This window comes from Athene cunicularia (genome assembly GCF_003259725.1).
Source record: "Athene cunicularia isolate RWA chromosome 12 unlocalized genomic scaffold, athCun1 chr12_part1, whole genome shotgun sequence".
NCBI classification, from domain to species: Eukaryota; Metazoa; Chordata; class Aves; order Strigiformes; family Strigidae; genus Athene; species Athene cunicularia.
In genome coordinates, this window is record NW_020799116.1 from 1,249,399 (window position 1) to 1,367,190 (window position 117,792).

Below are 117,792 nucleotides of genomic sequence, written 5' to 3' on the forward strand. Positions count from 1 at the left end.
AGCCGAGGCGTTGGGGCGGGGGCTGGGGGGGGGGTGCGTGGGGCAAACCAGCAAGGAGGAGGGGTGAAGAACCGTGAGGCTGAAGGAGTAGGGGGTTGGAGAGGCGGGAAAGGGCGCCCAGGGCCTGAGCATGGCTGGCCCCGAGGGGTGCCACACCAGCCCTTTACCTCCCCTTCCGAACCCTGTCCTCAGCCCTCTCCCCCTCCTCGCTGATGGATGGCCCCAGCCTGCCCCTGCCTGGCGCTTTGCGAGCGGTTTGATGCTGAAGGCGCTGCCTGTCTTTGAGGGCATCCGAGAGGAGACACCCCTGCCCTTGTTCGTGATACCAGGGAGCCGTGGCACCACTGAACATTCAGGGAGATAGGAGTTTGTGGGGACGAGGGAGGATTAGGGGTGTTTCTAGGAGGGGCAGTGGGAAACTGCTTCTTGAACTTTGAGCAGACATCTACATGTATGTGTTGTCAAAACAAGCCCTGGAGAGTGGTGGTGGTGTCACTAAGGAACATATTCTTCCCCCATCAAGATTTCTTTCCCTGTTTTTCATCAGTTAAATTTATTACTACCATAATATTCATTGCTGTTGTTTCTTCATACTTTTATCTGGCTTTCCCCAGAGATTTGTCTGAAATGAGCTTACAAAGTGTATTTTGTTGTGGTTACTTATTTTTCATACCGTTTTGACTAATCATTTGACAAAAGTTAACTAAGATTGTGCCAATCTCCTTTTTAAAGTGTTTGATGGAGGTAAAATTGCTCTTGCCTGATTTCTCTTTACAGGATATTGGCAGGGACCCCTTGGGGACTCATTCTCACCTCCCATAGATGTAATTTGTTCTGGTGCTTTAATTTAGTTAGCTGCTCCATCAGCTGGATGCTGACGTGGGTTCATTGTTACTGGTCTGTTTATGACCTCCAGGAGCTCAAGGTGAAGATGCTCTGTGTATCTCCTGATAGCTAATCAGGTTAAGTGCGCTGTGGTTTTGGAGAACTTTGTTTGACGACTTGAAGTAAAAGTTTTTCTTTTCCCCTTTTTTTTTTTTGGTTTGCTTGTTTTGTGAAGCAAAATAATTGTTCCTTTTTCTTACTACCAAGGATGTTGAGTTTTTTTGCAGCTGTGTATAAAAAAAAAAAAGTAGTTCCACTGAGCCTGCCCTTAACTAATTATGGCTTTTTACAGATTTGTGTTTTTAAAAAACGGTTCCCATAAACAGGAATTTGGAATGATAACAACATATAATGAAGATGTTAAAAATGCTGTTAATCTGGGTAGCAGTGGCATAGCTGCATTTTTACTGTGACCAGCCTAGGTGGGGAAACAGCGTCGTTTTGTTTTGTTCTGGAGCCGGAACAGTCAGCACAGAACCTCTGGTCCCGGGAGGAGGAAGGGGTCAATCTTAACAGTGCTGTGAGAAGTCCCTTGGTCTGGATTGCCAGAAAACTCAAGCTAACTTGTTTCTTTTCCATGGTTTGGACCCAAGTAAGGGAGCGAGAATGATGTTGAAATTACAAAAAATGTTTGCGGCCTTATGTGAGCGGGAGGGCTGTGCAGCTCTTCTCTGCTATGGAGTTTGCAGCACGTCTGCCATGTGGAGCTGGGCAACAAGTAGGGGGGAAGGAGGAGGATGGATGGGGTGGACTTACAACTCCCTTAGTTCCTTTTCTTCCACTTCTGGTAGATCTGTCCCTAGTCAAGGGTTTGGCTAGGTGCTCTCCACCTTCATTAGTATTTGTGGAAGATTAATTGTCATTGTCCAGTGAAGCCTGTAGGGTCAGTCGGTGGGCGGTTTTATCACTTGCTGATAGAGTCTGTTTTATAAAAATGTAAAGTCAATGTACAGTTGTTGGCCACCTGGATTCAAAGGACCATGGCACTGAAGTGAGGTCACTGGCAATTCTTTTGCAGTAGCGTGGAAACTAACAAATGGGGAGCTTTTATAATGCAATATATACACATTGTTAACTTGGTTAATTCTTCCCTGTGTACCTATGTTTCAGCTCTCTGAAGATGTAGTGAACCGAATGAAAGAATCTCCTCAAAGTAAAAGGGACAACCAGAGATCGCCCCGTTCATCCAGTGGCACAGCTCCCTCTTCACCAGCTGCAGAGGGGAAACCCAAACCTCCTACAGGTACTGTCAGTCCCTTGCAGCTCTGCTGACTGTTTGACACACTCCTCAGCAGCGCTGCCGCTGGATGTTATACCGTGTGCCTGTGTTTTTCAAGACTACCTTGATGTGAGAGGAGCTCTTTGATTAACCTGTAACATTTTAATGTATGTAGTTATTGGATGTTACAGTCCTGTGATGTCCTCTTTGTGTTTCTGAAAGGTAGCCGTGTCAGCTGGCAGTTAGAGCACTTGAAATGCTACGGGTCTTGGTTCTGTCACTGCGTGACCTTAAAACAGACAGATTGTTCTTCTAGGTCCTTTCCTTCTCCATCTTTGGATTACCTCCCTTCTCAGATACTTTAATTAACTTGTATCCATCCCTCTGTGAACCTTTCTAGGATTTCAGATGAACATGCAATAAGCAAGGCAGAAATTTCTTATTTTACTTTTCATTCCTGGCAAGCTGCCTTGCTGTCTCCTCTGCATGCACAGGGAGTATGTTGTGGATGGATAGGGGAAATACTGCTTTTTTTTTTTTCTTTTGAAATAAGCTCATAGAGAAGGACAGACTGACTAAGCACAGCTTGCTAAATAGATGTTGAGAACTCGGTTTCTGAACTTGTCTTTCTTTACAGGTCAGAAAGCTATTTGATTTCTCTTGATTCTCACATACACTTTGTTGATAGATGTTATCAGTGTGGATTTGTTTAAGGCATCCAGACTCACATGAAGTTAGGGAACTGGGCCTTTGCTTTTAGAGATTTGTTTGCTGTTAGCCTATGTCTTTCCTGAAAGTGTATTCAGTCTTATGGATGGCCTGAACTCCATCAAATAATTTCATCTCTTGTGGGATCCCTTGTAATTACAACAAAAGTAGGAGGTCGAGGGGAAGACTTAATGGAACTAGAGGAAGGAAATGGAAGGTAGGTCTAAAACTGTGCTTACATTTCTGTATAAACCAGGGTCTGAGCTAACATCCTTACTTAGAAGTTTGAGCGTGTCTTGAAGATGATGTTGTCAGTGTCTCTTTGTTTTGTGAATTCAGACTCCATCCATCAACCTTAAATTTTTTTGAGACTTTTCAAAATGTATTTTCTTTTCCCTTGATGAGATAACACTTACATACTAAATTTTCCTCTCAAATAATTTACGATGTGATGAAGGACTATGTTTTGTACTGTAGTTATCACAGGTTTCTGTTCTTTCTAGGAATCCAGCCACCAATGCCAAGTGACTCTGGTCAGAAGTCTTCTGCTGCAGAGCAGGAACTGTACAGGAGGTGAGGTGAAGTTCTTGAAAAAGACAAGTGTTTAGCTCCTTTTGGAATATATAATATATATAAAGTTTTGCTTCTGTCCAAGTGCAATGACTCTGTTTTAAAGGGGATTCTCAGGCATTAAAGCCTTTTTCAGTTAAGGGCAACGTAACACATTTTTTAGGGAAGGCCATCCCTTAGCCAAAAGGATTAGTCGGGGAGATGTGGGTGATTGGAGTGGTGTTTGGAGAAATGAGGGACTGATGTCGTGAGTTGGTAACTGCAGAAAACTTGGGTATGATGGGCATTGCAAGACCAGTAGAGCACAAACTTGAGTGCAGTTGGATTTTCAGGCACAAATGAAGGAGTATAAGTGTTTGATACTTCTGTCAGGGATTTGGGAGTCTCAAATGGTAATGGGTTTAATTCAGTTTATACCTAAAATAATCAGGTCTGTCTTGTGTATATGATTCTATTCCTCCTCCTTTTCCTAGACTAGACATAGTGCCTGTCAGCTAGTACCAGTGCTATGAATTTTTCATCCAAGGGTATTTTAATTTATTAGGGTAGAAATACCTGTGTAAAGGTGAGGGTAAGTGTGAGGGGGGAAAAAAAATTGTAAAAGAAAACTGTCCTTCCCTCTGACAGAGCCACAGCAGTGGTCTTGCAGGGCAGTGAGAACTTCAGTTCTGTGTAACTCAGTAGCTTTGTTATAAAATTGCTGGCCTGATCTGTCTGTGCATTCTTAAAGGTGCTGTAAAGATGGGTCTTTTCCTGTTCTTTCTTTTGCTGCTCCAATTTTGTCTTTACCGTGCTTATAGTCTAGGTAACAAAGAGAATGAGTCTGTGTCCAGTGGTTTTTGAGTGTTGCAAGTGACTGACCAAACCTGCTAAAACCCCATTGCATCAATCACGCTGTCCTTAGGAAAGTCAGAGATGCAACCAAGGGAAGTCTCTCTTGAGCTGCTGGTTCACTTTCCTGGGGACTGTGGAATTGAAATTGCTGGCAGTTTTCCATGCTGAGCTGCTGAACTGCATCCCAAGTGCCTGGTCTGGGAAAGAAGTAGGGGCAGAAATGCAGTGGAAAGGCAGGCAGGGAAGACAAGAAAGGGGGGAGCAGCTTGTATGTGTGTGGCTCAGCTGTGGAACCAGAACCGGGCCTGGATGGGCTGAGATGCAGCCTCAAAAAGTTTGTGTGATGCCACATTCCTCTGCAAGCTAGATCCGTGGAGGAGAGAGCCTGAGGGAACCGCACTGGCTTAGCCTGGTGAAGAAGGGGGTCCCACTCTTGTTTTTAGCTTCCTCAAATAGTGAAATAGAGGCAGTGCCAGACTGTTCTCAGAGGTGCACACTGAAAGGACAAGAGGCAAGAGACACAGACCACAGCAAAGATTCTGTCTGGGTATTGGGGTGGGGGGAAACCCCAAACAGTCCGTGAGTGCAGTGAAGCACTGGAACGGGTTACACTAGGAGGATACAGAATCTACACTCTTTGAGATTGTCAGGATTTGACCAAAGAAGGCCCTGAGTGACCTGATCTACCCTGAAGTTATCTCTGTTTTGAGATAACTTCAAAGGTCCTGTCTTATCTAATTTATTCTGTGATTCACTTCAAGTTAATCTCTCTTTGCTTGCATGTGGAATTTCCAAGGCTTGAATTGGATGAAGTGTCCTGTGTGGCAGTTTGAGATTCAGGTGTCCAGGCTACAGATGTGACAAGGCTGGTTCTCTCAGCGCTGTTGTTGCATGTATTTTATATGATTTTCTTTCCCTTGTAGAGCAGAAGAGCAGCATTTTCAGATAGGCTAACTGCTTTTATTGTTGTATGTCCCTTGATCTTTTCCAAAGTGATATCTATTTATCTGCCTAACTGCTTTGTATTCACACTGTTTTCAGGTGATAGTTAATACTTAATGGAGCTAAATATAACTGAGGTATAAGCTTATATGGTGCAAAGTCTGCTGTTGTTGCCAGAACTGTACCTCACTGAAGTTGCAGGTCATGTTTGAAGTTTGTTGGACTTCTGAATTCCTGCTGTCACGGAGGGGCTGTGAGCAGACTTTGTGTCAAATAGATCATGGAGCTGTGTTTGGGCTCCAGGCAGGGATGGCCCATGCTAAGCCGTGACCCTGTTGCCAGGAGTCTGCTGATCACCTTCTCTCTGCCTTTGGCACTCATACAGGTATGAGCAAGAACAGGCGCTGGTCCAGGAGGAGTTGCTCCGGCTGGCCAAAAGAGAAAGGGAAGCAGCTAGTGAGGCCTTGAACACTGCACTTCAGCGGGAGAGAAACAGCACTAATGAAGAGAGGCAGAGAGCGGCCCAGCTGGTGAGTAACAAAAATCCCCACTGTGTTTTCACACAGGACAGGCTAGAATATCTCTGCTTGAGAGGCTGCATTAAATGTCACTTGTGTGATCAGCTTAAAAACTTTGATTTAGGCCGATCACCTCCCAATTCATCACTTGTGGCTCACAGCTAGCTGTCAGGCTGCTCTTGCAGCGTGTCCTGCAGAAACCCTAAGGCTGGGCCTGCAGGGAAGGGTGTAAGCAATGGCTGTGAGGGCACAAGGGCAGCATGGGGTGGGTGCTTGGGGTCGTTGTCTGGGTTAGAGAGAACTCTTCTAAATGTTCTGTGTGAGAAATGGATGTTTTGATCTATACAGGATCAGATTCTACTGACCTGATCTGTCCTGAAACTTTGCTCTGTTTTTCTAGAGTATAATTGTTCAAATCCCCAAATTAACGAAAGGTGACAATGAGTTCTGTTGTTTGAGTCTTTCATGATGCTGGTAACAGAAGAACTGTTATAAAACTGTCAAGTATTGTAACATTTTAAAGAAGGCTTAAGATTGATTTTTAGGGACCAGAAGCATAAACCCCTTTTGTACACACCACTGACTCCCAAACCAATCTGTTCTTGCCCAATAGACAGATTTATTTTTGGGGACATCTTGCTGAAGCCTTTACTATTAGTCAGGCACCTCGGGGTTGCTGAGATACCCCATTGGGTTATGTCATGCCAGTGGTGGGGGCAGAAGTACAGTGAGATGAGACTGAGTAGAACAAAAGGCTTATGTCACGGCAGTAGATCGGGGTTGTCCTTGGTGCTTAATATTCACACAATCCTATCTTATATTGTTTTGGCAATGGTGTACTGCCTGTGGAGTCTTACTGGAACTGCCATGTTTTTCCTGACCTGCAGTGATAGGAGTAGTTGGTGTGTGACAGTGAGGTGGGATTGTGTTTGCCACAGTGACATCAAACTGCCTGTTCTTTTAGACTGTGAAGTTGAAACTCAGAGAACTGGACTAAGAGTAATTCTCCTTGCTTGGTACATACTGCAGGGATGGTTTAGGGAGGGGGCAGACTTGAGTAATGATGGTCTTTATTGTGTTTCTTCCATCCTGCTGGTCTGTTGCATGCACTTGATTTAAATGAAGAATCCAGTGAGCATGTTTTTTCTGTACGTTGAATGCTAAGAGGCATGGCTTACCAGGCACGTGACTTGGCTGTGAAGTGTTTTGAGGTGATAATATGAAGAAATTTGGGGGGGCTAACTAAATAAAATTTATATAAGAATGGCTGTAGGGGTTCAGACAGTTCCTTCTAGCTATTGCCCGTCTCTGATAGTGATCCACAGCAGCTGCGTACGGAGCTGTATCGCAGTATTTCCCACCAGTATCCCCTTGCAACTTCTGTTACTCTGGGGCTTAGAGGCTTCTTCAGCAAGAGGTTGCATTTTCACCTTGGCAGTTAATGGTCCTTAATAAAATTGTCATCCATGAATTTGTTCGTTTGTAGTTTCGGACCCGTTTGTGCTTTTTGACTCTGTGGTAACGTTTGTATGGGGCTGGACTGGGAGGTCTCAGACTGCTCTCCTGGAGAGAGTTTGGAATGGCTGCTGTGTCACAGGAAACACCCTCTTGGCAGCTTGTGCCCCGACCCCAGGGAGCTGTGTGAGTGCTGAGCTTTAGAGTAGTGGTGGCTGAGGCAGGTACTGCCCTTCCTCTGCACAGTGCATCCGGGCCAGCAGAGGCAGCATTTAACTCTCTTGCCACTGGAAAGAGAATATTCTCTTCATGAATGCAGTTAACGGACTTCTGTAAAGAGGGAGGGAAGGACCTAGTGAATTTATTGTCCAACCTGGAGATGTGGCCTGGCTCAGCAGCAGAGCCCTGCCCTCTGCAGTGAGGTATAGAGTAATCCTGGAGAAACGTGACTAGCGGAGTCAGGCAATATTTGCAAACTGGAAAGAGGTCATCTCTAAAATGAGTTGGGACCGGACGGCTAACATAGAAAAGCTGTTCTATTATCTGAATTAGCTTTTAATCCTGTGGTGTCACATACCCAGATATTGCATACTTCATACTCTGCAAAAACCTGATCAGGCTCTCCTGGTGTAGCCCATAAAAGATAAATAGTGACCATGGACTGTTAGCCTGGAATGTGGTGCAAGAATGAGAAGCTGTTAAATTTCATTGCTCCTTAACTATCTCTTGATCAGTCATAAATTTAAGATCCTTAAAAATGGAATAGTCTAGCCTGTCCTTGCAGAGATGAGGTCAAATCTATTGTCTATCACCTTCTAGATATCTTCCGAAGCAGGAAGTGTTTTTGCCAGCCATTTAAATTATTGGGATCCCTATCAGACTTGTTCACGCTACGGTTTCCTTTTGGGCACGGTTACTTTATTGTATTGACTCAGTGCTACTCAAATCATGTCTGTCCTTTGGCTTTCAGTGTTTTTGTTTTCCTTTATTTGGAATACAGCTTGAATGGGTGTGAGCTGCTCTTCGTGCCACATATAATTAGAAAGGTTTTTATTTATTTATTTAATAATTGCTGTAAGATCTTGAGCTGTCCTGTGCCCTTAACGTATCAATAGTTTGGTGATTAGTGGCCGCTTTTTGTGCAGTTGTCTCCAGTAGTGCTGCAATAGTCTCCTTTGACCTTGCTGCTTGTAGACCATAAATCCAAATATGATAGCTATATTTTGAAACTATTTAATTTTCATTGTGCTGAACATCGCTTGTCATTTAATCTATTTTTCATGATTTTTCATTTACTGACTTATTATTGACAGCGTTGCTATGAAGCACTTCAGTCTTGTTGCATGGTACACGTTTCTGAAGAGAGTGTGGACTAGAGCTAACCTTTGATAGGGAGCTTGTTGTCTGCTTCTGGGGCCAGTTATGTCATCATTTCTGGGGTAGGGTACAGATTAAAATTTATTGTTGGTTTTTTGTGGTTTGGGTGGTGAGTTTTGTTTTGTTTTCTTGAAGTGGTGCACTGTTTACAAGAGGGATTTTGAGTTAAGTGCTTGGGTCCTGTTGTACATTTTTGTCTTGATCACTTTTTTTAATGACTTTGAACAAGGTACGTGGCTTCTAGATACCTTAGGTTTTGAATAAAACTCTGTAAAGTTTTAGTTTAAGCAAACCAGCTCTGTAAGTAGAAACACTGCGGCATTCACTACCCTCTTTGTGTGAATGTGGCTTCTGATTAACCATGGGGGACGGGCTTCAATGGAATAGTCTGCTAAGATGCTGCAGAGGAACTCTCACCGATTTGTATTGGTAAAATGTTTTTGTACAGCACTGCAGGATCGTGGTGCTGACTGGACTCTGAATAATTTAATGCTGTGAGCACTTAGAATACAACAAGGATCATATGTACAGTACTTCACAGCAGGGCCTAGGGTGTTAACTAATGCTTGTAGCATGCCTTAAGTCTCATGTGAAATATCCAAGAACTAATACAGCTATCTTTAAATCCTTTTTTTTTATTTCTAGCATGAGGAACTTCCAAAGTTGTCATAGTCAAGTTATTTAATTGCTGCACTGTGTTGTGCACGGTCTCACCTTTCCCCTGGACCAGGAGTCTTTCCTTTTTCACTTCCAATTAATCGGAACCTCTCAACTTCTCTGTCCTTTTGGCTTTCTTTTTTAGCCCTTCTTGCCAACAAAAGAAACTCTGCAAGCAGAGCTGCTCTTTTTTATCCTTTCTGCTTTTGTAATCTCTTAAGGCTGTGCAGCATGTGCAGCATATGCATCATGAGCCTCTTGGAACCAGTGACTCCCTGCCTGATGATTTTCACTGAAACCTTTGAGACAAATCAATGTGGAATGGGGATGGATAAAAGCAGAAGCTGAGGGGGGGGGAATAAACGCGATTAAGTGAACACATCTCATTACTACTCTAGAAAGGGAGGATTATAACTTATAAAGTAGGAGGATCTCATTTAGGGGCCATGTGTGCCTGTGTTATCAGGACAGAGGGAGAGCAAATAGAATAAATGAAATTAATACTTTGAAAAGAAGCATTACCCGGATTTGAGAATTGAACTAATATGATTTGTGGGAAGCCCTGAAGTTCTTATCTCTCCATTTAATACCCTGAGGATAATGGCTTTGTCAGAGTTATTGACCAAAAGTCATCGTCTTCCTTCCCACTTTGAAAGAATGAATTCAGAAATGGGGTGATGGTAGGACAAACTTTGCACCATGATTAGCTTTTTCAGACAAGACTGACAGGCACTGGTTGCATGAAAACAGACTAGAGGCAGAACTCCTAAATTGCAGGGAAAGTGTTTGTCCAGCTGTCGATGACGGACTGACTGCTCACTCTTCCCAGCGTCCCTGCTCATGCCCTGCTCCCAGGCTTGCTGAGGGCAACCTTTGCTTTCTGGTGGCTCCAGCCTTGCCCTGTTGTGATTAGTGTGGCCCAGAATATAAACGTGGGAGGAAATAGTCACAAGGATTTAGGGTTTGTCTCTTGTTGCTCCACCAGCTGATTATAATTGGTCATAGGCTGTTGGATTCTTTCAAATGATTTCTTGCCCAGAGAGAATCTCTTTACTCTTTGGAGTTTCTTATCTCCTCTTGCTGGTTCAAGAGAGAAGGGCTGAAGGAAGAATGCAGGACTGGGAACGCCTTTCATCAGGGCAGTGAGCTTTGATATTGATGTGGTCTTGTGAGCGTGGGATTCCTAACTCTTGGCCTTTGCCTGTGGCATCTTTGGACACTTGCACCTTTAGTTTAATGTATATTGTGCTGCTCACGTTGTAACTGGTATGTTTTCTTCTCTGTTTCAAAGAATGTGGAGGTAAAACTGCTTAAAATTTCTGAAAGCAGCATAAACAGCCCACTCTGATTCAGTGGAGGAGAATTTTGATGGCAGCAGGGGAGCGATCAGGTGGAGTAGTGTTTTCCTTTTGGCCCCACAGGGTTGGAGAAATGACCCAACTGACCCATTCATGGAAAGCTTTCTTTAGATTTCTGGTAACTGATGAAGCTTCAAGTCAATCTTGCCTACATTTTTTTTGCTGTGAATTGCCCACTTTTGTGGAGTGGTATCAGCTGTGGATGCAGCTGAGCTGGTACTAAAGATGGTTTTAGAAATGGTGCTGAACATGACTGAGTTTAGTTAAGGCTTTCATTTACTTTGTGATAAGCTGGGGATCAGCTTCATCCTGGCTGATTAACCGTAGGTAAGCATATCTAGATTAGACCGGGGTTTTGTTGTGTGTAATCTCCAGTCATTGTGATAAGCTGAAGCTGGACTAGCTGAGCTCCAGTGGTAGCATGAGGTTTGTTGAAACTCTGACAGCATGGGGCCAGCAGTGAAGTGAAATTGTCGTTTTTCAGGTCAGGCCTCTATTGTCAAAACTTGTAATTTTTTCCTCCCTATTTATTTGAGTTGATATAATGAAAGGTAATGTCTCTGTGAGCTTTGCAGTATAGTTTGGATACTGCATCAGGGCCAGCTTTGTTGGTCCTGGTTTCTCTGCAGATAAATGTAGCACACTGAGCTAAACCCCTTTGCTTTCTAAAAGCACAAGCCTGTATGTAGGAAATCGACTGGTTTTGGGAGGACACATTGCTCACACAAACCTTGGGTTTTAGGTTTTAGTGGCTCTTTACTTTCTGTAAATATTTATTGATCAAAGTTTTTTGTTGAAGTGGAAAACACCGTTTTAAATCGGAAAGTATGGAGGCTTGCTTTAAATAATAGTGCAACATGAGGAAAAAGCTCATTCAGTTATTTTTCTCCATTGATGTTACAATGATTAGCAACAGCTATCTACATGTATTTACTAAAGGAATGACACCTCTTTTCCTGAGATGAATTTTTAGTGTTTTCTTTGGCAAATGGCTGGAGCATTCGGTTACTAGGACATTAATCCTGTGCCAGCAGTGGGGGCTGTACCTGCTGATGAGCTTGTTGCCTGCAGTGGGACTGTTTGCAGAGCATTCACACACTGTGGAAAAAAAACAAAACAAAAAAACCAAACAAACAAAAAAAAACACCCAGAAAAACCCCTCACACTGACCCTTAGTGCCTGCAGAACCATCTAGGGAATTCTGACTAGGTTAGCAGGAGTGGCATTGGCTTCAGCTAGGAGTTGCAGTGCAGTTGTTCTCAGTTTGCTTTCACTAACTGAATAAAACTGCTTTTTAAATGTGTTGATACAAATGGAAAGATGTGTTTTTTGGTTTAAGCCTCAATAATTCATTACAAAATGTTACAAGCTATTGATAGGGGGATTTAAATAGCTTGTAAGACCTTGTTCTTTCTATCCCTCTCATTCCTTGCTATCTGAGCTAAGAGATACTTTTCTGGCTTTTTTTCTTTGAAGAAAATGTATTAATGTGTGGAGTGTTAAGGTTAGTGCTCTGTTCTAGTCTGACCAGAACATCCCTCCTTTTTCCCCACTGTCGGGTTCTTCTTTGACTGCTGCCTTCTACTATAGAAGTGGGTGCATTTCTGCAGTGAAGGAATTACTACTTTTTATGAAACCATTAAACATTTAAGGGGTTCCTATAGAAAGTGAGTGTGCAGTATTAAATGATGGGCTTTGGAAAGACTTGTGTTAAATTTAAGCTTGGCGTGGTGAGGATCTACATGTCCCCTACCTCCAGCAAGCTAATAACTTCCTGTCTCTGGAGCATCAGTGAGTCTAAATTTAACTAAAGCAGTTTTGGGGAATGTGGACTACAATGAACCCAGGAAGTAAAAACAAAGCCAAACCAAAAGAAGAGCTCTTTCTCCCTCTTATTTTGAGGGAAGGCAAAGCTGTTATCTGGCTAAGGGTGAAATGCTGTGTATGTATTCCCTATTTTCCCTGCCACTGCTGCTATGATTTCTCAGACATTTATAGCGCTGCTTTTTTTTTTAACCACTTCCAATTTCTGCAGCTAGTCTTTCATCTCCTGACTGAAGGTTAATTTGTGTTTGGAGAGTTTTTGCAGATTTCAACAGCTGATGGTTGTTTGAGCTTCTCATTTTTGTAGTCTCTTGGGCTAAGGGACCTTATCACAAGGTTGGCCTCTTTTTAAATCCTACAGCTGCAACGAATTGAAGTTGTCTGTGGTGCTGCCTACTTCCCCTGTCTTGCCTTCAGTTCTCTTGTGTCTGTATTTCACTCTTGTTTTTTGGCTACTAAGTTCATAGACTCCACAGAAACTTGCTCCAGATTCATTTCTTCTGGCTTAGGGTTACTGTAAAGCCATTCCATTCTTTAAGACGCAAAATACAAGATTAACCTTCCTTTTCCCCTCTCTCTGTAACTAAAAAAAATTCAAATAATGAAGAAATAAGAGAAAAATATATCGATATTTTTCCAGTCCAGCAAAGCTAGTACTGCATGTTTTTTTTACTGCCAGACTGCTGTGGAGTAGAACACTGCTCTAATTTTGCAGCTAATTTTGGGGTATAAGCAACAGAGATTTGGTATGCATCAGGGTGTTTCAGTAGGCTTTCCTATGAGCCAGGCTTAGTCAAATGTGGTGTAGTTTGTGGTATGAGGTTGTCATAGGTATAAAGGCTGAGAGAATGTACATTAGAATATAGTTCCCACTAGCTTGGTTAAACTTTATTTTTGGATTATGACATGGCTTGTCTGTGTTTTGAGTATTTGGAATATTGCATATATCAGTATTTGGTGATAGCTTTCCAGTATTCATTGTATTCTAACTAAACAATGACAGTGTTTGAATCTTGAATCAATGATCCTTGATCACTGAAAGTTTTCTTGATGTTTCTGACTGGAAAGTATTAACAAGATTATTAATTTGTATATTTAATAGCTAGGAAGTAAGCTTGCACTGAATGGAACATGTAGATAGCTCTTGCACTCGGGTGATGGGGATGTGAGGGAGGTGACCTGTCACTGGATGTCATTTCTAAGATATTCCCCACATGCCATGAAAAATAACTTTGATTTGGCCACCTTTTCTTGGAACCTTAATGTGTATGTCTTGATGTGGTCCTCATGGACAACAGAGGGGAGGTAAAGGAGATACCCAAGATATTCAGAGTGTTCCACACCAGGGGGCGGTGAGAGAAACGGTGCAGGGCTTTTTCTGGGTCTCAGTAAGAAAGGCTGTAAAGTATCGTAATAAAATAGCAGTTTTAATAAGATAGAACTAGAACTATAGATAGCAATTAAATCCTAGGATCACAGAATGGTTTGTGTTGGAAGGGACCTTAAAGACCATATAGTTCTAACCCACCTGCCATGGGACACCTGCTAGCCCAGGTTGCCCAAAGCCCCGTCCAACCCATCCTATCCCTGCCCTCCTGATCCAGAGTCCCCCCCCTTTCCTGCAGCCCCTTTCAGCCCTGGGGGGCCGCTCTAAGGTCTCCCCGGAGCCTTCTCTTCTCCAGCTGAACCCCCCAACTCTCCCAGCCTGTCCTCACAGGGGGTGCTCCAGCCCCCCCAGCATGTCCGTGGCCTCCTCTGGCCCCGCTTGAGCAGGTCCGTGTCCTTCTGCTGTTGGTGACCCCAGAGCTGGACCCAGCCCTCCAGGGGGGTCCAGCAGAGGGGGAGAATCCCCCCCTCGCCCTGCTGCCCACCCTGATCTGGGTGCAGCCCAGCACACAGAGGCCTTCCTGGCCTGCGGGTGCATGTTGCTGGCTCACAGGCAGTTTTTCATCCACCAGCCCCCCCAATTCCTTCTCCCTGGGGCTGCTCTCCAGTCACTCCTCTCCCAGCCTGTGTTTATGCCTGGGATTGCCCCCACCCATGGGCAGGACCTTGCCCTTGGCCTTGCTGCACTCTGAGTTTTACAGATTCCCAGCTCCCCAGCCTGTCCAGGTCCCTCTGGGTGGCACATCCCTTCCCTCAGCGTGTGACTGCACCACAGAGCTTGGTGTTGTCGGTGAACTGGCTGAGGATGCCTCCATCCCACTGTCTGTGTCTCCAACAAAGGTGTTAAACCGCGCTGGTCCCAACCCTGACCCCTGAGGATGCCATTTGTCACTGCTTTCCACATCTTATGTCCCTTCAGATGCTGGCAGCCCCGCTTTCATGCAGCGTTGAAGAGACCCTGGCTGGATTTTCCCATGGCGTGCTGTGCAGATGGAGAGGTTCCTCCTTTTTTGAGCAATTAAATTCTTGCAAGAAAAGCAACCCTGTTCATAAAGGATGTTCACAGAGAACATCTTCCTGCTCTTTTAGATAAAGGCAAGGGCCAGCAGGGGCCAGTACCGAGGAGCAGCTGCCTGCATGCTCCTTTGTTAGGATGCTGAGGAATCTGTGCAGCACAAGACAGGCCTGAAGGCCGTGCAGTACCTGTGCGTGCAGCATTGCAGGCCTGCGCCTGCTCACATCAGCTCTTCTGTGGATCACTGCCCCCTCGGTGCACGCTCCTCACCCGGGCAGGGCCACTGCATTCCACCCTTCATCCACACAGAGTTTGTCTTTCTCAAAGACAGGTGTGTTAGGGGTTATATATTAGCAAGCTGTTCAGGGAACTTCCTGGTGGGCTGGTGTGTTATCTGTGTGGTGACACAGCACAGGCTGGCGTGGGGTGTTCCAGCAGGTTCCCAGAGAGGGCCTGCTCGTGGTGCCACAGGGGCTTCTCAAACCCCCGGTAGCAGACCCAACAGAGCAGATGTGTCCTGTTTGAGGTCACATTTCTTCAAACAGTCTTCCACAAATTCCCCAGTAGAAATAGTTTTGTTGTGTCATACTAGAGGATGAAGCTGAGTCTACCTGGTGTGATGGGAGAAATCAAAATAAACACTGTTACTTCTTTATTTTTCACCTTAAAAAAAGTTAAAGCAAGCTGATACAAAGTGTAAATTTCACTGAGGTTTTCTCCGGTTGGTTTATACGCTTTGCTTCAGCTAGGCATCCTCATACCTGCTTCTATTTGCTGATGAAGTTTATTTTCATTCTTGTTTGCTTCCCTCTTCCTCCCTCTTTCTCTCTGTCGTTTTACTTTCCCAAAACTACAGGACGGTTTGCTCCTGCTGTCTCCTTGTTGGTGGCGTTATCAGACACGTAGGCGGCGGGTGAGATTGCAAACGCCACTGTTCTCTGGGATTCTAAGCATCAGACAATGTTTTACACGGCGTCCCATTCTCTAGCTGGCTGGTTGGACATGATGTTGGTACCTTATCTTCATGCTGACACACACTGGACATTAATAGAAATACATTGCTGAGGCACATGTGTGGAATTTCAAGCAGCCTTTCTAGCTGTGCTTTAGATAGTCTATTGTGTGCTTAACCTCTTGGAAGAGGTTTTGATGAGAAACACATCATGTTAACTCTTGGGCAGCTGGGTGGACTCCCTTAGAGTTTCTTATTACAGCCAGCATAATAGCTTCCTAATTACGTGGTGCTTATGTATTTTGGAGTTTCAGCAGTTTTAAACCTGTCTTTCCATGAGCGATATGCCTCCTTCCTAATGCAGACTTTTAAGGGAGAAATAGCTGTGCGTATTGCACGTGGGGAGGAGGTAGGAAATGCGTGCTGCGAAGGGAAGTGAGCTGCCAGCACCCTTGTTTAGCTTTGTCTAAAGTCTGTCCTCGTATTGTTTTTGGCTCTGCGATTGCCTTACATCAACTGAAAAAATGACCTGGATGCAACTGCTGCTATTTGCCAGGAATTCCTTCTGCTTTTGGAGCACATCACGATTTTTATTGTTTCCTTTGTACTATATATGCATACTTTCTTTGCTTGTTTGTTATGACCATCTGCAATTATGTATATTATTTATGACTATTGAGTAAAATATGATGGAAAGTAGCTTGTTAAAAGGGACTGTACTAAGAGAGAGGAAATGAGCTGATCACTTTCTCTTTGATTTTTAGACAATGAAAATAGAACACCTGCAAGCTTATGAGGGAGGGAAGGAATTAAAGAGTTAGCTGGCTTTCTTTTTCCTCTCTGTGTGTTACATTGGGGGTTTAGAGCCTTTTTAGCCTTGAAGACTTTGTGATAATGGGCAAACTTGCAGGATGATGCAGTAGGAGTCGAGAGTAAAAATTGATCAAACAGACAGATAGAGCGGGGCTATGTATAATTACTGTCCAAAAGACAAAAGCTCCATAGTTTAATACCTACTTGAATAGTACATTAGGCGAAGGATACATTTGTTAAATAACCAGTGCTTTTCCAATTAGGACTGAGAGCTTGCCACGTACATTCCCTGGATCTTCAGCCTAATGCTTTTGCCATGGAAAAAGTGGTTCACTGTCTAGCAGATGACTTCAAGCCCCTTTCTTTTTCTAAACACATAGGCTCGTCTCTCCTCTCTCCTATTCCATTCTCTCCAGCCTCTGAGCAGAATGGATTTGTTCCTGTGTTCGTCTTGCTGTAGCTGTAATTGGCACTGTCAGGCTGAAACGGTGACTCCCCTCTGTAGCTTCCAAACTTCCGATACACAAATGTTTCCTTACCAAAAGCTGTTCTTTCCCCAGCTGAGGACCTGAGCAGTCAGTCATTTTTGTATTTTTATATGATATGCTCTCCTAGTTTAGCAGCTAAATGTGGGAAGAGGGAGATTGGGAATAAAGGTCTATTTAAAAATAAAAGCCCACAACAAAACAAAGCAGCATCTCAAAACCAAACAGAAAACCCTCCCCAAAACCAAGGACAATAACAACAAGGAGGTGATTGGTGACGGCCAGTGCAGCTTTACGAAGGGAAAATTGTGCCTTAACGGATTTGGTGGCCTTCTATGATGGGGGTCCAGCATTGGTGGATCAGGGAAGGGCAACTGTTGTCATCTACCTGAAGTTGTGCAAAGCATCTGATGCCGTCCCCCATGACATCCTTGTCTCTACATTGGGGAGACATGGATTTGATGCATGGACCACTCGGTGGATCAGGAATTGGCCGGATGGTTGCACACAGAGTCGTGGTCAAGGGCTCAATGTCCAAGTGGAGAGCAGGGACAAGTGTCACTCACCCCTCAGGGGTCAGGGTTGGGACCAGCGCTGTTTAACACCTTTGTTGGAGACACAGACAGTGGGATGGAGGCACCCTCAGCCAGCTCGCAGCCTGTGTTTATGCCTGGGATTGATTGCCCCAGCCTGTGGGCAGGACCTTGCCAAATCAATCTGTGATTCTAATAACAAAAACTTATGTCAGCTGCAAATAAACTTCCAAGTTTCTTAAATCTTCCCTAATTTTTCAGGATAAAATAATTTTGTTTGAAGTGCAACATTTGAAAAAGCATGAGAGCTTTAAAGCTCAAAGCCAGCTACAGTTTTAAAGATAATGAATGCTGGTCCAGTCTGTTGTTTTCTGTCATTTAAAAAGTTGCCCCTCCAGCCAGTGTGTCTTTTCTTGTTCAAGGCTTGACATTTTGCGGTGTAATTTTTCTTAAGCTTTGTGCTACTGAAGGTTATCATAGAGTTCTGTTAAAAACCCCTTGCCTGCGATTTCCTTTTGTACAGTGACCTGCAAAAAGAGGTGGTTTTCTGGTCAAGTAAGAATTTGATACTGTTCCTTTACCTGGTATCAGAAGTGGGATGCATCAACACCTTTTCCCATCTGATGCCTCCTCAGAAGCCTGTGTTCAGAAGCCAGCTCTCAGGTCACTCTGCCCTTGTTCCACATTGTGATGAAGGGCTAAATGCAGTCTTGAAGCTGTTGCCAGCCACTTGCTTTTTTTTTTTTTTTTTTTTTTTTTTTTTCTCTTTAGAGCAGTTTAGAAGTAGTTCATCAAATTTTATGTATCTGGGGTAAAAATAAGAGTAAAAATAATTAATCTAGATAGAGTATTAGTTTGTCCAAATCAAGTGGGGACGGTTAGTGGTGCTCCTGCTCCAGTAATGTTATTCTGTCATAGCAGGCTTATTTTCGGAGGTTAATAAGGACTGTGTTAAGGCACCTGGAGGGAAAGGAGCTCTAATGGTCTTGGCTGCCATTCTCCTCTGTGTCGATGGGACTAGTGTGGTTGATAAATACTTTGCTGCCTCAGGCCTTGCAAATGCGGACTGGTCCCGTAGGAAAGAGAGCAGCTTGAGGGGTTCCATGGGTGTTCTTCAGATGGGATTGAAATGCCTAGACAGGAGAGACTTCCTCCAGTCTACTCTAACATGAATTTAAACCCTTCTTAATTTCAGCGTTTTGCCGTCAAGGATCTTGGTGGGCAGGTAATGGTAGATGATATTTTTCTGACTACATGTGCGTGCCAAGCGCAAGTCAAGTTTTGCCTTGTTTGCACACAGGTTTAGAAGCTACATCTGTTTTCGGTGCAAGAAATGTCTTACTGGGCATTCTTACACTGCAGTGAAAATTCACATCTGTGTAAGCATGAATAATAAACTTCCATATAATTAGACTAATTTCATATTGTTGCTCACTGGCCAGCAGATGTTGCTGTTGAGCTTGGTTAGGCTTCATTGTACAGTTCAGCAAGTCATTTGCCTATTTTAAGAGCTATGATGCAGATTGATTTGGAACTAAGTTTCCTCCTTGATAATTCATGTCATCTTCTGGTAAGTCAATATACTGTTCAGAGACGTTAGGTACATATTGTGCACTTATGTGTGTAAATAAATAAATGAAATTAGAACGTCTTTTTTGACCTGTGCATTTTTTTACTTCATTACTGGCTCTGAATTCTTTCCACTTTTATTAGCAAAGCAGTTTTGATTTGCTTATTTTCTAAATTATTTTTGAGGGAGGGTGTAGGGAGTCTGTTGGTTTTTCAAGTGCACCTTTAAAACGTGATGGTGCAAATGGAGTCTTCAATAATAAACAATCCATAAACAGCGTATCCTCACTAATACCCCTTTGAATTTAGGATCTGGAAAAATCTATTGCTTGCCTCATTTGCAGAATCTGGGAGATGAATTATGTATCTTATTGGGGGTCGAACCCACGGCTAAGCCTGGTGGCTGCTCAGTCCATCGATCTGTGCTCTGCTCCTCCATTCTTTGGGATGTGATTTTTAGCCATAGTAGTCTTATTTTGGAACTAAAGATTTTTAATGTGCATCTCGGTGGTATGCCAGTGACGATGACTTCGCCGAGTTCTACTTTTTTCCTGCGGTGTGGAGAGAGCGCTTTAAGAGCAGCAGTGAGTGTTTCCTGAAGGTGGCAGTGAGGGGACGCCCATGAAGACGCCTTTCCAGGGGTGGACCGGGAACTGCTGAGCCTTCAGATTGCTTGCATACCAATGAAATGTCTTAAAGTTTTTGATTATTTGTTTTTACTCTGACTCTAGCTTCTCCAGGAGTTACCATAATATTTTTCAGGATGAGTTTACTCGAAGTTTTTTGAAGTTTATTAGTTTCTATAGAAATACATCATTCGGAGTTGAGGCCATTATGTAGTGACATAATTTACAAACTGGAGATGTATGTTGGATCAGCCTGCTCTGTCTTTCATTTTCTCACCATGCTTCCTGGAGCTCACTTTCGTGCTTAACTGCGTGGATCTAGCAGCTTGTGAAGTTGCTGTGTATTCAGGCTGCGGAGGGGAGGACAAGGTTGTTGCGAAGGCATTCTCAGCCGCTTCAGGTTCCTCTTTGGTCTTCAGCTCTCTAGTTGGTTTTCTTGTAGTACTTCTTGGAGGGGTGGAGAACGGCTGCTGAGAGCAAGTTTGGTTTTGGAGTGGTGGAAGGAGAGTGGCAGATGCTGTCCTAATGACAGCTCCTGCTTGTTATCAAAACTGATGTTACTGCCTCCGATCCTCACATCCTCTTTAAGATTCACCGTTTTGACCCACATCCTGGCCTTCTAATCAGATAGTACCTACAAAATCTGGTCTGGAAAAATTGATTATAATATCCGTGCTCCTTTGCCTTTGATTATCTGCAATCAGGCTGTGTAGGCAGTCTAACAAGGCCTGTACTGAAAACCCACTGGAGTTTCAGCAGAAGTTTGGGATGTTTATGCAGTACTTTTGTAACGGCAGTATCTCAGGTCAGTGTTCACCGATACTGTAAGTATTTGAGTGATTTGGAGTTTAAAACATTAGGGTGATCTAGCTGGCCTTGGGCGAAATGAATTATTGCTTTGAGGGCAGAATCTTGTCTTGAGGGAGAAGCTGGTGGTTGGATGGCATCCTGCAGATTTTTAGGGAGGAGATTTGTATCTTTTCATCTGTTTTCAAGAAGGAGAAACAAGAGTTATAAAAACCACTTAAAGGTTCAGTTAAGATTTATTCTGGCTACATAACTGCCTCCCATAATAACTTTAATATGCATCATCCTGAAACTCCTAATTGGCCCTGGTGTTGGCAGGGCTTTCAGACCCAGCAGAATCTCCACCATTCAGCAGCTTTTAGGAAGGAGTGTAGCCAGAGAAGTACAAAAGATGAAATGGCTGCCTTATAAATTCTGATTGACCTTGAGAGTCCTTGTTTTAACAAGCAGGAGGACGCTGTTGAGAGCCATCTAGACGAGAGCAGGGGTGGCAGTGTGTATAGGTGTGCAGTTGCTGAGGCAGGAGGAGAGGGCGGTGGAAGCCCTCGTGGGTTTGGTGGGAGGAGGCGGTTCCGTCATGGGCCCTGTACCGACTTTCCCTGTTTCTGTTGTTGGTTGGAGTCTTGTCTGTACTGACACAGATTAAAAATGTTGGGGTGTTTTTTCTGATGGATGCTTGTGGGGGTGGGCTATGTAAGATCTGTGGGTTGAAATAATCCATTTTGTCAGAGCTGGTATCTTTATTTAGGAAATGATCCCAGTCAGTTGTTCCTCTCTTAGTGACTGACTGGTCCCTGTGTGGGTGCTCCTTGGATGGATCAGAGCCTCAATGACCAGGGGGGCTGAAATTCTCTTTAGCTTCTCCTCTGCTCCCCCAGTGCCTGGGTGGGAGGTGGAAGCCTGCCAGGCTGTTGCCGTGTCGTATCATTTTGGTGAATGACAGAGGACTGTCGTTCTTGCTCTCTTGGGCTGTCAGTTGGGCACCTTTTGCAGACCCTAAATTCCCTTTAAAACAAAACATTTGGCTTAGTTTATTTCATTCCATTAAGTAATTTCACTGCTAATGCATAATTATCTACAGCAGTGACACTCGTCTATGCTTTAATTATCACAAAGCTGCACAATTCCCCCTCCCCCCTGCCTAGAAGTTGTCACTTGTGCGGGGTGGTTTTGCAGAGATAAGTGTGTAATACACGGCAGTACTTTGGGTCTCAGACAGTTGCTGATTGCTAAATGCCGGCAATAGACGAGGCAAGGATTTTGGTCTCCATCCTCTATTAGTAGCTCTTATCCATGTGGAGAGAGAGATGTTGGGAAGGAAAAAGCTTATCCAAACTTCATAATATGGGCTTGAAGATAAAGATGTGAGCAAGTGCTGATTGGAGGCATTAAGCTTACAGGTGTTAGGAAAATTTGGAAGCACAAGTATTTGTTTTTCTTCAGAAGAAATGTAAGAAATGAAGCATCTGTGATCCAGGAGCCCTGATTGTATTTCCTCCCCCCCCAGCTTTATTACCAACTTTCCACGTGCAAAAGAGCCCAGTAAGTGTCTTTCATCCAGCCAGTCATTATGAGGAAATACAGCTGAGTTACAGGGTATTTACTCCTAAATGTGGAGAAGATACATACTTGAGTGAAATATCTGCTGTTTCTTAACGCCATGCTCTTGTTCGTTAAAGAGGGATTTTTGTTAACGGAGGACAAGGTCAGTCCTATTCAAACAGAGAGCACGTGGGCCACGTGATACTTGTGTCGTTGGAAGGTAAAGGTCTGTTTGGGAATAAAATGTCCTTAAAGAGATTTCTAAAACCTCGCAAAATCTGAATGAGGAAAAAGCTGGAGGGGGCTCATCCCTGCACTTGTCTAGTTTCACAAAGCTGAGAAGTGGGTTGTAGACACCGCGTTTAACTTGCTGTGATGCACAGAGGTTTGTGGATGACGAACACCTGGAGCATGTGTCAAAAAGATGGTGAATCTTGAGAGGGACCTGATAGAAATGAGGACAGTGTGAGGAAGCAAAGCCTGTTTATTATCTTATAATAGATGGAAATGAGGCCATTTATTGGTGTTATCCGCTGGCGGAGCCGTTCTGTCAAGTACCTTTGTTTGGAACTCCGACCAAGACGTGCAATACGTAATTGTGTTCCAGCTTCCATCCTGACTTAATTCGTAGGATTGAAATTACTCTCTTTCACATACAAAAGCATTGAATTCTTTTCCTGTATTGTTATGATGAAGGCAATTTCTGGTTGCTGACTGGCAGGAATAAGGCGGGGAGGACTATACAGCTTGTGTTACAACACAAGTCCCTGTATATCTGCTGCACTTGGCTGGCAGCAGTGGCACCTGTTTGAGTGCGATTTCTTTGGCCAAGAAGTACATTGTGTATTTTCTTTGGTCCAAGCACATAGTCTTAAGTATGTCACTTGAAGACCTCACAGCTTGCTGAGCTCTAAATCTTTCCATCAATCTCATACTTATTTTCTATGGTGTTTATCACCATAGCGTTTTATGTACTTTCCAGATAAGTAGAGTGGCATAATATGGTGGTCAGTTTGACGGCTTTCTTCCTCTCAGGAAAGGATGTTATATTAAGAATTGTACTTCCTATGGGAGGTTATATACTCACCCTACAGTAATTTGGTTCGGGGAACCTGAACACCATTGACAAATTTCCAGATGTCTGTTCTCTAAATACTCTTGGTTGAAATAGTGGCAATAGAAGCACACATAGAAATATTTTTAAAGTGGGATAACTAATATCCAGAACATTTGCTTGGGTTTTTGGTTTTGTTTAAGGCATGCTTGAAAACCTTCCCATAAGAGCATGGAAGTAAATACTGCCTTAGTGGCTTTTTTGGCTCATCTTATAAAAACCACTTGCCAGATACAAAGTTTCTATGAGCCTGTGGTAGTTGCTGTGCTCTCGCCTTTGTAATACACTTTCCAAATAGGAATGAGATGTCACTCTTAAAAATACTAGTTCATGCAAAGGCACAAAGGAAAATGGGGAGACAAGGAGAACTCCATAATGGAGGTGATGGAGCTCATTGCCTCAGTTCTCTGGTCTGCTGAGAGTGACATACAACATGGAGAGATCATTCCTTAGCCACATGGCAAGGGGATTGGTTGGGCATCATGGGGGAGCTACTGGGGGAAAGGGTGGGTAAATGGTCCCCATGGGGCTTATGTGAGAGAAAAAAACAGTAATGAAACCTACAGTGTATGTTGTGAAGCCTGGGGTTGGGGCTAAGAGTGGGAATGGCTCTTCCTGGCCCTGTGGGCACATGATGCTTTTGCCTCCTGTGAGTTTGTTGGCAGATGTGGAGAGAGAGGATCCCAGCCTGGCAAGTCAGCTGCCAACGTGGCTGATGATTAATTGCCCTTTTTAAATTGCAATTATGTCAGTTATAGAACCCGTGAATATTAATTCCCTATTTGCTGCTGATGAGACGGGTCCGTTTTACTGATGTCTCAGAAGAGGGCTAAGTGCTGCAGCCAATGGTTACTACTGAAAGGAAAGGCTGCTGTGACTCCTTGCATTGTTTTGTGTCTGTCTTGCCTCTTCTTTCTCAGTGTTTTTGTTCCCTTCTTCAGAATCTCTCGGTGCTTACAGTGAATTTTCCACAGTGACAGTAGTAGGTGGCAGGCTGACACCTAGAGTGAGTTAATCACTGCAGGCAATATTAGTTACCGGGGTTTGGTGGATGGCTTTCCACCATTCATTGCTGCTTCCTGAGTCCCTTAGAGACTTCAGAATGAAATAGGGATTGCTTTTTGCTGCTCCAGCTCTTTCCCTTCATCTCAAAAGTGTGTAACCTTTCATTCCATTGTACTTAGATCTTTTGAGATAATTTTCTGATTGTGCCATCTTGGAAGGATATTAACAGGCAAGCATCAGTACACTGTGACTTTTCCTTTCAGTAATCTGCACAAATACACGGATGATGAAAATCTTGGTTTCTTCTGCGGTTTGGGTCTCTGTTATCAGTCATGATCCTGTCTAGTATTTTCTGCATGAATCAGGACAAATTATTGCATCTTGCTTGTGCTTTAGTTTTCCTGGAATAGTAGTTATCTCAAGAACTTGTTGTCATGATGTGTTGACATTCACTGAGATCTTTGAAGGTGAATAGTATGGTGCGTTTTTAGAAAACAAAAATAAAACCCTTCAGAGCCCTCTGGTTGTTTAGATGCTTTTCGGATTTTTAAAACTTTGTGTTTCTTTTAAAGCTTTTCCAAGCTTTCAGGTTTAAGTGACTTTACCTATGTATTTCTTTGTTTGCTTGTGGGGTTGGTATATGCCAAGTTGTCAAACTGACTTATGATTTTTAATGGTGGAAGTTGAACAAAAATTGTCTCCACTGTTTGTTCTTCTTCTAGTTGTATGTTTTGTGGGGCTGGTAGAAGTTGACTGTTTCCTGAAAAATTTTCAAAATGGAGGCACTAAAGAGCTGAAAGCCTTGGGCATGTGAATGTGAACGAGTTACTTGGTATTTGCGGAAAAAGAGACTATTACCTGGTGAACACTCTGAAATTAGAGTGCCTTTTTTTAAAGCTGAATTGGTACTCCATTTTGATATTCTTGGTGTTTTGCTTGCAAGGGAAGAGGGCCTTGCAGTTCAGTAACATCCCATCCCATGAACTATGCAAACCAGATGTGGGCAGGCTGGAGAGGGTCTGGAGGAGGGCCACAGAGATGATCAGAGGGCTGGGAAGCCTGCCATGTGAGGGAAGTCTGAGAGAATGGGGTTTGTTCAGCCTTGAGAAGGGAAGACCTGGGGGAGACCTTAACACCATGTTCCAGTGTTTGAAGAGTGGCTACAAAGAGGGTGGAGATTCCCTTTTTACATGGAAAAGACCGGGGTAATGGGTACAGGTTACTCCTGGGGAGATTCCAGTTGGTCACGAGGAAAATTTTTCACAATGAGAACGATCAGCCACTGGAATAATCTCCCCAGGGAAGTGGTGGATTTTAAGATTCAGCTGGACAGGGCGCTGGGCCATCCTGTCTAGACCATGCTTTGGACAAGAAAGGTTAGACCAGGTGATTCTTGAGGTCCCTTCCAAGCTGGTGTTCTATGATTCTATGAACTGCATTCCTATTTAGGGATGTCAGTTTATTAATTTTGATCATTATGTTTAGAGCTTTACTTTGTGAGCCCCTATTGTTATAATTCTGTTTAGACATCCATCATTATAGTTACCGTCCCACTGAATTAAAGGTGCTGTGTGGTAACTCCTATAAAAACAAGGGATGGCACTTGCAGGCAATGGGAGAGCACTTCTAGTTCTGTGTCAGACTGCTAGGGAAAGGCTAGAAGAAAATTCAATGCAGCAGAGAATAGGAAAAAATGTGTTTGCAATTTTTGCTTAGTGTTGTCCTTTCTTGGAAGAAAGGCATGTAGTGGGCAGTTAAGTATATTTTGATAAAGACTTCTTACCAGCCTGAAAAGGCGTCGAGGGCAGCCCTGGGATGGCAGGTTCAGTGTTTCATTCTGGCTTTTCTGTTTTCCCCATTTTTTTTTTTTTTAGTTTTATAATTGAATGGTAAATTGCTCGTTTTCATCAGACCCTTTCATTTTGGAAGGCTCCAAGCAGTCTTGTATTGCTGCTGTTGTGCTTTGAGATGAAAATGAAGCATTTTGTTTTACAAAACAAGGATAGACAGTCCTTTAATAACCAAGTTAGCTTTTTGTCACTAGTTCTCGTGGGTGTTATTTTTATCCTCCCCCTTCTTCCTGTTTCCCTGGTGCACTTTGTCTTAACTCTGGTGTAGGAACTACTTTGTCCAGTGGGTAGTTAATGGCATCTAAGCATGACTCAGATGAGGAACCGGTCGCTTTAAGTACAGCCCTGAAGAGCTATCGGAACCGCCAGCACCCGGCTCCTCAGAGGGCTCACGCATCGGTACAGACGTGGCACTTAGAAACCTGTCTGCAACCTGCAGAGTGTCCAGTAGTGTCTGGCTGATATAGAAGTTTCCATTGCGTGGTAGGACTGGAGCGATCAAAAGCTTCAGCCTCCGTTTCTGTTGGAGTGCTGTCTGTTTTGCCCCAAAATGCTTTGAAAGCTTTGTCTTGTCATCAGGAGTTGAGCTTCCATTTTGTATCACTTGCCCTTAGGGTAATATTCTCTAGATAAATGGGTACACAGAAATTGATTTTAATGTTTTAAAATATATATATATATATATATTTTTTTTTTTGGTACTTGAATTGTTCTGCTAGGATTTGTTCCCATAGGGCTCCTTAGCAGCACACATTACAAACTCTGCCCGCAGGGTACTGCCGAGACACTCCTTGGGTTAGGTGGCAGCCCAGCAGACAAGTACGTCGCCTGCTGCCCGCTGCTGTAAGATGTGTGTGCTCATTCTGTTGACACAAGGTGCAAATATCAACTATTAGTCAAGAAGTGCCAAGGGTAAGTCATGTTTAAAGACCAGAGGTGACTTCTGGCTTTCACAACATGTCTAATTATTCAGTGAGGGGGAATGCTATGATACTCCAGGGATTTATGTGGAAAAGGAGTTTAAGGATACCTGGCCAGGAACTGGAGGTTCCCATTCAGAAAGTTATGATGTTTTGGAACAGAAAATGCTGATCATCATGTCAGTAATTTGGATTCCTGGGGGCTGAGAATGGAAACTAAAATTTGAAATTGCTCTTTGCCTTGTTGTAAGAAGTAAAGAATTGTCTGTAACTTGTAACATGGCTTGAGAGAACAGCCAGTGTTGTGGAAGGCTTGGGAGGAGAAAGGAGTCTGCTTTTGTGTGTTAATATGCTTTTTTTGCGTTTCTGTGTGTGTGTTTGCCCTCACCATCATGGTAATAGACCTTGTCCTTTTTACTTGGCAGTTTCAGTGCTTGTGAGTTCAAGGTAGGCTCTGCTCCCTCTGGGGCTCTGCTCTGGGAAGGATCCTGCTCGTCCTGCTCAAGCACTGTAACCAGCATCAATGGGAAGGTGGGGGCAGAGGAAGATGACTTCAGCTGCTGCCTGTCTCATTTCTGTCAATGTAAAGAGCTTTACAGAAACAAGTAATATTTTGCAATTGAGTTTCTCTTTTAAAGACACTCTGATGCTAATGTTGATTTAATAAGGTTCTCTCATTCTCTTTCCTTGCTTAATTTGAAACGTCTAATTTTGTGCTTCACAGTTCTGAACACAGAATTAGTGAGGGAAGAAGAGCCGGAGGCAGGGGGAGCGGAGTGCCACACCAGAAGTTGCCAGGGGAGATTGATTCAATAGAGTGAAAAGGTGCAAAAGGTTATATGACCACAGTTCAGAACGACGTGATGGTGGTACTAATGAGAAGGAAAGCTTGATCCTTTAAAATGTTTTAAGGTCTCTGTGGGTGTGGGTATAACCAACACTAAACGGAGAAGGGAGCACTGGAGTGTTGGTTTCTTTGAGTGGATTTTTCTTTTGATTTTATGTGTATGTAATACATATATTATATGACAGGCAGGAAGGAGAATATTATGAGATAAATAAGCTTTTAAAGGTGTTTTTTTTAAAGGTTGTTTTGATAAGTGTGGCATTTATTTTTCAAAAATGCTGAGAGGTTATGAGAGATTGTGAATTTGATCTTGCTAATTTATTTTGTCTGCACCTGAATGGTGGTTTTTACCTGTTTTAATTTTATGCTTGTGGAAAAAGCTATTGATGTCCTTGGACATTTAATTCACTTGTTGTCCTGGGAATAAATGTAAACTCCCCAAAACCACAGTGCCAAAAGATTATCTAAAATATTGTACAAATAGTAGTCACTCAAGCTTTTTTTCTTTTGCCTCCTGCTTTGTTAGTGTACCTTTCCTCTGCCTCTTAGGAAACAACTCCTGTGCAACAGAGCTGAATCCTAATTTGCCTCATGTTTGAGTTGGATGACAGTTCTTCACACAACTGAGCGGACAGTGTAAAAGGAGTCCAAGTTATGTTCAGCTTAGTTTTGTGATAAGCTGCCAACATGTTTCATTGAAAACCTTATTAAATCACAATTAAATCCACAGGAAAAAAAATATAGGCCATCTCAGCGAATACTTGATAGACGAGGGGTATGGTTTTCAGGGCAGGCCAGGGACGTAATCTGCTCCATGCTGTTGGAGCTCGGTGGTGGCTGTGGTGAGGTCCCACCACAGAATCACCAGAAACCCCTCCCAAGCTGTCTGTGGGTGATGATCTCCACCTGTGCTGCTTCTGTCCCATGGCCTCAGGTACAAGGATCCCTTTTCTGCCTCATGTGCCCCCTCCCCTTCCTCTTTCTTCTCACTTCTGGGAATAGGAGCTGAACTTCTGCCAATTGCTTCTGCAGAATTTGATAGCTAATACTGGGTGGTACCAGTCATCCCAAGCATTTGGTTGGGGAGTGCACTTGACCAAGCAGGCCTGCATAAGGAATGAAGTTTTAGGGCCAACTGTTAACACAGGTTCTAAAAGAAGTCTGAACCTGCCTTTGAGGGTTTCTTTTTCCCTGACTTCCAGTGCCTATAGTGACTAGTCTCCAGGAATATTTATCAAATCACTGGCCTGTCTGGTTATTTCTCATCTACTGCACTGGTCAACTTACTTGGTCAATAAATCAATCAACAGGTTCTTAAAATTGCTTTCATTGACCTTGGAGGTGTAGCGTATCAAAGGAGCTCACGGAAAGTAAATGATTGTATGTGCCCCAACTATAATTAGAGAGCAAACAGCGTGGAGATATGTTTGTAAATAGTATCTACTACAGTAAATACAGCAATCTGTCTTTAGGGTTCTGTGATACTCTGAGCTGGATTGACTCTCAATTTGCAAACTCATGAAGCATGAATCTTAGCTCTGTCAGGTCATCTGACTGCTATATTTAGAGCATACAGTATTTTAAAGCTAAATTTCAAGCTTCTTGCTTTTGATCAAAAGGTCCAGGAGTAAATACTTGTCTGGTTCCTTAGCATGTGACATCATTTTTGAGCTTCAGAAGCTCCACTGAGAGCGAAATGTTGGTTTCTTTTCCTAAGGAAAATTCCTCAAGCTGCTTAACTGTTTCCGTGGCACCCAGTCTATCCCCTCTTCTTGGCAGCAGCAACACCTGGTTTGTGATCCTTGCTGAGACACTACCAGGTACTGCTCCTTTGTAGAAAGAGAATGCTCTCCCCCCCGCCCCTGATTTTTCCAAGCCATCTGCCTTGAGCAAGAGTGTGTTGCATTGCCCGTTAACTGGGCATTGAATCAGCATCGAATTCTTGTAGTTCTTACAAATGTTAAGCACTTGCACAATGTGGAAAACTGCTGTTTGCAAATTGTTCTATCAAATGGAAATCAAAATTTTGCTGGCAGTGACATAGATTTGCAAGTTGCTCTTGATACAATCATGCCCTGGAGATTGCAAAGTAAAAATAAAAGAACACCGTTTTACAATAGCCTGAAATCCTTGTTGCTGAATCCACACTCTTCTTTTTGCAGATGATTTCATTATGATATACTCGGACTTCATTAAAAGTTGCAACCTTGCAGCATTTCCTCTGATCGCAGCCTTCTGAGGAGCCGAGAGTGCATGTATTTGAGAGCCAGTATGTTCTCTTCCTAAAGCACACAGTGGGTTGCAAGTGCTTTGGAAGCAAGAATCAGAGTCTCTAGTGGACATTTTGTCTGTAGCTCAAAACCACAACTTAATTGGCAGCCTTTTCATAACACTGTGGCCTAGGATGTAGGGAATGCTGCAGGCGCAGACCGAGGTACATTTTCAGAACTGGTTGTAGGAAAATTTAGTGCTGACTGCCTGTCTCTCTTTAGTGATCATAGAAATGAGGGAGACTGTGGTGGTTCCTCACTTCCATGTTTTTTTATTTTCCTGGGCAGTCTCTGATTAATCTTTCTACATATTTTTTTACTCCATTTTCCATGCTTCTATGAGCATGATTGTGTATGTGTGCTTGTCCAGGCCATTTATTTTAACTTAAGTCCCCTGTACTTTTTGTGGTCCGCTTGGTTTATTCCAAGTGTTGATTACTCTGTCTTTTCTCACATGCATCTTGGCAAACTGGTAGGTTGGATTCTGCCCCCAGAAAGATACCAACCCTGTAACACTGTGTAAAGCGTGCTTTGCATACATCTGGGATGGAAGAGCAGGGAGAACAGGAAAATTTGCAAGACTGTCAAAGTGGGTGAAAACATAAACTGTGATGTTTGAAAGTGCACCTGATTCTCCTGCAGAAGGATTCAGACAGACAGACAGGGGATGCATGACCATGACTGAAGGCTTTCAAGAATTTTTTTACTCAAACATGTGATTAAGACCGTCTTTGCCTGTATTAAAAAGCAGCCCCAAAGTCAACTGTATTTCTCCTAAACTGTATAGTATTTGAGATAGTGTGGTGGGTTTTTTTGTTGTGGTTTTTTTTTTTTTTGTTTTAAATGAAATAAGATTTCTAATCTTGTGGCAGGAACTTTGTATTCACTGTACCACACTAAACCTGTATCCATTGGCTGGTGCCTATAAATATCTGTTTTGTTCAGAGACAGGTAAAAATTGCATGTAGTGTCTGGAAGCAAATGTGAGAAGGGAATTCCTTCTGAACTCACATGGTTTATCATTTTTACTGCTTTGAGGCACATGGGTTGATTATGCATGTCGTCTTGATTTTTTGCAGAAACAGTGGTTGTGTTTGAAGTACTATGTTTGACTCGGAAGCTAATATATTTGGTATTTAAGAATCTGGCAGGAGAAAGCTCTGTCCCCATGTGCATGCATAGAAATGAGACTGGGATGTAGGCATGCGTAACTGTTATTTTCCCCCGTCTGTCCTATCCCTAGAAAGCCATATGCCACCCTTAGGCTAGCATAATGGGAGACTATATTAATGATTATGAGCTAGAAATAATCCAAGAAGAGTTGAGTGGCCTTTGATTCTTCTAGCTTTATGAGAAAATACCTCATTGACTCAGTAGGGTCTGAAATATGTTCTGGGATAGAAAGTCGTAATTAATACAGAATTCCATGATGCCCTTTCTTGAGCTGTTGGGTGGTTTTTTTTTTTTTCTAGATTGGTCAGGGACTTGCTAAATCTTGTGTCTAACAGGCAGAGTAGGAATTTAAGCAAGGAGGTAAAAATTTGGAGGGAGTTGTTGACTCACCTGCTATCAGAAATAAGCATCTTGAGCATAGATCTCTAGAGAGCCTACGCTCTGCAAGATTTCTATAGATGTTGAATGCCTTGTCTGTTGGCAGCCTACAAAATGAAAACTATGTATGTATGCATGTATAGAAGTGGTGATGGGAAAAGGAGAATGTGGGAATGGGCTGAAGTATTAAAGCAAGCAATGAAAGCAGATGGTTTACTTTGGATTTTATAAAATAGGTTTCTCTTTATTTTGTTTTAAATGAAAACTATCAGCTGTGAGCATTGCAAACCTATTTGCAGCAATGCCATAAGTATTAGAAGTGCAGTTGTCCCTGAATCATAAAAGGACAGAGGGTTTTTCTGCTGCTTCCCATCTTCATGTTTATAAAATTGTGTATGCTCTGTATACATTAGAGTTGAGCAATTTCATCACAGCCTTTCCTCAACATTGATTGCTGTTCAGTGTCTCTTCCTGCTGCTTCTCCCTTGTCAGTTGGTTACATCTCTGACTCTCATTACGTTTAATATTGATACTGCCTCAATTTTCCACTAAACTGGAAGCGTTTAAAGGTCTGGAGTGGATACTGAATGTCTAGATACATTCTTTAAATGCTTTAATTCCTATCATCGTGGAAAAGTTTAGCGCTGGATTATTGCCTTAAGAAGAAATGACTCTTTGCTCATTCAGTGATGAAGTCTGGTCATCAAGATGTTAGAATATGTGCTGCAGAGCTCTTCAGATACTGACATGAGTGCAAAAGTTGGTGCCAGCAGCTGTTTTAGGTTTTGGGCACCTGCTGCCTCTCATTTCTCGCATCTCCCACTCGATCTTCCACTTCCAAAGTTGGCAGTGCCCCTAAAAATACTCCCTTTTTTGGTAGGAGATCTCTACCAAGCTGGTAGTGTGGATTCCCGAGTCACTGGTCATGCTGTAGTGAAATTAGTCATATGGCAGAGTTGTTGACTCTGGCAAGGTAACGGACGCTTACTGTGCGGGTGGGGAGGCCCTGGCACAGGCTGCCCAGAGAAGCTGTGGCTGCCCCCTCCCTGGAAGGGTTCAAGGCCAGGTTGGACGGGGCTTTGGGCAACCTGGGCTGGTGGAAGGTGGCCTTGCCTGTGGCGGGGGGTATGATCTTTAAGGTCCTTTCCAAACCAGACCATTCTGTGATGAAGTGATCTAGGTGAAGCTGGTTCCAAGCAGGTTAGAAAGGCAGTGTCCCTCCTAAGGCCACTGTTCTGTCATGCTGATCCCTTCGTCCTTCACTGCCAGTTGCTGAACTGTGGTTTGATTGCTCACTGCCATTTTTGCATTTGCCCAGGCCATGGCAGACATGAGTGATGTGTCTGTTATGGCAGTTATGTATGGGTGATGTGTGGTGTATGAGTTTGGAAAGTGTGAGTATGGAAAAGATGATGGAAACTGTCCGTATGTAGGAAATACCAATTTGGTAGTGTGTTCTTGATTGCACTGGAAGTTGGGACATATGGGAAAGCATCTCCTGTGTGAATAATCAGTGTTCAAATATGAAATTTTCAGAAGCATGAATGCATTACAGATGTAGTTCCCATATCTAGACAGAGTTTTCTCCGAGCTGACTGTGTCGTCTTTTCCCCCTGTATAAGTACTTAGGATAGAGGTTGTCAGTTTGGCCTGAGATCCTGTTTCCATAACCTTCTGCTTCTGATACAGCCAGGAAGGCTACTTGTAAGAGGAATGAACCCTCCTTTTAGCAGAAGAGTTCAGCAGTATTGGCCAAGGGTGCTAAAAGATGGCTTGTGTCCCAGGGCTGGGATTTTATAGCTCACAAGCCCCCAGCTGGGAGGTGGAAGTGAAACTCAGTTAGGAAGCAAGGAACCCAGATGTTGTTCATTTCTTAAACAGTTTACTTAAACTTTGAAAATATTAGAGGACATGCTGTGTCTTTTATTATCAGGCAAAGCTGGTAAATGCAGGTCGGCAAAGAGATCTTGGCATGTGCTTAGGAGGCAGGAAAACTTAAACCAGTAGGCCTCTTAAGTCTTCTGTTCTGTATGATTTTATTATTTTTTAGTCTATGCTTCACTCCAAATGTAGTTATTTTTTTCCCGACACAGCAATATGTCCTACTACATCTACACCTGTTTCAATTTTCCTATTTCTGTTCAGTGGAGTGTATCTCTTCTTGGAGTAATAATTTTCCCCCCCTCTTGAAAGGTGACAGAATTAAAGCCTTTGTCAGTACCAGCAGAAGAGATGCCCTGTGACTGGCGACAGCGTTATCTTTCCTAAAACTGTAATTCTGCTATTGTGCATTGTATCTTACGGGGGTATGCGAGGGACCGCCTCTTGGTGATAGGGCTGGGTCCTTCTCCTTGCGCTCTTCTCAGCAACTGTCCAGTGCCACTGAGTACCTCGTGTTCATTTTGTCATGCAAGCGTTTGTCTACCAGGAATGTGACAGTTAATGGTTTAGGCACCCCAGGGGTGACAGATGGAAATCCAGTAAAGAGTTACTGGTGTGCATGACCTACCTGCTGAAATAATAACATGCACCATAAAGAGCCCTGTGTTCCTCCTGTCCATCTGCTGAGGATAGACAGTCTTGCGGTTGCTAAAATGTAAAAACAAAACTAAGCACATCTGTCCTGACTGTAAAAATCAGTAAGAAGAAAAATGTTATTCAAATCGGGCTTTTGTCAAGATCAGTCGGCGATTACCAGTGAGCACCTGTTGCGTGTTGGTTGGTTCCGCTGAGGGCTCGATGCCGCTGTGTCAAACCCGCCTGCAGAATGGGGGCAGTTGGCTTCCCCCAGCTGAACTGTAGATGTCCAGTTCCAGCCCTCTCAGCTGCTGCAGAGGATGAGGATGGATGGCACGCGTAGCTGGCCCACGTAGCATCATCCCTCCGTTACCTGAAGTAGTCACTCTGTGCCATTAAAACGATGGCAGATCCCATAAACATATTGCACTCCACCGTCTGCTCCCTCTGGCACTGAACTATGACCAAGAGGAAAGTTCCTCCTGCCCTGTCAACTCCCCTCAAATAAATAATCATCATAAAAAAGACCAGCCTTTCTGAAGTTCCTGCTTAGCCAATGTGCTGCTGATAGAATGTAGCCCTGAGAGGCAGGGAAGGCTCGTAGCCCTTGACAACAGATGAGAGCTGTGGCTGCCTCATAAATGCCTTGGCTTCAGAAGGAGGTGGTTATGGGCATGAAATGTTTATCATCTTGTACTTGCTTTGCTGCTGCTGGGTTACTCTGTAAGTAAAAAGTAGTAATAAGCAAAGAAGAGGTGATACTGCAGCCTGCTTCATCTTCTTGACTTTATACTTGGATGGGCTTGCCAGCGAAAGGAGGAGCAGGTGAAGGCAGCTGGGCTCGGGACTCTGCGCTAGGGCTGTGCTCAGCTGCCTGGGAAGGGGGATCTGGTTGGAAATCTCATCACTCAGCTGCCTTTCTGTTAGGAAGCACTCTTTGAAATTGTCTCGTAAAGAAGTTGTGTAAGGTCAGCTTGTGTATTCGAAAATGCCCTTGCAAAAGGAGACGAACTGCAGGTGATTTGGAAGCAGCGTGGTCGTTGGGCACCTGCTTTTGAGTGTGCCCGGCACTGCCACATTCATGGGTGCACGCTGTGGGCATCAGCATGTGTGCACCACTGTGCAGCACCTTCCACGACTCCTGGAAAGGGGCTGTGTCACAGCTGCCTGTGCTTAGCTTCCACCTTCCAGGGGGATACCGCAGCAATCTTTGGGGGCTTTGCTTTGTTTTTATTTTTGGGGGTGCATGCGCTTCTGTTTTGCTTTAATAGCACAGTTCCCAACAGGGGACAGCGCTGCACTGCTTAAGATGCTTGCCATTTTTAAGGAACTTTTAAAAACTTGTCATCCTAAAAGCTATATTGTGCAGCAGCAGGCGGCCTCCATAAATCACTGATTTCTCTTTTTCTTCTCTTTCCCTTCCTTTCTCTCTTGCACTCGCTTTATTCCAAGCCTGCGGATTTGGACGCCTGGGTAAGCTCTCTTTTTTTGTCTGGATCTTGCTTATTCCAAGTGTCATGTTGTTACTGCGCACGTACAGATTGTTATTGCTGAGCACAGATGCAGGATTTTATTTTCTGTCATTACATTTTAAAAGGTGTTCAGCTAGAAAATTGCATATTATTTCCTCCATAAAGATTTTCACTGGTTCCTTTTGTGTAGCTTACAGCTGCTGAAACCAAACTTGATCTGGTGATGTGTGTTGTTGGCTAAGAGAGTAGCAGAAACAGGAGGAAATGAAGGTTACACCAGTACTGCTTTTTAAGGCCCCGAGTCTGCATCTGGGTTCTAAAACAAAGCAAAACCCAGTTACCTGCCTTCGGCAGAATGAGATAAAGGACAAACAGCAAGCGATTTTTGTAGGCCTTGCGTGTGTGGAAGAGTGACTGCAGGCAGCTCTGCAGTAGTGGTGATATTTCTGCTGGTACTAGTGGAGGTTGAGTCAAGGCTCCCCCATGGTTACTTGTCCGGTACAAGCTTCCCTGTAAAGTTCTGCTGTTCAGTCTCAGGCATGATGTGCACAAGCTGCCTCTTGCTGTTTCAGTGTTGCCCTTTCAGCTCTGCTGTTCCCTTCAGGCTTGGTGAGGAACATGCCAGCTAGCTAATTTTGGAACTAGTTCTGTTCTTCAGTGCATTGCTGTCAATTCCTTCTTCTAGTCTTGGAGCCTTTAATAGCATTTGTTTTTCTCCTCTGCCACCTGGACTGCTACCAGGACTGGAAGAGACATGGGAAAGCATGAGGTATAAGAATTTGCAGTTGTGAAGTGTGGCAAGCTGAGGTACCCAGCCAAAACATCTCTGCTGTGCTGCTGCAGAGATGTCACTGGATACCTGTGGGGGAAGCTGATAACTCCTCTCGGCAAAGACAGGATGATGTAGAAACAAGCCATTTGGTAGAGACTTAAGGACCTTTCCTTTATCCTTGTAGCTTCTTTCTCTGGATTGCCTCCGACTGATTCTCTAGGCGTCATCTCACTAGTTCGTCTGTGACTGGTGAATGTGTTTTGCCAAGAAGATAAATATTTTTGCAATAATCTTGCCAAGTGCTGTGACTTGCCTGTGAGGAAGTTCTTTATAGATCGAGGTATGGACCTTTCCTTCTAGCTTGACTTGCCCTTTGCAGAGAGGGGTGTGTTTTTTTGTTGTTTGTTTTTTTTTTTTTTCTCCAGTAGAGTATTCTCCATGCCCTCTCCCCAAATCCCACAATCCCAGCAACAGGGAGAGACAAGCCTGATGGTAGCCGTCAGCAGTGGGCTGTGCTATTGCTGCACTTTATTCCCGGGTGCCACATTCCCTACTGTAATCTGACTCTGCCAAGAAGCCCTTTTTTTTTTTTTTTTAAGCACATTTCCTTCCTAGTTTTCATGTTTAACAAGGTGATGAGAAGGGACTGTGATTAAAAATAATAAAAATCTGGTGGTATTTTGTGGGGGGCGAAGCCAAAGCAGATCTGCGAATGGCTGTAGCTCGAGTGCAGCCTGGCTCTGGAAGATCAGTTGCGCAGTCTGATGTGTTGCAGGTTGGTGTCACTTCAGGACGAGGCTGAGTATCTGGCTTTGTTCATAGAGAATGAACCTATAATATTTCATTACCTCAATTAAGAGGCTTGTAAAATATTTCTTTTGGCCTGCCTGTCAGCTAGCAGGCCAGCGCTTGAATTCCTTAGTTGAGCCAGTATGTAATGCATAGCTTTAGAAATGTGCTTTCACAGTTTGTTTCTAAATGAGTTCCTTGATAAAGGGAGGGGAGGAGGCAGGGAATTGCACATGACTCTGCCCTAGCTCTTTGTCACTGTTCAAAGCAGCACTGAGATAACCTGAAAAACTTCAGGCGGTGGAAAAAGTGTAAAGTAAAACGTAAGGAAGAGTTTGAAAAGGCCCCCAACCCAGCCCATGGATCCATGCCCGTGGAAGCTGTAGCAGCATGCTGGTAGTATACCTTCACTGTCCCTTCGTAAGAATGCAATGCTGGTAACTTCTGACACAGCACAGGGAATTCCTGAGCATTGCCTGAATATATCGTACACCTGGGTTTTGTACAGAGGGCAGTTGCCTGTTGCATACATTCTCTTTTGCAAGTACACACTGTCCCATGCTACTTTTCTAAGTTTTGGGTACATTTGTGTGTTCTACAACTAACGATGCTCTTCTTCCCCTCCCTCTGTTTTGTTTCTGTTTTCACACTTCTTGGACATCACACTCCTCTGTGTTCTACACTGCAGTTTCTTAGATGTCATCTCTGAGCTTTGGTCATCTCTTACGTGATATGTTCAAGCTCAGATGTAGCTTCTGCAGCGTGGATGTAAAATGCAACTTTCTGATACGTGATTTTCAAACCATTCTGTTATCACGCATGTCTTCCCTTCTTCCTTCCTTCCTTCGTTCTAAAGGCCTTTATGTGAAAAGTCTATCTGACGCTTTGTTTGGCACCTGCAATCTCAATCCCCTGTGAAATTATAAACATCTCCACAGCAGCCAGTTCTGTCTGGGACATCACAGGCTTCTGACTTCAGGTAGGGAATAAGCAGCAGGAGTAGAGGAACTCTTAATAAATATCCTGTATTCATACAAAATGTCCCTTGTTGCCTAACCCAGTTTGGAACAGCGAATATTTCAAATGACACATGCTCTGACTGTACCATTCATACTTCAAACATCATCATAAAGTGTTCTAAAGTTTCTAGTAATAACAGCTGGGGATAGAGGGAAACAGAAAGTAACTTTCAAGCAGATCTGTCACAAATAGAATGTTTCTCTGTATTTCAATGCACTGAAACATCAGCAGCTCTTGAAAACAAGCAAGGCACTGAAAATATGTTTGAGTTGTGAGTAGAAGTTTTGTGTGCAGCCTCTGGTTCATCCTGCAGTTTATGGGTGATAAGTGGGAGATAATGGGAGATAGTATGGCAGAAATTACTTAGGGGAAGGGTGAGTGTATGGTGAGGCTGCAGTCTGCGGATGGGAGATCTGATTTTGATTCTCTGACATCAGTTTTGCAAGACCCCAGGGAAGTCACTAAGGGACTGTCTGTCTGCTGCAGGGTGCGGTGGTGTGGAGGCGTTATTCGCTGTGGGCACTCCAGCTCCACTCGGGTCTGCTTGGGAGTCCTTGGCTCGCTGTCGTTCACGTCGGCACCCGCTGTTGTGGCTGCAGCTCAGCACCCTGCTTGAGAGATTAGGTACCTGGTTTGTGTTCCCTTCCAGAGATGTCATATCCCTGTCTTGCCAGAAATAGAATAAAACCTCTTGCCCACCAGTATTGCTACATGTATTGATTTTGTGCTCCCAGAATAGTCTGCTACCCCAGGAGAGTAGCACTGCCACATAATTTGTTTAGACTAAGCAGAAACTTTCTTGCATTTTTAAGAGCTGATCTTTTATTTTTTTCTTGACACACACTTCATGTCAAAAGCACCTTCCGTCTGGATTGTGCAGAGGGGTCAGTACTATGTTACTCTATTTTCCTTATTTATTTTCTCCTTAAGGAAATACAAATCACTTGTTTAGTAATCTGATTTTATGGGTGTTATGCAGAAAATCAGCAGGAGAATCTGATTCCTTTGGTCATCCACCAGACCATCCTATCTTCTTACATCTGTTTCATTTCAGTTGAAATTGCTTATTCCTTTTCTGTATAGAAGATGGATATCGGTTCAGAAGGGTAGTTTTGCTTCTCTTATCACAGAAATGGTGATAATTTTGGCGCTTACAAAGTGCCCATCAGTGTTGTTGCTGTGGTATCTCTTTGGTCAGGCTGCATGTATGGGGCAGCTGATTCTTGTCCCCCTTCCCATCCTGTTTCAGCTGGTTTGTGGGCTGCGAGATAGAGAGCAGTTCTGGTTAAACCAAAGCCAGAGATCTTGCCTTTAATCAAGTGTCTTTGAGAGCAGGGGGATTTAGATGTGAGTCTGTAGTGCTTGTGCCTTACCCTGGCCCTGTTGGCTGGATGACAAACATGGGAATCAAAATGTTTCTTTTTCCTTTACAAACAGACACCATCACCACACCTCTGCAAACTCCCTATTTCATGTACTCCTTCTTCTTTTTTTGTTTGCTTATCAACTGTCCCTCACTGCCTAGCTTAAAATCTCGTCTAAGCCCTATTATACCACAGTATTTCCATCAGCAGGGGAGGAGAAAAAAGGAAATGCACAGCAACTGGCTTTCAGATGTAATTTTTCTCATTAACAATGGCTGTTGGCCATAAAATGACAGGTCTGAGCCCATGAGGATGTTTCTGTCCCAGCTGCTTAATCATACTGGACCAGCATTTTCTGTGATTGTACCATCATCATTAAAAGTTAAGAGCAATGCTGCTGGGGTGCTGTAGATTAGCAGGGTTTGTGTTCATGTCAAACGGACTAATAATTGTAGTTTTGAAAGTTTGTCTTGCCTGGTGATAACTTATGTGGCCCCAGAGATTTTGAGGTGGGATGGGGAAAGAAAACCAAATGCCATTCTTGGTATTGTTGCTTGTTATTTTTAAGCTCAAAATGTTTGGTTCAGGTCTATAAATGCCATGTTTTCTTAATGCTAGTTTTAGTTTAGGGGTGGGAATGCAACAAAAGTGCTACTGGCTGTGAAGAGCTAAAAGACAAAAGCTGATGCTGTAACCACACAACTGATCGCTGTTTAGTTAGTTGATGACCAGGTTATGCTTAAGCACATGCTTGTATACAGAGTTTGCTGGTTTGGAAGTGTCACGCTTATGCCTTGGAGATGGAAGAGAAATTCTGACACCCATCTCCCCTCCAAATCTGCAGCACCCAGCCTGAGGAGCTCTGGGGGTGCTGGTGGTGTGTGCCCAGGGAGTGCGTGGAGAGAGTACTTATTTGTCAGGGTAGTCCTGTGTACGTCTGTAAAAGCAAGTGCACGGCCGTGAGAACGTGTGTTGCCATAAAAATGTTCCATCATAGGCTCGTATTTTAGATTTTCCTCATGATTGTAGGGATTTGTTAAATTTATAGAAGTTTTCTGACACTCCGAGGGGCAACTGTTTGTGAAGTGGAGGATTTAAGGTTTATTTTTAAGGCATGGTGAAAGACATTGGAGTAATAAACATCACAATGGGTGAAAAACAAAGACTTGGATAAGGTGGAGTTCTGAAAAAGGCAATGGAAAGGTGTCACATTTGTATGATTTTGTTTTCATTTAATAAGGAGAAATAAAATCAAGGTTATGAGTTTGAGTATGATACTAAGTGTGTTTCAAACTTATGGGGAAAATCCAAAATGAACTGCAGTGCTGAAGGTTTGTAGTTCCACCGAGAGGGATCCCATACACCAGTCCTGAGCAGTGATATTTTTTTTTTATTATTTACTTCTGGTCTGCATCCTGTGTGCTTTCCTCACACTCACATTTTATTTTTAATTTCTTCTTCTACTGATGTTCTTTTGTTGTTCTTCCCAGGCTGTGGAGCTGCAAGGCAGGGAGGCAGAGCTGAAGCGGCAAGAGGCCTTCTATAAGGAGCAGTTGGCCCGCATTGAGAGGAAGGTATGGCTGAGCTGTCTGTTATTTGTGGCCTCTGAACGCTGATGGGAGCGAGTGCAGATCTGTGTGGATCCAAAGAGCAGAGAATCGGGAAGCATTGTGCTGAAAGCTGGAACGGGCAGCTTCCAGTATCTGTCTGCTCCCCACCCCTGACTCGGTTAAGTGATGAAAAAGCTCTACAGACCAAATCTTTTGAACAACTTCAATTTGAAAGATAAGGGTTTTTTAGCTGGATGATTTTTTAATAAAGTAATTCAAACTTTATTTTCTTTTTCACCATGGGGTTTAGGTGAAAGCTAAGTTCAAAAAAATAAGTGTCTTTTTTTTTTTTATTCCTTTTGTTAAAAATCCATTCCTAAATTAAAAAAAACCCAACCCACAAATCTTGCTATAAATATGAATTAAAGTTGTATTATTAATTTTTCTCTGGGGAGCCCAGCAGTTCAAAGGAGGGTGCTGTAGTGCATTGCCTGGTTCTTGCTGGATAAGCCTTTGAAACGAACATGATTTAAAGAGACACTGTCAAGCATCTTTTAAGCCTGAAATGACCTTTGAAAATCCATTTAGGGATTTGAATCTCTCCTCTGAACGTGGGATTTGGTTCTGTGTTTAATTGTTTACCGTGATGAGTTTTTAAAAATTGATGCCATAAAAATAGGAGCAGCCATGCTGTTCCTTATGAACTAATGCGTTTTTTCACTTCCTGGCAAAATGAAATAACGTTATAAGTAGTTTTTATTTTTTTAATAAATGTGGAGAATAATCTTCTCCAATTTGAAGCAATTAGACCTCCTGACAGGGAGTTGCATACGTCTAACTTGTAGTTGTGTTGTGTGACTAAAAGGAAGTGCAAACAATGGAAAAGGTGGGTTGTAACGAGACAGAGGAATCAGCTTTACTACCAACATGCAGCGTGGTGGTGAATATGGAACACGGCAAAACTGCAGATGATAGAAATGGTAGAAAACTGTCAGCACATCTATTCCCCTTCTCATTCCCTGCTACTGCATGATTGTCTGTGCAGCATTTTTTTTTTTTTAAGCCATTGATGGTAAAACATGCCCACGAGCAATTTTCACATGATACAATTTTGCAACACTTTAATCCATACAGTTCATTAAAAAATAAACTATTAAAACTACCACTCAGCGTTGCATTCAGATTTTTAAATTCTATTTCTAGATAATGGGGATTGTTCAGTGAAATTGCAAACAATCTAGCAGCTATCGTTCTAATTATCACAGTTGTCCATATGTTCATACGCAAAGGGAATTTTTGCAATTTCTTGGTCTCATGCTGTGTGCTTCTATTATATTCTTCTCTCCGGATCTCGTTTCATGAAGCGGAAACTGCAGGGAAAATTTGTATGTGTGTCTGTCCTTTATGGACAGTGGAGTGGGGACAAGTTTGTGTCCAGGCTGCATTGTTCTCTTTTCGAAGTCTTTTGTTGTATTTTTGCGTTTCCCTTTTCAGGTCTATGTCCCTTGCTACCGGGTAACTGTTGAAACAAGGTGATGGATATTTTAGTGCAGGATCTTCACGGGGGAGTGAGGTGACTTGCCCATAGTCCTATTCAAACTGCGGAGCAACTGTCTTCTAGCTCTTACGTGTACAAAAGCAAGTGGATAAAAAGGATAGGTTTTCTTTCCTCTCTTGAAACACTAGATAGTTTCTGACCCTTAAACACTAGCATTTTGCTGGTAATAAAATAGAGGAATGCCTCCAACCGTTAGTCTGGATTGGAGTGGGAGGTGGTGGGGGCTAGAAGGGAGAGGAGAGAAATGTACTTGAAACAGTGTAATAAAGCTTAATTGTATTAGTTTTGAAAAAGGTTTTTGATCTTCTCTGTGGATAATTTTATTCCTATAATGGTTGGAAAGATGGAAAACACAGCACAGAACAATCTTTTTTATTAGCTGTTGCTTTTATATAATTCTGCTTTTATTTGTTGAATGCACGCAGACCTTGACATTTATTTATTTATTTTCCCTTCCACTGTGCTAAAACCTTCCAACACAGGCTTAGATATATTTTTATATATCTGTGTATGTATGTGTGTGTCTGTCAGAAAAAAGCTATCGGTAAAAGGATGAGGTGGGGAGGAGCTCTGAAATAGAAGTTTGCTCTGAAACAGAAGTTTGCTTTCTCTGCCGTTTTCAGAGGGGATGGTCGCTTGGAGTGCGGTCATGGTGGATGGAAGGTGCTGTGCTGGGAGTGAACCAGTGCGAGGGCTCAGCCAGCTGATATTTCTCCTCCTAAGGAGCAGGCTGTCAGGAATTCCCCCCCTCCTCTCCTGCTGTGCCTACCTGTAGTTGGCTTTGTCCCCACTTCTGCACGACAACAGAAGTCAGCAGCAGGAGACTTAGATTGGTTTTGAGGGCTGTTTTGAACTCTTGGTGTTAAGAACTAAGTACCTTCCCGGTAGGATGCTAAAAATAATTGTTGTATGCTCCTTACAACATAGTAGCTGTTGCACTGAATCAAACACAGCGACTGTCCTGTTCCTCCTGACAGTGGTCAGTTTTCAAAGGCTTTGAAGGAAGATGCAAAAAAACCTCACCAAAAACCAAACCAAACCCCCCCACTTTTGGAGAACAACTTGGAGAAGAGTCTTCCTGAGTGTTGTCAGTTGGAGGCTGACACATGCCCTGCTGCAAAAGAGTTTATTTTCATTCAGTATTTTTATTCACTGTAATGGAACTTGGACTACTGCCATCGTTCTTCTACGTGTCTCAGGCATCTTTCTTGAAGCCTTGTTTAGCTCTTTGCCTCCAATATCACGTGGCAGTGTGTGCCACAGGTTAACTTCTATATTCTATAAATTCCCTGTTACAAGTTTCAAATAATTTTTTCTGTTTAATATCCTTTATGTGAAAGTGATAAAAGGAATTTTCTTCGTTATTCATTGTCTGTAGACTTCTGTTCCTTCTTTTACCTTCCCATTAAGCTGAGCAGTCCTCACCTTTTCAGTCTCCGCTTGTGGGAATGACTTTTTCCAGGTTTCTCATTCTACTTGCTTGTCTTTGGGCCCTTTCCCCCTTGTGGCTCTGTCTTTGAAATGTATTGACCAGAATTGAACTCAGTAGTTCCCTTGAATGCAGCAGATTGTGTGAATAACGTTAGCCTTTTATTTTGTAATCTCTGAAAGAGTACTGTAATCTACTGGACAGAGCACAGAATTGGAAGCAAAAAACTGCTCATTTTCTAATAGCTGTTTCTCTTTGGGGAGTTTGAAACAATTACTTAGTCCATCTATCTCAGTTATTCCATCTATATGATGGAATAGCTTATAATGGGAGGGCAAAATGTTGTGAAACAGCAAAGCCATAAAAATGCTAAAAAGGCTTTGCCTTTAGTTTTGCATGAGATGAACTGTGGGTGTACCTTATTTCAAACAGATTTTGTGAAACTCAGTTTCTCTAGTCAGTCATTAAAATTTTCACAGGAAAGAGCATCTATGAAAAAATAATTTCAGCTTTTGGGGTTTTCCCTACATCTTCTACTAAAGCACTGGAAGAAGTAAGATGGTGAGTGCAGCAGTGCTGTGTCACACCAAAGATCCATCGAGTTCCATACGCTGGTCCTGACTGCGACCCACGGTGGATGTCCAGGGATGAGCGTGAGATCAGGGCAGGTGTATGGGATACTTGCCCCAGATGCCTTGATCATCCTGGCCGGTTGTCTGCGAACCTTTTCCACATCTAGTTAATCCTCTCTGAGAGGTGTGAAGCAAACTGTGCACAAAGTGCTCAAGGTACGGATGGACCCTGAATTTTTATGCTAGCTGTATCAGAGTCACTGTTTGGTTCTCTGTTTCTTTGTAGTGCCTAACACTTGATTTGCACTTCTGACTTGTGTTGAGCAAATGCCACACACTACCGCTACTAGCAGCGTTCAGCTATTTTGAGTGCAGATTCGAATGCATGAAGTAGCTGTACTGGGATTAAACCGGTGCTGTGATTTGTTGTTGGGAGCCATTCTTCCCACTGCCTCCTTCGTGATCAGCTTGTCAGGGGTGGGGTGTGTGTGAAGGGGCGGTAGGTTTTGTTGACCTATTTTTTTATAGGTTTTGTTATTATTTTCACCAAATATTCTGTAAGGAAAACCTTAGAAACAGTCAATTTGAGAAGCTTAAGATGATGTTTTTTCATGCATTTATATGTTACTGAGAGGGAGGGAGGGAGCTTAGTATAAATAGTTATCGTATATACTGCTCAGAACTGGGGGTTTTATGAAGGAGTCCATGTATGCATTGTCCTGCTTTCTCCACATGGTAGAAGCATCCTTTAAAAAGTAAGATAAGAAAGGCAGGCAGTCTTTCCTGGAGCCCTTCCGATGCCAGGAGGTTTCACTTAGCATATTAATTGTATACTTTCTCCCAAGTAATGTTTGACTCCTTTCGCTATTTGGCCTCTTGCTGGGTTTAACCTGACAAAGGCCAAGGGCAGTGCTATGGTATGGCACAACACGGGCAGCTCTTCTGAACAGTCTAAAGGCAGAGAAAGGCTGAAGGTAATCTCGGCAGATGAAGTCAAACTCCTGGCTATAGATGATGTCTCCTCTTTGTTCGGATTTTCCTAAGCTCTGGCTCCTGCGTTATCTTTTATTGGGTGGCTGTGGACTACTGTGAGCATGGGTACATTAATATGCAATGTTTTTCTGCTTGTAGTTTTTCAGAACAGTAAGTATTAGCACAAGAGGTATTCATAAGCTGTAGAGTATTTATGCAAGTGGGAAAGGAATGCATTAAACCAATACTTTTTTTTATTAATAAGGTAGACTGAATCTCTTTCTCTCCTTAGCTTCACAAATCTTGTAATTTTGTGTGTGGCATTCACCTTGCTTGGTTTGTTTAAATGAATCTCCTTTTGCCCTTGCATTTACCATTTAATTCATGTTTGTAAAGCATTTAGAATGCATAAAGAATGGCAAGCAAACTTATTTTTGGTTGTTATTCTTACTGGCCTTGATTCTTCTTCTTGGAGCAATCTCCCACTTCTGGTGCACCAAGGTCACCCCTACATGTGTCCAGTGTCATTTCTAGGCTTTTCTGCCAGTAACTGATCTCAGTAAAAATCTTTGTGGAGAAAATGACAGCAGTGTGGAGGACAAAAAAAAAAAAAGCCTCCCAGAATATGTTCGTGTTGGGTCTTCATGATCAATTCTAAGCAGATTCTGCAGGGCTGAACAAACTGATGTCACCTGGCAAAGGTGGCAGGGGGTTTCTGTAGAAGGGGATGAGGAGGCAGTTCCCTGAGTTGGGATCCCAGGCTGCATCTCGAGAGCACTCACCTGCCTTTGAAAAAGCGAGCCGTGTAGAGGTGTTGTCTTCAGCCGAGCCCTCTGCCCTCTCAGTGGGAGTTAAAGATTCAGTGCCCTTTTCTAAATGAGTTGATATGCCTTGGCAGGTGTCACTGACACCGTTTACTTTCTCAATAAAATGGCCTGTAATGTCTTAGGGCTGCGTGTGAGCTATTGCTGTGTGTGTAAGGGCTTTGTTTGCCTCCGGTCACTGTGGTGCCAGCCACTAGCTTCCTGCTCCAGCCAGTGCTGTGGGGAAGAACAGCTAGTGGGAAACCAAGTTCTGCTCTCAAAAAAAAGTGTTTCCCTGTCAGAAGTATTGCCTGTCCCTGCCTTCGTAATTGAGCCTTACAATATTCTTTACGATTTCAATTTTTTTTTCTTACCTAATTTGTTCAGTTCTCGTCCCCTGCCCCTGCTGCAAACCCTTCCTCCCACAAACCCAGCAGTGCTTTATGTCAGCCTACAACAGCTGTGATCCAAAAAAGCAGTTTTGCCTTTCAGGCCAGTGGAGCAATATAATGAAGCACCCAGTTCATCGAACTGTTGATTTAATCTTCTGAACACAAAAAGAATAATCCCCAGTATAGTTTTCCGAAATAGGCTGATAAGATCCGTCCTAATCATCCAAATCACTTCCCACTCTCTCGGGTTGTCTGTCCACGGCTGTGTGGACGTTGTCTTTCAGGCGACGGGCGCTCGCAGCCTCTCAGGGCACAGCCTTTGATATTTAGAGAACTGAAGATTTTGTTCAGTGCACGCGTTAGATTTCTGAATGGGAACAAAACAAAAAAAGAAGGAACCTGAAATTGTCATCTGAACTCGTTCCGACCTCTCATCCTTGTCCTCTTTTCAGTTATTCACAGACATTAAATGTCATGCCGGGGGAGGAGGAGGGAGTACAGCATCCCTAATTCCTTCTTCCCGCCGTGCCCGTTAGGCTGAGCAGCCTGTAGAGGAGCAGCCTTCCCTTCCGAGGCGTCCCCGGCCTCTCCCTGCCCGCGGGGAGAGCCTGCTTCGTCTTTGCCTTTGGCCAGCTGGCAAACCCACTTCCAGCACCCTGTGCTCAGCTCACCCACTCAATGGCTGTTTTGCTGAAAGCTTGTAAAGTTTAGTCGTTAATATACCTCAGTACACCAGCTCTTAGAGATCAGATAAATTGATTGGTAATTTGATGAACTCGGAGAACATCTATAATAAGGTAAATAAAATGTGTTAGATGTCAGCACTGCCGCTCTGCCTTCTCTGCAGTGTATATGTTCTCTTCAATATGTGTTGACTGATGTACAGTACATTACATCAAATTACAAGCAGCCTCTATGCAAACAGCAACTAAGTGTTTGCTTCCTCTTCAGTCTGGACGATTAGTGTGGAGCTGCATTTGCAGTCTGTGCTGAAGGGTGAACTGTCAGAGCCTTACAGTGATTTTTGTTTCCCTGGCATTTAGAGTACCTTTGCAGAGGGAGAGAATGATGCTTATGGGCTGCTTCATCTTGGAGGAATCCATCCTCAGGCTCGACTTGTGAAATAAATGTGGCAATGTGTGGTTTGAACTTAGTGTCTTAACACTGAATTTAGCAGCTGAATTTAGATAACAATCTGGTATCTGGTCTCATCAGTGTATCACTATGAAGTCTTGTTAAAGACAGAACAAAAAGACCTAGAATGTGATCTTGTCTCTTTGTTAGAACTCAACACCGGAGTATTTGTCAAGTCGAGTCCAAAAGGAGCAAATCGAGGGGTGCTTTTGTCTTACCTCTGAGAGCTTTCCCCATTATCTACCTTTTCTGACACCTTCTCTCACCATTTTTTTTATTCAATCCAATTTTCCCTTAATTTATTCTCTTATTGCCTAATAGTTTAAATTTTTCTCCCTCTTTGTGCTGTTTCCACACTTGTTTATAAGCAGAATGGTATTTATAAATATGTGTATATACAAATAGCACTGTTACCAGTAAAACCAGTGCTACATTTCGAATGGAAAGCAGCACTCCCCTGCACGTACGTGTGTACACACGCACACTGTCTGTCTCACCTGCTTTTACTGTGCTGTAGTTGTACCTCAGCACCAACTACATTATCCTGCTGCAATAAATACCAGTGCTGCCTGTTATTTCTGTGTATTTCGCCAACCAGTGTACAATTAATTTTTGGCCCTGTTATTGCAGTATTGGCTATTTTATGAAACTGTAGAGAGTTAGCACAGTGAATTGATTAAATATGTTCCAGACCTTAGGCTGGAGTCTGTGTCTGCTGGGATTTGGATGATTGAAGCTTGTGCTTCTCTTGGGATATTCCAGATTTAGACTTAGTCTTGGAAATTGTTTCAGGTAGACAAAACTTCCCTGTGTATGTGGAATCCACTTGCATAAGAGCCTGTCTTTAGGGAATCTGAGATTTCTGTTTCAGCCTGCAGCAGTCCCTCCACATGTGGCAGGTAAAAAGGCATCACTATTGTGATTTTAAAAATAAAGCCGAGGCCTAGGCTCATTTTGCAAAGGTCCTTAAAATTATGGCTCTGCCCTGACAGAATATGCTGTCATCGAGTTAATGTAAAATATGGCTAATAATTACTCTGTAAATTGGGTAGACTCCACAGAACATCTCACATTTGTGCTGAATTAAGTAGTCCAGAGATCAGATTTTAAAAAGGGACTAGTCTGTATTTACAGCGGCTGTACCTTCTGAAGTGAGTGTGTTTAGTAGTTTACTGTGGGTGTGTTAAATATATGTTTTATGACAGCCTAGGGCCACTTCTCTGAAGGTTTTTCCCCATCTGCCAGTCATTTTAAAGAAACATAAATAAAAGAGCTACTCCAGTTTCTTGAACATATAATGCACGTTCCCAAGAGACCAGCGTGACTCAGAAGTAGCTTGTAAATAACATGTTTTAATGTTCTTAAATAGATGTGCACCATCAGGCTCGCCATGAGCTCTTGAGCCACTGCAAATGGTGTTTGCTTCGTCTGTTGCAGAACCTCCTGATCCCAGGATGATGAGTGGTGGGGTTTTTGTTTGCTCGGTTTGGGGGTTAACTGACGGTTTGGCTATATATTCTGCTGCACCAAGAACAATGCCACTTGCAGTTTATCATTAAAGGCCTTGACTCTAATGAAAATTACCTGCCTCACCCATTCGCCGTCCAGCCCCTTTGTAAGGAAATATGAAGTAATGACTAAATTTTTGGTTTGTTTTTAATAAAAATAGTGAACATACATCTCATATGCACGGGAACTCTCCTGACAAGAGTGGGGAGGAGAGTTTTGCCCTGGTAGGTATTCACCAGCCATCAGCCAGAAGATGCTGCCCTGCGCAGAGCAGCAGGGAGGGGCTGCAGAGCCGGGGAGCGCTGGGAGGCCTCGGCATCTGTGCCGGTGTCCGAGGGGCCACAGAGCAGCCAGAGGTGGGAGAAAGAAATGTGGGAGCTGAGATAAAACTCTAAGCCTCTGATTAGAGAAGACTTTTGTAATATCTAGGTTATTTTATGAGAAGATCTACCTTTTCTTTTCCTTCCCAATTATTGCGTTTCAGTTATTTTCATAAGAAAAAAGGCGCAATTCCTTCTCCTTCCTTCTCCCTCCCCATTCTTCTGAACAGAAGCCAAATTTTTGCTTACATAATTTCAAGCTGCAAGGTTGCTGTGAGTTTACGTGCCTGGGTCAATTGAGGAATGCCTGGATTTCCCCACTGCTCCAAGGTGCCTTATGATGTATTGGATGGCACACAGAAATCATCTAATTTGCCCTGACATGCAGCAAGCCTTGAACTGGCTGGACTGTGGTTCTTGAAAGGGAGAAGACTCATATAGGGGCATGTAAAAATGCTGCATTATGTGCCTGCCTGGGCATGTATATGGATTTTTTTTTAAACTTCGTTTTTCATAAGTTATGTATACCACAAAATTTCCTTTGACTGTTTAGGGAATTAAGTGTAGTATATGAGACCTTTCACCTTGAGGTCATTTGTTGAGATAGAGCTTCCGTTAGCAGCAGCAAAAAGCCATTACATCCTGATGGCTAATCACTCATTCGTGTGGCACCGAGATAACTCTTCCTCCAGTTAGAGGCAAGGGCTTGTTGCAGGAAGAACAAGGGGGGAAAAAAAAAAAAGTGTCCTAGCTGTCGATGCTAGCATCCCAGTGAGGAAGACAGAATTTGTCCTTGCCAGCTGAAAATAGGACAGTGCTGGGTGGTAACTGCGGTGTGTGTTCTCTTGTCCTGTGGAGAGAGGATCCAGGTCTGCAGTGTTTGTGATGTTTGGGTTTTTTTTCCCTCCTGTTGTTCCCCAGCAAAAGTATAGTTCTGTCCTTTCTTTGTGTTCCTCTTGTCTGATTTCTGAGCCCAGGCTGTCCTGGGTTGAAGGGCTAGGGTATTTTGTTTGGCCTTGTAGTTGTGGGTGAAAACCTCATACTGTTTTCATGAGCCTAGAGAAACCCTTACCACACTGTTTCCCAAGCCTTTCCTTGTTGCAGTTTATCAGCTACAGCAGCAAACCCCTGATAGTTATGATGCTTAAACCAAAATGTTTCTTTTGAGCTCTAAGCCTACTGTTATTTCTTTCTCCTTTAGTCCCAGTGTCAAGGTCTGTTGTTTGCACGTGGTACTCCTTAGCGTTAGCGATTGCATTGATTTAATTCTGACAGTAGATTTAGTTTGCATCCACGGGTGTGTGGCACAGCATGCATGTGACCCTCTTCCAGTTACGGTCCTGAGGTGCCTTGGCAAAGGCTTTGAGACCTTTCTGGTTTAATGTTAGTTATGCCTGTTCTTCTGGAGTGGGCTAAAGGTGAGAAATGCCCTGTTGCCTTTCCTCTGCCTGGACTCTAATCAAAGTACGATACTAAGCTGGTGGTGACCAAAAGCCATTGAAGGCTGCGGTGACATCGTGCACCAGGGTTGTGACAGTCACCGGCTGGGGGAGTGGTCCATGCTGGAGCATGGGAACGAAGCGTTAGTGTGGCTGCCTTGGCTCTCTTGGGGTGTTTGATTTTCACATTAATACTTACATCTCAATAGCCTTGCTGTGAAAATGCCTTTCTCCACCTGATTGGCGGTCTGTGGTCCTTCTGGGCTTGTCTTTGGAGACTTCAGAAGCTCTTTGCCAGCTACAGAGATGTCTCTTCAATGCCTTGTCCTCTTCAGAGGAGGCAAAACCGCTCCGTTGAAAACCCTGTGAAAAAGAAGATCACTCAAAGCAGAGAGAATGAGACTGTCAAATGATGGAAAGGAAATTGCTTTACAAATATTTTCTGATTTCTTTCTTATCCCTTTTACCATCCTTTCTCCTTTGTCCTCCTTGGCTTTTTTATCTTAGGATAAACATCGTATTTATTTTCTGTTTATTGTGTAGAGAATTTCAATCTATTTTGAATAGCAAAATAAATATAAAAAGATACTAGTGTTCTTTCCTCTGGCATAACTGATGCCTTGCAGGGAGAACTGGAGGTTATGTGACAGCGGTATTGTAAAGGCAGGCCAAAGGAATCTGTGTTAATCTATTTTCTTTTTCTTGTTATCGGTGTTTCATTTTATATTTTATCTTCCTTTTTAAGTAATAATCAATACTTCTTGGTAGAAATAGCCTAATAACTTTTTGGCTAGATATAAAATAAATATACTGTAGCTTTATAATATTTGCCCAAGTATTACTAATAAAGGGGAATGACATCAAGTTATCCTTGTAAAACTACTTTTGAGCTGTGGAGCTGGGAACTTTTTCCAGGTATTCATTAACTGAGGTTTCTAGCTCACTGGAAGATAAGTGAACATTGTCCTCATTTAAAAAGCGAGACCCTAATGCTTAAGGTTAGTATTTTCTATAATAGCTTTTGTTACTTCACTTTTTGGCTGTCCGGGTATGGTATATTTCTTCAGATGTGCTGATTACCCATATCTGGAGCTTGAAGTTTTGAATAATGAGCTCCTGAGCATCTCCAGACAGAGCTGCGAGCCAGCGGGCACTTCTGAAAGTATGGATTTGTCTGTGTCATTAACCGTGTACAGTGACCTGTAAAGTCCTAGCAGTCTTTTTGGCTGTAATCATTAAACCAGTCTCTCCTACAGGATAAAACGGGAAGAGAAGCTGCAAGCGTAGTGAGAGAACCCTGACTGAAAATACAAATATCTTCAGAAAATGCTCTGGGAGTAATAATAATAAAGAAAAAGTATGGTGGCAAAACAAATTGCTGCTGATATAATTTTTCTTCCTCTCCCAAGTTTGCCTGTAGTATGGCAGTTTTTCTCCCTTCGATAAATAAATGCAAAGATGAGAATCGCTGCCAAAAACTGTCACATTTCTGGAACTTTCAGCCCCTGATTATTCACATTAAGCTTCCCCCCCCCCCAGCAGTACAGTATTCTGAATATGTACACCCACCATTCTGTCAGATCTGTGCAGTCTGCGTCTGGTTCATCTTCTGTGTCTTTGATGTGCTCCATAACGTAGGCAAAGAGAGGTCTGATAGTCTCTCTAAAAACCTGACAGTTTGTGTGACAATCTGTCCACGAATCCACAGGCTCCTTGTCAACCAAATGAGCCTTTGAATATCAGAGGTTTTCGGAACAGTGCTTGCAGCATTGCATATGCACTAAGGGGAGAGTACAACAGGCTTCCTTGTAACCTGAGAGATGTCTGCATTTTCCTTAATCATTCCAGGGACATCTCATCATTGCTTGTTGGCTGGTTCTCAGCCCTGCACATGTCGGGGTTATTTAGCAAAGCTTGATTTACTGGAGGCTGCACATGGAGAATAATTTGCAGTTGGGGGTAGAGGAAAAACCCTGGGAGGGGGTGGAACGTGCAGGCTTTGGTATACTTCTGGTTTTCGGTGGGTTTTTTTGTTTGTTTGTTTCTTACAGTGACTCTCTCCCTTGCAGCTCCCTTTACCCATGCAAGCACAGGGATGGGATGCATTCTCTTGTGTTCTCCAGTCCTCTTGCACATCCTGCTGCCTTGGGTCCCTCCCATTCCGGCTTTCTCTGGGAATCCAGTGAATTGCATTCCTTAGCTACCTGTTGTGGAAAACGATGGGGTCGTGAATATAATTTAGATATTTAAAATTAGGACAGGAACTGTTAACTGAGCCGGCTGCTGCAGTTTATAACTGGGGTTTAGGGCTATTCTCAGCAGAGAAAGCCGGGAGTTTTAGCTGCAGCGTGCCCGCCTGAGGTGGTGGGAGTTCTGTTGGAGGCTCTGTCAAATACGAGCTTTGGCGTGATGGCATCAAACCTTAGCTATCATGTTCCTCCCTTCCTGAAATAAGCTCCTGTGATGGGCCTGACAGGGGAACGTACTTAGTATCTTTTTAAATGTATGACAAGTACCCGATGACTGCCAATTTTCTGTTTTGGTTTTTTGTTTTTTGTTTTTTTTTTTTTTCCCTCTGAAGTGTTGGTCAGTGAAACTTTCAGCTGCATACCTTGGCACGCTTGATATTCTGGCAGTTCCCTTTCTCTCTTCTCCCCTTCCCGTAGCACTGATTCTCCGCACACCAGTGTCTCTCTCGGACAAAGCCCAGTTGCCAGAGGCAGCGTTGCCCTGTGATCTGGGAGTCCCTCCTGGTGGCGTGCCGGGTCGGCTGGGCGCGGGGGTCAGCAGGCAGCGCCGTGCCCTTGGAGCCAGGCCGCCGCGGTGTCTCTGCGGGTCACCCGGGTGCGGGACGTCTCTGCAGCAGACGCTGACAACCCTTGATGTTCAATCGATGCCCGGGAAGCCTGTTTACCTGCACTTGTCAGGTATAATGGATTCGGGCGTTTACTGTGAATTCCTCACCTAAGACTTCTCGCTCCTGTATTAAACTTCCAGCTAGGAGGAGAGAGGAGCGATATTCTCCCACAACAGTGTTGGTGTTGATCTGGGCCTTTCACGTTGCTATTGCTGTCCTTGTCAGAAAGCCTCGCTTGCCTGCTGGCATTTTATGGCTGTTCTCTTTGAAGGTGCTTTTACTTTCCAGAGTTTGTGTTTAAAGAATTACTAATGTTTTATTTGCAGTCTTTCAGAACAGTGTGTTTTTAAAACAACCTCATATAAACACAGTCTTTAAATCTTTGAGGTGTTTCTGCTCCTTCTTCCCCTTTTAATCGCCTCTGTAGTAATAATTTCTTTGTTGCTGGCTGTCTTTCTGACCTGAAGATCACACGGGGCTTTTCTGCATGTTCCCAGTGAGGCACTTGCAGCTCTCCGAAGTTCCTCATACCATCTTTCTGTGGGGTACCTGTTTTAATTGGACTCTTCCCAGTGTACCTTTGTAGAGACGGTCTGGCTCTGGCCTGCGATCTCAGTCTGGGTTTGTAAACCTGTTTTCACCACATCTCGGTGCGGAACCTGGTTCTGGGAGGTCCTGGGGTGTGTAGCTTTGATTCATGGTGTGCTTTAGGGGCTGTAGCTTAACCTTTTGTGTCTAGCTTGTTATCCACAAGATAAACCTAGCTGTGGTCCTTCTCGCCAGCTCTGCCTCCCTCAAGTTTTGTGCAGATCGGCATTTTATGGGATTTTTATCTTTGAGAAGCTGTCTAGATATGCTACAAAATTAATATTTTGCTTTCAACTCAAGGTAATATTGCAGCGAGAAGGTCTGTTCAAACAGGAATACACTTCTGCCCATGACTAGTTTAACTTTCCTGTGTTGTTACTGTGGACATTGCTCTTTTTCTGTCTTCTCTGAATCTTAATCCAAAATTTATGATCTCACAGCTTATTGCCGAAGGAAAGAATAGAATGACACAAATTCAATGCTCTCATTTCATTATTGGTCTCAGTGGGAGGAGTGGATGAACCCACACACGAACAGCAAACAACAGAGCTGTGTTTAGAAGTTGGCTTTGGCTGAAAAAAATCTTTTTTCTCTATCATCAAGCTGTTTGTAGTTGCTTGCATCTTTCCTCTATTACCTTTTGAGAAAAAAACATTTGAATTCGCATAACAGCAGTTTAACCCCTGACTTCCTGCTCTCGTGATACGCTTTATATGCATATTTTTTCTTCCTTGTTAATCAGCTTCTATGTGTATATGCACTTGCGCTTGATAGGAAGGAGAAAATGTGAATGATCTCCTTTAGCTAAATGCTAGCTGACACCACCAAACAGGCTGAGCAGGAGCTCAAGAGGAGCGAGCTCAGGAGGTGAAGAGATTGTTTCTTGCAGTGTATCCAGAAATTCCCAAACTCCCCGCGTTGGGCCAAAGTTGATAGCAGCGATGGATTCTGTCGGTTGATTTTAACAGATCCAAAGGGCCGTCCAGCGAACGGATCGGTTCAGCTCATCTGCCTCTGTACCTGTGGGAGGGCTGCGGGTAGACGGGGTAATTTTTCATATCTGTTAGGAGCCGTTCGCATGTGACTTCTGAGCAACGAGACTGAGCAACCTGCTTTACCGTGCGTGTGAGGCAGCGACCCGGTGAGGTGTGCGGTGCCCGCGCGTCCCTCCGATCCCCAGGGCAGTGCTGTGAGCCAAGGCAGTTCCCAAAGCCTGCGCTAACCCAAGTGGCTTCTCGCTGCTCCTCGGGGCAGCAGCTGTGTCCAGGCACGCGTGTGTTCCCCGGCCTCAAGCGTGTGTGGGCAGGCGACAGTCGTGCTGCTTTATCAGGATGGCGTGAGGTCTTATTTCTGGCTTTGGAAGCAGCTGGAAGCAGGGATTTGAACGTTGACATTTGATCCATGAGGCGTAACCTCTGCTTTCCCCTTTCTCTCCCAAGTTCGTGGTGTTTCCTACCCGTGGGGCACACGCGTGTTCCCCCTGCCCCGCGACACCGTGCTCGTGCTCCTTTCGGCTCCAGGGGGGCTCGTGGCAGGATGCTTGGGGCTTGTTTGCTGGAAGCTGGTGAGCGCGGGTGTCAGGAGAGGGGCTCGAAGCAACGCATCTGTCAGGTGCGAGGCAGATTGTACCATCTAATCCCCCGGCTGTCGTCTGCAGCATTTGTCAAGGCCTCTGCTGGCCTGCTCCGTTTCATCAGAGGTATCACTAGCATTCATCTAGGCTGGCAGCATTTCAACAGCTGTTAATCCTCTTTGTATCTGTAAGCACCGTGACCACTGACAAGCTCCTATACTCTGAGGTGTCAAAATATCTCAAGATAGCTGTGGTGATGGTGGTTGGTTGGTTTGTTGGGTGTTTGTTGGTTTTTTTTTTGTTAAATCCAAACACCTTCTGATCTATTGACCCGAACTGAACCCGATGGAGAAATCTGTGTCCCAGTCTCAGGTTTTTGCTGCTGCTGCTTGACATTCACAAAGAATTTCACCTAAAATCTCATTAATTTCTAGTTCCTTGTGCTTGTGTTGCTTGGTTTTCTGTGTTACATGTTACTGCAAGTAGCGCATGTTTCACTGAAGTTGTAAGGAATGTGCTTTAATGTCAATGTGAGAATGAGCTGGCAGGGTTTTCTCTTTAAGCTTCAATTACTTTCCCTCCTGAAATAACCCTGAGAACTCCGTCTTCTGCTATATTGTTTTCTTACTCTTTGCTATATGTTGTGGAAAGGACCTGGACAGTGTAGCGAGATGTAGTAGTGAGTGTTGGAGTTTCTCTGCATGTTTGCAGCCAAGGAGGAATGCTGAATTAAAATTACTCCAAATTTAGCTCTGAATTTTAACATTGGTTCCCTTTGGAGGGGGAATTTTTAGTGCAAGGGTGTTTTGGGAAGAGTGAGGAGCAAGGGTATAGCAGCAAATCTGTTGTAGGATAGCAGTAGGGTAAAGGAAAGCAGGTTCTGTTGGTCTTTAGGCTCTAGTTATGTATTTTTATAACTTCTTGGTGTTTTTATTATTTGCTACGAACCATCATTTAATAGCAGGGGAAAATCTTTCAAACTAACATTTCTTTGTTTAGTTTGTTTGTCCTCTCTGGAGAGCGCTCTCCCCATATGACAAAGCTCTGATGTTCTGAAGTTGGCTCCCCTAAGGCTCAGCTTTATTGAGAGAAGTGAAACATTTTAGGTGGTTCATTCATTCTTTCTGTGTCTCTTGTTATTTGAGCCCTTATGGTGTCCTTTGGTCATGTTTTTAAACTTATTTCTGCAACTAACGCTGCCAGGAGCTTTATTTAATAATAGTTGAGGTCTCATGTTCAACTTTTTCTTTGTGAGCTGCCATTTTATCTCAAGCATCAAATATTGTGAGAGTAAATTAAAAGCAGCATTGATGTCTTGTAATTTTGTGTTGAATGTTCTCTCTTTTACCGTGCAACTGAATATTGTTTTATGATGCTAAAGGACTTTGCCAAGACTACAGGCAGCTCAGGCTTTGTCTCAAGTGCAAATACCACACCTTGATCCTGCTGAATAGCCCTTGTGTGTGGACGGCTCTGCTGAAGTCGTGGGAAGTGCATAGGTGGTTCCTGGCTTGGTTCCTCCTTTGCAACCTTGTTATGAAGTCCTAGATTTTTGTAGGCCGTTGGAACGTTATCCCCTGCTGTAGTGTGGTAGGTAAAATACAGACAGTGAAGCAGATCCTGGGTCTGAAGTCATACAGGTGAGGATACTTGGAGAACTATTCTCTGTGAGTAGAAGCCCCAAATCTCAGAACGTGCTGTGACTCTGCCCGTGCTGAAAGTCCCGTCTATTGCCCATTTGTTGCTGTTTGTTGCATTTAGTGTTTAGGACAAAAGTGAATGTGACTTTCCCAAGGTAGGAAAGGGCCTAGAGGCCAAGGAAAACCTGTTTAACAGGTCTGCTTGTTGAACAAAGTCAGGTTTAAACAGTAAAACTCTGTTTCTCTTCCTTGGTGAAGCATTTACAGGTAACTGATTCATGCCATTGAACACTCATTGGTTTGTAGGGTTTTTGACGGGGAGGGGAGGGGGGAAGAAGGCGTAGAGAGGTCTGATCTAAAGGCAAGAGGCCCCGTTGGATCACATGCAAAGATGCTTCCTTTTCATTTTTAAAACTCAGCAGTTTTCCTCTTCAGGTTGAAGGTCTTCTGTGCCCCTCCTCGATCTTCACGTTGTGCCATGTGTCTTGTGGTTTCTTTGAGGCCACGTCTCTCCTCCTTTCCCTCACTGAGATTCTTGCCTCTCCCTTCAGGTTCTCGCTTGTCTGCTTTTATCAGCTCTAGGATCCAGAACTATTTCATAACCGTTTCTTTCCCAGCTATTTTTGCCCATGTTTGTAGTTGATGATGTTGCAGATGGGGCTGCCCATGGTACTGGGCAGTTGGACTCCCTCTCTGATAAACCAGGCAAGGTTGTGCCCCGACCACTTTAATCGACAGTACAAACAGTAAATGAATCTGTTGGCTACTACTTCTTTCTTTTAGGTGGGTTAAATGCCAGCCTCATGCTGGGTCTCACGTACAGCATATTTGTTCCTGTTTTCCTCTCCTGCTGCTGTTTCACTGCAGAGTGCTGCAGGCTAATAGTATCTGACGGGGCTACTTCCTATTGCCTGAAAAATGTTTAATTTTACTACCTTGCTTTCTCTCTTTCCCACTTTCTCTCATTTTGATCTCTCAAATCCAGTCCCTTTGAGAAATCAGACAGTATGAAATAGAAAAATTGCTTGGGTAGTAATTGGAGAAACGGTGAGACTTATGAAACCTATGGAGATAACGCTTACATCTACTTATTCACAGTATTTAATTTTTAATGGCAAATTTAATTAATGAAGCACGAGTCTTGTGGTTTCATGTGTGAATAAGTAACAGCAGGGAGCTGAAAGTCATGAGGTCTGTTTACAGGACAGAGAAAAAGGCTCCGTTAAAAGCTGAACATTTCATTATAGGAAGGAGTAAAATGGGTTTAATAGCATAGAAGTTTGACCATTATGTAACAAGTAAGTAAATGAAAACTTTAATGACAATTTGCTGGCAAAAAGCGTTTTGAAGTGGTTACTCATCCATGATTTTTCAGTTTAAGTCTGTCTCCTAGGTCAAAGTTTGGAAAAGCAAAGTCTGTTCTGTGGGTTTTTTGGTATGTGACATAAATTCAGGCACCAGTGATAAAACGCTTAAATATAGCACCTTGAAGCCTAGGCTCCGAAAACCTGTATAAACCTTCCAATTAGCTAAGCTTCACACAACTTCAGTGATCCAGGCAGCTGTTATCCCTCGCTTGCAGATGGAAAATGGTGAGTTGCCCAAGATTGCACAAGTGGCAGAACCGCTAATAGAACTTGAGTTATATCTGTCCTTTCCTTTTTCTAACCACTGAACAATGTGTGTCGTCTCATCATGCGCAGGACCACAGCTGCATTTATGGGAAAATAAATGAAGAAGGGCAAGAATAGTATTCTATATAAAATGACCAAATTTGGGGAGAGACGAGATAGCAGCTAGAACCGGCCCTAAATGAATAGCTGTCCTCGCTTTCAAAACCATTTTGTCACATTTTTGATTGATTATTGCATATTTTCTACATGTGCCTTTTCAGACTAAGGGCCTTGCAGATGAGCTTTGAGTGAGGCAATTGCAGCTTTTTCAGTATAAAGTCCAGAGGCTTTGCCTAAAGCAGCTTTATCAGCAGTTCAGCGACACAAGACCTCGCGGCGAAGTCGCTGGGGGTGCGCAGCCGTTCCCTTCTGCTGTTTGTGCTTGGGAGGCTTGTCAGGGCAGCCGGGAGCAGGAATCCATCCTCTGTGTTCAGTGGCTGAGCACTTGTGAACTAAAACTCTTTCTGTGCAAGCTCAGGAGAATTTAATGCAAACCTCTTAAGCCCCTCAGCAAGACACTCCAGACTCTGTTTGGCAGTGCCTTAACTGATACCTGATACGCCTCCCGATGTTGTTAAAAGGCAAACAGGCTGCATAATTTTCTTTTAAAGAATAAGTAACATAAGTAGACGCACTGAAATGTAAAATGGATTTTCCAGTGCTAGCAGCCAATTTTGATACTTGCACGTCAGTAACTTGCAAGATCCTTCACAGCAATTAATGAGAAAAGAGAACAAAACACAACCTAACTCAGAATAACTCGGTGCTGTGGTTACACGGAATAATCAAAGCTGACGGTTGGTTGTTAGCAACCTTTTCCCCCCCTTCCCCTTGCAAAGGTGAGGCGCGGAATGGAGGACATGTTGTGGTCTTGATGCGTTTGCTGAAAATAAAATGAACTTTTAAGCATTTTTTTTTTTTTGGTGTTCTTTGAACTGAATATGCTGTTCATTGTTGGGAGTAGTTATTAGTTATAGAAGATAAGTTTGTGATGGGATAAGATCTGAGATGCCTTTAATTTTTAGAGCTGAGCATTTATATTTTTTGTTTCAGAATGCAGAGATCTACAAGCTGACGTCTGAGCAGTACCAGGAGGCAGCCGCCAAGGCAGAGGAGTGGATAAAGTGAGGAGCCATTTTTGTTCTTTTCAGTGGTTCCAGTTGCGTTTCAAAATGGTCTGTGTGTGGCCTCTGGATGTTCCTGTAAACGGAGTGTGAAGTCATCTCCTGTCAGGTATTTAGGGGGCTGAGAAGCTGTAAGCTAGCATCCCCTCTTCCTCTGCCAAGCTTCTTGGATCTTGCAGGGGAGAATGAGGGAGAAGACACGGACTTGGAAAATTCACATTGAATACGAGTATTTACTTGGGTGTTCGAACGGGCACTGGAACGTGTTTAATCTGTTCCAGCTCTGACCCAGTGTATTTAACCTACACGTAGCAGCATTGGGCCAGTACGTGGGAGTAAGAACAGCATCACTTCTAAAGTTTTCATTGTCCAGGGAAGAAAAAGGTAAACAGTCTAAATCCTAGTCCTATAAACTTAAATCAAAATAGAGTTGTAATTATCACGAATGTTTTCTTAGAACGAGTGCAGTGATTTTACTGGCCTTTTTTGTTGGCCTTGGCACAACTAGCAGACCTTTAATGCTTGTCTTTTTACCGTGAGCATATTTAGTGTCTAAATTCCATTTGTATTTGCCAGTAGTGTTACATAGCTTATTGTTCCACATGCACTAACAGCTGTCCAAGAAAAAATATTTTCTGTAATTCTTTAATATTAATGAGTCCAAAGCAATTACACTGTCAAGAGCAGCACTCGGATCTCAGTTGGGTAAACAGTTGGCCAACATGCAGTAAACTGGAGTAGCAACATATGTAGTCCAGTTGGGTCCAGTCCAGACTGTATGATACTTAATTGCAGAAATAAATAATATAGTAGTGACGAATATGTTAGTGGGGTGTGCAGTATATTGTACTGTCTTTATTTAAAATTAAGTTTGTCTGCCAAAGCATCACATAACCTGTTGTAATTTCAACATTTTTGTTTGGACAGTCAAGCAATAAGTTGCTAAAGAAGCCAAAACAGGGCAGCTAACACATTGCATACATTTTCATGCAGTTTTCCGTAAGTAGAATTCTAAATTCTGTTTTTAAATAAAATTTTAAAAATTCATAGGACATAAAGTTCTGACAGTCTTCAATCAGTCTTTTCTTGGATTTTCTTCTGCAGATGTGTGGTCAGTTGCTGGGAACACGTGTAGAAATGATTTGTCCTTGTGACTTTGTAAAGGAAGGAATGGTGACCTTTTATGTTCTTGCTGTTACAGACCGTAACTAACCTATGTTTTATAGTAGTCTTAAGTTTGAGTTTCATGTAGTCTTTCTGTTTCTTGTGGAGATGAAGACTGGTAATGTAGGAAACTCAGGAACGCAACCATTTCTCATAAAGGTTAGTGGCTGAGACCAGCGCCAATGCTAATGACTCCTTCCAAGATTCAGAAAATGTGTTTATGGTCTCTTAGGGGTTCCTTCCCCTTTTCACTGAGCCTTTATCGTCTGCCAGTCCCTGGCTCCTGGCCTTATTGTGCAATGCTGTTCCATTTGGTTGTACGGGGACGGATTCCTTAGGCTGTGTGACTCGGAGCCGAAAGAGACACCTGCCCTAGTGGGAATTTTGTGTGAAAAGATAACGTGGCTGGGGGATGCCTTGAGAAGGGACAAGCTGTGTGGCACTAGTGAAACTGAGGGAGAAGTGAACACCACACTTCATATATTTTTTACAGTAGACATTGCCAGCGATATCCAGGATTGCACCGAGCTGCTTGTTGGAATGCACGGTCTGGGACTGATAATGCCCTCTGATAACTGGACATGCAGGCAGGGTCGCTGCTTTATCCCATCAGTCTGCAGTGTACATGTTTCTTACAGCAGTATGCCGCGATCCTGTCTGGGATTGTTGCCTCAGTGTACAACACGGTGTACAAACACTCTTACGGAGTGCACATGCCTCACGTGTGGGTCGTGGTAAGGCTGGGACAGGGTCAGGGAAACGGCCTTTGTACACTGGGGCTCACGCTTAATTGGTAGGACTTGAAGTCTGCACGTTGCAAGGTCCTCTTGTTAGGTGGTGTACATTTGAGTCTTTCTACAGCCTGTTTATGGTAATAAATTACAAGGCCCTGTGACTTAAGTGGAAAGAATAGTTTGCTCATCCTGATTTGCACTTTCATATTAGACATACAAGCACAGTAAGTGCTAAGATAGGTAAGACTGATTTATGCACATTAGTAGCTTGGTTGGCAGGAATAAACTGACACTCCAGCAAAATTACATGAGCTGGAACACAGCCAAAGTATGAGTGAAGGTCTGCCTGCTTCCAGTGCTGGACTACGACAGCTCCTGGAACAAAAGGCAGCCAGGAGTGGCACTGTCTCCAGCTGCACAGGAGACCTCCTTCCCACAGTGTCCCTGGCCTGTATTACACCTGCTTCGCTGTGAGGTCTGTGACTTACACCCTGTGGGACCGACCTGCCCCGTGCTTGTTGTATTCTGCCGTTGTATGTTGGCGTAGCTGAGGGAGGAAGAGGGCAATAGAGCTCGGGCTGTTTCCACAGCAAATACCCTGGGTTTTGGAATCCGTGTTGAAGCAAAGATAAGAAATATCTGAAACAGAAAAAGTGTGTTTTCTTGGCATTTATTGACTTTTGTAATTCTGTTAACACCTACAGCTCTGCTCAAGTGGTCAAGCGTTCCACGGACTATTTCCTCTCCTTAGTGATTATCAAGTGTTGCAGGATTTAGGAATATTGTACAAGCTCTCCACCAGTGACCCTTCACAGCATGCCTGCGAGGTGGGCAGGTAAACCTTCCTATCTCCCTTTGTATGGAATCAGAAGTGAAGTGCTTAGTGCTGACCTTCATGCTAAACCACTGACACGGTCATTAGCTCTTGGTTTCTATGTCAAGGTAGGGCGCTGGGCTTGATGCCTTCGTGGCCTGACTCGTGCAGTGGACTTTGTTTCTCATCTCTGCACCTGAACCCGGACTGCTCCTGTCTCTGCATTCATTCCTTCTGCCACAGTGTCTCCTTCTTTGTTCTGGGCTCTGTCCAACCTGTTTCTTTCTCCCAGGAAGAGGATCCTAGCAACAAGAAACCACTGAGCACAGCTTTCAGCACCTTAAGCAACTTGCCCTCGTTGCTTACATGCTGTGGTGAATTGGACAGTTGCCACGGACATATTGTCTCAATGATGTTATTATAACCGGTACATTATTGTTTTTCTATTTTGTTAACCAACAGAATTAAAGTCTGGGGACCTAGAACTTCTTTCCCCCTTCCTTCCCTGTTTAGCAAACTGTGCACATCAGTAACCACCCACAAAGGAAGCAGCGTGTAAATAAAAAGCCAGTGCTCCCCGCCCTTCACTTCGTTCCACATCCTTTTCTCAGTGTTCATAGAGCCATGACTCAAACTGGGTTTAGAGAAGACAACTTGCTAATCCCCTCCCTGCTACAGAGAATAAAATGGCATTTCATTCCAAGCTCTATTAATGCGCTCGCTCCGGGGATAAAGCAGCACTCCCAAAAGGCAGTGGCCAAATTTTTTTTCTGTTGCGTTGTCTTTGTCTTCTTTTGAGTGTTACATTTAGATTAGCTTCTGAGGATTAAATGTTATTACAGTCCCTGAATCTGTTAAGGGGAAGGAAAAAACATCAGTAAAGAGGTTATGGCTTAGTGCAGGCACTCTAGATTTATCCTCAAAATGCTGTTTTTAAAAAATTTGATTTATTTTCTTTTGTGAAGGTTGTCTTATCACGTTTTTATTTTATTTTTGTAGTTGTTAAATTTGGATGCAAGAATTGACATGGGTGGGGGTGTGACTCTCTCTAAAAGGTAAAGCTGCGGGAGCGGGGTGAGGGGATTAGGAAGCTGTTAAAAGATAAAATTGTTTTGAAGCTGAGTTTCCCTCCAAGATCTCCTTCTAGTCTGCAGACCTGTTTCTGAGACTGCTCACCGGTGGCTGTGTTGCTTTGCACGTTGCGCTGAGAGGACTGCATATGCTTTGCACGGTTATCAAGGAGCGCATAAAGAGTGTCGGTATCTTACCCTGATAGAGATCAGCCTCGAATCCAAGGCAGCTTTCCAGGGGAGAAACTGCCAAAGAGATTTACTCCATATGGGACTTAGTATCTAGGAGTTCCATTTAATGGTCCTAAGATATTTAAACTTAATGGACATGAGTATTTAAGGTGATTACGTTAGAGAAACTGGCAAGTAGTAAGAATCCTCCTGGGCTGCAGGTGGAGTAGAGAACCACACTGACTCAACAGAACAGGGGCAGAAAGTTCATAGATGGACTGTCTGCTGGGAACAGGGAATTTATGGCTTGCTTTCACTGCTCATGGAAATAAAGGTTTTATTGAATTGCACAAGATTTTTATAAGTCCAACGGCCCCTCAGTTAAAATGGCAATGCTAACCGGAACCGAGAGGAACTACTTGTTCTTTTCTTTTTTTCTTGTTTGTGTAGATCTGGAAAGTTTATAAGATATGTGGTGATACTTGAGTTTATTAGTCTTGAAATCTGCTATGAGGACTCAGGTGTTTCAACAGAGGGCTATGCCCAGGAGTCAAGCTCTGAAATAGGTTTGTGGTCAGTCGTGAAGCCCAAGGAAATGAAGGGTAGAGACATCACAGTTTTCAAACAAAATCGCTCTGGGATTTCTCCTGTCATTAGATTAGATAAATGATTAATTCAGTTTTGAAATTAAGAGCCTCTGCAATAGGGATTTAAGAGTTTTCAGGAATAAAAGACTGATTGCTGCTTGGAGCTCGGCCCCAGCCTTATCTCAGTATAGTGCTTTTCTGCCCTGCAGTGATGGTACAGTCACAAAAATGACTTGGCTCCATCCCAGTCCTGTTCTTCCCTCACTGCTGGGTTTGTGTTCTTGGTTCCTACTTCTGTCTGCGCCGAGTCTGTTTCATGTAATCTTTAAATAAAGAGATGAGTTATTAGTCAAAGCTTTGTTGTTTCTCATTTATAAAGTTGCATTTAGTGGGAAATCGGAATATTGCTGTAAGACTGCAAGGCATGAGTTTCCCCCAAGTCATTTCAGAAGAGGGTAAAGGAGTAGATGGGTCAATCTTGGCTTTGTGTCATTTTACGTGGTGTGAATTTTACTGAAAGAAAACCCTTCTGATCGCTTTCAGTTCTGTTTCACAAAGATTTTCACTCATTTACATTAGCATGTAAACATTTTCTTTACAAATTCTGGAAGGCCCATTGTTAAGCAACTGTTTGTACCAGTGTAGTGATTTCCAAGCGGGGTATGTTCCCCCACAATTTGGGGAATATGGTATGTGGTAATGGAAGTCAAATATGTGTAACAGGGTTGTGTAAATGTTCCAGTTGGGCCAGATTATTCTTTTTTTAAGAGTATTAATTATATAATAATATAATTAACCGAATTTAAATCTTAAAAATTTATTAGTTATTATACTTTATCCAAGCTGTTGGATTTTCTATCTGAAGTTCAGTTCCTGGGGATTACTGAGATGCTGGTTCTAAATAAGACTTTCCTTTTGCCCGGTTAGTAAAGTGATGTTCTAATCTAGTGTTCACACTGTCGTCTTTTCTCTCATGCACGATGAAGGATGACTAATAAATCAGTCCAATGAACTGAGATTGCGGCTCTGTTAGTGCTGAAAAACTGATGTAAAATATTAATATATCTTTTCAAAATTGCAGGAGCATTTCTTCAGAGGTACATTGGTAGAACTTGGGAATTTATAAAATAAGACCTGAATAGCAAAGGCTGGAACAGCAAAGGAAGAGGTGCCAAAGACTCCATGTAGCTTATTAGGGATGTTTCTATTGCTATTGATTTTTACATGGAAAGCACTTGTAGTCCATGTAATGTTGGCATTATAAAACCCTTAGATCAGGGTTTGTTGGCAGGCCAAATCCAGACTGTTTTCAAAAGCATGGATATTTGTGCAGCTGTTAAAACAAACCTCAGACATCGTTTGTGCATCAGAGTACGTGAAATATTTCAGTTCAAAGCTCTTTATCGTGGAGAATGCAGTGAAAACAGGAACAGATCCCTGCCCTCAGACTGGGAGTTATATATTCCACTGTGTAGCGTGGTGGAAGCAAGGTTTCGCCAGGCTTCAGAGTATTTCATTGAGTATTTAGACGTAATGACAGGTCCACACCGAAATCCAGAACTTCTTGTGCCTTTGATCCCCACCTTCCCTTGGCATGAGTTGGGAAAGTATCATGAATATTTAGTGACCCATCTCAGTTTATTCCTGCTGGGTTTGTCTGCCCCTCTCTTCCAGCGTGTGTGTTGTACAGTGAGCGCGTGGTAGTGGCCCGGGGTTGATTTGTAGAGTGTTGAGGTTAACGTTGTCTGGGAAAGCTTTCCAAAAAGAGTGGTGAATTAAAGATGTCAGAAGCAATAATGCCTGAGAAACCACTTGTTACTGGTGAATTAATGACTTGTTTGCCAATGAGCAGCCTAAGGTGAAGTTGAGGTAACACACCTAACAGTCTGGTCATTAATTCAGTAGCGACTGATTTCCAGGGCAGTGTTGCTGTTTTGAACACTAATTGTACTCCCGATGCTGGATTATATGTGCTGTGTGAAGTGTCTTTACTTACTGTTGAGTTAGAGTCTCCTCCTGGAGTGATGACAGGAGAGACCAAAGGCAAGTACCGTGGGGGAAATTTGAGGAGAGAACTAGTTTGTTCTGTGGGTCAGAGCTTCTGTATCTCCACCTTCTGAGGAAATAAGGACTGTGCCAGGTTGGCTGTGGACACCTTCTGTCGTGGTGATCCGTCTACTCAGGAACGAGAGATCGAGGCCCTTTCCTGCCTTATAAAGGGAGAGAAAAAACGTATCTGCCGTCAGACCAGGCTTTGACTTCATTTGTTTTATTATTTGTTTATTCAGTGTGATTTTTGATAGTTCATGAAGTTACTCTGATAAAATAGGTTTCTAGGCTGTGGAGTCCCATCAGCTTTAGGAGTCTCAAGATCAGGTGGTACTCGGCCTCCTGCGAGAGCATCTTGCTGGAGTTTCTTTGTTCCTATCCTTTTATTTTCCTAGTCAATCCTGGAAGTGTCTCTTGCCTGCCTGTCTGGGATGTACACGTACACACCAACCGCAGTTGTAACTAATTTGGCCCCAAAAAAGTGGCATTTTGAAGACAGGAGCACTTGCTTCAGGGATGAATATTGTTTCCTTGGAGAGAACTTGGTGTTGTGCTGCCTGTGAGCGCCACTGACAGCGGGACGGAGCAGCCTCCGGTAGGCATGGGTCTCATCAGCTCACCCCTGTTCCAAACTTAAAATTGTGTTATCTATATTATTTTCTATGAGGATTTTTTTTCAATTTCCTGAGGACTTCTTGAAATTATAATATTTATTTAAAAACAAAGAAAAAGAAATCCCAACCTCCCCCCCCAAAACAGACTTCAAGGCTTTGTGTGTGTTCTTTGAAAGCACATTATTGACGTTCTCTGGGGGATGAATAGCTGCTTAATAGGGATCTTGCAGAGTCAGTACTCAGCAAATTGCACAGCACGGTAAAAGAGGGCACTGTGGTTTTGAAGATTAGAGCATGTAGGCAGAAGCGAGGGGATTTTTTTAATAAGGTGAATCTTTAGCTTCAGATCCCACCTGAACTTTAATGCTGGCAGCTTCATTCTCCTCTCGAAATTTGTTTCCACATCTTTAGCAGAATGTGTCACTCTGTCAGTGCAGAATATACTAACGGCCTCATATTTTTGTCCATCACTGCTTTGTGTAGTCTGATGTAAACTGTAGGGACTTAGTACGGTGCTTAGTGGCATTTTAGAAAAGTAACTGCGTTCAAATGAGTGGTCAGGGTTTTCTGTTAAAAAAAGAACATTTTGTTAGCAGTCTGACATCATTACAAGATCCTCTCAGACAGGCAAAATTTACCGAACCTGTCTGTCCCTCATGTCTTGTGGTCACATAAAATCAGCATATTTCTTCTTCAGTTCCTTTCTTCAGAGTACTTTTTGGGGAGGGGTTTAAGGGACCAGGAAAGAGCATGTGCCCAGGAGTCTCCCAGCAGGCAGCCCCTAGCTGACTCCCAGACTCCATAGCACTACCACAGCCCATAGATTCTTAGGGCCAGTGCTGCATACATTCCCTGAGCTGCATGCATTCCCTCCCTGACCTGAGATCTTAACCAGTTTTTAGATGTTGTTTTTTATCTGAAGAAAGAAAATCCCTATTCGGGTCACTTGTTGGGTTGTGTGTTGTTTTCAGATTCAGTTATTGCTTGCTATATTGCTTTTCTGTCTTGTGGGAGCTGAGCCAGCTTCCTTTTCTGATTCGGAGAACTCCTTCCAGCAACAAGATTCTGACTCATTCCTGCTTGGCTTCCAGAGACCGTTTTGCTGCTAACTTTAGTCTCTTCGTCTTTGCTAGTCAACTTTTAGTAGTTTGGCATCTTTGGAAAAAATGGTGCATGGCTTTGTGGGCAGGAGATCCAGTTCTGTTAACTTCTGTATCTCTTGGCAAGTGAAGGAAGAGGCAGTAGTTTTCCTTTCATCTTCCAAACTGGCAGTTTCTCATAACTCAGTATTCTACCATCATAATCAGTAAAGAATTTACATCCAAATGTACATTGGAATTATCCACTTGTGGGGAGAAGTCTCTCATTATTCCAAGCCACTTGCCATCTGCCATGCAGAATGCTAATAGGGATGATTAGTTATTGCATGCGCAGGTTCAGTAGGATAGGGATCGTTTAATTTTATATGGTTTTGTACAGTTTTTTGTGTATTGCTACCCTCCTCCTCCCCCAAAGACCCACAGCCCACCACCAAAACCCCAGTGCCTGCAGCTTATGGACTGCTAAGGAAGTCAGTTAACTTCGGTTGAAACCACGCTTGGCAAAGTGCAATTGAGTATAAATCAGAGGGGTTTAGGATGACCCGTTGGTCAAATGGGATGTGACCCTCTTCTGTGTGAGGATAAACCATGTAGTTTGTGATACATTGGAGTAAGAAAGAGAGCAAGCTGGAACCAGCATTGGATGGGTCACACAGTCTCTTTGCATCAATTTAATCACTGAAATAGAGAGATTCTTGTTGGATTTCCAAAAGTAAAGATTGTTACAGAAAACTGTTAAATTTTTGTTATTTTCTGCTTCAATCTGTATATTTTAGAATTTGGGATTTGGGTTTTTTTTTGTTGTTTGATGGAGAAAAACGGGTTAGGCTGTCTTCACTGAATGCAGTACAGTGACACAACAAGTTGCTGAATCTTGAGATTTGGACGTTTGTGTTAACTTTTGTTCTCAATGACAGAATCTAATTACTTAACCAGGAGAAGATTTCTGAACAGCTCTTGCGTATCTGTGCTGGGAAGGAAAGGAGGTACCTGTCCTGGGAAGGACAGGGGTGCACCGAGTGCACGAATTGCAGTGGGGAATTGTGTGGCAGCCTCAAGCAAGCTGTCAAAGCAGGAAGGGAGGTTGGGAAGTACTAGTGACAGATCTTGTAGGATCACAGAGTCACCCAGAAACTCACAGGAGTTTATAAATATGCATTCATTAGGCACTTCCATGGACAAGGTAGGGAAAGAGAGAATCAGGTGACCTATTATTGAAATGCAGCTGTCAGGGGGAAGAGAGGGGAAATACTGCAGCTGTGCAGTGGTTTGTTGCAGACGATGTGACAAGGCATATGGGAAGGGTTTAGAAAGACAGGAATACAGCTGCTTCAGCTGAAATGTGGAGGTAGTGGCCCTATTCTTGTGAAAATCGTCATGAGGTTTCACCTTGTTCAGTCCGTCTCCTCTTGCTCTACACAATATGCTACTTCTACAAGCTTTGAATTCCATCCAGATCGGTGGCAAAGCCTGATGAGCAGTGTTTTGAATACACGAGGCTGATCAGAAATATTTCCTTCCTGATCACATTAGTTTATCCTCGTGAGGCGTGCAGTTTGTTTACGCTGTGCTAGGTTATGTAGCTTAAATACGACTGAATTTTTAGTAGACATTTGGATAATCTATTAAGCTTCTTCCATCTCTTATTCCTCTCGCCAAACAGCTGCAACGTGACGCTTCCTTCTTTCATTCAAGCCACGTTATCAAGCTGATGTGCGGGATCAGGGAATTCTATAGGTTGCAGTGAGGCCAGAGTGTCTCCTTTGTGGTAGCGCAGTATTCTGCAGCCTGTGCTCAAAGTTCGCTTTCCTGGCTGTTTGTTCTGTGCTGATGAGTTTTTTATAAGTGAATGAAATGCTTCAATTGTGTTTAATTTTCTGCTGTAAATGTCAAGGATGCAATAATGAGAGAGGATGGAACCTTCCTGTGTGCTGTGTATTGCATCTGTCTGGAGTTATTTTTCTGACACGTTAAAGAGAAGCCATCAGAGCCAACTGCTACCCAAGGGAGAGTGCAGTTTTACAGGTCAGTTCACCACTTACTGGTTTTATATACGTACAGTACAGCATGGCAGCACACCATATTTATGTGACCAAAGCATCGCTGAGCTTAGTCCGCAGCGTGTGTAAAGCACCCTGGGTGTATAAACGCGCCAAGCGACGATGTGACACATCTCTCCTCCTGATGCGCAGACACCGCTGCCTGTGCTCTGGGCTCCGCGCGTGGCGCTGCCCGTGCACCTCCTTGCTGACCTCCGAGGCTGGCTGCGCTCTAATGACACTGGTGACTAATGAAGTTTGCTCAAGTTAGCTCAGACGCCGGTCTTAGTCCAGTATTGCAGCAGAAAGCAGCTAATCCAGCTGTTGGAGTCTGCAGCCCCGTTGAGGTTCCTGCCTGCAGCTGTGTACTGGAGCTGGCTACTCTAAAGCTGGCTTCTGTGAGGGACTTGGCATGTCTTTTGTTTTTCATGTTCTGAGCAGAGGTATTGAAATATCTAGGTTTAGATACCATCAGTCTCTATCTTGAGTTTTTTCTCAGCTTGAATGGTTTCCCAGAGTAAAAGGTATAAAGAGGATCTCGCTCTGAACTCCATCTGGAATTGCTGCTCTACCCGGCGAAGCCAAGTGATGGTGTGGTCCTCGCTGTGGAGTTACTGATTTTCCACCAGTCTCAAGAGCTGCCAAGTCCTGAAGCATTAAAGTTGTATCTCTGCTGAGCTACTCTGATTTTTCAGCTGGGTGGAAGGACGAGCAAATACATACACATCTTCCAGCTTTCCCTTCCTTTCCAGCACCCAATCCGTAATTCTTCTTCTGTCAGCAGCGGCTCGCCAGTAGCCCCTGTGCTGTGTTTGAAAGCTCCTGTCTGTGGGGGCTGTATCCTGGTGATACTGCCTTCATCGCTTCTAGCAGTAAGTTTGTGTTTGTCTTTGGAAGCTGTGTTGCTTCTTGATGAATCGATGGACATTTAGACCAGCACTCTTCCTGCTATCAGAGAGTTTATGATGGAAATTCTCAAAGAACCTTGCTTTAACCTCCCAGACGCTTCACACTTCTTCATGGGGTTTATATCCATGTAGAAATGAATTTGCCAAGACAAATGAACGCAGTTATTGACTGGAGCAGCCGTTACCTGCCGCTATTGAACAGTTAGGAGAGGGTTAAGAAGAAAACCTCTTCTGAGCCACTAGATTGGCCCTGACTAAGATGAATGTCTAATTCACTCCCAGCGTCCTTACTGCTGCCAGTAATAAAAAGCTTGCTTCACATATTCACCCCACTGCAGACGTTTCTCTTAAATTAAATATCAAGAGGACATATAATAGCATGATTCCACACCAAGCCAATATTATCAGATTGATGTCAGCAGTGATAATAGAAGAAGGATAAGTTGATGAGATTTCATTTATTAAATAAAGTAAAGGGAATACGCAGCGATGGAGAGGATTTGGTAACTCTCAGCGTGTCAAAATGCACCAAGATCGTGCTCGTTCTGTCTTACCTTAAAGGATAGCAGAAAGGAGGATGCTCTTTCTTTCATTTTAAGAAAACCTTTCCCTTCTTTTCCAGACAAAGACCTGATTTAGATCCCTCCATGTGAGGGGGGGAGGAAGATCTGGAGTAATGGATTTCACGTGTGCGTGGCCTTCCTTCCCATTGAGCAGTGGTGAGGCAAAGGTTTCTATCCCCACTCTGATGGGGGAGGCACGGGTAATGAGTTTTATTTCTAGATTCATCCTTTCCTTTGTCCCTCCTGTCATCTTTTCTCCCTTCCTCTAACTTTAAACGGATGAGAGCATGTGTTATTGGTTTAATTTTTCATATTCCTATGTGCTGGATTTATTTCCAAGGTATTGTCAGAGCTCATCTCTCATACTTCCCTGTCCGCAGGTATTGTGCTAGCCCCTCCAGGCTCGGCCTTTCTCTCTTGCTTTTTTCCTGTCTGCTCTAAATGAGCCTCTTGCATCTGTTTTGATAATAGCAGTAGCAATTGCAACACATTTTTTTAGACAGAGGCTAATTGTCTACCTTATTTGGTGGTGGCTTATTATGCTTCAAACTGCGACCCGTTTTAGGAGAAAGGTCAAAGCATCCTAGTCCTCTGCTCTTTATGTATTCAAACACCATCCCTGCTCCACCATGTTCCTTCCCCCTTGTTGTTTAAGAAGTAATTATGAAGACCCTCAAACAAGGAGACATTTACCAAGAGCTGTGTAGTGGAGTGTCCAGAAGGTGGATTTTCTAACAGTTAGTGCCAACAGCCTTGAGCTGGGCTGAGGTTGAAGGATGAAGGCTGACGAGGGTCCACCTCCTTTGGAAGTCAGTGTGCCATTGCTCTCGATGGAGACGTTTGTAGTTAGATGCTGGCGGTCTCCAGCAAGTTTTTTTTGTTTAATTCCTTTTCCTTTCAGATACATACCAGTAAAACCAGACAGTGGTAAGGCACAGCTGGTGTATAGGTTTGTAGTTCCCTCTTGTGCAGAAACGATGCAGCCTGAAGTCAAGAGCCACTCTGAGCAGGAGAGTGGCGTCCCTCCAAGTCAGGCAGGGCAGGGACGGTGGGTGCTGTGCTGGGAGGAGAGCTCCTCAAGCAGTTGTTCACCCAGGCAGTTCAGAGACCCCCTTTCAGTCCAGGCGGGCACCAGAACTCGTCCGCTGGACGTGGGTGACTTGTACTCCCGGACTCAGCAGGAGCTGCATCCTCGTGGTGAGCTCACGTTTACTTCTTGTCCCTTTGGTTGGTAGGTGACACGTGGTGGGGCACGGTGACAGTTATCTCCTGAGCCATGCTAGCTTCCCGCCCCAACGTGAAGTGTCATTCTCAGTGGGGTTTAACTGGTTCTGTTGAATTTCCAGTTCACTTGTGAATGCACTAATCTATTGGTTTGTGTAGTGTGTATTGACAAGTACCTTAACCAGCTTGATGTTATGTTGATTAGTTTTTCTAAATCTGTTTTGAGAAGCTGGTGCAATTGATGTGTAACCACAGTTTGAGATTTTAGTTTGAAGAAATAAAGGAGAATATTCTGTCTGCAATTCTGGGTGCCTGGTACCAAGTGAATCCTCTCTGTGTTGTGGAAAGTGGCTGATTTAGGTACTCGCTGGGCAGCACGTACCATTCCGTGCTGATTGAGCCTTGCCTCTGGTCGGCTTTAGGCACCAACGCTCACTCTGTGGCTTCTCACTCACCACGCTGTGGCTTTTAATAGCCCTCTGCACCGTGGGCTGAGCTCCGAGGGGTCTCCTAGGGATGACACAGACTTCGCACTACTGTCTGAGCCCACGGATGGGTCCTAGCTTTACATTTACTGCAGGCAACGAAGACTGATGCTGCAGGAGAGACGGTGAAGGAACAGACACACAAAAAAGCACAATTCCTATAGCTTCCCGTGCCAGCAATGGCATTCTCAAGCATTCTTCTAAATATTTCTGGGATGTTTGCGCTGTATTGTTCAGTTCAGATGAATGCTGACTGTTCTGTGGCATGTTGTACCTTTTTGCCTTTCCAGCTCTGCATGAAAATTACAAAGTGCCCTTCAGTTTAACATGGCTGAGTTCTTAAAAAAAAAAAAACCAACCAAACCCTGATTTAAAAAGTCTTAACTTTTTCAATGAATTGAGGGCTTTGGTGGTATTTCCTGACCTGGTATTGCTTGGCATCATTTCCACAGTCTCACTGATTTGATTAGAGTGATATTAAAGTTAGTGACAAAGCAAAATGCCAATGTTATGAATTTCTGAAGCTCTCCCCGGGTTCTTTTCTATTCCAAAATTTGAAGATTTTTTAGAACACGGATTTTGAGGGCCTTTAAACGTGATTCCCTGTAGAACATAGAAATTAGAAATGCACACTAGTCTCTAGGGACCATGCATGGAATAAGTGTCTTCTAAAAGCTGTAAGATTAGTGAAGAGGTGGAGAAAGAAGTCTGTATAGTATGTTTGGTGCTTTCTGAGCCAAACCTCAGCATTTTAGAGTGTGGCTGTCGTACTGTTACTGATAAATTCTTAGTCTGTCCATGCACGTTGGCAGTAAGACTGACTCTCATTTGGAGTATGTCTCAGCCAAACTATTTTGAGGGAGCATTGAGGTTGCTGATAAAAGAAAAGATTTATTTATTATTATTTTTTTTATTTTGGCCCTTCCATTTGCCTTCCTGAGCACCTTACAAAACCGAGCATGATGGGGAAACTCATATCTGAGCTCTCCAAAAGCTCTTAGAAGATCTTGGGTTTTTATGAAACCAGGACACTTAGACATCTGTTCCACCTGAGAGAATGACACGTGCCCAGGAACAGGTCATGTTTTCTCTCCGCCTCACTGTGATGCCTTGTTGCTGAATGAGTGCCTGTTGTTGTTACTGTGGAAATGAACACATCGTAGCACGGCACTAATGCCTGCCTGTGGCATCAAGTGCTTTGGAAGGAAGAGGCGCCTTTGGTATTTGGGCACAAATCTCTCTAAGCACATCGGGGCAGAAAACGCAAGGAATTCAGTGGATTTATGGTTCAGGAGGCGGCATCCGAGGATTGCTACACCTAAGCATATGTTCTTGTTCTCTGGTAAAACACACCATGGCAATTGTGCTGCAGATTCCTGCAATTTGTGTCTGCCTGTCTGTGCAGCTGATGACACTGTCGTTACTGTGTGTGTGCCATTGTTGCTGGTATTGTTTTACAACGACCTTCCCCTTTATTGGTACTGTTGCTGATGATGTGCCATATGTACACATGCACATTAGAGTATAAGAACATCATCCCTAATTGTTCTTGGGTAGCTGTCAATGCCATTTACGGGGGTATGAGTGCTAATTGCTTCAGAAATACAAAGAAACAGATATCTGGTCTTGCTATTATTCTGTTTTTTTCTAGTCACTAGGAGCATTGCAGTGCTTCCAACCATGTTGGATTTTTTTAACGTGTTTAAACAGATGAGAATTCAATAGATTGAGGCGGCTTATTCAACAAGTCTATTCAGTTCCTTGTTAGACTGTTACAGATCTAGCGCAGGCCCAGCCAGGATTCCTGGGTTCTGCCAAAGATTTCCAATGTGAGTTGGGGAAATCATTGAACCTACTGGAATTGATTTTTTTTTTTTTTTTTTTTTTTTCCCTCCTGACTGCAGAGGAGAGGTGATGTTTTATCTAAGGGTAAAACAGCCTTCCACACCAACCTAGAAAGAATGTGTTCCTTCTTTTTAAGTACGCTGGATTTTTCAGCTGAAAGACACTGTTGGTCATTTGACCCACTTTGGTGATTGCTGCTCCCACCAGTTTCTCTATTAGGACTACATGACTCCAACACGAGATTAGTATGTGTGTCACTGGTAAAGTGGTAGTAAGTGGGTGAAAACTCCTCTTCACACATCTTTCTGTGCTTGTTTTCCCTGCAGGAGGAGGAACACTGATCCTGTCTGTGCAAGCCTGCAGTCTGAAATTCTGAAGTGCTACCAAGAAAACAAACGTGAAGTGCTCAAATGCTCAGAGCTGGCTAAGGAGTATCAGCGCTGCGTTAGTGCAGCTCAGAAGGTAACAAAAGCTTCCTTGTTTTACTTGCTGACTTTGCTGTCTTGTTTTGCATGGCGTTTTCTTCTGGGAAGTGTTTCTGAGAGCTGTGGTATCTGTTAGTCAAATTGCAGTCTTCATAGGAGACAATTTTTCCTTGGGATCCCTTTTCCTTCGTTCATTCCATGGTTTCCAGTCACACTACGCTGTGTCCCAACTTCATTTCCATCGGTGGGTCCTGTTGTACTGAGCTGCCACCAAAACAGTAGCACTGATGCTCCCAGGGTTCTAAGTCAGTCACAACGATTTTCCCAAGTTTTGTATGCTGCAAATGGTAGGCAAATCCATTTTGCCAGGGTCGGCATCATTTCGAGTGGGCTCTAAACGTCCTCCTGTTATGGGACTTCACAGTTGGAGGTGGTCTTTCCTTTTGTTGCTGCATGAGGAAAGCTGCTTTATTGGGCAGAGCTGCTGCCTCTTAAGAAAACTGCACGCTCCTAAAAGCTGTTCCTCTTGTGCATGGGGCCAGCAAGCCTGATGGCTCTTCCTTCAGAGGTGCAGAGCCCTGGTCGCTTCTGTTGATGCTTCAGGACAGCAGCTGCTTAGTACCTCGGAAGAATTTCTGACTATTGAAACAAGGGAAGTATTTGGGAATTACAACTAGGACGTGATTTTGAGAAAAGCGAGTGGTAGGACATAAACTGCTGCTTGGGGTGTCTGGAGTGTGAAGAATGCTGTTCCCCATGTGAGAATTCAGTGGGTCAGGTCCCTCAAGGGCAGGCTTTTACTTTGGGGGTGCTGGTGGTAGAAAATTCTCCAAAAGGCGCTGAGACTATAGGGAGGTGGATGTGGGGAAAAGGATGGAGCCTTAGAAAACTGAGACTCCTCTCATGGGATTACTAATGCGAAGGGTGGGGGAGAGGTGGAGATTTCATAGAAGCAGTCTTTCTCTGTCGCATTAGCATTGTGAGGGGAAGCTGTATGCCTGATTTAAGTATAACATGAAACAATCTGCCAGCCGGCTCCCTGAAGAAGCCCGACAGAAGGAGATGGGAAAATTGTCAGGATATATTAGACCAAATGTTGTTGCTAGTCCTAGTGGAATTTTTTTCCTTCCTGTTTACAAAGAAGGTCTTTGTATGTCTGCAAATCAGCAAGGTTAAAGCTGCCAGGAAAAGGGCTTTTCTCTGATATCTTTAAAGTCCCCAGCTCCCAAAACATGTGGTTTCTTTTTCTTTGTCAGCTTTAAAGTAAAGCGGTGCCTGTGTTGCCTCTGCACAATCCGTGCCCTCTGTTGCTGTGCTCGGAACGTCGGCGCATCCATTGCCAGCCTCCGTTACCTGATGCTTCCTCCTTGCCTCCTGTAAATCAGACTCGTAGCCTTTTCAGTGGAGTGTATCTTTAGCAAATGCATTTACCAATACATCTTTATTGCATGCGGTGCGGGCGGAATGTGATTACCAAAGAAGACAGATTGCATTAAACTTCAGCATATTTGCAAGCTGCGGCTCCAACCCGCCTGAGGAAGGGCCTGGGATGCTGCCAGCCCTGAGCCCCAGCCCGACATTGTTAAAAAGTAAATTGGAAGCTAAATGACTGGTAACAGCAGAGGGCAGTGAAAGATCCTATTAACTTGGATCCTCTTTGGATTTGGGTGGTGGATTTTTTGGTAGACTTTCTTGATCAACCAAAAACTGGGGGTCATTTGAGTTCCCAGAGTATTCAGTCGACTTCAGAAATTTTTTCCCTGCTGTTATATAAACTTCCTGGAAGGAGCGGTTCATAGGACATGAATTTGCTGTGGATGATGACAATATGGCAGAAAATCTCCTTGCTATGTTTTAAGAAGGGGCAAGAGAGACTAAGGAATAGGTAAGAAAACCTTGCAGCTGCACATAGGTGCTAGAGGGTTCTGCAACTCCAAATGCAAATAAAACTCGTGTAAGGCAGTACATCTGTAGTTTCCTTTGTCCCAGGACAGCTCAAGCCCTGTCAGTTTGCCTCACTGCTCTTACGGAGTCCTCTGACTCCTGAGATATATGTAGCGATCACAAGCTGTTGTGTTTTTTCAAGAAGGATTAAAACTTCCTCCTCCCTTCCCCTCTTAAGCTGTTATTTTTCTTTAAGTTTAAATTAGCATCTTCTACCAAATGGCTTTGTCTCACGCATTCCTCGTTCAGGAAATGCAGGTTGGAGGAATGTGGGAAAGAGAGGCCAGAATCTCTTCATTTCTTGGGTGTTTTTTTTCTTTATTTTTTAAACACAATTTGTTTTCCAATACAGGAGGTTGTAATCAAAGCTGGATGTGTGACTTCAGCTCACTTGCACGCTGGTGATTTGTTCTGCTTTTTACTAAAGATTTTATAAGGCTTGGTGAATATTCTTTAATGAAGCATCTGGTTCTCTGCAAGTTCCTTTTGATGGCTGGTAAAAATGTCTCCAGGGCATGGTATACATTAGACTCAGAGAAAGCAAGCTCTCGATTTCTAGACTGAAAATTACAGCTTACAGTGGATGAGAATAATTCTTTGCGTCTTCCCCCTCACTGTGTTGGTTTGAGACTCTCCCGTTGGGCCCCCATTTCCCTTTGCCTGTTGCTGTGCGCATCTCTGAGCCAGGAGCTGAGATGCACCCCCAGTTACTTCTGCCCCACGGACAAATACATCAGGCAATCGTTTCATGAGTTTTTAAATTTATTTTCTACTCGTTTCCTGTATGGGCCCTCTTACTGGGACAGGTTGCTTTATTGTAGTGTGTGGTAGGGCTCTACCTGACATGACCTGGTTTGTGTGTTTTCTGTCCATGAGGGCTGCTTTTGTAGGCAAGGGGCAGAAACAGGCGCTGCTAGAGCATGTTGCACCTGATCCTAGAGCAGCCTGAGGCAGGTCAGCTGAATTGCCGCCCACAGCGAGTATTTCTCTGTTGCTCCGGAGGCTCATCCAGGCCACGGGCACCAAAGTTCACGCCCGCAGTGGGATGTTCATGGAGCGATGGGAGCAGGACCCTGCCCTGAACCTCTGCCGTTGTAGCTAGCGTGCTTTCAGCTTGCCCTGCCTAACCTGCTCTCTAACTTGGCCGTTTATACCATCCTGCACGTGAATATTGTTGGCGTGGCCAGCAGCTCCCTGCTGCGGCGCCAGCCCGCTTCGGCTCTGGGCTGCTCATTGCATCCTGAGCTTTGCTTGTGTGGAAGCTCTCTGACTTTCAAGTACGTTACTGTAACGTCTCCTGTTTAATTTGGGAATGTTTTATCTTTTCTGGTGGTCTGTTTTCTTGGCTCTGCAGAACTTCAGCTACAGCATAAGAATTGCTGGCTTTAAATCTAATAAAAGCTGGGATAATGGGACAGCTGTGGGAGGGGCAGTTCCCATTGTGTCTTTTAAAATTGCCTGTAGTTTATTGACCGCAAGTTTCACCAAGAGCTACTGCTGCCGTTAGATAATGAGAATTGAAAATTGCTGCTGCTGCTTCCCCAAGGTTTTATCTCATGCCAATGAGAGGAGGGTGTGGAAGGAAAAGGAGAGTGGGCAGTGGAAATCTGCGTAATTTCTTACTTTGAGTCCAGATGGAAGGGAAAAACAAATGATTTTTTTTAAAGTCTGAGTCCTATTAGTGAATTGCATCCCTCCCCCTGCAAATACACACTCGTGCAAGCTTTTCAGAGTATTTGTGACCTGTTTTGCTTCCCTTACATCCTGTTCACATCAGTAGGCAAAATCTGAATTTCCATCAAATTTTAGTTGGTTAATTTGTTATGTAATTGGTGGTTATACCAGGGAATCTCTGACCAGCTGCCACTTGAAAAATGCAGCCTCTGGTGACCATATATTAACGTGATTAGAGATTTCAAACAGAACCTCCTTCATGTGTCTGTGTGCGGAAAGATGTCTGTTAGTGAAAAGCGTGTATCCCTTTCTCTCCAAGTGTTTTTTTACTGTCTCTAGGTGCCTGTCTTTCACAGAAGGACCAAGGTGAAATTCTTGCGCTCTAGCTCCTGGCCAAACCAAGCTATAAAGAGCTGCACACTCAGACACGTGTATTCCCTTGTCAGTAGGAGCTGTATACATCGAGCTAGGAGCCATTCATAATTCTGTGCTCTTTCTCCCTGTTCTGCGTCCAGCTTCTCACGAGTCTGCTATTCATAACAGACCAGGGTAAAGCTACATCTATGAAGGCTTTAGGGCTTGTCTACATAAGGAAATTACAGTGTAGTAAACTGGTGAGTGAGTTTGTGGTACAGCAACTTCTCTGTTTATGAACATTCTGGGTTTGTAATGGAAGTGCAGGGAAAATTCACACTCGTTTAACTGTGAGTCACTCTGACATGCAAACAAGCCCTTGAAAAACACCGATAGACTGGATTCCCGTGGAGGTAGACTTTTAACATAACCTTGAGTTGACTGCATTCTCCTTTGCCCTTGACTGTAATAAAAAGGCATGTGCTCAATTCACTGTGCCTACTTCTCCCAGGGATCCCTGTGAAAGCCCAGCTCCCCTTTGGGGCGCAGCAAAGCATCACAGCTCTGCTGGAAGTCTGTGTCTCGCGCGTGGGCAGCGCCCTGGATTGCTGAGAAGGTGCTGCATGTCGTCGGGCCGTGTCCCGTCCCCGTGGAGCAGTTTTGCTCCAGCGTTTGGGATCCTGCTGAGGTGTGGCCTGCTGGGAGCTGTCACTTCCACAACCTGGGCCACTCTGCTTTAGAGAAACAGCTCTGGGATGCGTTGGACACCGCAGGCTGTGCTGCAGGTGGCTCTGATCATATTAGGCTCTTGTTAAAGAGTTGTTTCCATGCTGATGGATTGCAAAATGCTTCATAGATTGTTTGTGTACTTACTGGAGTAGAGAGTAGCAGCCAGTGTGTGTGTGTGTGAGGGGGAAAAAAACTTTGGACAGGTATAGCAAGGTCCACACTCTGCCGGGATTCCTCCTCCCCCAGGATTCCGCAGAGGTAGATCTCAGCTGTTGAAGTCTCATCAAGGAGATATAAATATATCACACAGTGTGCTACTTGAAATGCGATATATCTAACTTGGAAGGCTTTAGGGTGGTTTGAGCTTTCTGAAATTCAGCTTTGTAGTTTCAGATAAATCTGTGTTTCCTACCTGGAGGATGGGTATGCCCGGCCAGGTATACGCTTGCCCTGCCTTTCGTCAGGCAGTCCTTGCACAAAGCAAACAGACAGGTAGAGAGTTTTTCTTGCCTTCCCTGTAAAATCAATTCTCTTTTTTAATCCTTCTCTCTTCCAACCTTTATTTGTGCAAATGCTGTAGTGATAACACTATTGGAGGAGTTTATGACTCAATAAATGGCCCCCACAAGGGAGTCAGTGGAGAGGCCAAAAGCTACAGGCAGCTGCTGTTTGTTTAGTCGTAAATACAGAGGAGAGCAGCAGTGGATTAACTGTACCCAAGCATACCCTGACCTGTTATTTGCAAAGGTGAAAAGGATCCATATTTTGCTTCTAATCATAAAGGATTGAAACAGTTATTGTTTTGATTCTTAAGGCGGCGGTTCTTGGTTCTGGCGAGTCTTGCATCTGTACACAACGTTTCACATCCTCAAGAGTTCATCAGTGGATAAACTAAAAATATAGAGCTGCCTGAAAGGACATAAACCGCCATCTAATATATGAGGCATGTCCCAGAATAAAACGCTGGCCTACTTAAAATGGAAATAGCTGCTGCCTGTACCCAGTATTTACGAAACTGGAGGCCGAAGTTCTTTATTTGCTCCGTGTCTCAGCACTTCACGAAGCCCTGATGTTCCCCACAGCCTGGCGTGTCGTCAGCACTTACTGACCCACGTGAACCTTTGTCTGCTGTTTGCAGTCCACAGAAAGCCCGAATTGTGGCACCTCCTGGAGTTGGTAATTTTTGAAGAAAACAAGAGCACAAATAAACTTAAAACTTTTCTGCTTGCTTGGCTGTGCTTCAAGCCTCATCTTCCAGAGATACTGAGTCCATACCCTGCATCATCTTTTCCCCTCAAGTTCTTGTACCCGTTGCTTGGTCTGGAAGGAGGATTTCTGACCCCGTTTCTCTTCTCAAAACCAATCTGTTGTTCAACGCACAGTCCGTGTGCATTTATTTTTGGTTTTCTGGCTTTTGTTTGTTTGTTTTGATGCTGTTACAGTGAGGAAAGAATTGCCTTTGGGTCTAATTTCTCGCTTTGATGGTTCTGATCTTGGATATACTTACAGGTAAAGTTAATCAAAATATGTGTGTTTCACAAATGGTTTTAAAAGAAACTTTGTTAAAAAAAGGGAAAGAAATCAGGAGACCGTTACAATTCCAGAAGCTGAACTATTTGGTATTGTGTTATTTCTAAAATGCGGTCTATTCTACAGTTCTTATTTTAAAACTTAAGTTTGCCTGGACCTGTTTAAAAGCAGTCTCAAAATTTTTCTATAGTAAAAACACTGTAAGAGCTGGCCAGTCAGGAGCGGGAAGTCATAGCTGACTTGATGCTGTGATGTCTTTGTGCAGGTGAGTCTGAAAAAGTTGTATATCAAAATTTCAAGCAAAGTAGGGCCAAGCACTACAAGGACAGGAATATGTTTCTCTGATGTATTGTTTTTTCTCACTTCAAAAAAAGTATTTTTCTTTTGGCTTAAATTAATGGGACCTACATGAATCTGCAACATCTACCAGGTTTCTCTACTTCTGTGCTCTCTGTATGGGGTGTTAGGCAGCGTCTTCCTGAGAACTGTAGCCTGTAATCAGTCGGGCTTATCTAGTATGGGAAACAGTTGCTTGGGGGTGAGAGTGTGTTGTGATACATCATGCTGGTTTTAACGCCAGATTTTTTTCACAAAAGATTTGTAGCACTGTGTTGGCAAGTTGGAAGTGGAAATTCTTACTCGGATTAATTCCGGGAGACTGATGACCAAGCAGTCTTGGACAGAAAGAAGTTGATTTCCAATTTTTAAACTATATGTTTTGCTGCTGAAGTTAGATTGAAACAGATCCACAAAAATTGCTGTCGGTAGCAACTGCTGGTTAGAAGCACAAGGTCAGTGGTCAAATGCCTTCAGACTCCCAAGAAGTTCCAAAATAGCCCTGACTTCCATAACTTCTGTGCTAACGTTAGATCCATTCTCTGACAGCTTGGCTATAACTTGGGAGATTATATCAGTGATGCCAAAGTCTTTGTGACAAACTGGGGAGACCAAAGATTTGTTGTGCCCCGCGTTGGTTGTAGTCTGTGCAGGATGGTTTCCTGCTCCCTGCGCTTTGCAGTTCCCGCACGCCATCCAGTAGCTATTTTTGTTAGCGGGTCTTGGGGTTGAATACCTTGAGGACTAACAGGATTTAGAGCCCTCACCGCTCAGCTGGATGTGTCTGTGCAGACAGCACGCTCAGGGGTTATTCTGGTGGCGCTGGTCGCGGGCCAGCCGAGGAGTTGCTACCAAGCAAGCGAGGCTGCTCTAACTAGCCTTTCTTTGCAGTGCCAGAGAGAACTTGGGAAGCTAATGAACAACAGACGAGCCCTCCTTTTAGCAGGAATACAATCCTTTTCTTGTCAGGGCTGCGGCGTGTTGGAGGGGAAGGCTTGGCGGAACCTGTCCTGGTGCTGCCCTGGTGTTTGTTCTCTCCACAGAGCCCCTCTGTCCAAGGCTGTACAGCAGTTTGTCTGGTACAAAAATCTAAACTTTTGTGCTGAGGTTTCTTTCTGCGTTGTGCCTGCATGAATTGTTTGTGGTTTTCACCCCCGTGTGACGCTGTTTGTCTGCCTAACAGGCCCCCTTGTCTGGAGATACTCCCTAGCACACTGGGGATTTTCCAAAGCAATTTAAAGCTGTTAGTCCTAGCTAGACCTTCCCAAGCCAGTTGAAGCAACCTTTCTGGACACCAGTGCTTCAAGTATAGGAGCAAGACACGTTGAAGACAGTGTGTTACAGTGATCTGAATACAGCGTTAGTTAGCCCTGCTGCTGCTACGTTCATCTGTTGGCAAGAAACTTTCAGTACTAACACGTTTTTTGGTTAGAGGCCTTTGTTGGGGGCCTTTAAGAGTTGGTGGAAGGCTCTTAAAAGACCTCTGCATTCAGAGAAGCTGTCCAGAAAGCCAACACTTGTTACAGTTAGAGTTTGTTACCTTTTATAATGTGAGGGAAGCGGGTAGTGAAGCCTTGAGTTAGGATGGTGCTTCAACGTCTCGTGTATCTTCCTGTTTCTGGAGTTGGAGAAGCATGCTGCTCTATGCTGTTAAGCCTGAGTGTGCATCCAGAGAGGCAGACAAAATTATTTTGACAATGTGTTTGCTCTTTGTCCCTGCTGAATGCTTGTTTGTCCTGTATAAATGGATTTCAGGACCAGCCAACCTCCAGCTCTGAATTAGTCTAATAAGGTATGGTAGGCAGGGTTTAAAGGTCATTTTGCAAGCAGCTGGTTCCCTGCATATATTAGGGGGAATGATTTTTAAAATAATGCTATTGGAAAGCTGTTGATTTAACTTTTCAAATATCTGTATGCTGTAAAATCTCAACTCTTCTGCTTCTGTCCTTCAAGCTCTCTGCTTGCCCTCTGCCTGCTTATCTCTCTGTCATTTCCGATTACCTCTACCCATCTGCCTTGGCATTCTCTCCCACTCAGTTTATCAGTCCATGTTTGCTGCCCACAAGGACTGGGTTTATTTTTCAGAGCAGCTCATCTGTTGGGTTACTTCAGAGCTGCGTGACAGAAAGCTGAGAGTTACTTGGTTCGGTCTGTTAGTAAAGCATTATTACACTGTTCTTTTATTGGGGGACTGGGAGTTCTGAACAATACCACTACATCTGCAGCGGTTCTGTGTCTTTGCAGGTACTAGTTCCCTTCTCAAAATTAATTTAACATTGATGAAAGAAGATCATGAGATTTATGTTTTTTTAACTCCTGAACAGGTTGGAGTGCTCGCAGTGATCATTCCAGCTTCTCTCTGTGGAGTGTGTGCTTCAATCCTGACCTGATCTAGGTGTTTCATATGGAAATGGAGAATGGTTTTCATTTGCTTGTTCCCTGGATTCCTCCTTGAGTTGCCAGTGAGGATGATTTTGAGTGTTGTGGTGATTTATATGCTGTGGACGCTGTCTTAAAAGCTGAAAGGAGCGCCCATTTACCCAGGTCACGCAAGCCTCCGCCAGGTCTGTGATGGTACCTTCCTAGTACAGTTACCTGCACCTGTACACCCCCCTGGATCTTCACATCTCCTTTCTGCTCTTTTGAAGTTTCATTCACAATATATATCCGCAGAAAATCAGACAACAAAAAGGAAGCTTAAAGAATTGTGAGATGATAGCAGCTGCAACATTTTTTTTCCCCTTTCATTCAGACTGGACTGCCATAAAACTTTTATGTTTGTCTTATATTCTGAATGTTTCCTCCTCATGACTTGCAACTGTTCTGAGTTTATTCTCTTCTTTAGTACTGTGCAGTTCTTCAACCCAGCTACTTAAGCAATTAAGTTTCTGTCTAGGACACACCGTTGGGCTTTAGATGTTCTGTTAACGGCAGGCAGCTTCTTCCTGTTCTCGAGGCTGTTCTATGTAGCCGTCTCTTGGCTATCGTGGAAATAGGTGAGGGATACTGGGCTTAACTGATCTGTGGGTTCTGTGTGGCTGCCTGTTAGGGGCTCAGACCAGCAGTGCCCAGCTGCATGATGGGTCCTGCGCTGCTGCTGTTTAAACGACACTCTGCTGCGAGAGTCTCTTTGCTGATAGGACTGTAAGCCTTTGGATCAAGGGTTGGAACTACAGTTTGCAAAGTGATTATGTGCATGTGTCAGCACCAGGGAGAGGTTCAGAAGAAAAGTGTAAGCAAACACGTATTTGTGGTACAAACTTCAGGGAGAACTGTGTGATTTAGTGGAGTATATTTGCATAAGATTAAAAAAAAATTCAGAAAACTTCTAAATATCAAAGAATTGAGGTTTGTATCTTCTGGATGAGCCAGCAGGGCAAGTAATATACTCTGTTTCAGTTATGTACTTGATAACTTTATGAAAGAAGTTCTTTGACAGAATAAGAGAATTTCTGGTTATAGATACAACATGGAGACTTGCTGATCTCTCCAAAGGAATCTGAAAGGAGAGAGAGTTACTGTTTGTTTGTCCCATCTCATTGCCATCTTAATTCCATGTTTGAGCACTTCTGCTGATTGCTTTTCACAGGCAGAAGGGAGAAAACAGACGTCTTTTGGGGCACTGGCTGCAGCTAAACACAGTATGTCAGTAAATTATATGGGTACTTCTGATGACCCTCTGGGCTCTCTGACACAGGACTACGGTGTCTTCCCATGGATTCAGGTGTACACCAGTTGCTGAGTTGGAACACAGGAGATTCCCTCAAGCTCTATCAGCAGGAAGAGTTGAATGCGTTTGTCTTTAGTAGTGCTGAAGGTGGCCCACTTAGGATTATCATCATTTAACAAGCTCCATAATATTTCCATGCCCTAGGATGTTGGCAGTAGTGTTTAACTTCCTGTGGCACGTCAAAGTTATATTTTGCCTTTCAGTACCAAGCCTAAGTGTGTTCAGGAGTATCCTGAGGCTCAGGAAGGCTTCTCAGGTCTTGTAGAACTAGACAGCCATTGAAAAATGTCATGGATGCTGTGATCCGGGTAGGATTCCTCTCAGCTGTGCATACCTTGGGCTGATGTGATGAAGGCACTGTGATAGGGCTGGAGTGCACGAGAGAAATGTTTGTGGAGAGCTCGTACTGCCCCAGTGATCACCTTACTGTTCTGCAAAAGCCAGCCTTAAAGCATCCTTACAGACTGTGGTTTGACCTCTCTGGAGCAGAAGCAGGTTCATTGCTGAGGATAAACAGGGTCTAACGTTCTGATGAATTCCCTCTTTGCAGCCTTTAGCAAACGTCTTGAGGCACTTGGGGTGCCGCGTTGTTCAATAACAACAAGTATTTTGGAAACTGCTACATGTGAAAGTCATACTTTGTTCTGGTTTGTGCTGATGGGGGTGATGTGAGCTCAGACCGGTTTGGCCTGAACTCGAGACACCCGAATGCTCCCAGGTTCCTTGTTTAGTTCAGTATCAAATGTATGATTTGACCTATGTTCTGTGATCCCATATGCTGGCTGGGAGATGAGCAAGAGAGGTCCCAGGCTGCATGGGACAGTTCCTGGTGCCGCCTTGCTTTGCTGAGCCTTGACATTTGCTGCCCTAGAGCCCCATAAAATGCAGGAAGGTCTCTCCAGTCGTGTAGGTGTATTAGCAGGTTTCTCGCACTGATGGATTAGAGCCAGGCTGTGTTCAGTAAATGTGGATAAATAATAAAAGGTGAGATTGTGTGCAGTGATCCCAAGTCTCCTTTCTCTAGCTGCCATCTCCTGTCTGTTTGCTGGAAACCTTTGCACAGGCAAACGGCTTTGCTTGAGAGAACAGGCTATGCACTGTTTTCTGACATAGCCAAAGGTGCCTGACACAGAGCCGAAGGAGAGCTGCTCTCCCAGGGACTGAAATGTCAACAAAGATGTTGTACTGCCTTACAGGGCCCTGACTTGCTTTTGTCTGAAAACTGAACAGATGTTGGAAGGTCAGGAGCTTTGCCATACACAAAGCAGCCCCTGGAGAGCCGGGCAGAGCCTGCTCTGTGTCACGGGTAACACTGTTCGGAGTTTAATGTGCCAGCACTTCCCCTGAACGTGCAGCTCCCCCCAGCATGTCTGGAGTTTTACCCTGATGAAGGAAACGGGGCTCCCACAACCATGTGCATCCGTGAGCCTGGTTTCTGTCCCGCGCTCTGCTTGCTCTGAACCTGCCGGTGAGTTGCAGTGATGTTCCTCAGAAGGCACAAAGGCTCTGAAGTAATAAGCTCCTGTATGTCTTGTGAAAGCAGGCAATTAGGTGGAGGGAAGGGGCCCCAGCGGTGCTGGTGCAGGGGGGAATGGTATTGACTCACCCTTTATTAGACATCAGTTTGGTCACGGAGGAACTTAACCTAGAGGCACGAATCTGGAGGAATCCAAGTGACTTCAGTTCTGCTGCTCATGAAATGGCCAGTTCCTGCTTGAAGACTCTGGCTTGCCTAAATGTGTGAGGGGCTGACTTGTGCTTTCCACTATAATCTGCTTCACTGGAGAGACTCAAGAAGGGCAGCACTGCAGCAACTCAGAAAAGAGAGCAGCCTTGGTTTTAGGGATTGTCCTTTGGAAAATGCCTTCTATGTCCAAGTATTGATTTCATTCTTTGCTTTGAGTAACGGAAGCAAACCCCTTGTTGCAAGAGAGGGCCACGGAAAGAGCCCAGCTTTCAAAGTTAATAGCTTGATCCTTTAATGCATGTCCTCGTATTTTTAGGATGAGATAAAAGATATGGTATTGGGTGTGAGCAACCTGGAAGAAGAAAAGAGCTCATGGGTTTGAGGTAGCTTGTGGTCTTGCTTCCCGCACCTCTTTTTGTGTTGTTCAGTCAAATGTTTCATGTTTGGGAAATTTAAACTCTGGGGACCGAAGCAACTGCTGATCCTTGCTGGCCTCAGCACCTTCTCCTCCGAGCAGCAGGCAGGCGGTTGGCAGATCTGCTGCAGCCTGGGTTTGCTGCTGCGTGTTGAGGCAGGACAGGGAGCGAGGTGAGGGAAGAGCAGACTCTGCAGTGTTGTGCTCCTGGTACAACAGAGCTGTGAGGGGAATAGCCCGAGATATGTCAGCTCACAGACGGGCGCAGCTGGGGTCGCCGGCTCTGACATGGGTGGCTGTTGTGTCTGGCAGCCCTCGGTCAGAGCTTGGCCGCAGGGTCAGTGACTTTTAACTGCCTTTTTCAGTCCCCGCTGGTCATCCTTGTCCATCCATCATTCAGCCCTTTGGCGTGACTGACAGGAGCTTATTCCAAAGCTTAATCGGAGCGGAGCGTAGTAGTTGTGGCTTGTGGCCGTTGAGGAATCGGTCGTGTCAGCAGGTCTGCACGTGGGCTTTGGGCACTACAGCAGAGGATCCGATCTGTACAGTTCTCTCAGGCCCTGCGAGTACAGTGTTAGGCTTTGAAGCGTGGTTTCCTCTGTGCTCTGCTTTCCCACAAAATCTTCAGGCATGATCCATCAAGGAGTGTGAAATATATTCAGAATCCCACTGCTGCCTTTTTTTCACAGTCAGCAGGGTTGTGCTTTCTTCTCCGGTGTGGAGTTGTTTGCTGTTGAGAATAAGCAGTCTCTTTTCTTGTGATTCCTTACCTCTCTTTGGGACGTGATGCCATCAAGAAAACCAGCTGTTCCAATCTGAGAGTTTACCTCTGCCTTCGTGCTCTCTTGTCGATTCTGTTGAATCAATGAAGTGTTGCAGTACTGTAGAGAAAAGGGGGTTGTGAAGAAATGAAGAGTGAGATCACACGGCAAGATTATATAGAAGAGGATTCATATCCTGTCGCACAGTTCACAGTGGCTGTGTCTGGAACCAGATCTGCTATAATAACAGAAATCCCCTCATGGAAACTTGAATCTCAGATCCAAATCCTTGGTTCATTAAGTTGTGGGATCTGAGAGTTCCCACATGGAGAAGAGAGCTAGCTAATCTCAGTATCTGGGGAGACCTGACAGCAAGTCCTGGCTGCTCCTGCTGGGAAGATGGTGGCTTTGATAGGTGTTATGGAAAAAATTGTTTAAAGGAGAGAAGTAAGGGAGATAATCCCTGGATGCCAGCTGTAGCAGAAGGATAAGGTTGAAAATACTCTTCCTGTAAATCCTACAAATTGCAGTTCTGACTCTTAATATCTTGAACCACTGTCTCAAACCTTTGTCAATACGGGCTCTTTGCCTGTGACTCTCAGATTCAATGGCATCTCTGTTCAGCCAAGAAAACTGCCAGGTTGTGCTTTGACTTTGGTTCCAGCTGTTCAGTGCAAAAAGCTTTCATTGCCGCTATGAAAAGCTTTTCTTAAGGGACAACATAAAACAGTAGGAGTGTTGTGGTGCTTGAAGGTTGAAGTAGGCATCTTCCCTTGAGGAGAGTCTTCCGAAGCACAGCAGTCTAGTACACTGTCAAGTGGATAAAAGGTTATAAGGATTGTGCGTTAATCTGTAGCTCTCTGCAATTAATCTCCCCAGCAGGTTTGGATCTGACTGATGTTCGGATGCACCAGGCAGGTATGTAAGGGAATTTCTTCAGTGGCTCTGAACTGCTCCACAAGCCTCTGGGCTGTAACTATGCGCTTGGGTCCTGCCTGCTCTTCCTCACGATCCTTGGTTCTCGCTCCAGCTTCGTTCTTGCTTTGCTCTCTCTCCGTTGGTACTTTCCTTGGCTTCACCACCTTTGGTTTGTACTTGGCCACGCTACCTGGTCCATCCTGATAGCAGGAAGGATGGGAAGTTCACACCATCCTGTGTGTTTCACCCCAGGCAAGCTTGTGTTCTTCCTGATAATTGCCTCAGAATCAACAGTTGGAAGCGCTTCTTGGTCTTGGCACCAATTTTTCAAGTGCCACTGAAGTTTTGATGAACTTCCGGAGTTGTGTGTTGTAGAGCTGTAAGAACCTGGCTTCTTGATTTTTGACTTGGCATTTCTTATTTGTAAGTTTATTTTTGGGTATGCATTTGATTCTCTCTCCCTCTTTCTCTTTAAAAAAAATGGACCAACAATATCTTAAGGTTTTCAAAACTGTTTCCCTGAAGTTATCTGGAATTCTTCTCTTGAGCTTAAAACCAGTAGGAATTTGCCAACCCTATTGGGCGGGATTTATAAATGTGAAGATCAAGGAATCCTCATTTTGACCCGCTGGAACCAGAGGCAGTTGCCGTCTAGCACTGCCAAATTATTTCTCCCATCGTGTTTTGGTTTTGTTTCGTGCTGTGCCGAATTCGGGATCGCTAGGAATGCCACGCTGGTTCTGGGCTGGGTCTCCCTTAGGTCAGGACAGTACACAGCAACTGTCTGGGCTGTAGGCAGGGTGAGTGGCTCTCGGACTGTTCTGTGACTGAAGCTCGAGCTGCGGGTGTTTCGCTGTGTGGCTCTGACACCGCTGTCGCTGGGTGACGCCTTCCTCGCTACCTTGAACGGGCACTTCTGGCCACCTGTAGGATTTCTCTTGTAGTATGTACAAGCAAGCTAGAGATATGCAATTGCCTAGTTTTACTACCTCCTCCTCCTTCTATTTACTTGCCTTTTTCTAGAATCTGACTTTTCTAGATTCAGATTTTTCCTTTCCCCTCTGTCTTCATTTTTTTCTACCTACTTCCTCCCAGTGTCTCTGCATCCTCCCCCTCCCTCCCTCCTCTCCTCTCTTCTGTCCCCTTCGTTTGCATTCCTTTCATTTTAAAATCTGTATTGGAGCTGACACCAGGCTGCTTGTTCCCTGCAGCACAGAACTGCCGGTTTGGAAAGAGGAGGCTGCAGTTCCCTCAGGGGGCAAGACAGAGTTCAGTGTCTGTCTTATTTTTAAATATGCGTCTGAACATGGCTGATCAGAGGAGCAAAAGCAGTCTTTGGGTTCTGCGTACTGGAAGCTCATAAGGACATAGACTAATCCTCTGCATCCCCCTGTGCTTCTCATTGAACATGAAAGATGCTTGGCACAGGGGAGATGGACTCCAGGAAACATGGGTAAGATTCAGAGACTCCATGGAAGGAGGGTAGAAGGGTGTGGGTGCTGGTGTAAGCCTCACACCTTCTTTTTCTGCTTCAGCTTCTTTCTCATCTTGTCAGATTTATGCACTTTTTTTTTAACCCTGAAGGATCCCGAAGTACATTACTCGGCTATACATCAACCTTGGTGGATGCTGTTTGCCTTGGGCAAGTAAAAGACTGATGAGTGATCATCACACTGGTACGGTGAGGGGTCAAACTGGGATATCCTGGTTCCACGTTATCACAGCCAGTGCTGTGACAAGGTACCAGAGATGGGTTTGAAGGTTTCCCAGTACGAGTAGCAGCTCTGCTACGGCAGGTTATGTACCCAGCTGGTGAGTTTCCTAAATGCTTTTGTTGTGCGACTCTAGCTGCTGGCATCTGTTCAGGGAGCACAGTGATGTAGTCACGTAAAGGGAAAAAAAAAACCCAACAAACCAAAAAAAGCAGGTGCTTACTGGTCCAACAGCTCTTGCCAGCAGATGAGGATCAGAAGTGAAAGACAGCCTATTGAATTAAAGCTGCAGTCGTAATTGTAGTTTAGAGAAAATGTCTGTAGTTTGGCAGAATACCGGGGTCCTGATTCTTGCAAAATTGTGTCGCAGGGTCTCTCAGGACCAGGGGAAGATCAAGACTTCTATTGGAAACCTGTCAGCCCCGTTAACTTTCTGTGGCACAGGCTGTTTTGGTCTGGCATAGACACGGGGTAAGCACTACTCCTTTCGGCAACACGTTGGACGTTTCTGGTCTTTCAAGTGGTCAGACCTGGTCTGTGTAGCTGGGGACGTGCAAGGTGGTTGCAGCCAGAGGTGTGAGGGCCGCTGCAGGCTCATCCTCTTCGTGTTTTCGTTTAGTATCATTGACTAGTGAGCAGCCTAACCCATCTGAGGAGATACCTGACAGCATCAGGACTCAACACCGGGTGATTGTCAGCTGGAAAAGTAGTGGCCATGTTCAGGATAGGTTGAAGTAGGCTCTACTCTGGAGAGAGAAGAAACATGCGGATTGAGGAGGCTACACTTCAGTTCTTTAGAAATGCTCTAATAATCCTGGAATAACAAATTCTTCTGATTGGAGAACTTGTCCTCTCATACAGGGATCTCAGTGTTTATGCTATCTAATGTCTTCCTTTGACTTAAAGAGAAAGGAGGAGTTTTGACTTTGCAGTTGAAGACTGGTGAAATGGTATGTGTGAATGATAGGAGAATGGACTGCTAGGGTGGATGGATTTGGCCTTCTGATTCTGCCTTTTTTGGTCAAAGGATCCATGTTTTTGGACTCCGATGAGGTGTGTTCAGTTGCTGTCCTTGGAACAGTTTGCTCAGTAATTTTGTGGAAGAGGTTGTGCATTGGAAGTGGGTGAGGAACAGAAACAAGAGCTGGCACTGTGCAGCTGATTTCTTCTCTGCAGTGCTGCATATTCAGTTGTCAATTTTTTCCTCTATTTTCTGAAAATTTTTGGTTTCTTGTTTTAAAATAGCTAGTAGAGAGAGAGGGTTCATTGCCTACGAGGATAGCTGGAGCTGGGTGGCAGATAGACCTTCCCTGGCCGGGTTCAGCCCCCCCCCCCCCCCGCCCTGAGGGTGGCTCTGCGGGAGCTTTGGAGCTGTCTGTGTTCCCCATCCCGAGGAGTAGCATTGTGGACACCGTGGCTTCTTATACTCTGCAATCCTGACTGGCATTATTCTTCCTCTTAGACCTCTCCTGAATAGCCAATCTGCTCATTGCAGACTGTGAGTTTTTTGTGAAAAATGACATGCCACCACATTCTCACAGGTTGGGAGCCCTGGATAACAGGGTGGTACAGTCCCCTGGGCTCTGCCAGATCTGGGAGAATTCCTTGGGAAAGCAAACCAACTGCTAGAACAATGCCCGCGTGGTCCTGTGTGACCTTGCTTTTGCTGTGGTGGGGAGCAGTTTCCAAAAAAGCATTAGAAAGGGTATGCCCAAAGTCGCTTTCATGTGTAACTTGGACTAATCAGGATTTGACCCTGAGTCCCTAGAGGTGGAAGGCTGCTGTGTTAACCCCCTCACTTCATCTCTTGCCAAGTCTGAAAATCCAGGTTCTTAAGAGGAACTCTTTCTTGTATGACCTTCATGCATGAAACAGTTTCTCTTTTAAAATGTTTTTTCCCCTTTATCAGTTATTCATTGAAGAGTCTCTTTGCATCTGTAGAATTTTGAAGGGTAGCTATTATTTTACCATTTTAATTTTCCCAGCTGTTCAAATAATTGTTTTAACCTCTCAGTGCCTGGAAATGTTTTTCACATCCTGGTTGCTCTGCGTTGTATTCCTTTGGTTTCATGTTTTAAATTACCAACAAATATTTTTTTTTCCCCCCATTCCAGATGGTTATTCTGTGACTTTCTTCTCTGTAGCTTAAAAGCTACATTGATCTGAACAACACGCTGGCCACAAGGATCTTGTGAACTTTCACTTTGTGATACTGGGCTCTCACGTCCTGTTTTGGGTTATTTTGTTGTTGTTCTTACTGTCCTCCCCAAGAGAAGCTCAGTACTCAGTCCTCCTCAAGAGGAATTCGGATCCCATGAAGACCAGAACAAGCTGTGGTTATTCTGAAAGATCTTGCCACTGGCCTCTCTAGAGTTACATTTCACTATGTAGAGAGCAGAGACAACGAAGCCAGCCCAGAATACTGTGTCTTCACAGAGTTTTACAGGTATTAAAGCATTAATTATGGTAGTGGTTTCTCTAGCCCCAAGACAAGGCTGTGCCAGCCGAGGACAAGGCAAAACTTGCTTCTGCTCTGCAGGGGAGGTTGCTGGTGGAGCTGGGTGAGGCCCTCAGTGCCCGTGTCCTGTTCCAGCCTGGGGACGATGCTCAGAGGAGGAGTGCTGCACCTTTGTGTCCTGTCTGGGGCAGAACACTTCCACGTGGGAGAACCTCCAGAGCAGCAGCGTCTCATTCCATAGCATCAGTTTTTTTTTTTTTTTTTTTTTTGTATGTCTTTAACAGTCTTGCCATAGGGACAGAGGTGGAATTTGAAAATAAGTAATTACATCCTGATATTTTGGACATATTGCTGCAGTTTCTCTTGCACGTTCTTCTCACGTGTTCCAGAAGTTCCAAAAGGTGATTTATAATTCATCAAACTAAGCGTAAAACATCTGACTGCAAAACCTATCAATCTGATCCCATCTCTTTCTAGCCCTTTAATTAGGGAAGCCCTGCTGAAAAATGTACCCATCAGCTCCTGAGAAATGGTGCATTCCTGGACCTTCAGTATAGATCTTGAGTTATCCAGGTGCCAGAATGCTGTCAGAACTGACAGATCTTAGAAAATACACCCACAGGCAGAACATTATCCATTATACTAGCACTGAGCAGTGGGCAGTAAGGAAAAATCAGCAGAGAATGTGTCTTTATCAACTTTAATTGGCTTTTCCCGTTGATAAAAATCAGTGTACCCGGCAAGGAAGAGAACCTATCTAGCAGCTTGATCTTTCCATCCCAGAGCTGAAGGGTGCAGTCCATCTCCACTGACGTGTGACGTGGACTTGTCTCCGCGCAGCTCCGAGCGGTGCGGCGGAGCCTGCAACCCACAGAGAAGGCTGCCAGTCTGTCCTCGGTGAGTGACCGTGTTTAAACAGGTGTGGAGAGCGAATCACTCCTGATAAGCTGGATTTCATCTGGGCTCTAGTTGCTCGAATTTTACTTCAGAGAGAATCAAACTTAGCTGAACTTTTCTCTGGGTCCTGGCTTGTAAGCGGTCCTGGATTAGGAGGGGCTGGGCTGTGAAATCAGGGGTCTGGGCAGTGGATGTACTGATATGGAAAGGAGACAGCGGGCAAAGGAGGCAGCAGTTTTGCAGGAGCTACAGGAAATGGCACGTGTAGAGGTTTGGGGAAGAGAACAAGCTTCTTCGGGGTCATTCGGCACTGCAGGTTTATATGTAGCTTTACATCAAAGACAAACAAGACAGCAACTGTGTGTGTGGATTTCTCCTGGGAAGGCTGTTCCGATGCCTCGCTGCAGCATGCTGGACTATGTGTAATGTTTTGGGTTTTTCCTTGGTGCTGCTTACATCTATTGCTATTAGATTTATGACAGTTTTATTATAGTAAAATGATAGAGTAAAGGTGATTACAAATCTGTTACCGTACTAGGTTTTTTCAGAGTTGATTAATGAGAACAACTGATTTATTTATGATCAGTTTGGCAATGTGTAGCACTTCTGCTAAATTCCGCAGGGTTTCCAAGCATTTATTTTGCCAAGTCAAACTCCTCTGTCTCATTTCCATAAAGAATGGAAAACGGAAGTACATCGACTTGGAAAAGGCACTTTAGTAAGGGACTTCTATTGCAAAAGTTTCCTTTCTACAGTCCTTGATGGTCTTAAAAACCGGACTGTAAGACCGTTGCACGGTTGCAGTCGTATAAATACCAGTTTAACCTTTGTATTTAAAACTTTTAAAAGCAAAAATTGCGAAGCTTTGTTGTTCAGACCACCGAAGGAACAGCCCTGTGTGCCGTGCAGGGAACTGCCCTGCTCTTGGTGCAGATCACTGGGACCTGCCGCAGCGTCTCTGCCGTGGCAGCACCGGTCCTTGTTCTGGGAGGTCCCGGCGCTCGGGCGGCGCTGAGGGGCGAGGGCGCAGCGGCGGGCTGGGCTGGGCTGGGTGGGCTGTGGCTGCTCTCTCTGCAGCAGAGCCCCCTCCGTGCCCCCAGGAGTGCAGCTCAGGGTGGGTGCGATGCCCGGCACAGCAGGCTCCTCCTCGGGGCACTAGAACCTGCCATGGGCCAAGCTGCAAGAATATGATGGACTTCATGGAAAAAATGTGTTTTTAATTTTTAATTTCTGCTTATCATATGGCTAGGAGAAACATAGTAGCTTCTTGTGTTCAGAAGGTTTCTGTAGAAACTTGAAGCAAGTAGGAGGGAGGGGTAACAAAGTCCATTCTGTTCCTCTGATTCAATCTGCCTATTTACAAGCCCAACCCATCAAGTACGTTGTCGCTGTTCCGTGCAGCAAGGGGAATACTGAGGCTTTAAAAGGCTTCTGTAGAATATATCCAAATCCACGTGAATAGCCTCAAACATCATGATTCACATGGCTTCCATGGATGCTGGCCATACTGCAGTCAGGGCAATTCCGTGGTGTTGATCCACATGCCACAGCAGTTTCACCAGGACACAGTTATCCTTGACTGCTGGCCCTAAACTCTGGTGTGGTGTTGCTCTCTGCTGTTACCTAGCCATCTCGTGCCTGGGTGAAAGAAGGGATTCCTCTGTCTGCGGCCCAGAGAGATGGTAAAGAACTGTAAGATTTATTATGCGTTATAAAATAATCATTCCGGATGAAATAGAACTGCAGAAGGAGATTTTGACGTCTTATTCTGAGATGGCAAAATGCTTCTTTGGTGGCCTAAAAGTTATTAAAGGTGGTGTTATCCTAGATGCTGAGTTTGCCAAGTGCACAGAGTAAGTGCAGAAGGACAGTGCCTGCCTCTGGCTCTGTGTCAGTCACTCCCTAAACGCTTGATGGTACCTGAGTGACCAGCTCCTCGCCTGCCTCCTGCTGAAAATCAAGGCTGCGTGATTTTTGCTATTTTTCTAAACCATTTGCTCCCTTTAATTGAGGACTGTGAGCCATTGCGTGCGCAGTGCCGCAGGATCCTTGTCGTGTAAGGCCCTTGATAAATATGTATTGTATTGTCAAGTGTTTGTAGCTACTCTGCAGGTAGCGGTGGAGAAGCGAGTTGCGTACAGTTAAGAGCTGTCGTGTCTCCGGGGTCAGTGGAAACAAGATGGCACGGGGGATTGTGGGAAGAGGAGCCAGGATACCTGCCTTCAGCATCACCTGCTAATAAACCAGCTATTTATAGATCAGCTGGGGCTTTGTCAACTGGATCGTTAAATTAATATTTACATACTGGCTTCATTGTCTTTCACTGAAAATCTCATTTGCATTAGTGCTTGGGCACAAGTGCAGCTTCCTGTGCTCCAGACACACGAGTGTGTTTGATCACAGTCCGTGGTTTGTAGCGTGTGTGTGTGAGAAACCATTCCTGATAGATTCCTGCCTTGCAAATCCTCTTCTCCCCATAGCAGCTCTTTCCCATCTTTCTGTGCCTCTCGTTTCTTACAGGAAAGCTCACCTTTGTTCCTAAATATCCGCAACTCATCATGAGGCTGATCTCGCCGGAGAGGAGCTGAGCAGCATTGCTGCATAGCAATTCCTGGTTAATCTCTGCCTCTCAGAGAGAGACTTGAATTGTTGATGGCTTGTGGGTAATTTAATAACTAGCAGACAAATAGGATGTGTAGATTGTAGTAACTTAGCCCAGATGCAAAATCCTCCCCCCCCCCAATCCCTATTTGCATCCGTTTGAATGAATTTTGTTCTAAAGGTTTGCTTTTTGCGTTTTAGCGCCGGCGGAGCGGCAGCGGGAAGAGTCGCTGCTCGGCCGAGCTGTGTTGATCGCAGCAGGCTCCACACCTGCCTGAGCACTTCCAGCCCCCGGGGTGCGTGTCTGCGTGCCTCTGCCTTCCAAAAGGGAAGAGTAATCTACTTGCTAGAGGGGTGTGTGTGTGTGTGTCTCTAGTCCTTGGACGACCTTGAACAGTCATTTAACTGGTGTTTATTTGCCCATCTCTACCTGGGCAGATATTACTTCTGTGGTTTGGAGTGTTGAGGTTGAATGGATGTCTCAGAAATGTTGTGGATGAAAAGTGTTACTGAAACACAAGGCATTCACAGCGTCTCTTCAGACAGCTGATCCGAGTTCAGGTTCACCTGCCTGTCTTGCTCTTTCTTGCTTCAAAGCTGTTTGGACACTTGGGTTGTGTGGAAGCGGGGACGCAGGAGGAGCGGGGCTGTGACGGGGCTGTTGGGCAGGAGGAGCGGGGCTGTGACCGGGCTGTGACACAGGAGGAGCGGGGCTGTGACGGGGCTGCGATGCAGACAGGTGTCAGCCTTCGCTCAGCTTCCACCTCTTAGCGCTTGCAAGGCCGTTGATAAGGTGCTGTTACACTGGTATTTTGTGTTATTCCTAACCTGTCTTTGGCCTGCGAAGGGTCTGATGGTATCTGTGTCTCTGACACCTCTGCAGGCTCTCCGGGCACCTCATTACTCTTTTTGGGAAGAGAACATTGCAATCCAGTTCCTCTGTCCGCAGAGAGCAGAGCTCATCTTCCCATGCCAGCCCAGTTACCATAAAGCTGGAGCGCAGTTACAGTTTATCTCTCCAGGTGCGTGAGGCACATAACATCGCCACAATAATACAGTTTGTGCTGAAACCATTTACCTTTTCTTTATTCCTTTTAAGATAGTGAAGCCTCAATTTCCTCCCCTTCAAAATATCTCTGGTCTCACAGGAGAGGATGTGGGACAGGCCAGATGGGGACACGGGTCTGGGAAACCTGGAAGTTGGTTCCTCAGTGTCCCAAACCCGGTGACTTCACCTGTGCTCATTTCACCACTGCCTTTTCCATTTTAACTTTAATTCTTGCTGAAGGCAGCACCTGATTCTTACATTTTCAGATCTACCAGGTTTTTCCGCCTTCTGCTGATATTCAGGGGAGATGGGGATGTGGTGTTCTGCAAAATGTCAAGGTCTCTTCCTGGAGAGCTGACAGTATAGGTGTTTTATATGTGCACGGGCTATTGGGATGAGACATTCTTACTCAGAAACATTGGCGGAGACAGACAGCCATTCCTCCTGCCACGGAGAAACAGGCAGGCACTCACTATTGCCAAGCCTTGAAGTATTTGGCATGTTTTCTATTGCCCTAGTTCTGTGGAGTTGTTCCTGAAGTTTTGCAAGTACATGAGAATCTTAGTTCTGGTTTTTTTTTTATTTTAAAAAATTAAAAGGAAGGAATGAATAAAATAAAATAACCTAGCCCTCCTGCTTAAACAGCAGTGGTACAAGAACGTGACTCAGGTGCTTAAAACCAGAAGGCAAATGAAATAACCCCAGTGCACTTCTCAACAGTTTGACAAGTCAACCTTGTGGTGTTGAGGGAGTTTCAGACTTCTCTCTTGGGTTTTGAATATGTGAAGAGTGTGCAGCGTGGCTCGTTTTCCTGAGTGAGGGAATATTTGCAGCTCTAAGGGTTCACACATCTGCAGTGTCCCCTGCAAGCAATAACGAACTGACTAAACCAGTCTCCCCAAATTAGAAGAGCCCTGCGTTTTTCAAATCTCGTTTGCGTTCTAATTTGTGGGTTTTTTGGTTGTTCCTCTTTTCAAGGCTTCCTGGCGAACAGGACGATCTCAGGCTCTTTGGTTGGAAGCAGAAGCAAAGATTTCATGTAAGAACATGATTTGGGGAAGTGGAGCTTTGACATTTCCATAGTTATGTCATCTAGCATCAGACTTCCCCGTGAGCCAACGGCACCGCTTACACAGAGATGAACGTAATTATTCACGGAGGGGCCCTGTTCGGCTTCGCGTTCCCTGGCTGGTCTGCAGCGGAGAGCGACGGGCTCTGCAGTCTCTGTCCTCCCGCAGGCTCGCGGGGACACACCAGGCTTGCGGGCACCTGCCCTCACACTTTCCCCTTGGTGGTGTGGCAGCCGGGGAGGCACGTGTTCCCGAACCCGCCGCTGGATCCGGAGGCGCACGCTCGCGCCTCCGCGTTGCCTGAGCGGAGGGACACGTGCAGTCAGACTCCCACAACAGAAAGGTTTCCAATAAAGCTGAAACACAGAGGTATTGTTTGTCCAACCGCTGGCAAATGCACAGAGCCTTTGTGTGGGTCCTGAAAGCCTTGGCGCTTTATTCTCTGCAGACTGAATAGCAGCCGCGGGTAATAATAACACAAGATTAAAAAAGCCAACATTATAGGGGCATTTACAACCCGCTGAGAGAGTGAAATCTCAGCAAGGCTGAGCTGTGTCTCTAGTGATCCTACGTTTTTACTGCTTGATACGGAAATGATGGGCAGCTCTGGAGAAACGGCCACCGCAGAGCAGATGAAAGGGGAGCGGATTGTCTGTTCGAACGCCGCAGTAAGTAGAGTGGGACAAATGGAAAATCTCTCCGCAAATCAAGCGACCGGCCTGTCCCCCCCCGAGCTGGGTGGGCTGGAGGGTGTCTACGTGTGCTCGCACGCCTGTGTTTCCTTCCCCGGCTGGTTTAAAAGCGAAGGCTAGCCTGGCATCAGCGGGGCCGGCCTCAATTTGCGTAATTCAGAGCCTTGTGCTTGGAGGGCTTTGGTCAGCATCATCCAGGGGTGGTGCCTTGGTAGCTGTCAGAGCCACTCAGGACCACTCCTGTGGGAGAGCGCAGCTGATTGTGGATAAGAGATGGTAGGACTGGCCTTCTGCCTGCAGGAGCAGCCAGTCTTCCCGTGACCTTAAATTTTGGGAGACAATAGATACTGAGCTTTCTGAATGCAAGTCTTGGTTTTAAGTCCTGGTAATGACAACTGCCTTACACAATTTAAACTCAACTGAGCGATACCATCTTACATGTGCAATTTCATTATTTTCAAAACAAAGAAACCCCACCCCACCAAAAAAAAAAAAAAAAAAAAAAAAAAAAAAAAAGAAAAAACCCCAGAAGACTTTTTTAAGGGGCAGTTCCTTATCTTAAAAGTCAAGTCTTGAGTTCAGTGCTGGTTCTAACAGTTCTTTAACATAAATGTCTTACAAAGTTCTTCGTGCACATACAGCTATCTGAACAGCTTTGGAAGACCCAGGTTTCCTCTACACACACGTAGAAGTTGTATTTGCTAAGCCAGAGATAGAGTACCAGCGCATAGCAGCGTCCTCTCGGGGTATGCCTAGGCTGCAGAATAACGATGTCCTAAGCCAGCCCAAACCTTGCAGCTTGGGCACGACCAGCAGGCTGACCCTGCTGGGCTCTGCGGTACCTACCCACCTGTGCAGACAGGTTTTGCAGCTCTCTGCTCTTTGGCAGGTTTCTGAGGCGATGTCTTACAGATGTGACCTTGGTCTTTGGTATTAGCAACGCAGTGAGTGAAATAGTGGGAGGTATTTTAAAGTAATAAAACATGTTTTAATAAGAACATGTGCTACATGGCTGGGGCAGGTGTGGTTTAATGACTGTACTTTTCCTTTCTAAAAACATTCTCTTCCGTTCAAGTGTCGTGCTTGTGCCAGGCAGCGTGGTATGGAAATTGCTGGGCCCTGGGTGCTTGTGTGGGACATCATGGGGATTCAGAAATCCAGACTGCTTCACAGATTCATTTACTTGGATTAATGAATCTGTCCCTGCCTCTGTTTCCCCAAGAGTAATGTGAAGTTACTTACGTCACAGGGATTTATGAGCTCCTTTCTATATTGGCCATTTAGCAGAGAGAGAAATTCAGCTCAGAGGGCCCTGCAGAAGGACGAAGTATTTGAGTCTGTTCTGTTCTAATCCTGGTTACAGAAAATTGGCAAGTTCCTGCTTAAAGTCTCTTTAAACACAAAATATAAATACCCTTTGATTGCTTTTTTTTGTCCTTCTCTTTCTCTCTCCCCTTTTTTTTCTGTCTCTCTCTCCTTCCTTTATGTATTTTGTTCTTATTTTAAATGCTACCTGTCTCAAATTTCAGACTGTTCAGGTTGGGGCCTGAGAGCTGCTCTGCACTGGCACAGACCTGCAGAAGAAGGCTGTGGGCTTGCTTTGTTTCCGCAGGTTGCAACTGTGAAATTAAATGTATGTTAGTGGTAAGGTCTTTGAGGGAAGAGGGTGTAAAGAGGTGTTGAGTGACACTAGAAAAGAATGGTTTAGGACGGGGGAAGAGAGGATGTAGCTAAAACTAAATACGATGCTTGCTTTTTGCCAGAACCTTTGCAGCAGAAGCATGGACGTATTCCCAGTCGACAGCTCCCTCATCTCTTTCCCCCTCCCTTTTCTCTCTCCTCCTCTGGGGCTACTGTTTTAGGATGAGTTGGTTCCAAATAGACAATACTTTTCTAGCAGATAAACGGGCACCTAAGCAGCTGCACTGGTATCTGTCATGAACAGGCATGCTGCACGGTGAGGGAAATTACAAGATGGGACCAGCATCATTTGTCATATTTAAAAAAGAGAAAGCTCCCCCTCCGCTTGAGCAGGGGCCACAAGACAAGTGAACAGCACACTTAGAAACTGTCGCTTTCTTTTCCAGTCTCTTAATATGTTCTCAGATGCTCCCGTTAAACATTCCATCTTTAGGTCCTCTTTGTAAAGGATGTGTTTTAGACAGATGGAAGCAGGTCTTTGTCCTGACACAGATGCAGGACTATAAATTTGCAGCGGAGGAGATGGAAGATAATTATTTAGGAGGCTTTTGTGGCTTATTCCAGCATCTGGTGTTTTACCAGGGTGCCCTCTGAAGAGGGAAAGGGACAGGAAGGAGATGGAGAAATGTTGAGCTTGTTTTTCACTGGGTAAAGGTTTTTAATCTCGAAAGAAGGAATTTATGCGGGAGGAGACATTGACTGAGAAACAAAGATGCATCTCCCAGCATTCGTCATTCTCCCTTTGCCCAGATCCATGGTTCAGGTTGTAGGGCGCCTTATCTGCTGTTCCCCTAATTGCACTGGTTATGTTGGGTGTCGGTGGGCAGCTGCTGGGAACAGATCCGTCCTGCTGCGATACCGCCTGGGACGGCTTCTGCGTCTAGGGCCGAGCATGCACCTCCACGTGGGTTTGCTGCCCGGGGGGGCCTGTGCCTGGGCAGCTGCATGTAATGGAGTGACGGAGCGTCTCTGCGGCCTCCCAGTCTGTCCACAGCTGGTCTGCTCTGGTCTGGGCGTCTGCCCGCAGCGCAGCGGGCAGGGCTCCCCCGCTCCTCCCTTCCTTGGTGTTGGAAAAGGGGAGGGGCACAGTGAAACGTTTAGGGTTTCTCGGGTGACTTCGGAAACCTCTATCTAAGAGGTGTGGTTGAGTCATTTGACTGTCTCGGTTTGGGTCATTAACATTTCAGAACGCCTGGTATTTTCTGTCTGGTTGCCTGAACTTGGGTAGAGGATTGTCTAATCGGGGCTTGGTGCGGGCCAACCAACCAGACGTCTCTTCCTTGTGACCTAATCAGATCTTGCAGCTCCTGGGACCAGATATTTCAAGATACTTAAAGACTGGCAAGAGTTAGGCATGTAATTAATTCTTTAAGATAGGAGACTCAAACACCCGTAAACGCTCAGTCAGCAATAAGCTTCTGGTGCAGAAGAGTTGGAGTGCTGAGTCAAATGGGCTGATTCTGCTGAAAGATACTTCAGTTTCTGGTTTTGTACTTGAGCAGTGGAGGTAGTATCCCAATACAATTTATTTGTTTATTTTAATGTACCTGTAGGCTCTTTTATGTGACCCTAGTCTTTGGGAGATGTTCCACAAAAAGAGGTAGGAGTTACATCCCACGTCTGTCTGCAAACAGACATAAGAATTCCCAGTCCTCCCTTAGCTCTGTCATTGCTGATTTTTGCCTCTTCAGCCAGAAGAAAAGGAGAGACACATCTACACCCGTACGGGTGAGATGAATACGGCTATCACACAAATAAAATTACTGGCTGCCGAATAGCAACAACTTAATGAAAATGTGAACTGTTAAACAAATAAAGCCAGTCAAGCTTATAATACTTCTGCGTGGAATTTCACTGTATCACTGAGCAGAAATAGAATTAGACACAGAAAAAGGGTATCTGGAGACGTCTCTGCCTGCCTCTGTGCTTGGTGTATGAAGCTGGACTAGGCAGGAGTGAGCCTTGCCTTAGATGTGGGTGTGTAACCCCGACCTGGAGAGAGTGTCTCTTCATCCAGTGCAGGAGCCTGCTAAAGCAAGGCACGAGGGGACAAGATAAAGCACTAGATTTCCTCTGAAGCCTAAATGCAAATTGTACAGAGGCACAGATCCTTTGAGAACTGTGTGATTTTTTTGATTTTTTTTTTTTTTTTTTTTTCTGCTGGTGAATAATTATGGTTCCTCTGTGTGGTTGGTAAGTAGCATTACTCTTACGTACAGAAAGGGAAACAGAGATGGGGGTTTATCTACAGCTGCTGGACGAAGTTGGGAGGAGTCTGCTGACAGACCCTAGGGCTCTGGCTCCTGCCCTTCAAGCAGTGCTGACCGTCCTGTCCCTCCTGGGAGAGCTGCAGGCTTCAGGAACCCTGAAATCCCCAGGATGAGAACTAAACAGCCGCTGCTGAGGTCCCATCTCAATGGCACGGTGCGGTAGCTGAGGGCGTGTGAAGTGTTCCCAGCAGCTCTTTGCGCTCTGACCAAGGACTGGACTTCCCTGTGCTTCCATCTTCATGAAAACTCCTGGAGTGAAAGACATGCTCGTTAGAACTAGTGCAGGTTAATAATGTGCTCCAGGATGAGAGCTGGAGAGGCAAAATGCAGGATGTAAAGTTGGGAACAGCTTGGGAAGAAGCCCTGCAGCCACGGAGCTGCTCTGTCTGCCCCCAGACAAAGCACCGTCCCCTCTCCCTGGCTGCGCTTGGCTGTGAGCAGTCGGGGCGAGGGATGGGGCAGGTGGTCCCTGCCCGGTCAGAGGCAGCTGAGGTTGCTCTTTCTGCCTCCTGTCTCTTTTCCTCCACTCCTGCCCCGATGGCATTTCTTCACAGGAAAGCGTGTCTCACCTAGGCTTGGTCTCAGACTTGTGTGGGGTGTTGAAGGTGTGTTGTGTCTGGGTCGTGGGAAGCTTTAAGGCGCTGTGGAATTAGAAATGTTGCAGGAGTTTATATTCTAAGTGTCTTTATCTTTCTGGGTGACCTTGTGAAATTTCCTTGCACCAGATCTGTATCTTGCAGTCCTGCTGCCTTTATCTAATTTGTTTTCTTGTGTATGTTACTGACATCCAGTGAAGTGTAATTTGTTTGAGAAGTGGCACTTATAACAAGGATCCTGCTAGTAATCCCTGCATTGAATCCCTATCTACACAATGTTCCAGGAATAATTAAAGTCACAAACTTCAATCTTGAGGGATGCACAAGGGAAACCTATCCTGAAATGAGGCTTGGCATGTCTGACTTTTCTACTTCCAGCGCTTTTTAACAGCAGGATTTGCTATTTTTGTTTCAGGACTGAAGTAGATTTAAGTGGAGGTCTGACATCCTGAATTTCCATGTCCTAACAACAGTGTTCATCAGTCAGTATTCTTACTGTATCCTTTCTCTACCCCTTCTTTCTATTAATTTTCCTCAATAGTCCACAGGGATCATTTGCCAGCCTGATTCAAATTCCTGCACTTCCCTGGCGTCTTGTTTTATAACATCTTGCATCATGTACTTTCCATTTCTGTAATCCATTTAATCCAAAATACTGGAATGGCTTTGCAGGTATTTATTGCATTTCTTTCTTCCTTGTGTTAGGAGGTAACAGGTCATTTATACAACTTAATCCAAAGTCTCTTGGCTTCTGGGATTATTTTTTTCCTTTTATTTTCCTGTTGATTATCCTGGAGGCTGGTAGCAAGAGCAGGAGTGAGAGTATAGAGAAGTTTAATTTATTTGTGTATCCTGCTTTCATCACGCTGTGCTCAGAGCATGGCTTGGGAGTTTAGCAGTTAAATCCCTGCAGCCGATGTCCCCCAGCAATAACATTACTGTTGCCTGTCCTTAATTTTTGGAAGCATTGGGCTTAGGATTTGAAATAATGAAATGCTGTTGCATCAGTAAGTGGTTTTCCATTCCTTTTGGCTCTGGAAACGGATATTCACAGTTGGGTGAAGTTCATTTTAATCCTCACAAAACCAGAGCTGGATTTGTACAAGTTGTCGTTGTTCTGCTTTAGAAACACTCTGTGCTTTCTGGATCCCTTTATCCCTCCCGGGGGCTAATCCACGAGCTTGTGAATCACTTGGGGTGACTCCAGTTGCAGGATGGGGGGGGGGCATCCAGCGTTATCTCCTCTTCCTCCTGCATTGCCTTCTCTCGCTTGTTCCAGAAAGGCAGGGTACTGTTTGCAGTGTACGCTTTCTGATGTGTATAGATAGTGAGATGTAATTATCTTCCCCTGAGGTAGAGTCATTATGCTGTCTGTAAAGAGAGAGGGTCACAGTCCTAATAGGAAATGATTTTAAAGCAATCTTGACCAAGTCTAGTGGAGCCATTTCAGACCACTTAAATCTCAGCCAGTCCTTCACAGCACTTGTGATATGTCCACTTTATGCGGTGAGAGGAGTGGGACTAACACTTGTCGAGGGATAAAGAAAATCCGGGATAAACTGCGGTGTGGGCTTTGGGCACACGCCGTGTGCTGCCCCAGCGAAGCGCCAGCAGAGCCCAGTCTTGAACATCATTGATACTGATTTGGAAAAATGCAAAGCACTTGCAAAAGCAATAAGCCAGGAGTCGTGAAATCCACCACCTTGGGCTTCCTGTGCTACAAAAGCTGCCCCTGTGCCCCCAGGCTCGATTCCTGAGAGGCGAGAGGATCCTTCGTTTCCCAGGCAGGCGGGTGGGCAGGTGCTGGCACAGTCCCCAGACAGAGCCACATCGCCAGTGGATGTGCTACCGGTTTACCTGGGAAGTTCGGGCTTCAAACATGCCCTGACATAGGAGTCGGATTTGGTCAGAGGTTGTTGAACAGTAAATACTGTTTTGTGTTACAAGGCGTCAGAGGAAGACAGACTTCAGCATGCTTTGGCATGTGGCAGAGTTGTGGTCAGGAGCAAGGCGAGGAGAAAGACTTGGGCAGAGCTGCTGGAAGGTGGCAGCCAGCACCTGTAGGTCATACCGGGGGGCACTGGCAGGTCTGTTGGGACCAGCCCAGGACTGAAAAGCAGACACCGCTTCACACAAGTGATTGTTCTGTATTTCAGCCCTTTATGGAAGCACAACAGCCAGAGCTGTGCAGGTTAGCAGAGCTCTAAGCTAGTACCCAGGAGAGCAAGAATAACTAGTAGTGAAATGCTCCATGTCTGATTTTCATCCTTTGAGCTCCTCTGTAATGTTATTGGAAAACAAAAATTGTTTAAATAATGGAGCAGACCCGATGAAATTGTGCAGTGATGCAGAAGGGGTGAGGAAGGGTTATTTCCTTTTCTTTCCATTACTTTTCTCCTCCCGCCTTGCCTCCCAAACGTGGGTGGAATCTGCGTGTCAGGCGCTAGCAACATCAGCCTGGCCTGGTGGCTTTTCTTAATGGTGAGAATGAGATTAAATGCAATTAACATTGATTGAACAAAAACTGCCCTCAGTTTGTATGCCGATTAATTAACAGCCATCCTTTCAGCAGTGACCCTTTGTAGAGTGGTGTTTGTTCCTCCTGGCCCCGGTGTTTTCTAGCACACGTCCAAAATGAAAAGCACTGAGCGTGTTCCCTACTGCGATGTCGGGGGCTACCAGCTCAGCGGGGGGACGCAGCCCCCCAACCGGGATGGTTTTTTGTGCAGTCTAGTAACTGCAGAGCTGCTCAGTCAGTGGCAAAACATTTCCTGTTAAGCAAGGCTAATGACAGGAGCTCTCTGCGAGTTAGAACAATGATCAGAACAATTGTCTGGAGAAAATCAATGTTAGAATGCATGAACAAACAGGTGAGTCTCAGAACGGCTGGAGATAAGTTGTGCCAGTAAATAACTTCATATTTGGGCGATGTAGAGCAATGGGGAGGTGTCAAGGCAGAGCAAAGCCAGCAGCGTGTCGGCTCTTGTGAGTCAGAGGAGAGTGAGGAGGGGGGAGAGGAAACCAGAAAGGCTGTTTCTGTTCCTTGCACTCTCTCGGTGGGGTCTGTAAACCGGGGGACTTCCACGTGAAAGCACTTTCTGGGGTGTTCTGACAATGCGCCTGGTGAGTTTTTGAAAGGCATCTTTTCTGCTGTCAAGGCAGCTTTGAAGGCACCATCTGGGGAAGTAGCCAAGAAGTCATTGGGTGAACTTCTCTGCTTTGCAAAGCTATTAACACCAGCACAGAGAAGAGGGAAAACAAAACTCTCTTCATAGCATTTTGAATTAATGTTTTTTTGTTGCTGCCAGGCATACTCCTGCCCCTCCTTATTCCAAACCCAAGGACAGCAACTGTTGGACTCCTGAAGGATGAGAGAGACAGAGAGGCTTTTCTGTGCAATGACTATATGGCACAGAAGTGCTGTGATCCATTAGTCAGCACAGCTGCTCCACAAAATAGCCAATACCCGGAATGTAACAGAACAAATTGCACATAACCAAAAAATACCTACAGCATACATCAAGCCAAAGTGACTCAAATGTCCCTTGCAGCGCTCTGGGGTGCTAATAGCCCCGCAACAAATGCCTTAGCCAGTGGCAAGGCCTTGAGCACCCATCTTGGGACAGGTCAGGAGTTTTGTATTTTGTCGGTGCCTCTTTCCAGACTAACTGAGATGAAAAAGTTGTGCGGTCACGTTACTGAAGTCTGCTGTGTGCCAACAGGTATTCTGGCTTTGAGAGCTGCCTGCACACGGCAGGGAACTAGGAACTGTGGAGATTAATTTCTACTTCGTCACTGACACTCCAAACGCACCGAGTCATTTATCATGGGGATCTGCTTTCTGATTTCTTCATAGCTACACAGTGCCCATATGTGTGAGCGCTGTGGTGCAACTGCTTAAAGGAATATTAGAACAAAGGTAAGGCACTCGCTGGAGGAAACTTGCAGAGTTTACCCTGGGAGACTAAAGGCTGGTTGAATAAATATGTCTTAGCACAGCTGAGGCTTGGCAAACAGCATTTCTGGCAAACGCTGAGGGAGGAAGTTCTTGGGGTCTGGGCTTTCAAAGAGGAAGATTCCTCCACTGGCTGCGAGCCTCCGGCGGGGCCGGGAGCCACGGCGCGGAGCTGGCCAGCGACGGCGGGAGGCGGGGAGGATGCTGCAGGCTCGCCAGGCAGCCCCGAGCTCCTGCGCCGGCATGCAGCTGACAGGGAAGGACCAGGAGGAAGACGAGAGCGATGCATTAGAAAATCTTGCTGAGACTTTCTTGCCCCGATGCTGGTACCAGGGCCTCAGCTCTCTGTGGCGGGAGAAGGACCGTGTTGGGCGTTGACTGAACGCAGCAGGGGTGAGGTGTGTGGAACGGATCTACTTGCAGAGCTCGACCCTTTCTCCTCACTCAACTGGAACCAGAACTGGAAAGCTACTGGCTTCCCCACCCGTGCTGTGAAGTGATGGGCTGTGTCAGCTGAGCCGCCCGCGGGTTTGACCGCTCTTGGTTCCCAAGCGAGGTCTCGGGCTGACGGGCCACCATGGGTTAGTGGCTTAAGGTCCCGCTTGCCAGGCGGGGCGTGGAGGGGAGTGCTGCGTGCCCTCCAGCTGGATTTGCTGTCAGGACTGAACAGATGGACAGTCTGTTTTGTGCTGCAGCCACAGCTGTGAGGAATTGCCTTGGTACGGCCCCTTGTGTGGACACTGTGTTCTTGTGTAGAGGCGCTGGGCGGGAGCTCACTGAGACTGGAACCTGGTGCCTGCCCGGCATCGCCTTGGCCGTGGCATTAAAAATAATCTACTCTCTCTGTGCAAGAAGGGCACTGTCCCTTCTCGTTAGAGTGACTGTGCAGTGCCCTCTCCAAGGCTGCTTGTTTCCCGAGTTGCTGTTCTGCTGAGACTGCAGCAGAGACCAGCTAATGCCAACCGTGGGGCACTTACTTTGTTATGAAGCACCAAAGTTCTTCAGGCTGAGCCTCGACTCAATCCATTGGGAGTATCCTGTCGTGTGGGAGCAGCTTGTGATTGCATATGCAACTTGTCTGGTGCGTGTGCAATGATGAGGGCATGTCAGAGAGGAAAGGTTTTTCCTTCCCTTTCCTGGCTCCTTCTGCTCAAGGTAAGTGCTGTAGCAACCTGGCAGCATCTTGCAGGGAGGATTCCAGGCTGGAAGGAAATGAAGGGGTGTCAAACCTGTATTGGCGTGGTTTCACTGGTAGGTGGAATTAAAAAGCTGGTGTCAATGGTTAGCTTAGCAAAGAGTGGGTTTAGTCTTAGAGATACGGTGCCCTTCCGTGCTGCACGCGAGGCATGGAACTGATGCAACTGTGCTTTTAAGTAGTTAGCCACAGGTTTATAAACTGATGGCCTGGGAACAGTGGAAACAATTCTGCGTGTCTTCGAACAAGCGTAGACCGGTATGATGGGCGAACACACCCCGAGGCCTGCAGAGCTCGTCCTGTGCAGCGTCCAAGGGGAGGTGGCGGAGGCCGCCTCTGGCCTCCGGCGTTGGTAGCCCACGAGCCCTCCTGCGCTGCACGGCACGTTCTGCAGAGGATGGAGGAGCAGAGGTTCACAGCCAGAGACTGCACTCCGGTGTCACCTCCTTTGTACATGGAACCTCAGCGGCGTTGGAGGGCTCAGGGTGGCGGTGGCCTGCGCTGGCCTGGCCAATGCTGCGAGATCTGGATTGGCACGGGAGCAGGAAGCTCTGAAACAGGTGGGAAAGCCTTCCCTCTGCGCAGGCAGTGGGCACTAGGGGTGCTCCGGTTCCCCAGGAACGCCAGCGCTGATATCTTCATGAGGGAGGGACGCTAGTTTCTTCATCCAGCACAGGCTGCTCTCAGATGCAACAGTGTCAGGCCACTGTTGGGAGCAGCGTGGGCTGGTGGACGTATTGCTCTCAGAGGCTTCCCTCAGGAAACCCCTGGCAGCCCGTCGGTTCTGGGTCCCGTGCTCACTGCGCAGAAGATTTTGGGGAAGGTTAGTCATCCAGAGCGAGATAGAACCTGATGCTTTTGCACGAGGAATGTTAGTGAGTCTCCAGCTTGATGCGTCCCCGGTATGCGGGTAGGTTAGGCTGGAAAAAATTGATTGAGGTTAAGTGCTGGCTGGGTGCATTTTCTCCTGAAATGAGTAAAAATGTGTAGTTATGATTTTGAACATGGAATTATGTAACCGTGATGTTCTTTAAAATGACTCTAAAGAAAAAGGTTTCACTATCTTCCATAGGGGTTAACCACAGAGTGGCCACATCAGTGGCTTTTTCACAAAATGTAGCGTTCCTCGACACTCCACTGAAGTGTTACAGTGTGAATACAGCAAATTACTTTATTGCAAAATTGATTGCGAGCTGCTGCTGCTTTGCTCATTACAATTTGTGAGAGTGCTATTGGAGTTTTTAAAATGTATTGCTCTGTGCAAAACTTTTAAGTCACTAATGATGAGAAAAATTACCTGGGAAATTAGAGCCAGTCGAGTAATATTGATGGTTCATTTGTCGGATTTCTGGATAAGCTTTGTCTAAATAATTTGGCAAACAATTTTCTCTTTATTCTTGAGTCCTTTGAAGCTTTTCCAATTCATTGTTGTTAGAGATGGGGCTGTCTTTGGAGATGCATGGTCAGCGTAGACTGAATACACTGCAGGCGTTAGGCAGCAAGTACCGGGCTGCTACGCGGGAGTAGCCCAAATGGCATCCTCACCTTCTGAGAGATAGCGCCAAGTGTGCTAGCGTCCTTGCTTTGTGATGTTCTGCTTTCTGGTTCGCATTCCAGGAAGCACAGCTTCTCTCCTCAGAAGGACTAATGTCTAGGGTTAGAACCGAGCTCGGATCCAGCCGCAGTGAAGCAGGGTGGTGAGACCACGTGCAGCTGCCTGTTCAGTCACTTTTCCCTAGCTGGCTCTCGCAGAGCCCTCCAGACACGGGTGAGTTCTGTCCACCCTCTGAAATGGAACTGCACCTTTCCAGATTGTGAGGAGAAAGCAGCGTGTTGGTGGGCTCCCCCGCTGCGACGCTGCTGCGGGTGTGGCTGCACCAGCAGTTGTTGATCCGGGGAGCACGGTACCTGAAGTAGGGTCCAACATCAACACCCCGGATCCTCAGGGGTAGAGGTGCTCTAGGTGCTGCCAGGTGTGCTCTCCACTGCTGGGGCATTGTTGGTTTGGTTTCTTCGACTTTGTAGGAGTGATAAGATAAAAACAGGAAGAGACCACAGCAGGCTCTGCAGTCTCCATCCTAAAAAGGTCAAAAGCCTCCTGTTTATTCTATCCCTCGGAAGTCCACGGCTCATGCACAGATACCTGTGGGATCTGAGGATGGATCCATTAGAAAACAGGAGGTTGCTGTGGGAACAAAGCAGACTTGATGTTGCTTTGAATTTTAGGAGGCTTTGGGTCTTAATAGGATAAAGTCTGTCAGACGTGTCAGGAGTTAGGGCAGTCTCCGAGTCCTGCTCTTCCTCTCCCCTCTCTAGTGCTCGCTCTTGCGTTGATCCTCTTCCAGGAGGAGGGGATGGCCTGTACACGTTTGGTGGCAGCTGATCAAAGCGCTTCCCTGTCCTGCTGAGGCTGGGACGTGGCGTGGAGCTGCGCGGACTCCTGCGACGCAGCTCCTCCGAGGCTTCCCTGGGAGCATGGCCTCTCTCTCCCCTAGGCCCTCGCGTCTGTAAAGCCTAATCACGTGCAACTGACCCTGTATCCTTGTTCACAGAACCAGTCTCACCTTTGGTATCATGACCTGGTGTCTTGTTTCTGTGGTCCTCTGTCCCCTTGAGTGTCCTGTGTTTTACAGGAGGTGAAACCTGTGGGATTTTCACCCTGCCAACATTACTCCTTCTTTTCTGAAGGAAACAGTTGCGTGTCCACAGCTGCATAACTAACTTGCTGCCTTTTCCTTTGTCTCCTTTTTCCTTCAGGAGCTGTTAGTTAATTCTAGATAAACATCAGCCACCAAAGAGCAGAGGACAGGGACCACAGATGCCCTTGGAAGCCCCAGCATCCTTCTGGATAGACACTGACCAAAACCGGTGCCTTCTGCCCTTCGCGGTCCAAGACAACGACATGATTCCTCGTCTGATTTCTGCATGTATCGGTCTCAGCGGATGTTCCTGGAGTTAGGAGGAGGGTCCTGGGAGAGGGGGGGATGCTATTGCTTCCTTTTTTGTTGTATTCCAGTGTAAAGAATCATACTGACCCCAGGTGCTTCCAGCACAACTTGTAGCTTGGAGGTTCGCTCAGCACGAGCCTGGTTCACCCTGTGCTAGCTTTGGTTTCACCAGTCCACATCTGAGTTTCAAGAGCTGTTATCTTTGTCCGTTTGCTCTGGGGAAAGGGGTCCAAAGCCTTTGGAAGTAACCCTGACCAGCTTGTTAGGATTAATTGTTCCTAGCCCGCTCCCATTGGTTACACCAGTGGGCCTTTTCCTCCCTTCCAAGGCTCCCTCCTCAACAATAAAGTGTTTAATGGTCGCTGTGTGCTGTCAGATACTTCGAGTCCCATGAGTTTGTAAATTGCTGTTTTCTGCCTCCTACCTATGCCAACAAAAACTCCAAACAAGTGCGAGGAATAGAAGTATTTCAAGTCACAGTTTATAAATCACAAAACTTGTTAGTTTTGATCCTGGACTGAATGACTTTGGCTTATTTGAAAATACTTGGAAGAGTGCAGAGTCCTGGCTGAGGGGAACTGGTGTTGGTGAATCATGCTGAAAAAACCTTTGCAGAGCCCAAGTTATCTTCCTTTGCACCAGCTCTCGTGTGCAGTTAGTTCCTGCTTTGTCTGCCTTTCAGCCCGGAGTGCGGAGCCGAGGGCCGTGGGAGCTGGGTGCCTCTGGCATTTTGTCCTCGCAGAGGTTTGCAGAGGACCCACCACCAAACCCGGGGAGCAGGTCTGGCTTGGTAACGCCGGCTAAAGCTGCTCCTCTGGCAGCGTTTGCTGCTCGTGTGTCTGTATCTGACAGTTTCTGAAGAATGTGAACATGGATTTTTGGAGGTCATGTCAGAGTTTAATGCAGTGTTTATGAAAACGAATGAGGAGGGCAGAGAATTGTTTTCTGTGTTATACTCTGCTTCGTCTCTTTTTCTTTAGGCAGCAACTTAGTGCTTTACATCTTCATTAAAGCAACACGATCCTTTCCTTCTTGTGGAGAGCTGATGCCACAACGCTCTTCCTCAGAAGTGATGTTTGCTTCTCCGTGGTTCATCTCTTAGTCTCAGATCTGGCAAAAATTCCAGCTTTTTATCACTGTGCAGGTCAAACTTGCCGTCCCCGAGGGAGGAAGGGCAAGTTTCCCAAACCAAAGTAGGACACTTGGTGCCCTCGGATCTGTGTGTAGCAGTGCTGGGTGAGCTTTTGCTGCTGCTGCTTGGGACAGCCAGGTTCTACAGCGCTGCGAACCTTCCAACTCTGCACGCACCTGGGGCTGTCCCTGATTAGATTTTATATTATTGCTGGTCTGAAGAGAAAAGTACCTATTTTGTCTCTTCCTCATTTTCCTCTTGCCCCTATCCAGTGTTTCTTTGGCATGAGTAATTTGCATGCCATTATCTCAGCTGCCCTAAATTGGGGGGAGACTGTGATGCCAGGGCTGATTATTTGGCGGCACTGGACAATTTTCTCTGTTAGGCAACTGTAATACATTTTCATGTTCTTTTATAATGAGCTTTATTTACCAAATTGGCAATTCCTCTGTTGAGAAATAACTGATTACAGCATTCAGGGAGTTGCTGTCATCTCAAGATATGCAGGTGTCTGTGGAACATAAACAGATGTGATCATTCAGACGGTGAACTCAATTGATAGAGGGTAGGGGGAAAAAAAACAGCCATAAAATCATAAATGTAACGTCTTCAGCCAGTGTTGGCCAGGTGCACTGCTGCTGTTTCGCAGCCCAGCAAGGACAAAGCGGCGCTCTAAGGCCATCCAGTACCTCCAGATGAGGGACTGCTTGCTTATTAGCTGAAAATACCCCTCTTGCCTGTCATCACAGTTCAGTCCTGCCTTGCCTGACTCTCAGCCTCTGGTAGTCTCCGAGGACAGACGTTACTTCATCATGTAGCCTTGAAGTGGGAAACTCCTCTGTCCTGCCGTGTTGGGTTTGATTTTTAGCTTGCTCTGTGATGAATGTCTACAAACTTCTTGGCGATGGTGTGTGTGGGGACTGTGGTCCCATCTGCCTCTCAGGCAGCCCCTTGCCTTTAGTGTTTCCCGGTGCCCAGGAGCAGTTTGTTGCTGCCGTTGCCCTAATCATCAGCTCAGGTATCTCAGCCTGGGGAAAGAAAAAGATGAGAAGAGACGTTGCTGGGAAATTGCTGAAGATGAAGTTCAGTTTGCAGAGCCTTGGCTGCCGTCTGAGTAAAAAATGTGCAGGTAACATAGCTTCTCAAGTGAGTGTTTTCTCTCCCAATCTTTGCTGCTCCTGTACCGCTGAGCCCTTGAAAGGAAGGAAGAAGCCCTGCATCTTCTCTTAGGCTCCGTCTCCTTACGTTTCTCCTTGACTGCTTGTTGGCTATTCAGAGCATGAATTTTTGTTCATGCAAGATTGTGACAGCAGGTGTCAGTTACGCTCCAAAGTGGCAGAGATCATTATTCCTGGAGCCTGGCGTCCAGTGCTCAATAGATGTCCTTATCACACAGCTACCATCGCAGCTGGCGTTAATGGGCAACCAGGACAGCAGCATAAACAAGGTCTGAATCTATTGTAGAAGCTGAATTGGAGGCAGTTTCCTCCAAAGGCCAGGCTGAGGTAGGGTAGGGGCAGCAGCTGTGCTGCTGGTAAAAGGGAGCTCGCTGGTATCGGGGAATAGCTGTGACTAGAACCAAACCTGCCCGGTGCTGGGTGCCGGTCAGGGCGGTCCTGGGGGTCCATTTGGGCTGCCTGGTTATGGCAGTTCTGCTGTGCGAAGTGGGTCGGTTTTGGGTACAAATGCAGCCGGTAATTCGGGTGCAACGTGTGCAGCTGCAGTAGGTGCGTGTGACGGCGCAGCCTTGCGGAGTGCCCGCTTGGCAAGTCTGAATTGTTTTAAAGCTGGCCGGATGAATGGAAGGAACAACCTTTCTATTCATGAATAATTTTAGTGTTGCAGGAAGGAAAAAGAACAAACCCAACGAAGTTAGAGAAGGTACAGCAAATAACAACACAGAAATTTTCCAGTAGGCTTCAACAGCTTTTAAAATAAAACGTTCAACAAGCACTTTGAGATTCCAGCGTGCAAGAACATCCTGGGCTCTCTGAGCGCCAAATTTGTGATCTTGCATAAAAACACAACCCATTGCCTCCCGTTGTTAATATTTCACACTCGGCTTTGCAAGATGCTTTATCTAATATCCTCTCTGCATTCAGGCTTCTACCAACTCTGCCTTGTCCATAACGGGGGAGGCTGGAGGAGGGAGGCAATTGCCGAGCGCATCTGTAATCTATGTGGGAGGGTTTTGTGTAGCTGTAGGGGAAGAGTAAGTCTCATTTCCTATTTTATAGTCTGCTGAATCCTGTGATCTCATGCTGTGTGCTCCTTTTCCAAGCAGAATTTTTCAATTTGTCTTTCAAGTTGTTGTTGTGGTTTTTTTTTTATTTTTTATTTCCAAACTGGTTAAAAGTGTTTGTCTGTAGCTTGTTGATAAATTGTTTATGTCTGATTCCCTAAAACGCCTCATTGCCAGTCCTGTACGCCTCTCAGGACCATGTTGTTGTCTTTGCCAGGTGACTTGGTCTTTTGGGGTTAGCAGCAGTGTAGGTACAAGGACTCTCCACTGGTTCCCTCCCACTCCCTCTAAGATTTGCTGTAACTGGGTGTACCTGGATAAAATTCAGCCTACAACTGCAGCAGCTCTTTTGGCCACCCCGGGCAGCCGTGTCACCCAGCACTGTGGAGTTTATCAGCCTTTTTTCAGAAACCCACGGGAGCCTGAAGTGCCATCAGAGTCCTGCAGGCTCGCAGCCCCCCACCCGCTCCCTTTCTCTTTTATCCTTGGAGAAGGTGGGTGGGATATTCCTCAACTACCCGCCTGCCCTCCTTATCTCTCAGCCTTATCACGCTGCTCTTGGGGAGTGTGGTGACTCCTCCCAGGCCGATGCCTTGGGAGAGCGAAGGGTGATGCAGACTGAAGCAGCTGGCCTGGACCAGCAGTCCCCCTCGTGCTGAGGTTGTTGGGGGAGGCGATGACCCCCCTCCATCTCCCCCCCCCCCAG

The 117,792-nt window shown here is 44.9% G+C and overlaps 1 protein-coding gene across 2 annotated transcripts; it reads left to right on the forward strand.

Annotated features, from left to right (window-relative positions):
* The first annotated feature begins 856 nt into the window (after window positions 1-856).
* Window positions 857-114,076, forward strand: CHCHD6 (coiled-coil-helix-coiled-coil-helix domain containing 6). 2 transcript variants are annotated; one of them, XM_026857506.1, is made up of 9 exons: window positions 857-925; window positions 1,996-2,128; window positions 3,316-3,385; window positions 5,544-5,688; window positions 35,602-35,622; window positions 41,057-41,140; window positions 60,629-60,699; window positions 76,393-76,528; window positions 113,522-114,076. In XM_026857506.1, exons 1-9 carry the CDS (start codon window positions 872-874, stop codon window positions 113,543-113,545), a joined length of 738 nt encoding a protein of 245 aa, XP_026713307.1. In that variant the 5' UTR covers window positions 857-871; the 3' UTR covers window positions 113,546-114,076. The 2 variants fall into 2 exon arrangements, with proteins under 2 accessions (XP_026713307.1, XP_026713310.1); XM_026857509.1 differs by lacking the exon at window positions 35,602-35,622.
* The last annotated feature ends 3,716 nt before the right edge of the window (window positions 114,077-117,792 follow it).

Coding starts and splice junctions, on each gene's coding strand:
- CHCHD6 (XM_026857506.1), top strand. CDS start 872: ATGCTGACGTGGGTTCATTGTTACTGGTCTGTTTATGACCTCCAGGAG. Junction 3,386..5,543: donor GAGCAGGAACTGTACAGGAG/GTGAGGTGAAGT, acceptor GCACTCATACAG/GTATGAGCAAGAACAGGCGC. Junction 35,623..41,056: donor CTGCGGATTTGGACGCCTGG/GTAAGCTCTCTT, acceptor TGTTCTTCCCAG/GCTGTGGAGCTGCAAGGCAG.